General features: G+C 41.1%; 2 protein-coding genes and 2 long non-coding RNA genes across 5 annotated transcripts; all 4 read left to right on the top strand.

Moving 5' to 3' along the window:
- Window positions 1-7,874: 7,874 nt before the first annotated feature.
- LOC138405188 (uncharacterized) lies at window positions 7,875-9,713 on the top strand. Its single transcript, XR_011238873.1, has 3 exons — window positions 7,875-8,537; window positions 9,031-9,098; window positions 9,200-9,713. It is a non-coding gene; the product is annotated as an uncharacterized lncRNA (long non-coding RNA).
- A 23,682-nt stretch (window positions 9,714-33,395) lies between these two features.
- Window positions 33,396-34,860, top strand: LOC138405083 (golgin subfamily A member 6-like protein 25). The gene is made up of 2 exons (XM_069511220.1): window positions 33,396-33,544; window positions 33,630-34,860. The coding sequence occupies exons 1-2, from the start codon at window positions 33,533-33,535 to the stop codon at window positions 34,644-34,646; spliced, it is 1,029 nt and encodes a 342-aa protein (XP_069367321.1). The 5' UTR covers window positions 33,396-33,532; the 3' UTR covers window positions 34,647-34,860.
- Window positions 34,861-66,444: 31,584 nt separating this feature from the next.
- LOC138405084 (golgin subfamily A member 6-like protein 25) lies at window positions 66,445-68,551 on the top strand. 2 transcript variants are annotated; one of them, XM_069511222.1, is made up of 3 exons: window positions 66,445-66,788; window positions 66,867-67,016; window positions 67,269-68,551. In XM_069511222.1, the coding sequence occupies exons 1-3, from the start codon at window positions 66,777-66,779 to the stop codon at window positions 68,133-68,135; spliced, it is 1,029 nt and encodes a 342-aa protein (XP_069367323.1). In that variant the 5' UTR covers window positions 66,445-66,776; the 3' UTR covers window positions 68,136-68,551. The 2 variants fall into 2 exon arrangements, with proteins under 2 accessions (XP_069367323.1, XP_069367322.1); XM_069511221.1 differs by having other exon boundaries at window positions 66,867-68,551.
- Window positions 68,552-80,036: 11,485 nt separating this feature from the next.
- LOC138405136 (uncharacterized) lies at window positions 80,037-82,175 on the top strand. Its single transcript, XR_011238828.1, has 5 exons — window positions 80,037-80,715; window positions 81,209-81,276; window positions 81,372-81,440; window positions 81,586-81,721; window positions 82,067-82,175. It is a non-coding gene; the product is annotated as an uncharacterized lncRNA (long non-coding RNA).
- The last annotated feature ends 62,004 nt before the right edge of the window (window positions 82,176-144,179 follow it).

Here is a 144,179-nt window from a genome sequence, read left to right on the forward strand (position 1 = left end):
AACACAGGCTCTCTAGTGGTTCCAAGAGTCTGTAAGAGTAGAGCAGGAGGTAGAACTTTTAGCTATCAGGCTCCTCTCCTATGGAACCAGCTCCCAATCTGGGTTCGGGAGGCAGACACTGTCCCAGCATTTAAAGTAAAACTAAAAACCTTCCTCTTTGACAAAGCCTATAGTTAGGGCTGGATCAGGTGAGTCCTGAACCATCCCTTAGTTGTGCTGCTATAGGTTTAGACTGCTGGGGGAACTCCCATTATGCACTGAGCACTTCATCACTTCCCTCTGTCTCTCTGTCTCTCTGCCCCCCCACACCTGTTTATTTATTTATTTATTTATTTTAACATGTCATCATGTCAAAGTGTCACTTTTTCCTCCCATAGTCCCTCTGGCTCTTCTCTCTCTCTCGTTTCAGATAACTCTGGCACCGGGACTGCAGGACAACAACAACTACCATCACCATTTTTATCATTAATTACAATAACTCAGTAATTCATTAATATATATAATCCTGTTGTAGATCACTACATTGTTATTGTTATCTCTCTCTTCTCTCCCCCGCTTTCCACCCATCTCTCCTTTCCTCCCCCCTTACTTTTCTTTCCTCACCCCAACCGGTCGAGGCAGATGACCGCCCACATTGAGCCTGGTTCTGCCAGAGGTTTCTCCCTGTTAATGAGGGAGTTTTTCCTCCCCACAGTGCTTGCTCATTGTGGGAACTGTTGGGTTTCTCTACGTTAATATTGTTTTAAGGTCTTGACTTTTAAATGTAAAGTGCCTTGAGATAATGTAAATTATGAATTGGCACTATATAAAAAAAATTGAATTGATTTGAATTAATGAGACAGATGCTCAAGAGAATCTGGATAACAAGAATGGACCTAACTAAGGAGGGGCCCCCATATTTCATCTGAATTTCCCCTCAACCCACGGGGGAAACGTGGGGGGCAAGTGCCTACTGTTGTATTCTTAGTTCGATTTTTTTTTTATTGCTGAGTTGCTCAATGTTCTTTGGGCTATTGTTTGTTCTCATGGTATATAATATATATATATATATATATATCATGGAGTATAATGCCATTTTCCAAAGCTATAAATGAACAGCATATCGTTAGTGTCGTTAAATGTTAATGGGTTAAATAATCCAATTAAAAGGACTAAGATAATTTTGAAAATGAGAAAACTTAAGGCTCAAGTTATCTTCATGCAGGAAACACACCTTTCCCAGGAAGAGCATGAAAAGCTGAAGAAATTTGGTTTTAGAAACACCTATTACAGTACTTGTAAACAAAGGAACAAAAGAGGTGTGGCAATACCTATACAAAACTCAACTAAATTTGAATGTCTAAAAGAAATCAAGGATACAGAATGACGATATATTATAGTGAAGGGGAAACTACAGGAAGAGATGGTTACGTTAATAATGTATATGCCCCTCCAGAGAGTACTAAACAATTCTTTAAATCATTATTCCCAGTCATGGCCTTAAAATCTGAAGGTATAGTGATATGTGCTGGTGATTTTAATATGATAATGGATCATAGGGTAGACACAACAAGTATAAAAAGAAATAAGACACATATATCTAAATTTGTAAACATGTCGTTGAAGGAACATGGACTGGTTGATGTATGGTGTGAACTGCATCCGAAGGAAAAAGACTATACACATAACTCTACTTTATATAACACCCCTCGCCCGGGGAGTAACTCAATGTAGAACCGCCACTGCCCTTAAGGAAGGTAGATTGCCACCGTCATGTAATGAAGCAATCATATCTGTAATCCCCAAGGAGGGTAAAGACGCAGAATATTGTAACAATTACAGACCCATTTCTATGCTCAATGTAGATTACAACATATACACATCCATTATAGCAAGGAGAGATCAGAATTTCCTGACAGAATTAATTGACGAGGACCAAACTGGATTTACTACAGGACGACAAACATTAGCGAACATAAGAAGGACCCTGCAAATAGTAAACTCGATACAAATGAAGGAAACTAAGGCTATATTGCTGAGTCTTGATGGCGAAAAGGCTTTCGCCATTAAATGCATCAATACAATAAACCAGAATCCTATAGCTAGAATAAAAATGAATAGTAGTCTAACAAAAAGCATAAAGCTACAGAGGGGAACACGCCAAGGATGTTGCCTGTCCCCTCTCCTCTTGGACTTATACATTGAACCTCTGGCGCAGGCTATAAGACAGTTTGAGGAAATAAAGGGAATACATATTAAAAAACAAAAACATGTAATAAGTCTGTTTGCAGACGATGTAATAATATATTTAGAAAGACCTGATACAAACCTAACACATTTAAGTATATAAGTATATACAGAGACCACTCATTATATAAAACAAATGTGAATAAAACACAGATTCTGGCTTTTAATTATACCCCTTCCCAAGAAATTGCAAATGCTTATAAATGGAAATGGAACTCAGAAAGCATAAAATATCTTGGGGTAACCCTAACAAAACAGATAAGCCATCTTCAGAAGATAATTCCAGCCATGTTTTCATTGTGATCAGATTCATATACAAATTAAGAGGATATTGAGAGATGGTCGACCATATCACTGGAGTTCAGTTCAAAGATTGACATTATTAAAATGAACATTTTCCTGAGGCTATTGTATTTCTTCCAATCCCTTACTGTCAAGATACAGTTAGAAAGATTTAAAACCTGGGACAAAATGATATCGCGGTTCATTTGGAGTGGTAAAAAACCAAGAATAAAATATAGCACGCTACAACTGGCTAAGAATCGGGGGGGATTCCCATGGCACTCCCAAATTTAAAGGATTATTATGAGGCAGCACAACTTGGTCAAGTGGTGTGACAAGCATTATAACTCCAAATGGAAAGAGATTGAGATGAGGGTGGCTAACAAACCAGTGCAATCCCTTTTGGGCAACATTACATTGATAAAAACTACTAAAAGGTTCAATAGATCCAATAACCTCCCACACACTGACTATCTGGGCTGATTTCAATAAAAGGCATAGATTGGAAAAGAAAGTGAGATTGTTGAGCTGGATTGCATATGATGAAAGATTCAGGCCAAACTTGAGTGACCTGACATACAGGAACTGGGAGAGGAAGGGAATCACTGCCATGTGTACAATACTAAAGAATGGAAACATAATGTCTTTTCAGGACCTTAGAGAAATGTATGGATTAAAAAATTAGGATTTTTTTTAGATAACTACAGCTAAGGGATTATATTATAAGGGAAATAGGGAGCGCAAAAATATTAAACGGAGTGATAGATGTTCTAATGCGAGTATATAATGGGTCAAAAATCAAGGTGGTATCTGTGTTATATAAAACCTTACAGACTGTACGAGTGCTTCAACTGATTACATTGGGGCTAGATGGGAGACAGAGCTGGTCCTGCAGTCAGGCCCCCAGTTCAGCCAGGCAGGGCCTCACAACCAGACACAGGTTAGGTACTAACTATAGGTTAGAGAGCAATTCAGAGGAACTTTATCAATACCTGTATCAAGAAAGATACTTATTAATGGAGGAGGTCGTAATTCATGATTACTCAGAGTAGTGAACCTGACTGAGTATAGAGACTTATTATAATGGCCCAGTAAAGTATATGAGTTGCTTATGGACGAGGCAGTTATGTGATCCTGTAAGATAACTATAGAATAGATGTTTTTATTTGTATCTGAAAGAACATAGTTCCAAAGAAATCAGGTGTAATCATGACAGTGGATGTATAGTATATAGTATATAGAAGTATAGGAAGTGTCCATATCTCCATTTAGCTCAAAATCACAGTGAAAAATATCACAACAAAAAAGCTTCTAAATAAAAGTATTAGATTCTTGTGTAACCCAGGTTAAAAATCTGTATTAAAAACAATAAATTAGTTGATTGAATGAAGAAAAGTGAAATTCATGGTGGAAAAATCAATTCATTAAATACTACGTTTTGGTTAATAATAAAAAACAGATGTTTATCTAAAAGGAGAGATAGAACCATAATAAAATAATTTATAGAGAGTTTTAGTTTGAAGGAGACGGGTTGGAGACGGTCTGTCACCCAATCAGAAAAGAAGCCCCGCCCATTGAGCTGATCGAAGCAGGTTCACTTCCTCTGAAGTTGCCGGGAAGAGAGAGAGCAAGACGCATTAAACAGACACTCACCATAGGAAGATAAAACAAGAAAAGTGGATCAGACTCGGCAAAGCTGCCGAAGAAATCTCCCGGGACGACCAGGACCTGTGTGAGCACAGTCGGAGGAACCTCTCGGGAAGAGAAACGCATCGGTGAGCGGCCGTCTTGATGTGCTAGGCTAATAGCTAATGCAACGAGTTAAACCGTTAGCATAGGAGCTAACATCAGAGCACCTAGCTCCGGTGCTGATTGGCGCGAGAGAGACACACTACGACACACCATACATTAATGCTGAAGCCCTGATCCGACATTTTAAAGGTGCATTGTGAGACATTTGTTGGCTCCTTTGTTGCACATAGAGCTGTATTATGTGTGTGTTTAGCACCTTATTTGTGCATTCTAAGCTCATCCAGCCATATTTTATTAGCTGTGCACATTACATGTTTTTCTTTCTAGATGATTGATATTGTTTTATGTGCTAATTACGATGTAAAGAGCACAGGATATTTTGATACTGTTGATTTGGAGTGAGGAAGATTATTTCAATAACATAATGTGATATTTTGAGTGTTGCTTATTTTATTACTGAACATTGTGATAGCATGTTGCAACAGTAATTGAGTAAAATTGTTATTCTCTATTAGGCCTAGGACGATAACAAATTTTGCTGGACGATATATTGTCCCACGAATTATTGCCGATAAACGATATGATTGTCAACATGATAATATATCATAATAATGCACACCCTTTCAAATACAATAAACTTTTATTTTTCAGTAATTTTTTACCATCGTAATTGTAATTTCAGGAATGTTGAAATATCCTAAATAAATAAAACAAACAAAAAATAAAATGGACTCTCAGTCTCTGTTAGCAAAAACAGCACTCAAATATAAAACCACACACAACCAAGACAATAAATAAAATGGCTTATCAAGTCTCGATTAACAAAATTGCACTTCAATAAATACTGAACATTTAGGCCATTTGTGACATGTATTTTCTCGCAGGCAATTCGTTCTGTCTGTCAAACGTTTGCAGCATCTCTCTCAATGCTGGTTTTTCAACTGTACTAAAGGGCAGCATTTCTTTTGCGATGCAGCGAACTACACTTTCTGTGAGCGCACACCATTTTTGCTCCATTTATATTTACTTTGTCGACCAAACGCCTCACTGAGTGTTGACTTTCGGGCCGAAGGCTCTGCATCTTGAGGTGCACTTTTTTTTCCCCAGCTGGGAACACTGGGTCGGGTGGTTGTGCTTTAGGTGGGCATGCAACTTTGTTGTGATGCTTTTTTTTGTTGCCACCACTTTTGAACTGGCTCGTCCGTGTTGATGGGCTCACCTTGCTCATTCGGTTATTACAGATGTGGTAGAAAGACATTTTTTTGTACAATGTTTATTTTTTTTAGTACATCAGTTTGGCTGAAATCTGTGGTGCTTCCACCTGCTGAACACAGAATAAACTATAAGTACCAGTCTTGGCTGCTTAACACAGATGATATTACATGTGTAAAAATGATTGTAGGCTATTGTATTGTACAGTATCTGTAAATAATCGTGTTTCTCCTCTGTTCCTTAATATCTACAGATATGACAATGATTTCAGCATAAAACATCCTTTACTGTGACTTTTTTCATTTCATTACATGAAGCACTGCAACACCTGATGTCCTCTGAATCCACTGTGGCAGCAGCAACAAGGTGGAGATCGGCAGCTTCAGGCTGGTCAACATGTTAATATTGAGTCAATTTCTATATCCATTATGGTTGGTAAAATGAACACTGTTATCACAACAATGTTCATCTTTTACTTTCTGATTTGATAAACTTTAGATAAAAAGTCTTTTCTTTTTTGTCATAAGAGACAGAACGCGGTCAGCACAGCTGTGTCCCTCAGGTTCGTCCGTCCCTAATAAAATGACAGGAAACATAAAGTATGGCATTATTGCCGAGATAAGTGTTACTTTCAAACAAAGTCTATGTCCTTATATTCTGTGGATATTCAACTATGTATTTGAATATGGTTTGGGATTAAACAGTGTACTACAATGAATGTGCAGTATGGAGTTCTTTCACATTAAAAGTATTGCATTTATAATGTAATGCATCATGTGCAATCATTTGCTTTAATTGTTAGTAAGTTATGAAAACAGGTCTATACCTGGTAGGTAAACTGTTCATTCATAAATAAAGTCCAGCTCAACAAGTTTCATACTGCAGCAGGTGCACTAACGTTATTTCTGAACCAATAATCTAATAAAACATTATTACTGAAGTTACCCACAGTAACGTAGTCAAGCCAAATAGGTTGGGGAGCTGAACAACTTTACATAATGTTAAATATCTAACTTGGTGGAGCTCATTCACTAAACACACAGTCGCCTTCAGTTTAAAAGATTTATCACCATAAACTCTAACGCTCCTCTCTCCGCTGTGTGAACCGCTTCATGTCATGCCGCTCCCGTTAGCATTGCCATTACTGCTGGTATGTTGCCTGGAGGTTAGCGGAGCTAAGCTAACCAGCCAGGTACAGAGACAATGATACCTGCTCATCACTACTGACACGTAAATAAAAGGCAGAACTTTACACACCACAGACACTTCTCCGTCAGGACAATCAGCCGAACAACAAACGATAATATTCACATGTGAGTGAAAACTCCTCCCCTGACCCGGTCGCGTTCGGTGACGGTGATTAGCCTGTTAGCTCAGGTGAAGCCGAGCAGACCACAGGCTAACAGCCAGAGTGACGAGCTAACGGTGACGTCACGTGTCAATCAAGTGATAATTATTCACAATTTCAAACCTCTGTATTATCTAAACAGATAACACATAGTTGTCATGAAGGAAGAACTTACTGATTGAGTCTAAAACCGTATTTTGAACCAGGCTGTAAACAGGTTTAATTCTGCTCTAAAGTCTGGCGTTTTAACATGGGAGTCAATTCCCATTGACTCCCTCTTGGAGCCAGCCTCAAGTGGCCACCCAGTGAACTGCAGTTTTTTGCCTCAGCGCTCAGCCCGGGATGTTGCTGCTTGGTGTGGAGCCAATGCTAGCGGCCTTGCCTCCCCCCACAGAGACAAAGAGACTGGATGACTGACAAGAGGGTTCACTCTGTTCATTCCGCTATGGAACAAACACCCCCAGGTGCTGAGACCGAGCTCAGAGTGAACCCTCTTGTCATCCAGCCTGCTTGGAGGCGAGAGAAGAGGAAAACAAACGCGCATGCACATGGCAATAAATCGAGGCCGGAAAAATTATCGAGTTCATTTTAATTTATCGTGCGATTAATTGATTTATTGATTATCGGCCCAGGCCTATTCTCTATTGATAAAGAGTTTATGTAGATTTAACATGATTAATGTTCTATAATTCATTTTTTGAGATTTGAGAAAATTAAGATGAATGCTCTGATCCAACTTATCGTAGGTCAGGTTTTTTGATGGACCCATTGAGAGTTTGACCTACCTGGATGTTGGAGCCAGTCAAAGTTTGATGGTGAGCCAGACCCCGGAGGATACTTAGAGATACTACACCGTGGAACCTGAATCCTTTTACACTTCACATACACACACACACCATCCACGCAACAGTGCGGTGGGACTGATTTTCCACCTTCACGGTGTTGACTGAACAGTGACTGAAAACAGGTGAACTGAACTTTAGAAAAAACGCAGCTGCAAAACTTTATTTTATTTTTTATTTTCTATACTTACCCGGGTAAGAGTTGTGATAATTTGTGTGATTGATGTTTTTATTCATCCTTCCCATCCTGTAATAAATAGGGAAGCGTATACTCCTGCGTCATCGTTTGATCAATCCTGGGCTCCATAGTCGATCTTAGAACTTCTGATTTCACTGGTTATTGAACCTAGTTACTATTTTTCAGTACTATTCTCTTTTCCTCTCAGAAGGGTTACACTTGTTTAGTTTTATTTCATAATACATGATAATATTGGATCATTCATTTGTATTTATCAGCATGTAAGCTTGTTGCAGTGTCTCAAACCCAGTTTCTCATCAATGTCACAGAAGAACAACAATGAAATGGACGGCTACACACCAGAATTGTATGGACCTGAGGGCAGAAAGTGACCTTACTTTGGAGGAGATGGACGACAAAGAGTTGTTGGACATGGTCTGGGCAGTGGTCAACAAATTGTCAGAGGGCACAAATAACCATCCACTTCCTCAAGATGTCCCTGCTCAGGAATGGCATGACTTGTTCAACTGGACTGGTTCTGATGAGGACCCCCCCCCCCCCAATAGCATCACCTCTCAGCTTGGAGCAGCATCCTCCTGAAACCCAATGGTGAACTGGCTGCTGCCATAAACCACCAGCAAGTGTCCTGCAGTCAGGCCCTGTGTTCAGCCAGGCAGGGCCTCACATCCAGACACAGGTAAGGTACTAACTATAGGTTAGAGAGCGATTCAGAGGAACTTTATCAATACCTGTATCAAGAAAGATACTTATTAATGGAGGAGGGGGTAATTCATGAGTACTCAGAGTAGTGAACCTGACCGAGTATAGAAACGTTTACATTGGTAGAAACCTCCCGTTTGGCACAAAGAAATTCTTCTTTCATTAAATTGTAAAAACTGTGCATGATTGATTTCTTCTGTGGTTGATTAAAGAATCAGTGGTGTCAGTGATAGTGCTGTGCTTTAGAGTTCTGGGAAACACCACAGAGCAACTACAGGTTACAGATATTATTCATCTTTGGTTCATCATGTTCAGGAGGACAATATTAAGATCAGGACAGAGATTATACAAGGCTGGGTTAGGTATAAATGTGTGTGGTGGTGGTTTTAACTCTCTGACACCAAGGGGACAGATGACACAGAGGATGCAGGTTGTCTTATCTCTTATTTTGTGTCTGTTCTTGTCTCCAGTTCAACAATGTGCCATCAGGGAAGCTGACCAAACACCTGGAGGTGAGGCTGGCTCCTGTTGGATTATTGTAAGTATCGCACACATTAATGCAAACACACACACACACACACCTACCTCTGAGCCTCCGTTTGTATCTGTCTTCTAATGTGTCTGATTGTGTTCATGTAGCAAAGGAAAGGTGATTTACGGGGCTTCAGGAGACAGAGTTCCTTCTCCCTGTCCAGACACAGGAGGCTCTGGAAGAGATGGCAGCTGACACTGTCGCTGCTGTCCAGACACAGGAGGCTCTGGAAGAGATGGCAGCTGACACTGTCGCTGCTGTCCAGACACAGGAGGCTCTGGAAGAGATGGCAGCTGCCGTTGCTGTCGAGGCACAGGGGGCTCAGGAGAAGATGGCAATGGAATTGAATGCTGCAAGAAAAAGCTCTCTGTCAGCTCTCCTGTTTTCTACTATGGATTTTCCAATGCATCTAGTTGAGGACAATCTTCTTCTCCAAAATTCAGTTAAAATAAAAAAAAAAAAAAGATTACAATGGTACTTCAAGCTCCTGAAGTTTGTTACATTCTCCTATTTGTTTTAACCTGTAATGGAAATTACATTTAATTGCATGAGCGGACAATGGTTGACCAAATTGTTAATCTAAAAAGGGTAACCTTAAGGTTTATGATGGTGGCTTAAGAGACACAGAAATTGCCACCACAATATCCAACCAGATGTTTTTTCATTTATCCGACCACCTCTCGTTTATTCGACCGGACGTCGTTGCTCCGGTCAGGTTTCTCATTTATCCAATCACATGTTGTATATCCAACCAGATATTTTGTAATTTATCCAACCACCTTTCGTTTAAAAAAATGAGAAACCTTGGTGAGACAAACAAGGGGTGTTTGGTTAAATTTATGAAGTTGGATGATTCAGATCTGTACGGACATTTTAAGGTCCTCATCAGTGCATAAAAGCAGAAAAGATCGTTCTGTGCTTGGTTTCTCCTCAGAAACAGATCTCTGTCTGCTCAACAAGCTTTAAGATGATGGAGTACATGACAGTGGTTGTCCGATGGTGCCGTGTGCCACAGCCTCACATCAATTAACCCACATCGGGTCTTGGTGGTACATGAGCAGGTGGAACTGTACAGAAAATGAGACCCAGCATTTGAGAGTTATTTGCGCTCACCTATCCAGCGCTGGTGTTTGGAGCTATATAGCCAAACTGTTCTCTACAATGAAGAAGCTATGGTCAGACCCGACGTTTAATCTATTCGGCTCTGGAGCTTTTGAGTTATTGTTGACAGATAAACAACCATTGACTGAAATTGTCAACCAATATAGTGTCACATACACTGAGATTCAGCCAGGAGTTAGCTTCTACGAAAATGTCATGAAGACAGTAGCATTGGTGAAAGCGTGCAGTCGGACCCTAAGAAAAGAGCTGACCGTTGCAGACCATAGGATGATGTTTAAGCTGTCCTGCAGACATGTAAGTACTGAGCACATCCTCTCTTAAACTTTTTGTTTTCTCAAAAAAAAAAAAAGAAATGTTTATATACTCCTTTTCCACAAATCGTTTGTTTGTTTCATGTCACCCTGACAGGAACCCCACAGCCTGGTAGTGTTGCCACCTGGGTCTGCCACCAACATGATCACAGTGCGATGCACTGAGCCCCAGACGATATATGACCTTATGCTTTAGCATGGCTTACATTGCTCCTGTAATGGAAATTTTTACATTTGTGTATGTTTAATTGCATGAGCAGACATGTATGTGAATGACTGACCAAAGAGTTGACCAAATTGTTAATCTAAAAGGGTAACCTTAAGGTTTATGATGGTGGCTTAAGAGACTTGAGTTTTATGGCCTCGAGAAACCACAACTTTATGGTATCTCTTGGTATCTCTGATTGGGATCTCACACCTGGGGTCTCACAGGGGGGTCATCCACAGAACATGTAAACAAATGGACAGGATATCTCCTCCACTGAGAGAAACTACAGGAGGGTAATAAATACCTTTGCATGCTTAGTGGGAGGGGGCTGCGAGTTATAGGAACACTGATTCTCCTATGTTCTTTTCTCATTTGTGCATGCCATTCAGGTGATGTGTACTGATGAGTCCATCTGCAGATGCTGAATTAAACTTTCAGAAAGAAGTGTTTGACTTTGTGCTTGTTTCACAGAAATTGCCACCAGAATTTTGGTGTTGTCGGCAGGATCACTCTTGTGAGAAGACACTCTGGATCTCAGGGCTGAAAGGTAAAACTGCGCAGGGAGTCTGGGACTCTGACCTCAACCTCCTTGACAAAAGAAGGTAGAGACGTGAGGGCCTGATGCCTGAGAACCAAAGAGTGCTCTCACTGCTGTGATCCAGCGGACCAATTAGCACAAAGACACTGTCTTTCTGGGAAGACAAATTCAGAAGGGAAACGGTTCTCTCACAGGGTGAGTGACAGACGTGTCTGCATGGCAAGGTTTGGAACCAATGTAGAATCAAGGAAGCTTCGGGTGTTCTTGGAGATCACGGGTGGTCTTGTAGACCACAGAGTTAATATAGAATAAGCCTGTTGGTGATCTTAGAGAAGGTCACATAGTTAATTGGGAACTAATGAGTATGGTATTAGAATAAGCAGGTTGGTGATCTGAGAGGAGGTCACAGAGTTAAGGAGTATGGATATATACAAGATATAATAATAGGGATTGAAGGTAGGGATTGAACTAATCTCCAAGTCTCAGTGTGTCCGACTAGACCCTGATCTGGACTCAGCTCCACCGAGAGGACAACTACAGCCAGCAGCGGTGCAGTGTGATGACCAGCAGGACACTCAGCTGCTACCGGTGCAGAGGGCGCAGGCGGCAGCTCCAGCTGTCCCTAACCTCCATCCAGACCTCGACCTTGTTGCAGTAGAGGAGGTGGATAGGCCTCCATCATGCACCACTCACATACTCCACGGCGAACTGGGAAGGAGGCAATTTATGATTTGAATGCAACCCTGCAAGCACCGATGGTGGAGGTGGCTGCAGGAGATGGAAACACTCAGCTGATCTCCAGACCATGGACATTCACCAATATGAAAGAACCTACCATTTCATCTCTCCCACAAGTGTTAAGTGGGGGAGCGGTATGCAGTGCAACTGGAACCAGCACTGAACAGCAGAGACTGCTGATGACTGAGATGGGGACTCAGTATTCGAAAGTGGCAAGATCTGTCTCTGCACAGGAGCGGTGAATGGTGAATCCAGCATGGGGTCATGCTGATCATGCAGGAAAACTCTTGAACAGCAAGACAAAGAAAAAGGACAGCTGGCAGCATATCAAAACCAAGTCTGCGGGCACAAGAAAGGTCATGGACGGAGAGGAAGGGGACGTGGAAGAACTGACGCTTGTTTCAAATGTGGCAAAATTGGACATTAGATCAGGGATTGTCCTGAGAACCAATACACATAGTGTGATTGAGTAGCGTTGGAGCTGGGGACAGTATATAGAGAGATACACTGTACCATTGTTTTGTTAAAATGAGGTTAAGGAAATTTTAAACATTAATTTTTGTTGTCACCACGCTGGCTGATAGATTTTATTGGTAGAGATTTGATGTGTTCATTGAGTAATATGCTAATTTTAACATCACAAGGCGTAGATGTAACTAGAGGATTTGATACATGCATATCAATGGAAGATTCTGAACTCTTCCCTCACCTCTGTAAGTAACACTTTTCTTGTGTGTTCAATCACTGTGTTGTCTCAGTAGCTTAGATTGATTCACTGGAAAGGTATCAAATTCTGATCTCCATGTTCTATTAGGCAAAGGAGAACAAAAACAATTAGTATTGAAAGTTTTGGAACTTTGGACCAAAAGGGGTTATGGGAAGGGAAAAAACATCTGATCCCAATAATAATAATAATTTGATCAGAGGTTTAGAGGTAAATCACAAAAGATTTCTGCAGTGATAAATGCAATTATCTTAAAACAGTTCTTAAAACAGATCAGATCATTATAGCAGGTGATTTCAATATTCATGAAGATGTTGCCAATGACAGCCTTAGTTCAGCATTTAAATCAATAATAGACTCGATTGGTTTCACTCAACATGTGAATCAACCGACCCACTGCCTGAATCACACTCTTGATCTTGCCCTGACATATGGCATTGACATAGAAAATATAACTATTCCAACAGAACCCTCTTCTGTCTGACCATTTTTTACTTACATTTGAATTCAGAATTGTTAATTACGTCAATTCTGGAGGGAAATTCTATTATAGTCGATGTCTATCCGACAAAACTGTTCACAAATTTAAAGAACTGCTCCCCTCTTCCCTTCCCTCTCAGCCATGTGTCAGTACTATACAAGAAGATTATCAAGACCTTACTCCCACACTAGTTGATAACTTTGTAAATAGTACTGCAGCCTCACTAAAAACAGCACTTGAAGCTGTCGCCCCATTAAAAAAGAAGAAAGTAAGTCAGAGGAGATTAGCTCCATGGTATAATTCCCAAATGCGTGTTCTAAAACAGACATCGCGGAAGCTAGAAAGGAAGTGGCGTTCCACCAATCACCAAGACTTCCACCTAGCCTGGAAGAATAGCCTTATAAATTACAAAAAAGCACTTAGAAATGCCCGAATCTCTTATTATTCATTATTAATAGATGAAAATAGGAACAACCCCAGGTTCCTCTTCAGCACTGTAGCCAGGCTGACAGAAAGTCACACCTCTACTGACCCATCTATTCCTCTAGATCTGAGAAGCAATGACTTCATGAGCTTCTTCACTAATAAAATTACAACCATCAGGGATAAAATCCACCACCTCCTCCCAGTGAATAACACTGATACATTGTCTGGTCCTGAAACCATAGCACCAGATTTATGTCTAAACAAATTTTACTCTATTGATCTTCCTGAACTGACCTCGTTAGTTTCATCATCTAAACCAACTACTTGTCAGCTGGGCTCTGTTCCAACTAGACTTTTTAAAGAAGTCCTCCCCCTAATTGACCGTTCCATTTTAAATCAGATTAATATGTCTTTGCTAACCGGCTACGTACCACAGGCTTTTAAGGTAGCCGTTATTAAACCTCTGCTTAAAAAGCCTACGCTTGATCCAGAGGTTTTAGCTAACTATAGACCCATATCCAACCTGCTCTTCATTTCCACAATCCTAGAAAAAGCCGTTGCTAACCAGCTGTGTGGTTACTTAGATAGTAACGGTTTATTGGTCAAATTTCAGTCAGGATTTAGAACCCATCACAGCACAGAAACGGCACTATTGAAAGTCACCAATGACCTTCTTATGGCATCAGATGATGGACTTGTCTCTGTCCTCGTCTTGTTGGACCTTAGTGCAGTCTTTGACACAATAGATCATAAGATTCTGCTACAGAGATTAGAACAACATATAGGAATTAAAGGAACAGCACTACACTGGTTTAAATCATATTAATCAGATAGATTCCAATTTGTTCACGTTAACAATGACTCCTCCATGCACATTAGGGCTGGGCGATATGGACCAAAAGTCATATCCCGATATATTTAGGCTGAATATCGATATACGATATATATCCCGATATTTTTATTACAAAATGACGGCAAATGTTCAGTCTAAGTCAAAGCCAAATATGACATGTCACAGGTAGTTTTATTGAAACCGGCTATTTCAGTGAACAGTTGCAAAATCAAATGAATGAATAAATGCTCAGCTGTTCAAATAACTATAAAATGTAAACATAAATACTGTATAACAACAGGAGTACCTTTTTTTTTTTTAAATCAAAGCTCTGTAAAAAAAATACCTTAAATAAAAATAGCCTATGAAAAAAAAATAGGCCAATCTTTTATGAGAAAAGTACAATATCAACATTAGCCCTAGTAAGGGCAGCATTTATATATAAAGAAAGAACAAAATAAAGTGCTCAGTTTAAGGAAAATGTTTTTAAACATCTTTTTTTACTTAAAAACAACATAAACAGTAGTGCTGTCTTGAGGTAGACATTAGAATACAGACAAGCGTGTCCTCTTTAGTTTACAGATTTTGTGCGAGAAACACCAGCCTGTTAACGGCATCTGGCTTCAGAGATGCTCTGTGGCAGGTCACAATATTGCCACTGCAGCTGAAAACCCTTTCGGAGGGTGAACTGCTAGCTGGTACCAAGAGATACTTTTTTGCCAGGTGGCTCAGAGCTGGAAAGACAAATTCATGATCCTTCCACCACTTGAGGGGATCAGTGTCACTCTCCACACTTGCTGACTGCAAGTAACTTGACAGTTCATTTTCAATAGCCCCCCTCTTGGTTGGTGCAGTGGTGGTTGCTGTGCGCTGCTTGAAGAAGCTTGCCAGTGTCTTCTTAGCTTTTGGTGCCGCCGCTGCTGCTTCTCCATCTGCAGGCTCAGGCACAGTAGGCACACGTAAGTAAGGCTGCTGACAGCTGCTCTGATCAGCCAGTAGCGTCTCCACCTCCAAGACAGCTCTGTGCTTCAATGCATCGACCTTTTCACTTGGGATGTAGGTGGTCCTGAACCGTGGATCCACAAATGAAGCCATCTCCAGTAGGTCAGTAGTGGCTGGTTCAGAATACTTACTGTTGAGGTACTCAACAATGCTGGTCTTGATCGATTTGCGAAGCTCGCTATCACCCTCTTCACATGCCAGGAGACTTTCGTTAAAAAGGTGCAGCACAGGTTTCACATATGATAGAGTGATGTACTCCTCACCTGACAAAGCATCGGTAAAGTCCTGGAGAGGTTTCAGGACCTTTTGGACTGCTTCTAGGACCTCTAAGTCCTGCCAGGTAGGGACAAGGTGTCTGGTCTTTATGTCACTAGACAGGACTTTGGCTAGTGCTCCTTCCTGCTCCAGGACTCTCTCTATCATCTGCTGCCTTGATCCCCAGCGTGTGGCAGACTCGGTTATGAGTTTGTGACTTGGCAGACCCAGCTGAATCTGGACTTCAGCAAGATGTCTCCTTTTCTTCCAGCTGCTATTATTTTCTCGTTTCATAGTTTATTTTTTTAATCAACACCAGTCCTAAACATAAATAACAAATATTATATTCATTTATTTTCTGAATTTTAATCCTGTAAGAGATTTTTATGTATTATTATTATTTTTGTAGAATTTATAAATGATGACTTTACTATATGTACATTTACTCATGTTTCGTTCTTGTTGTTCTTAGAATGGATGCTATTTTTTAATGCTACTTCATATTTCTACTCCAGTAAAAACTCCACACTGTTTAGGCCTACGTGTGAAAGTTGCAGACAGACACACACAGGAAAATAAGGAAAAACTAACATTTTAATATGTTTTTGTTTAAAGTAAAAAATCTGAATACTCCTTAGAACACTGCACTCACCAATAGCCAGGTGTAATCTGTGACTGAAGCACTGCATCCTCAGCCACTTGTTCAGCTCAACCGCTTTGACGATGTTGCTCCCGTTGTCGGTTGTTATAGCAACCAGATGCTTTTCTTGGAGTTTCCAGCTTGCAATTGCGTCCTGTAGGGCCTCAGCTATATGCTCACCAGTGTGATCCTGGGGGAAATAACTTGTCTGGAGACACACTGTTTTTATCTCCCAGTCTTGAATGAAGTGAACTGTCACGCTCATGTACGGCCCACACGTCCTGCTCGACCACATATCGCTGGTCAAAGCAAAATGGGTCACGTTAGCGAGCCGGTCAGCAAGGCTCAGTCTGACTTCATTGTACATTTGTGGCAGTGCTTCTCGTGCAAAATAGTTGCGACTGGGAAGCTCATATCTCGGGTCCATAGTTTTCAGTAGCTTTTTAAATCCGACTTGTTTCACAGTTGCAATAGGGACCATATCTTTAGCAATGTGATAGGACACCGCTTTAGTTATAGTACACCACATGTCACTTTTCTTTTCATAAGGCACAGTGCGGGAAAATGAAGCTCGCAGTGAGCTTTGTTTCGGGGATGGAGCTTTTTCGGGTTGTGGACGGCTCGCGGCTGGGGCTTCTGCAGCGCGCAGTTTCACACACTCTTCGTACTGCAGTTTGTGCCACTGTTTTAGGTGGTGAAAAAGATTTGTAGTGCTTCCACCCCTGGCTATAACTTGTTTATGGCACTTTTGTTGCTCATCTGATACCTTGAATCCGAGCCATCTCCATATTACTGAGCCACTGCATTTTCTTTTACAAACCAAGTCCCCCTTCGCATGCTCCGCAGACGTTGTTGCTTCCTCCATGTTTTTTTAAGAGTGCCGGAGTGTCTGTTCCGGCCCCTCCCCTCTGTGTGCATGAAACAGGAGGGGCGGGGGCGCGGGGAGCAGTGCAGAGAGCTCCGGGTGAGCAGCTTGCCTGGAGCAAGGATCACAGCGCAAATTTGAACTATATCGATATGGTCTAATTCCATATCGCATTTAAAAATATATCGATATATTTTTTATATCGATATATCGCCCAGCCCTAATGCACATGCAAGCTAATCATCATCACAAGGTTCTGTCCTTGGACCAATACTCTTCACCTTATATATGCTCCCCTTAGGCAACATTATTAGACAGCACCACAGCAGACAGCTGGGGGAACTCCCATCATGCACTGAGCACTTCATCACTTCCCTCTGTCTCTCTGCCCCCCCACACCTGTTTATTTATTTATTTATTATTTTAACATGTCATCATGTCAAAGTGTCACTTTGTCCTCCCATAGTCCCTCTGGCTCTTCTCTCTCTCTCGTTTCAGATAACTCTGGCTGCAGGACAAAAACGACTACCATCACCATTGTAGATCACTACATTGTTATTGTTATAGTCAGCCTTGATACTGATGGTGCCCAATTGTTCCCGGTCTCTCTCTCTCCACCTCATTTCTCTCTTGGCTCCCCCGCTTTCCACCCATCTCTCCTTTCCTCCCCCTTCCTTTTCTTTCCTCACCCCAACCGGTCGAGGCAGATGTCCGCCCACATTGAGCCTGGTTCTGCCAGAGGTTTCTCCCTGTTAATGAGGGAGTTTTTCCTCTCCACAGTTGCCTGTGCTTGCTCATTGTGGGAACTGTTGGGTTTCTCTACGTTAATATTGTTTTAAGGCCTTGACCTTTAAATGTAAAGTGCCTTGAGATAATGTAAATTATGAATTGGCGCTATATAAATAAAATTGAATTGAATTGAATTGAATTCATGTCCCACGGAAATAACATTAACTTTATAACCTTACAGTAAAGTTTTTTCGCGGTGTTGCTAAGTTAAGCTCACTCTACTTTATACTGTATATGCAGTAGGAACAGAAAAGCACAGATATCAATGTTATTCTATATAAAATGCAAAGACTTTCCCTAAGACAACGTGACATACATATCTGTCAATTATGTTACTATGCTTCCCTGCAGACTCTTCACTTCCTGGCCCTTACCGAGACCTGGATCACTCCAGAAAACACTGCCACTCCAGCTGCCCTCTAATCTGCCTACTCCTTTTCACACTCCCCGAGACAAACAGGTCGAGAAGGAGGAACTGGTCTCCTCCTCTCCCCCATGTGGTCCTGCCAGGTCCTTCCCCTGGACCACCTTCCCAGATCTGCTTTTGAATTCCAGGCTGTCTCTGTCACACTTCCTTTCAAACTCAACATTGTGGTGATCTATCGCCCTCCTGGTCCTTTCCGTGACTTCTTTGATGAGATGGATGCCCTCCTGAGCTGCTCCCCTGACGATGGCACACCGCTGACGTTGTCCTGCGCTCCTCTGAATTCATTGACTTCTTCTCCACATTTGACCTCACCCTCTTCCCCTCTCCACCGACCCACCGGGCTGGGAACCAACTCGATCTTGTCTTCACAAGATCCTGTAGTACCTCGGCACCACTCACTGTGTCTGACCAACACGCTGTCACTTTCTCTCTCCCCTTAAAATTCACCACCTCCCTCGCCCCCAGGCCTCACACGGTCACCACCCGCTGCAATCTGAAATCCCTCTCTCCCTCTGCTCTCTCCTCTACTGTTCTTTCCTCACTACCATCTACAGACAAATTTTCACTAATGTCTACTGAGGAAGCCTCCTCCACTCTGCTATCCTTCTCTTGTCCTCTTTAGATGCTCTATATCCTCTCACCTACCTACCGGCAGGATCATCTCCCCCCTCCCTGGCTGTCTGAATCTCTGCGAACCAATAGATCGGTGCTACGAGCAGCAGAGAGAAAATGGAGAAAATCACATCATCCTGATGACCTTGCCCATTAGCACCACATCCTCTCTGACTTCACCTCAACAGTATCAGCAGCTAAATCTGCCTTCTACCTGTCAAAGATCAACTCCTCTGCCTCCAACCCCAGGAAACTATTCTCCTTATTCTCTTCTCTCCTCACCCCTCCTACTCCTCCCCCTCCTTCCTCCCTCACTGCTGATGACTTTCCAACTTACTTTACCAAGAAAGTAAAAGACATCAGCTCCTCCCTTACTCCTGTGCCCATCCAGAAAGCACCTCCCCCAAACCTCACCTCTGATGGCCTTACCTGCTTCAGCCCTCTCTCCTCTGAAGATGTTCTCACGCTAGTGACGTCTAACCGTGCCACCACCTGTTCCCTTGACCCGATTCCCTCCTCCCTTATCCAAGACATCTCTCATGACATCCTGCCATTCCTCACCACTCCGATCAACTCCTCCCTCACTTCAGGCATTATTCCAGCTCCTTTCAAGACAGCCATGGTAAAGCCACTCCTAAAGAAACCCACCCTAGACTCAGCTGACATCTGAAACTACAGACCTGTATCTCTTCTTTCATTCCTCTCTAAAACACTGGAACGTGCAGTCTAAGACCAACTGTCCTCCTATCTTTCAGAAAATGACTTCCTTTACCCTAATCAGTCAGGCTTCAGGACTGGTCACTCCACTAAGACGGCCCGCCTCACAGTGACTGAGTTTCTCGGTGCCGCCAGAGCCTCGTCCGACTCGTCAGTCCTCATTCTCCTTGACTTATCCTTTGTGTTTGACTCAGTCAACTACCAAATCCTCCTCTCCACTCTGGCTGAACTTGGCATTGCTGACTCTGCTCTGACCTGGTTCACATCATACCTGACAAATCGCACCTTTCAGGTCACATGAAACGGCACCTTGTCCAATCCCTGCCTTCTGGAAACTGGTGTCCCTCAAAGCTCAGTATTAGGACCACTTCTGTTTTCACTATACACTAGATCGCTAGGCTCTGCAATCACATCGCATGGATTCTCTTACCACTGTTATGCTGACGACACCCAACTGTTCCTCTCTCTTCCCACATCCTCCTCCAGCACCCACGTTGTGACGTGCATCTTGGAATGTCTGGCAGATATCTCCGCTTGGACAGCTACGCATCACCTCAAACTCAACCTTAGAAAACTGAACTGCTCTTCATCGCGGGGAAATACTGCCCTCATATGGACCTGTAAGTCACTGTCGAGGATGTCACGGTACCATCTTCGTCGACAGCAAGGAACCTGGGCGTAATCCTAGACGATGGACTGTCCTGCGCCCCCCAACATCACTGCTGTGGCCCGATTCTGCAGGTCTGCCCTCTACAATATCCGCAGGATCCGGTCTTTCTTCACAAAAGACGCAACGCAACTCCTGGTCCAAGCGCTGGTCATCTCCCGCCTGGACTACTGCAACTCCCTCTTGGCTGGACTCCCAGCCTCTGCAGCTAAACCGTTGCAGCGTATCCAGAACGCTGCAGCGCGCCTCGTTTACAATCTTCCCAAATTGTCCCATGTGACCCCCCTCCTCCGTGACCTCCACTGGCTTCCTGTTGGGGCCAGCATCCGATTCAAGATGATGGTGCTGGCCTTTAAGGCCGTCAATGCAACTGCACCTGTCTACCTCCAACACTAGTCAGACCACATGCCCCAGTGAGAGCACTTTGCTCATCTACATCAGCTGGCCGACTGGTACCCCCATCACTGAGAGCAAGCAAAGCCCGCTCAGCGAAGTCAGAATCAGAATCAGAATCAGAATTCTTTTATTTGCCAAGTATGTTTGCACATACAGGAAATTGCCTTGGTGTCGTTGGTGCACTACTTATGTACATAAAACAACAATATAAAAAACAACAATATGTAAGAAATTGAATAAAATAAAATAGAATAAAATAAAATAAAATAAAATAAAGAATATACATATATACATTAACAGATTAACAGGGTTATGGGCACGTGCTGTGCGAAGGTGCAGAGATTGGTGATAGTGCCAGTAGTATATAAGTAATAAATTATAAATTATGTGCAGGGGGTGGGGTGTGGTGGGGTAGAGTCAGTGCGGTGCAGAGTCAGTGTGATGCAGGGGGCTTGTTTGTGAGCCCCACTGCCACGGGGAAAAAACTGTTCAGATGGCGAGAGGTTTTAGTCCTGATGGCCCGGAACCTTTTTCCGGAGGGAAGTCTCTGGAACAGGTGGTGACCGGGATGTGAAAGATCAGCAATGATCTTGCCTGCTCTCCTACTGGTCCTGGAGTGGAACAGGTCTAGGAGGGCCGGCAGGTCACAGCCGATGACCTTCTCAGCTGACCTTATGATCCGCTGCAGTCTGCCCTTGTCCTTGGCAGTGGAGGCAGCGAACCAGACGGTGATTGATGAGGTGAGGATGGACTCAATGATGGCTGTGTAGAATTCAACCATCACTTTCTGGGGCATGTTGAATTTCCTCAGTTGCCGCAGGAAGAACATCCTCTTCTGGGCCTTCTTGGTGATGGAGGTGATGTTCTCCGCCCACCTCAAGTCCTGTGCAATGATGGTCCCCAGGAATCTGAAGGACTCCACTGTTTTAACTGGGGAGTTGCACAGGCTGAGGGGGGCAGTTTGGGCTGGGCTCCTCCTGAAGTCTGCCACCATCTCTACAGTTTTCAAAGCGTTCAGCTCCAGGTGGTTCTGGCTGCACCAGGAAGCCAGGCTGTTAACTTCCTCTCTGTAGGCGGCTTCGTCCCCATTGGTGATTAATCCGATGAGGGTCGTGTCGTCTGCAAACTTCAGGAGTTTGACAGAGGGATGGCTGGAGGTGCAGTTGTTGGTGTAGAGGGAGAACAGTAGAGGGGAGAGCACACAACCTTGTGGGGCTCCAGTGCTGATGGTCCGGGACTCAGAGACAAGCTTGCCCAGCCTCACGCGCTGCTTCCTGTCAGTCAGGAAGGTAGAGATCCACCTACAGGTGGGCTCAGGCACGCTCAGCTGTGTCAGCTTGTCACGGAGAAGAGCTGGGGCGATGGTGTTGAATGCGGAGCTGAAGTCCACAAACAGGATCCTGGCGTAGGTGCTGGGGGAGTCGAGGTGCTGGAGGATGAAGTGGAGTCCCATGTTGACTGCGTCGTCTACGGACCTGTTGGCTCTGTAGGCAAACTGCAGTGGGTCGAGGAGGTGGTTGGTTATTGTCTTGAGGTGGGTCAGCACGAGGCGCTCAAAGGTCTTCATTACTACAGAGGTCAGGGCGACAGGTCTGTAGTCATTAAGGCCTGTGATCCTCTGCTTCTTGGGAACGGGGATGATGGTGGATGTTTTGAGACAGGCGGGTACAACACATTCAGCCAGTGAGGTGTTAAAAATGTTCGTGAACACTGGAGAAAGCTGGTCTGCACAGTGCCTCAGTGTGGAGGGGGAGACAGCGTCGGGTCCAGGTGCCTTGCGGGGGTTCAACTTCTTCAGAGGCTTGTTTACATCCCTCTCCTGAATAGAGAGAGGTGTGATGGGGGGGAGGGGGGTTGAGTCTTTGTCCAGGCTGGGGTGAAAAGGTGTAATAGCTATGTGGGGGGGCTGGGAGTCTGGGTTAGAACTGGTCCATTGTCTTTCAAATCTACAGTAAAAGTCATTCAGTTCGTTTGCAAGTTTCAGGTCTTCCACAGAGTGGGGGGATTTGGTTTTGCAGCCGGTGATCACTCGCAGCCCCTTCCAGACTGACGAGGAGTCGTTGGCTGCAAACTGTTGTTCCAGCTTCTTTGAGTACTGTCGTTTGGCCTCCTTAATCTCCTTGCCAAACGAGTATTTTGCCAGTCTGAAACTATCCATGTCCCCAATTTTGAAGGCCGCCTCCTTCTCCAAATGAAGCTGTTTGAGTTTTGCAGTGAACCAGGGCTTGTCGTTGTTATAGCTCACCCTGGTGCGTGTTGGGATACATCTGTCTTCACAGAAGCTGATGTATGACGTCACTGCATCTGTGTATTCATCGAGGCTGTTGGAAGCAGTTCTAAAAATGTCCCAGTCAGTGTTATCCAGACAGTCACGCAGCTCCTCCACAGCTTCTCTGTTGCTCCAGTTCTTGGATCTCAGCACAGCAGGTTTAGAAAGTTTGAGTTTCTGCCTGTAAGCTGGGATCAGGTGAATAAGAGCGTGGTCGGACAGGTCCAGAGCAGCGCGGGTAACTGCATGATACGCCTTGGTGATGGTGCTGTAGCAGTGATCAAGAGTGTTCTCCCCCCTGGTCGGGCATTTGATCAACTGTTTATATTTCCGGAGTTCCTGAGATAAGTTCCCCTTATTAAAGTCCCCGAGGACAATAACAGGGGAATAAGTGTTCTCTCTCCTCCTCTCCACCCCCAGTACCTGCTCGGCGAGTTGTCGTTGTGCTTCGCGCACGTCAGCTTGCGGGGGGATGTACACGCCGGCCAGGGTGAAAGAGGTGAACTCACGGGGAGAGTAGAACGGTCGGCAGGTAATGAAAAAAGTTTCCAGGTCCGGAGAACAGGACTGTAAAATGACTTTCACGTCGCTGCACCAGCCCTGGTTTATATAAAAACAAACCCTCCGCCTTTTGCCTTGTGTGAGAGGATCGGGTCGCGGTCCGCGCGTAACAGCTGGAAGCCGGTCATCTGTGCGGCGGAGTCCGGTGTGGCTTCAGTCAGCCACGATTCCGTGAAACACAAGACAGAAGTAAGGGAAAAGTCTCTATTTGTCCGGATGAGGAGGCGCAGTTCGTCCATCTTATTGCACAGCGAGCGGACATTGGAGAGGAGGATGCTCGGGAGAGGTGAGCGTAATCCCCGCTCCCTGAAGCGCACCAGGGCCCCAGCGCGCTTCCCTCGTCGTCTCCACCAGAGTCTCACTGCGTGTCCGAGGACCACCGCACCTTTGATGAGTAAGTCCACTAAATCCACGGAAGAGGCGATAAAGTTGGGACATAAATCGGATGGTGTTGTGTCCCTGATGGAAAGAAGCTCGTCCATCGTGAAAGTAATCCGAGTAGTTAGAAGAAATATCATCTGAAAGAGGACAACAGTTTTGCTCTACTTCCACTGAATGTTGCTTGGACAGAACCACTTCTTCCAACTGTCTGATCAAAGTTTTCATGACTTGTTCAGCATATTTTATATAAATAATATATTGATATAGATATATAAATTGTATAGATAATATCAATATACCTCTAGTAGCTGGGTTGAAGAAGATTGTGACTGTGTTGCTCCTCTTCATTGGAGGGATGAACACAAGAACAGCGAGATACTGTAGTGTGTTGGAAATGATGTTTACAATAAAACTCGAGGAACCTGTTGTTCACAATAAATTAAACAAATTAATAATTTTTTTTAAAGTCACACTGTCCCGTTGACCAAATAATTGACACACTTTTCAGTGGAACTACTTTCTACCAAGAAATGTTCTCTTTCCAGCATCACAGGGGTCGGACACTCACTGATGAGAGGCGTCCCCCTGGTGATGGGCAGCAGGTTGTTCATGATGAGCAGGATGAGGGTCAGCTTGAAGGAGGAGCGGTTTGGGGCCCAATAATACTCAAGATTAGCTGTATGATACATCTTACTGTGTGGTTGTTCAGGTATATGAGGGGCAGAGGAGATCTCAGCATGTAGATTCCTGAAAAGATCAATGGTTCAGTTACAACCAGTATACTACTGTTTACTTCCTCTATTTACTTTGTATTCTATTTACATGCTGAAAAACACATATGGGTCACAGTGTAGAAATTGTTAAATAAAACTTTTGGGGGCTGAGGCCTTAAGACAACAAGACAACAAAATACTTTATTTGTACACATTCACATGGATAGATATAATCTTTTTTTTTTTTTTTTAGAGTTTATTAGTGTAAGCCAAGAAATATATCCTATATATCATCAAAAATCATGTACAAATACAGTAACAGAAAATCACAGAGATAGATGTAATTTAATATAAAAAACAAAGAGACACTGTGACACATACATCTGCCCGTCATTTATCTGGTCTTTAGTCAAACAGTCTCTTACCTTTGCTGTATAAAACACCTCACATGTGTAAAGTAGTTGTAGAGCAACATCTGCTGTAGTTTGTTGTTCTTCAGTCACTGAAGTTAAAGGAAAAGTCAAGTAAGAAAGACAGAGATGAAGCTGAAACAGCGCCATAATGTTCAGTCGCCGGGACGGGCATTACCTCCATAGTGATTTAACACTACCATAGAGAATGAATGGGAACGTGTTAGGGACGTTTAGCGCAGAAGGCCTGTGTTCGATTCCCGGCAATAGACTATTTTTGGCCAATTTTTTGGCAATTTTTTCGAAAATTTCGAAAGTTGAGCAGATGAAATGTCAACATGTACTTCTGGAATTGGTTTATTTGTGTAACAGACAATGAAAACCATTTGAAACTTTTTTCTTGAAATATCACTTTTGTAATAATAAGATAGTTAAGTGGGCCTTTTCATGTTTTGAAAAATTTGTGGCAATGACATTGACTTGAAATTGAGAGCAGGCATTGCAAGTCAGAACTGTTCATCAATAGGAAACACAAGCAAAGCATTCTATTTACACGGTATATTTTAGAAGCTCATAGAATCAAGACTGTTCCCTTCAAGTCTAAATCACTTTTGTATTGGGTCTGTTGTTTGCATTAGGGGGCAGCTAGGCTTTTAGCACCACTCTGCCCGAAGTGTGAGTTGTTGGGCCATGAAGAGGTATATTGTTATCGTGGTAAAAGGCTCAAAGTTAACTAGAAAGTGATTCTGAGATTTACACACTTCCAGCACTACCAGTAAATCTTTCAAAATGACTTTACAAGCGTGGATACGTCATGAGCCATAGTCATCCATAGTTATGCTGCTATAGGCCTAGACGGCGGGGGGATCACCCATCAGGCACCAGAAACCAGCACCTTCTCTCTTCTCTCTCTGCCTTGTTTATTTTATTGTATCTTATTACATGTCTCTAATTCCTTGGGTCTTCTCCTCCCCTCCTTGGTCCATGCTGTGCGGCTCTCCGGAACCCATCCTGGCCCGGGTCCTGATGAGGGATGGACCTAGTGAGGTCACCGGTTTGTCGCAGGGCTAACGTGGAGGGTCATGCAACCACCAGCACTCTCACCTGAGGACCTCTCACCTTTGGAGCCATGTTCACTACTACTACTGCACATGTTGGACCATGAGGGAGGTAGGAGTGCCCGGAGGGACCAACGCGCCCTTGGAAGACCATGCCAACATCCAGGTTGTGATTCCCGTGCTGGATTCAAGCCCATGACCAGAGACTGTGACTCCACCCCCCCTTTATTTCCTTTTTTCCCCTATATATATTTTTTTTCTCCACTCACCCCAACCAGTCCTGGCAGAGGCCGTTGATAGATACATGTAGGGAAAGTAGATTTAGTTCTCATGGCCAATGTGTTTGATGTGCAAGTGCTGCCAAATATATACAGAATATATCCTTGCTGGCCCATCCACTGCAGACAGAGAGGGGAAAGCTGACAGGAGCTCCGGGATCCCCTCCGTCTCCTGTTTATAATGCATGAAAATCCAACTTAACTGATTAAAGCTTTTGACAAGACCAGTTGATGCAGTCGTATTTTTTATTATATATAAAAATATATTTTTATTTCTCGCCGGAGTAGTCCTGGTTTGGGGAGATTATTACAGCTGGAGGTGCAGCGTGCAGGGAGAAGAGGCATGATAACCTGTGTTATGTTATTGCTCATAGTTGTTTTAGCTTTATGGTGTATTTAGTGTTAGTCGTTCAGTTTTGATTGCTTTTTTGTCATAGGGTTAAATATTAAAAACCTGTTGGAGCTAGTGAAATAGGAAGTATATTCTGGGGATGTATAGTACGAGACCTGAGGAGGTCTTTCTGAGCTTGCTCCACAGAGCGCTGTGTGAGCTTGGGGTTCAGGGGTTTTTTTGTTTTTTTTTTGTTTTCCCCCTGCAGAGCTACTCACTCTATTCTTTCTGCAAGTGTTCTAAATGAAAGGTAATTGTAACTTCATTAGCTGGAATGTTAAGGGGTTAAATCACCCAGTCTTCTCACACCTAAAGAAGCTCAGGGCTGGGGTAGCCTTTCTTCAGGAAACCCACTTGCATGATTCTGACCAATGGCGATTAGGTAAATGCTGGGCAGGACAGTTTTTCCATTCTAACTTTAAAGGAAAGCCAGGGGTGTGGCCATCCTTGCTGATAGAAACATTCCTTTTGAGCCCTGCAACATTACAGCAGATAAATTTGGACATATTACCCATGTTTCAGGCAAGCTTTACAATAAGCAAGTGGTCTTGGCCAATGTGCATGCGCCTAATGTTGATGACGTACAGTTTTTCAATAGATTTTTCTCTGAACTCCCTGATCTAAATTCTAAATTTTTAATTCTCGGGGGAGATTTCAATTGTTATTTGGATGCAGTATTAGACCGCTCCTCACCTAAACCTACCACTCTCAGCAAATCCGCCAGTTACATTAAAGCATTTCTTGATGATTTTAGCCTTTCTGATCCCTGGCGGTTCTTGTATCCTAGAGGAAGAGAATATTCCTTCTTTTCCCATGTCCACCACACTTACACTCGAATTGATTATTTTTTTATAGATAATAAATTCATCTCAAACCTTAAGTCATGTAAAATACGAAAGTATTGTTATTTCTGATCACGCTGATCAAGACACTGGAGACTAAATCCATTGTTACTCTCCGACGAGAGCTTTCTCTCACACATCTCTACACATATTAAAACTTTTTTAAGCATCAATAGAACACCTGATGTGTCTAATAAACCAATTTGGGAAGCTATGAAAGCGTACTTAAGAGGAGAAATTATATCATTCTCAGCATATAAAAACAAGCAGACTGACATTGCTAATCAGATTTTAAACATAGATAAACAACATGTAAATTCACCTTCACCTGATCTGTACAAGGAGCGCTTGAAACTTCAGGCCGAATTTAACGTTCTTTCCTCTCATGAAGTCGAAAGTCTCTTACTTCGGAGTAAAAGTAACTATTATGAGCACGGTGGAAAAACTGGCAAACTCCTGGCTACTCAGCTGCGTGGGTTGAGAATGAACCAACTTATTGCTGGAGTACAGACTGATAATGGATGTATAACATCTGACCAGAAAGAGATTAATGACAAGTTTAGAACTTTCTACTCAAATACTCTTCAGATTGTACAGCAGACTTTAATATTATGGAAAACTTCTTTAATAACCTTGACTCACCGTCCCTTTCTCAAGACCTGAGAAATAACCTGGATGCGCCCATCACCCAGGAGGAAATTTCAGCAGCTATATCTTCTATGCAATCAGGTTAATCCCCTGGCCCAGATGGGCTTCCATCAAATTTCTTTTAAAAAAATTCTGCTGATCTAGCCCCCGTCCTGTGCTCAGTGTTCTCTGATTCCTTAAACTCAGGTGCACTCCCTCCCTCGTTCAATCAGGCCTGTATCTCCTTGTTGCTGAAAAAAGGCAAAGACCCACTAGATTGTGCTTCATACAGACCGATTTCATTGCTAAACACGGATGTAAAGATCCTCGCCAAAGTTTTGGCCCACAGACTGGAGGATATCCTTCCTTCTGTAATATCGCCAGATCAAACTGGTTTTATTAAAGGACGCCATTCGTTTTACAATATTCGTCGGCTATTTAATATTCTGTACTCCCCCAAACGTGGATTCAGAGTGCCTTGCCTCTATGGATGCTGAGAAGGCATTTGATATAGTAGAGTGGAACTATCTTTTTTTTTACACTTGGAAAATTTGGTTTCGGTTCTGTCTTTTTGTCCTGGATCAAAACATTGTATAAATGTCCTTCAGCCACTGTTTTGACCAATAGTCATTACTCTGAATACTTTGATTTACACCGTGGGACCCGGCAGGGTCGCCCACTAAGCCCACTCCTTTTCGCAATTGCCATTGAGCCTCTTGCAATTGCCTTACGTAGCAATGGGCGGGTACAGGGAATATGGAGGGGAGGAGTCGAACATAAAGTCTTGCTGTATGCAGGCGACCTACTTCTGTTTGTTTCAAAACCAACCACTTCTCTACCAGAAGCCCTCACGATCTTAGATAATTTCAGTCAATTTAAATAAAAGCGAACTATTCCCAATTAATAAAGAAGCTCTTAAACTTAACTATACCCAACTCCCATTAAGGTGGTGAAAGATCTATTTAATTACCTCGGAATTTGTGTCACCAGAGAATTCAAAAACTTGTTTCAATCAAATTTTCTCACTTTATTTGATCAGGCAAAACAGATTTTGTCTCTGTCCCTTATTGGAAGAATAAACTCGATTAAAATGACATTGCTTCCAAAGTTCCTCTACTTGTTTCAATGTCTTCCCGTTCTCATCCCCAAATAATTTTTTAGAGCCATTGACTCATTATTGATATTTTACATTTGGAATGGTAAACACCCTCGGCTGCGGAAAGCATTTCTCCAAAGATCCAAGCAGGCAGGGGGAATGGCTCTGCCTAATTTCCAGTACTACTACTGGGCAGTGAATATTGGGTGTTTGTTATTTTGGAGACATTTCCATCTCGAACCCACTTCCCCGGCCTGGGTTACAATGGAGGTCTGTGCCAGTAACCCTGTTTCCTTACCTGCCCTTTTAGGTGCCGCACTTCCACTTGCTTCGGATATTCCCAAGAGCAACCCAGTAGTTAAACACTCCCTGTTAATCTGGGGCCAATTTAGGAAAAGTTTTGGACTACAGCTTTTTTCACTTAAAAGCCCAATTGCTGCTAACCATCTATTTGCTCCTTCAATGGCTGATGGCGCATTCAATATTTGGCACAGAAAAGGTTTGAGATGCTTTGAAGATCTATACATTGAGAATTGTTTTGTGAGCTTTTCTCAACTAACAGAAACTTTTTGGCATTTCCAAAACCCACTTTTTTAGATTTTTACAAATTAGGACTTTTATACAGCGCTTAACGACCCAATTTCCTTATAAACCCCCAGTTACCCCTGTTGATATATTTCTTTCTGTTAACCCCACCTCTAAAGGTATCTTGTCCAATCTATATAACCTTATTTCCAAACTGCACTGCTCTTCAGTGGCAACTATAAGAACTGCTTGGGAGCAAGACCTAAATTACACCTTTACAGAGGACACATGGGACTCGGTGCTTGATCGGATACACTCCTCTTCTATGTGTTCTTGACATGCACTTTTACAATTTAAAGTAGTGCATCGAATCCACATATCAAAAACCAAATTAGCGTGAATGTATCCTGATGTCGACCCTACATGTGATAAATGTAAAGGCGCACCTGCCTCACTCTACCACATGTATTGGACATGTCCCTCTTTAGGTAACTTTTGGACATTGGTTTTCCATGCGTTATCAGATATCCTCCATCATCGAATTGAGCCCAATCCCTTGACTGGTATTTTTGGCATTGCTCCAGATTTGAACTTACATAAAGCTACGCTCAACTTTCTTGCTTTTGCCTCTTTACTAGCCCGACGAGCTATTTCACTTAAGTGGAAGGACCCAGCTCCTCCTTGCTGTTCACATTGGCTCAGAGACATGATATCCTGCATGAATCTAGAGAAGATTAGATACACTATTCGGGGATCAGAAAACAAATTCTACAGAATATGGCGCCCCTTCTTGGTATTTTATGAACCCCCCCCCTTTATTTCTTTTATTTTTTAAAATTTGTATTATCTATTTTATTTATGTATCTATTTTTCATGTATTTCACCTTTTTTTGGTGGTGTCTGTGCTGTGCTTTTTTCAGTTATTAAATCTTATTAATCTTTTATCTTTCCAAGCGTGGTTGTAATTTTTTTTTTTTATTATTATTATTATTATTATTCTGTCTATTTACATTTTTTGTCAGTAGATGTTTAAGTATGTCCATGTCCGGATGTTTTGACAAGGGATTGTTTTGTGTTATGGATGTTGTACGAAAAATCTAAAAAACTTTTTTCCTGTGCATTGATTGTCTTATATGTATTTTATCATTAATAAAAAGACCATTGAAAGAAAAGTAGTTTGTAAAGAATTGTTTTGCTGTATTGAGAGACCTGCCTGAGATTAACAGATAATTTCCTCAAGCTGAAAAGTGCACCACCAGTGATGATGATTCTCAGACTGAGTGAGGTTGTGACGATATGTAATTACTTGCCAAAAAGCCCTTTTTTATGAAGTTACAACTAATTAAACACATTCCTGCACATGCCTAAACATGTTTAAACACATTAGCAGCAGTGTTCAAACATTGTAAGTGAAAGAAGTTTGACTTCTGACCCAGCTCTGAAAGCTGCCTGAAATGGACCACACTAAATGTCTGATTACTAGCAGCCAGTTTGTGCTAGGGTGGAAAGCTGATATTGTTGGGAAGAGGAGAGTCTAATCTTTAATTTGGTGTATAAAGGCAAAATTAAGCAAATTTTTTCTACTTGTCAGCGCAAGTGTACCAGGCGATGTACGAGTTCTTACCCCTTTTGCAAAATAACTTCCGCAAAATCCCAACCCCCCAACCGAACTCCACTCCCCGCCCGCTCTCCGCTTCCCCAACGGGCGCTGACCTTCGGGGACGTGTGCATTTATCAGACCCGTGGTGCCCCGGCTGCTTTGGTGACACTAGATGACCTCGAACTGATCGCTGGCCCTCGTGGTGGCGACGTCTCATTTGAATGTCTGCCCTATCAACTTTCAATGGTACTTTTTGTGCCTACAATGACCACAGGTAACAGGGATTCAGGGTTCGATTCCGGAGAGGGAGCCTGAGATCAATTATTATTAAATTATTGATGACCATATACGACAAAGAATGACATAATGTGCCACACTCACGGCTGATGAAGGGCTGGATGCTGAGGGTCAATGAATTGTGTGAGATGTGTCAAATCTGTTGGTTATTATTTTTGTTCATTATCATATGTAAACAAATGGAGGCAAGATTTTTAAAATATATTTTGCATTGAAGAAATAATTGTCTGCATTCAGATTGAGCTCTATATCATCAAATCAGTAATGATTGGATGACTAATGTGCATAACAAAGACATACATATTACATAAACCAATCCTTTTAGCCCATTTATAAGTGGAACATAGTAAATTAAATTAAATGGAAACAGTCAAACACATTTGCAGAAGCATTGACAATTGTATTGATTTAATATACACACATACAAATATTAATAATATGCATTTTCATTAATATTTTATGCCAATGACAGTATTCGACCAACACTCACAAAGCACTGCTCAATAGCCATGAATCTATGAATGAAATTAAAATATGAAACCTTTATCTGCAGTGTAAAATCACATTGAACACATGAACAACACACAACAATACAATGCTTAATCACAGAATGTCAGTGCCTGTGTTGTGCATCAATAGCTCTCACACACTAAAATCACATAGATCAACATGTAAATATACATCCTCTCAATTATTTCGCATCAGTTTTAGAAACCAGCCAGCATCAAGGTCCACACTTTCCTGACACACACACACATTTTTTACAAACACGAATCCAAACATGCTGCAGAAATGCACAATTCCCCATGCTCTCAGTGACACACAATGCAACAATTAGTTTGCAAAAATGTACCCACTTCCTGGTGATGGTAAAGTAGTTGACTACAGCTGCTCTACAGTGTTTTCCATTTTCATTATTTTATTTTCATCCTACTACATTTATTTTATAATGCTTGTGCTGTTAAGATTTCACACTATGTACTTACTGACACATAGACTTATATTTTGTTGATGCTTATTAACAAAATTATTACTTATTTAACACTTCATAGCATATTTCATTTATTCCCTCAAGCATATCACACATTATCTAATGGATCTGAAATCCTTGATTGATTTTCTTCATTTGGTCAAGAGACTAACCTCAGTCTCAGACTGGGATCACTGTAGCTATCAATGCAACATGTGTATAGTAGCCGCCTAGCTCAGGATTTGTGTATGCTCCGCAGTGATGTGCATCATATAGAAGTCAACCTGATAAACCCCCAGGGGCCGCCATGTTGTGCAGTTATAAAAATTGCCATGGAAACGGTTGCTTCTTAAAAATCTTCTTTGATGATTGATGTGGGGGCAACCATCAAAGGGATTGCTGGCCTGCAAATCCTTATCAAATCCAATCAAAGAACCAAAAACTCTAGACATTAAAGGATATTTCTTTGGTCCTCTGAACTACCAAACATAAATAACAAGTTCCCTTGCTTCAAGTTATTAGCTCGTGAAAATAACAGACCGTCAACTGAGAAGACCACAGTCCTCATTAGTGAAGACAACAATCCTGCCTACGGAGACAACCGCTGATTTGTTCAGTAAAAATTCATCAAGAAGACACTGCTCTCATAACTACAAATCCCCCTTTACCAAAATGGACATCCTGGTAAGAATTATTATTTTTTAGAAATGTATGTTCAGGTTGTGTTGAGTGGACTTTTAATAATGAATTCCATGTTTCTATTTTTCAGGCATGTGGAACAATGCAGTCTGAGATTAAGGCTCTGAAAGAGAAGCTCAAACTGAATGATGAGCTTCTGATGAGGGAGAAGGAGAAAATGACAGCTTACTCTAAAGCCCACAATGGCAAACTGGCTGAACTGGCTGTACAGAGCAACAAGGTGAAGGCTCTGGAAGAGAAGCTCAAACAGAATGATGAGATTCTGATGAGGGAGAAGGAGAAAATGACAGCTCACTCTAAAGCCTACAATGGCAAACTGGCTGAACTGGCTGTACAGAGCAACAAGGTGAAGGCTCTGGAAGAGAAGCTCAAACAGAACGATGAGATTCTGATGAGGGAGAAGGAGAAAATGACAGCTCACTCTAAAGCCCACAATGGCAAACTGGCAGTACAAAGCAACAAGGTGAAGGCTCTGGAAGAGGACAATGTGGCTCTGAAGGAGAAGGTGGCCCTTTTGAAAAGGGATTTGAGCAGGCTTGAGCTTGTGGTGACAGAGATGGAGGAAAGGCAAGCTCACAGCCAAAAGATTGACTCCATGGACAAGGAGACACAAACCAGCGATCTGCTTCATGATGAGAATAATGCTCTTCAAGAAGAGTTGATGAAGCTCAGAGCTTCTTATCATGAGGTCTGTCTGAATCAGACTACCAACCAGGAGAAGTTCAACACTGAGCTCCAGGAGGAGAAGCAGGAAAAGAACGTTCTCCAAGAAGAGCTGATGAAGCTCAGAGATTCTTATCATGAGGTCTGTCAAAATCAGACTACCAACCAGAAGAAGTTCAACACTGAGCTCCAGGAGAAGAAGGTTCTCCAAGAAGAGCTGATGAAGCTCAAAGCTTCTTACAATGTGGTCTGCCACTGTCATGAAGCTGAAGTTTCCAGTTGGGAGCTCAATGGAGAGAGTAAGGATGATGTTACTGAGGAGAAGTCTCTCTCCAGTGTTCTCCCTGAGAAACCAAAGAAGACTTCACTCTGGAAGAGAATCCGCCACACTCTGGGGTTGAGAAAACCACAGTGTTGGAAGTAGTCAGCAGCGCCCATCCAACAGCACCTGAGCTGACCTTACCCAGTGTTGTAATGTAACGAAGTACAAATACTTCTTTACATTTCTACTTAAGTAGAAATTTCACATATCTGTCCTTTAATTTGTTATTTTTATTTCTGACAACTTTCACTTTTACTCCACTATATTTCCTAAGTACAATGTGTACTTTTACTCCAATACATTTCTCCTAACCATCTTCGTTACTCATTACTACAAATTAAAATCAGAAGAAATTTGAGTTGGTGACGTAATGCCGTAAACGTTTTGTGGTATATACGTGTGCCTGCAATATATATTATGCCAGTGGGTCGCATAATATACCCATGTACCCCATGAAGAAGAGAGTGACTGTGACTGGTACCTGAATAAGAAAGAGTGAAGTTTGTTCCTCTGAATTAGCTTGCCTGTTAGCTTCTTTTTTCATATACACTACACAACACATTCGTTGTCATGTCAACCGCCAAGCACGAAGAAGAAGAAGTCCCGCTTGTCTGGGTGTTGTGGTGAAAAACTAAGTTCCACTCGTGATCCAAAAGTCAAAAAATTCAGTCAAATAAAAAAGCAGTAGAAGTCAACTTAAAAGCAGCAGAGTTTTATTGTCAACAACAAAACCTGAGAGCATTCAGTAGCGAGCCGGAGCTGCACCAGAAGAACTCTGACTAACAGTGGTGTTGCTCCGCTTTATCTATCCTTAAGAGCCACACCTGTTACGACCTTCCCCCTGGAAAGTCTCCAAGCACCGGGGTTACTTGCATACGTTGGACTTGAATTTACCCCTGGAAAGCCTCCAAACACCTGGGTTGCTTTGGCCTTGGAGCTAGGACTTTCCCTCTGGAGAGCCCCTACCGTACCATGATGAGTCTCTTTTTCTTTTACACAGTTTTTCTTACTCTTGACACCATTATATCTGTCCAAACCATTTACTATTTTTTAAAAGATATTTGTCTCTGATTTTAAACCATTATATTTCATTCTTGTCAGACTGCCTTTAAAAAAAAAAAAAAGATTATCATTTCTTCACACAAGTTATACATACACTACATACTGATTGTTACACATAGAGTATATTGTTTGATTCGTTTGATGATTCGTAATATCTGTCTTAAACTTATTGTAATCATTAGCAATTTATGTTATAAATGTGATGAAGATAACGTTACACCGGCCGTATTTTCAAGAAATATTTTCGTACGTTGGAGTGAAAGATTCTTCCTACCAGATTAAGTGCCTGTTATGCCTACAGAGAGAGACTGAAATATTGGCATTCAAAAACTCCCCGTCCAACCTAAAGAAGCACATCGAGATAGGTTAAATACATTTTCATTCAATGAAGCCATAATGTCATGTTGGGACCTGGTATCTGTGAACCATAGTTGGGCCTACATGTGTAGTCAAAAGCCTGACCGCATGTCTCCTTTGCTCTGGAGACAAAGGAGAGCTTCCAGAACTCAGTCTCCCAGGGTGCCACAAACCAACAAGACCACTTCACTCGACTTCAAACAGCACATCCAAAAAGGACCTTTCCCTCTTTTTCATGGACAGGTAACACAACTGGGCTCTATTATTACGCTAGGCTAAGCAAAGGACTGTTTAGTCCTATTTCTATTTCATGTGATGTTTATAAGTTTGAATTCTGTTGTTGTGATATTTGGTAATATGTTATTTGAAAGTTGTTAGTTCTGTTATACTGATCAGTTTCTTTGCATGCATCTAACTACTTTCTTTAACCTGGCACCAACACCTCACACACTCATTTCCACAAACTTAACACATACATGTGATCTCAGCCACATGGTCTCACAACTCCATCTTCATTAATGTTGCATAAGTTTGAATTTTGCCAACCTCTACACTGTCAAGAATTCCATATCCTTCAACTTTGCTAGCTATTGATGTGGTAATTTTGGTTATAGTTATTTATTTAATTATTAATCAGAGTTCCAAATTTGTAGTCAGTAAGACTTATTTCTTAAATTGGCTAAATCTTTTCCCTTCCTTTGAAGGGTGGTGCCCCGATTTATCCTTTATCAGTTTAATATTAATATTTTTAATATTAATATTTAATATTTCTCTGATAGCCACATTTATTGAATGCCCAAAAGCACACCATTTAATGGTGCCCCGCATGAAGGAAAGTACATAATCGTACCCCGCGCAAGGGAAAGTACATAATCACAACATTTTTGGTGCTCTGTGTGAGGCAAAGTCATTAATAATAACATTATTTTTGACTCCTCGTGGAGCACAGCACAACAGTCAACGTTATTTAAGTGATCACTGCTGATTACGGGCTCTCCATCATCTCTTTAGTCGCATCCATTTTTTTCGCCTAAATATTGATTTATCCTCACCCAAAAGGCAGAGCATATTCTCCAGTCCCTGCAAAGACTTTGTTCTCACATGTGAACTGGTCCACGCACCACTCCAGCCAGCCACGTCAAATGAAGATTCAGAGAGACTGCATGGAGAGGACACTGTGATGGGAGAATCTCCAAGAGTAGTCACACCACTGGGGCTGTGAGGTGGCCACCTTTTGTGTTTTCCTCCTGTGGATGACTGCTCTTCAGGGTAGGACAGTGTCTCTTCCAGGAGTCTTTGGATCTATTATATATGGATTGTTGGACAGAGCTGGAATTAGTGATACTGTGGCTTAATTGTTCATTTCTTCTTTGTTCCACAGGCACAGCAGCAGTGCAGCACGGCTAATCTCCAATTGGGACATGATGTTGCAACTTATCACCTAACTAATACTATTTCCAATAATGTGACTATGCCACGGAAATAATTCAGAAAAGAAAGGAGTACGCGGGAATTGAGAAAGTTTTAAAAGAGAGAGGAATCCGTTTCTAGACACCTATGGCCAGAATGAGGATACACTGGGACACCGGCCCATGGCCATGGCAACAGGTAGGAAACAAAGAGGACACCGCAACACGAGCAAAACATAAACTACAGAAATACAGAGGAATGGACAAATAAAGTATGTAAGTGCATCTAAATGAATAAGTAAGTGAAAAATAACACATGTTAGACACTGAAGACAAATAGTCTAAGAGATTGTATATAGGTCTTCAGTCTTCACTGTTAGGACTGATCGGACGCTGTATGTGTGAGCTATAATGATCACTTCATTCCCAAAACACAGGCTCTCTAGTGGTTCCAAGAGTCTGTAAGAGTAGAGCAGGAGGTAGAACTTTTAGCTATCAGGCTCCTCTCCTATGGAACCAGCTCCCAATCTGGGTTCGGGAGGCAGACACTGTCCCAGCATTTAAAGTAAAACTAAAAACCTTCCTCTTTGACAAAGCCTATAGTTAGGGCTGGATCAGGTGAGTCCTGAACCATCCCTTAGTTGTGCTGCTATAGGTTTAGACTGCTGGGGGAACTCCCATTATGCACTGAGCACTTCATCACTTCCCTCTGTCTCTCTGTCTCTCTGCCCCCCCACACCTGTTTATTTATTTATTTATTAGTTTTAACATGTCATCATGTCAAAGTGTCACTTTGTCCTCCCATAGTCCCTCTGGCTCTTCTCTCTCTCTCGTTTCAGATAACTCTGGCACCGGGACTGCAGGACAACAACAACTACCATCACCATTGTTATCATTAATTACAATAACTCAGTAATTCATTAATATATATAATCCTGTTGTAGATCACTACATTGTTATTGTTATCTCTCTCTTCTCTCCCTCGCTTTCCACCCATCTCTCCTTTCCTCCCCCCTTACTTTTCTTTCCTCACCCCAACCGGTCGAGGCAGATGACCGCCCACATTGAGCCTGGTTCTGCCAGAGGTTTCTCCCTGTTAATGAGGGAGTTTTTCCTCCCCACAGTACTTGCTCATTGTGGGAACTGTTGGGTTTCTCTACGTTAATATTGTTTTAAGTTCTTGACTTTTAAATGTAAAGTGCCTTGAGATAATGTAAAATATGAATTGGCGCTATATAAAAAAAATTGAATTGAATTGAATTAATGAGACAGATGCTCAAGAGAATCTGGATAACAAGAATGGACCTCACTAAGGAGGGGCCCCCATATTTCATCTGAATTTCCCCTCAACCCACGGGGGAAACGTGGGGGGCAAGTGCCTACTGTTGTATTCTTAGTTCGATTTTTTTGCTCAATGTTCTTTGGGCTATTGTTTGTTCTCATGGTATATAATATATTTATATATATATCAAGGAGTATAATGCCATTTTCCAAAGCTATAAATGAACAGCATATCGTTAGTGTCGTTAAATGTTAATGGGTTAAATAATCCAATTAAAAGGACTAAGATAATTTTGAAAATGAGAAAACTTAAGGCTCAAGTTATCTTCATGCAGGAAACACACCTTTCCCAGGAAGAGCATGAAAAGCTGAAGAAATTTGGTTTTAGAAACACCTATTACAGTACTTGTAAACAAAGGAACAAAAGAGGTTTGGCTATACTTATACAAAACTCAACTAAATTTGAATGTCTAAAAGAAATCAAGGATACAGAAGGACGATATATTATAGTGAAGGGGAAACTACAGGAAGAGATGGTTACGTTAATTAATGTATATGCCCCTTTCAGAGAGTACTAAACAATTCTTTAAATCATTATTCCCAGTCATAGCCTTAAAATCTGAAGGTATAGTGATATGTGCTGGTGATTTTAATATGATAATGGATCATAGGGTAGACACAACAAGTATAAAAAGAAATAAGACACATATATCTAAATTTGTAAACATGTCGTTGAAGGAACATGGACTGGTTGATGTATGGCGTGAACTGCATCCGAAGGAAAAAGACTATACACATTACTCTACTTTATATAACACCCCTCGCCCGGGGAGTAACTCAATGTAGAACCGCCACTGCCCCTTAAGGACGGTGGATTGCCACCCTCATGTAATGAAGCAATCATATCTGTAATCCCCAAGGAGGGTAAAGACGCAGAATACTGTAACAATTACAGACCCATTTCTATGCTCAATGTAGATTACAACATATACACATCCATTATAGCAAGGAGATATCAGAATTTCATGACAGAATTAATTGACGAGGACCAAACTGGATTTACTACAGGACGACAAACATTAGATAACATAAGAAGGAGCCTGCAAATAGTAAACTCGATACAAATGAAGGAAACTGGGGCTATATTGCTGAGTCTTGATGGCGAAAAGGCTTTTGATGGCGTAAATTGGATATTTGTATATTTAACATTAGAATGTTTTGGATTTAACAAAGAAGCCATTAAATGCATCAATACAATATACCAGAATGCTATAGCTAGAATAAAAATTAATGGTAGTCTAACAAAAAGCATAAAGCTACAGAGGGGAACATGCCAAGGATGTTGCCTGTCCCCTCTCCTCTTTGACTTATACATTGAACCTCTGGCGCAGGCTATAAGACAGTTTGAGGAAATAAAGGGAATACATATTAAAAAACCAAAACATGTAATAAGTCTGTTTGCAGACAATGTAATAATATATTTAGAAAGACCTGATACAAACCTAACACATTTAAGTATATAAGTATATACGGAGACCACTCATTATATAAAACAAATGTGAATAAAACACAGATTCTGGCTTTTAATTATACCCCTTCCCAAGAAATTACAAATGCTTATAAATGGAAATGGAACTCAGAAAGCATAAAATATCTTGGGGTAACCCTAACAAAACAGATAAGCCATCTTCAGAAGATAAATCCAGCCATGTTTTCATTGTGATCAGATTCATATACAAATTAAGAGGATATTGAGAGATGGTCAACCATATCACTGGAGGTCAGTTCAAAGATTGACATTATTAAAATGAACATTTTCCTGATGCTGTTGTATTTCTTCCAATCCCTTACTTTCAAGATACAGTTAGAAAGATTTAAAACCTGGGACAAAATGATATCGAGGTTCATTTGGAGTGGTAAAAAACCAAGAATAAAATATAGCACGCTACAACTGGCTAAGAATCGGGGGGGATTCCCATGGCACTCCCAAATTTAAAGGATTATTATGAGGCAGCGCAACTTGGTCAAGTGGTGTGACAAGCATTATAACTCCAAATGGAAAGAGATTGAGATGAGGGTGGCTAACAAACCAGTGCAATCCCTTTTGGGCAACATTACATTGATAAAAACTACTAAAAGGTTCAATAGATCCAATAACCTCCCACACACTGACTATCTGGGCTGATTTCAATAAAAGGCATAGATTGGAAAAGAAAGTGAGATTGTTGAGCTGGATTGCATATGATGAAAGATTCAAGACAAACTTGAGTGACCTGACGTACAGGAACTGGGAGAGGAAGGGAATCACTGCCATGTGTACAATACTAAAGAATGGAAACATAAAGTCTTTTCAGGACCTTAGAGAAATGTATGGATTAAAAAATTAGGATTTTTTTTTTAGATAACTACAGCTAAGGGATTATATTATGAGGGAAATAGGGAGCACAAAAATATTAAACGGAGTGATAGATGTACTAATGCGAGTATATAATTGGTCAAAAATCAAGGTGGTATCTGTGTTATATAAAAACCTCAGAGACTGTACGAGTGCTTCAACTGATTACATTAGGGCTAGATGGGAGACGGAGCTGGTCCTGCAGTCAGGCCCCCAGTTCAGCCAGGCAGGGCCTCACAACCAGACACAGGTAAGGTACTAACTATAGGTTAGAGAGCGATTCAGAGGAACTTTATCAATACCTGTATCAAGAAAGATACTTATTAATGGAGGAGGTCGTAATTCATGATTACTCAGAGTAGTGAACCTGACTGAGTATAGAGACTTATTATAATGGCCCAGTAAAGTATATGAGTTGCTTATGGACGAGGCAGTTATGTGATCCTGTAAGATAACTATAGAATAGATTTTTTTATTTGTATCTGAAAGAACATAGTTCCAAAGAAATCAGGTGTAATCATGACAGTGGATGTATAGTATATAGTATATAGTATATAGTATATAGAAGCATAGGAAGTGTCCATATCTCCATTTAGCTCAAAATCACAGTGAAAAAATATCACAACAAAACAGCTTCTAAATAAAAGTATTAGATTCTTGTGTAACCCAGGTTAAAAATCTGTATTAAAAACAATAAATTAGTTGATTGAATGAAGAAAAGTGAAATTCATGGTGGAAAAATCAATTCATTAATACTACGTTGTGGTTAATAATAAAAAACAGATGTTTATCTAAAAGGAGAGATAGAACCATAATAAAATAATTTATAGAGAGTTTTAGTTTGAAGGAGACGGGTTGGAGACGGTCTGTCACCCAATCAGAAAAGAAGCCCCGCCCATTGAGCTGATCGGAGCAGGTTCACTTCCTCTGAAGTTGCCGGGAAGAGAGAGAGCAAGGCGCATTAAACAGACACTCACCATAGGAAGATAAAACAAGAAAAGTGGATCAGACTCGGAAAAGCTGCCGAAGAAATCTCCCGGGACGACCAGGACCTGTGTGAGCACAGTCGGAGGAACCTCTCGGGAAGAGAAACGCATCGGTGAGCGGCCGTCTTGATGTGCTAGGCTAATAGCTAATGCAATGAGTTAAACCGTTAGCATAGGAGCTAACATCAGAGCACTAGCTCCGGTGCTGATTGGCGCGAGAGAGACACACTACGACACACCACACATTAATGCTGAAGCCCTGATCCGACATTTTAAAGGTGCATTGTGAGACATTTGTTTGCTCCTTTGTTGCACATAGAGCTGTATTATGTGTGTGTTTAGCACCTTATTTGTGCATTCTAAGCTCATCCAGCCATATTTTATTAGCTGTGCACATTACATGTTTTTCTTTCTAGATGATTGATATTGTTTTATGTGCTAATTACGATGTAAAGAGCACAGGATATTTTGATACTGTTGATTTGGAGTGAGGAAGATTATTTCAATAACATAATGTGATATTTTGAGTGTTGCTTATTTTATTACTGAACATTGTGATAGCATGTTGCAACAGTAATTGAGTAAAATTGTTATTCTCTATTAGGCCTGGGACGATAACAAATTTTGCTGGACGATATATTGTCCCACGAATTATTGCCGATAAATGATATGATTGTCAACATGATAATATATCATAATAATGCACACCCTTTCAAATACAATCAACTTTTATTTTTCAGTGATTTTTTTACCATCGTAATTGTAATTTCAGGAACGTTGAAATATCCTAAATAAATAAAACAAACAAAGAATAAAATGGACTCTCAGTCTCTGTTAGCAAAAACAGCACTCAAATATAAAACCACACACAACCAAGACAATAAATAAAATGGCTTATCAAGTCTCGATTAATAAAATTGCACTTCAATAAATACTGAACATTTAGGCCGTTTGTGACATGTATTTTCTCGCAGGCAATTCGTTTTGTCTGTCTGTCAAACGTTTGCAGCATCTCTCTCAATGCTGGCTTTTCAACTGTACTAAAGGGCAGCATTTCTTTTGCGATGCAGCGAACTACCATTTTTGCTCCATTTATATTTACTTTGTCGACCAAACGCCTCAGTGAGTCTTGACTTTCGGGACGAAGGCTCTGCATCTTGAGGTGCACTTTTTTTTCCCCAGCTGGGAACACTGGGTCGGGTGGTTGTGCTTGAGGTGGGCATGCGAGTTTGTTGTGTTGCTTTTTTTTTGTTGCCACCACTTTTGAACTGGCTCGTCCGTGTTGATGGGCTCACCTTGCTCATTCGGTTATTACAGATGTGGTAGAAAGTAGGGCTGGGGCGACGCGTCGACGTCATCGATTACGTCGACGCAAAAAATAAGTCGACGCAAAAACTGTACGTAGATGCGTCGTCCGACCAAAACAAAAAATGGCGGCAGCGAGTAGCGGCAGCAGCAACGCCAGTGAGTCAGCTGAAGCTGAACTCAGCAAAAAAAGAACACGTATTTCGAAGGTATGGGACTATTTTACAGTGAAAGGGAGCGACTCTGTTGTTTGTCGTCTTTGTAAAATGGAAATGGCCTATCATAAAAGCACGACGGCTATGCACCAGCACCTCAAAAGGCGGCATCCAGGAGCAGCTTGTGCAGATGAAAAAACACAGTAAGTTTTAAGTAACTTTTTTTTCTTTTCTTGTTTGTTTTGTTGTACATATTATATTACGCAATGAGTCGTCACATTTTAATACCGTATTATAACATTAAACATCATAACGTACCCTGTCATTCATCCAAACACCCCCACGTACACATGCACGCACACCCACTCACTCACATACACACCCTCCTCAAACTCAAAACTGATATAAGCTGCTCTTTGTTTTGTTGGTTTTTATTTCTGAATTTTGTTTTTGTTTTTTGTTTTTTTGTCTGCCTGCTTTGTTTTGCACTTAAGTCCTGTACTACATACATTGTTGTTTTGTAATTTCTTTTTTGTAATATTAATTTTGTAATTGGTCACTGTCATGCCGTGACAGCTCAACTACACACATAGGATTTGATTACTTGCTGATTTAAACGATGGTAATAGACAGTATGATTAGGATATATTAAAATCCTACTATTATTATTATTATTTGTATTATTTATATATAATTAATATTTTTTAAAATTATTTTTATTAATCTGTGCGCTGTGTGTGTGATTTACAGTGGTATGAAAAGGTTTGGGCACCCCTGATCATTTTCAAGATTTTCCTTTATGTATCGTTGGTTGTTCGGAACAGCAATTTCAATTAAATATATCATATAGCAGACAAACATAGTGATATTTTAGAAGTGAAATGAAGTTTATAGGATTTACAGAAAGTGTGCAATAATTACTTAAACAAAAGTAGGCAGGTGCATAAATTTGGGCACCCCAACAGAAAAATTACATCAATATTTAGTAGATCCTCCTTGTGCAGAAATAACAGCCTCTAAACGCTTCCAATGAGGGTCTGGATTCTGGTTGAAGGTATTTTTGACCATTCTTCTTTACAAAACATCTCCAGTTCAGTCAGGTTTGATGGTTTCCGAGCATGGACAGCCTGCTTTAAAACAGACCACAGATTTTCAATGATATTCAGGTCTGGGGACTGAGATGACCATTCCAGAACGTTGTACTTGTTCCTCTGCATGAATGCTTTGGTAGAATTTGAGCAGTATTTAGGGTCGTTGTCTTGTTGAAGTATCCAGCCCCGGCGCAACTTCAACTTTGTCACTGATTCTTGAACATTGTTCGCAAGAATTTGCTGATACTGACTGGAATCCATGCGACCTTCAACTTTAACAAGATTGCCAGTACCTGCACTGGCCACACAGCCCCACAGCATGATGGAACCACCACCAAATTTAACTGTGGGTAGCAAGTGTTTGTCTTGGAATGCTGTGTTCTTCTTCCGCCATGCATACCGCCCCTTGTTATGTCCAAATAACTCAATTTTAGTTTCATCAGTCCACAGCACCTTATTCCAAAATGAAGCTGGCTTGTCCAAATGTGCTTTAGCATACCTCAAGCGACTCTTTTTGTGGCATGGGCGCAGAAAAGGCTTCTGCCGCATTACTCTCCCATACAGCATCTCCTTGTGCAAAGTGCTCTGAATAGTTGAACGATGCACAGTGACACCATCTGCAGCAAGATCATGTTGTAGGTCTTTGGAGCTGGTCTGTGGGTTGAGTTTGACTGTTCTCACCATCCTTCGCCTCTGCTTATCTGAGATTTTTCTTGGCCTGCCACTACGGGCCTTAACTAGAACTGTGCCTGTGGTCTTCCATTTCCTCACTATGTTCCTCACAGTGGACACTGACAGCTGAAATCTCTGAGCTAGCTTTTTGTATCCTTCCCCTAAACCATGATGTTGAACAATCTTTGTTTTCAGGTCATTTGACAGTTGTTTTGAGGCTCCCATGTTGCCAGTCTTCAGAGAAGATGCAAAGGGGAGAACAACTTGCAACTGGCCACCTTAAATTCCCTTTCTCATGATTGGCTTCACCTGTGTATGTAGGTCAAGGGTCAATGAGCTTACCAAACACATTTAGTGTTCCAATAATTAGTGCTAAAGGTATTCAAATCAATAAAACAACAAGGGTGCCCAAATTTATGCACCTGCCTACTTTTGTTTAAGTAATTATTGCACACTTTCTGTAAATCCTATAAACTTCATTTCACTTCTTAAATATCACTGTGTTTGTCTGCTATATGATATATTTAATTGAAATTGCTGTCCAACGATACATAAAGGAAAATCTTGAAAATGATCAGGGGTGCCCAAACTTTTTCATACCTCTGTATGTTTTCAGGAATAAGCAGAAAAGTGTGGAGGACTACTTTCAGAAGAAAAAAACAACCCCCTGCACCCCCCAGGAGGCTGCTGTACTGACTGAGAGCGTCCTATCTATGATTGTGAAAGACATGAGGCCACTTGCTATGGTGGTATCAGATTGCACTACTGTATTCATTACTTGAATTTTATTTTGGAATTTGTAATTAAGAGCAATAAAAATGTATTGGAATGAATAAATTTGTGTTTTTTCATTGAGATACATAAATTAGCATATGTAAATTGCTATATAGGTCAAATTATGGGAAAATAATCGCTAATCGAATCGAATCGAAATTGAATCGAATTTAAAAATTAATCATTAGATTAATCGATGCATCGAAAAAATATTTGCTAGATTAATCGATCGTTTTGCCCAGCCCTAGTAGAAAGACATTTTTTTGTACAATGTTTACTTTTTTTAGTACATCAGTTTGGCTGAAATCTGTGGTGCTTCCACCTGCTGAACACAGAATAAACTATAAGTACCAGTCTTGGCTGCTTAACACAGCTCATATTACATGTGTAAAAATTATTGTAGGCTATTGTATTGTACAGTATCTGTAAATAATCGTGTTTCTCCTCTGTTCCTTAATATCTACAGATATGACAATGATTTCAGCATAAAACATCCTTTAACATGACTTTTTTCATTTCATTACATGAAGCACTGCAACACCTGATGTCCTCTGAATCCACTGTGGCAGCAGCAACAAGGTGGAGATCGGCAGCTTCAGGCTGGTCAACATGTTAATAATATTGAGTCAATTTCTATATCCATTATGGTTGGTAAAATGAACACTGTTATCACAACAATGTTCATCTTTTACTTTCTGATTTGATAAACTTTAGATAAAAAGTATTTTCTTTTTTGCCATAAGAGACAGAACACGGTCAGCACAGCTGTGTCCCTCAGGTTCGTCCGTCCCTAATAAAATGACAGGAAACATAAAGTATGGCATTATTGCCGAGATAAGTGTTACTTTCAAACAAAGTCTATGTCCTTATATTCTGTGGATATTCAACTATGTATTTGAATATGGTTTGGGATTAAACAGTGTACTACAATGAATGTGCAGTATGGAGTTCTTTCACATTAAAAGTATTGCATTTATAATGTAATGCATCATGTGCAATCATTTGCTTTAATTGTTAGTAAGTTATGAAAACAGGTCTATACCTGGTAGGTAAACTGTTCATTCATAAATAAAGTCCAGCTCAACAAGTTTCACACTGCAGCAGCTGCACTAACGTTATTTCTGAACCAATAATCTAATAAAACATTATTACTGAAGTTACCCACAGTAACGTTGTCAAGCCAAATAGGTTGGGGAGCTGAACAACTTTACATAACGTTAAATATCTAACTTGGTGGAGCTCATTCACTAAACACACAGTCGCCTTCAGTTTAAAAGATTTATCACCATAAACTCTAATGCTCCTCTCTCCGCTGTGTGAACCGCTTCATGTCATGCCGCTCCAGTTAGCATTGCCATTACTGCTGGTATGTTGCCTGGAGGTTAGCGGAGCTAAGCTAACCAGCCAGGTACAGAGACAATGATACCTGCTCATCACTACTGACACGTAAATAAAAGGCAGTACTTTACACACCACAGACACTTCTCCGTCAGGACAATCAGCCGAACAACAAACAATAATATTCACATGTGAGTGAAAACTCCTCCCCAGACCCGGTCGCGTTCGGTGACAGGGATTAGCCTGTTAGCTCAGGTGAAGCCGAGCAGACCACAGGCTAACAGCCAGAGTGACGAGCTAACAGTGAAGTCACGTGTCAATCAAGTGATAATTATTCACAATTTCAAACCTCTGTATTATCTAAACGCGGGAGTAAGAAAAAAATCGCGCATGCACATGGCAATAAATCGAGGCCGGAAAAATTATCGAGTTCATTTTAATTTATCGTGCGATTAATTGATTTATTGATTATCGGCCCAGGCCTATTCTCTATTGATAAAGAGTTTATGTAGATTTAACATGATTAATGTACTATAATTCATTTTTTGAGATTTGAGAAAATTAAGATGAATGCTCTGATCCAACTTATCGTAGGTCAGGTTTTTTGATGGACCCATTTTTGACCTACCTGGATGTTGGAGCCAGTCAAAGTTTGATGGCGAGCCAGACCCTGGAGGATACTTAGAGATACTACGCCGTGGAACCTGAATCCTTTTACACTTTACATACACACACACACACACCATCCACGCAACAGTGCGGTGGGACTGATTTTCCACCTTCACGGTGTTGACTGAACAGTGACTGAAAACAGGTGAACTGAACTTTAGAAAAAATGCAGCTGCAAAACTTTATTTTATTTTTTATTTTCTATACTTACCCGGGTAAGAGTTGTGATAATTTGTGTGATTGATGTTTTTATTCATCCTTCCCATCCTGTAATAAATAGGGAAGCGTATACTCCTGCGTCATCGTTTGATCAATCCTGGGCTCCATAGTCGATCTTAGAACTTCTGATTTCACTGGTTATTGAACCTAGTTACTATTTTTCAGTACTATTCTCTTTTCCTCTCAGAAGGGTTACACTTGTTTAGTTTTATTTCATAATACATGATAATATTGGATCATTCATTTGTATTTATCAGCATGTAAGCTTGTTGCTTACTTTGGAGGAGATGGACGACAAAGAGTTGTTGGACATGGTCTGGGCAGTGGTCAACAAATTGTCAGAGGGCACAAATAACCATCCACTTCCTCAAGATGTCCCTGCTCAGGAATGGCATGACTTGTTCAACTGGACTGGTTCTGATGAGGACCCCCCCCCCCCAATAGCATCACCTCTCAGCTTGGAGCAGCATCCTCCTGAAACCCAATGGTGAACTGGCTGCTGCCATAAACTACCAGCAAGTGTCCTGCAGTCAGGCCCCGTGTTCAGCCAGGCAGGGCCTCACATCCAGACACAGGTAAGGTACTAACTATAGGTTAGAGAGCGATTCAGAGGAACTTTATCAATACCTGTGTCAAGAAAGATACTTATTAATGGAGGATGGGGTAATTCATGAGTACTCAGAGTAGTGAACCTGACCGAGTATAGAAACGTTTACATTGGTAGAAACCTCCCGTTTGGCACAAAGAAATTCTTCTTTCATTAAATTGTAAAAACTGTGCATGATTGATTTCTTCTGTGGTTGATTAAAGAATCAGTGGTGTCAGTGATAGTGCTGTGCTTTAGAGTTCTGGGAAAAACCACAGAGCAACTACAGGTTACAGATATTATTCATCTTTGGTTCATCATGTTCAGGAGGACAATATTAAGATCAGGACAGAGATTATACAAGGCTGGGTTAGGTATAAATGTGTGTGGTGGTGGTTTTAACTCTCTGACACCAAGGGGACAGATGACACAGAGGATGCAGGTTGTCTTATCTCTTATTTTGTGTCTGTTCTTGTCTCCAGTTCAACAATGTGCCATCAGGGAAGCTGACCAAACACCTGGAGGTGAGGCTGGCTCCTGTTGGATTATTGTAAGTATCACACACATTAATGCAAACACACACAAACACACCTCTGAGCTACTGTTTCTATTTGTCTTCTTATGTGTCTGATTGTGTTTATGTAGCAAAGGAAAGGGGGTTTACGGGGCTCCAGGAGACAGACTTCCTTTTCCCGTGAACAACCGCCACTCACAGTAAGTCTGCCTGACTAGTTCACAGTCACCTTTTCTGTCATGAATTTATATTTCTTTGATTGAGATGCTTTCATGTTCTTTTCTTTCCTCACAGTTTTAAACATTGGTAATTCATGCTTTCTGTGTTTTTTCTGTTTTTCCACAGAAAGAGAAAATGTGAGAGCTAGCAGGATGATGACATGCCGTATGTCAAGCTTTCGAAGACGGAACAGACACTAAACGCTGTTGCTGAGCTCAAAACTCCTGACTGTGCAGTCGTTGACCCCAACGTTGAAAAGAGAGTATGTGTCTTTGCTTTGTAGGTTTGAGACTCTGTGTCACACAAACCTCATCCAGCTGTGTCTATGACCACACTTCTAAAACTGTTCTCTAACTATAATTCTTGACATCATGACACATCTATATACCCAGATTTAACTTGTGCAAAACAAGAAAGACACCAGTTCATTGTTGATATGCATTATGATACATACCAAATAGATATTAGAAATATAATAAAACAAATGATCTACAAAATAAAATTAAAATCGCATTTATAAAAATACTATATATATATATATATGCAGATATACATGCATTTATACTTCTGACCAAATGTATTTATGCAAATATTTTAATGACCTATTTTTCTTATAATAGAGTAGGTTTTAATAATGTGACTTTACTTTTACTTTTGTTAATATAAAGTATTCTGTTACATTTCATTACTGGATGAATAAGAAGTATTTCAGTGGGCAGAGAAGAGACGGGGACTTTGATACTGATTATAAAGGCTCAGTATAGTGTATGACTTGCTTATGGATGAGGCACTGATACAATCCTGAAAACTATTATAACTAACAGGTTGTGGTTTTAACTCTCTGACACCAAGGGGACAGATGACACAGAGGATGCAGGTTGTCTTATCTCTTATTTTGTGTCTGTTCTTGTCTCCAGTTCAACAATGTGCCAGCAGTGAAGCTGACCAAACACCTGGAGGTGAGGCTGGCTCCTGTTGGATTATTGTAAGTATCACACACATTAATGCAAACACACACACACACACACACACACACACACACACCTACCTCTGAGCCTCCGTTTGTATCTGTCTTCTAATGTGTCTGATTGTGTTCATGTAGCAAAGGAAAGGTGATTTCCGGGGCTTCAGGAGACAGAGTTCCTTCTCCCTGTCCAGACACAGGAGGCTCTGGAAGAGATGGCAGCTGACATTGTCGCTGCTGTCCAGACACAGGAGGCTCTGGAAGAGATGGCAGCTGACACTGTCGCTGCTGTCCAGACACAGGAGGCTCTGGAAGAGATGGCAGCTGCCGTTGCTGTCGAGGCACAGGGGGCTCAGGAGAAGATGGCAATGGAATTGAATGCTGCAAGAAAAAGCTCTCTGTCAGCTCTCCTGTTTTCTACTATGGATTATCCAATGCATCTAGTTGAGGACAATCTTCTTCTCCAAAATTCAGTTAAAATTAAAAAAAAAAGATTACAATGGTACTTCAAGCTCCTGAAGTTTGTTGCATTCTCCTATTTGTTTTAACCTGTAATGGAAATTACATTTAATTGCATGAGCGGACAATGGTTGACCAAATTGTTAATCTAAAAAGGGTAACCTTAAGGTTTATGATGGTGGCTTAAGAGACACAGAAATTGCCACCACAATATCCAACCAGATGTTTTTTCATTTATCCGACCACCTCTCGTTTATTCGACCGGACGTCGTTGCTCCGGTCAGGTTTCTCATTTATCCAATCACATGTTGTATATCCAACCAGATATTTTGTCATTTATCTGACCACCTTTCGTTTAAAAAAATGAGAAACCTTGGTGAGACAAACAAGGGGTGTTTGGATAAATTTATGAAGTGGGATGATTCAGATCCGTACGGACATTTTAAGGTCCTCATCAGTGCATAAAAGCAGAAGAGATCATTCTGTGCTTGGTTTCTCCTCAGAAACAGATCTCTGTCTGCTCGACAAGCTTTAAAATGATGGAGTACATGACAGTGGTTGTCCGATGGTGCCGTGTGCCACAGCCTCACATCAATTAACCCACATCAGGTCTTGGTGGTACATGAGCAGGTGGAACTGTACAGAAAATGAGACCCAGCATTTGAGAGTTATTTGCGCTCACCTATCCAGCGCTGGTGTTTGGAGCTATATAGCCAAACTGTTCTCTACAATGAAGAAGCTATGGTCAGACCCGACGTTTAATCTATTGGGCTCTGGAGCTTTTGAGTTATTGTTGACAGATAAACAACCATTGACTGAAATTGTCAACCAATATAGTGTCACATACACTGAGATTCAGCCAGGAGTTAGCTTCTACGAAAATGTCATGAAGACAGTAGCATTGGTGAAAGCGTGCAGTCGGACCCTAAGAAAAGAGCTGACCGTTGCAGACCATAGGATGATGTTTAAGCTGTCCTGCAGACATGTAAGTACTGAGCACATCCTCTCTTAAACTTTTTGTTTTCTCAAAAAAAAAAAAGAAATGTTTATATACTCCTTTTCCACAAATCGTTTGTTTGTTTCATGTCACCCTGACAGGAACCCCACAGCCTGGTAGTGTTGCCACCTGGGTCTGCCACCAACATGATCACAGTGCGATGCACTGAGCCCCAGACGATATATGACCTTATGCTGAAGCATGGCTTACATTGCTCCTGTAATGGAAATTTTTACATTTGTGTATGTTTAATTGCATGAGCAGACATGTATGTGAATGACTGACCAAAGAGTTGACCAAATTGTTAATCTAAAAGGGTAACCTTAAGGTTTATGATGGTGGCTTAAGAGACTTGAGTTTTATGGCCTCGAGAAACCACAACTTTATGGTATCTCTTGGTATCTCTTGGTATCTCTTGGTATCTCTGATTGGGATCTCACACCTGGGGTCTCACAGGGGGGTCATCCACAGAACATGTAAACAAATGGACAGGATATCTCCTCCACTGAGAGAAACTACAGGAGGGTAATAAATACCTTTGCATGCTTAGTGGGAGGGGGCTGCGAGTTATAGGAACACTGATTCTCCTATGTTCTTTTCTCATTTGTGCATGCCATTCAGGTGATGTGTACTGATGAGTCCATCTGCAGATGCTGAATTAAACTTTCAGAAAGAAGTGTTTGACTTTGTGCTTGTTTCACAGAAATTGCCACCACAATTTTGGTGTTGTCGGCAGGATCACTCTTGTGAGAAGACACTCTGGATCTCAGGGCTGAAAGGTAAAACTGCGCAGGGAGTCTGGGACTCTGACCTCAACCTCCTTGACAAAAGAAGGTAGAGACGTGAGGGCCTGATGCCTGAGAACCAAAGAGTGCTCTCACTGCTGTGATCCAGCGGACCAATTAGCACAAAGACACTGTCTTTCTGGGAAGACAAATTCAGAACGGAAACGGTTCTCTCACAGGGTGAGTGACAGACGTGTCTGCATGGCAAGGTTTGGAACCAATGTAGAATCAAGGAAGCTTCGGGTGTTCTTGGAGATCACGGGTGGTCTTGTAGACCACAGAGTTAATATAGAATAAGCCTGTTGGTGATCTTAGAGAAGGTCACATAGTTAATTGGGAACTAATGAGTATGGTATTAGAATAAGCAGGTTGGTGATCTGAGAGGAGGTCACAGAGAATCAGAATCAGAATTAAGGAGTTAAGGAGTATGGATATATACAAGATATAATAATAGGGATTGAAGGTAGGGATTGAACTAATCTCTAAGTCTCAGTGTGTCCGACTAGACCCTGATCTGGACTCAGCTCCACCGAGAGGACAACTACAGCCAGCAGCGGTGCAGTGTGATGACCAGCAGGACACTCAGCTGCTACCGGTGCAGAGGGCGCAGGCGGCAGCTCCAGCTGTCCCTAACCTCCATCCAGACCTCGACCTTGTTGCAGCAGAGGAGGTGGATAGGCCTCCATCATGCACCACTCACATACTCCACGGCGAACTGGGAAGGAGGCAATTTAGGATTTGAATGCAACCCTGCAAGCACCGATGGTGGAGGTGGCTGCAGGAGATGGAAACACTCAGCTGATCTCCAGACCATGGACATTCACCAATATGAAAGAACCTACCATTTCATCTCTCCCACAAGTGTTAAGTGGGGGAGCGGTATGCAGTGCAACTGGAACCAGCACTGAACAGCAGAGACTGCTGATGACTGAGATGGGGACTCAGTATTCGAAAGTGGCAAGATCTGTCTCTGCACAGGAGCGGTGAATGGTGAATCCAGCATGGGGTCATGCTGATCATGCAGGAAAACTCTTGAACAGCAAGACAAAGAAAAAGGACAGCTGGCAGCATATCAAAACCAAGTCTGCGGGCACAAGAAAGGTCATGGACGGAGAGGAAGGGGACGTGGAAGAACTGACGCTTGTTTCAAATGTGGCAAAATTGGACATTAGATCAGGGATTGTCCTGAGAACCAATACACATAGTGTGATTGAGTAGCGTTGGAGCTGGGGACAGTATATAGAGAGATACACTGTACCATTGTTTTGTTAAAATGAGGTTAAGGAAATTTTAAAAATAAATTTTGTTGTCACCACGCTGGCTGATAGATTTTATTGGTAGAGATTTGATGTGTTCATTGAGTAATATGCTAATTTTAACATCACAAGGCGTAGATGTAACTAGAGGATTTGATACATGCATATCAATGGAAGATTCTGAACTCTTCCCTCACCTCTGTAAGTAACACTTTTCTTGTGTGTTCAATCATTGTGTTGTCTCAGTAGCTTAGATTGATTCACTGGAAAGGTATCAAATTCTGATCTCCATGTTCTATTAGGCAAAGGAGAACAAAAACAATTAGTATTGAAAGTTTTGGAACTTTGGACCAAAAGGGGTTATGGGAAGGGAAAAAACATCTGATCCCAATAATAATAATAATTTGATCAGAGGTTTAGAGGTAAATCACAAAAGATTTCTGCAGTGATAAATGCAATTATCTTAAAACAGTTCTTAAAACAGATCAGATCATTATAGCAGGTGATTTCAATATTCATGTAGATGTTGCCAATGACAGCCTTAGTTCAGCATTTAAATCAATAATAGACTCGATTGGTTTCACTCAACATGTGAATCAACCGACCCACTGCCTGAATCACACTCTTGATCTTGCCCTGACATATGGCATTGACATAGAAAATATAACTATTCCAACAGAACCCTCTTCTGTCTGACCATTTTTTACTTACATTTGAATTCAGAATTGTTAATTACGTCAATTCTGGAGGGAAATTCTATTATAGTCGATGTCTATCCGACAAAACTGTTCACAAATTTAAAGAACTGCTCCCCTCTTCCCTTCCCTCTCAGCCATGTGTCAGTACTATACAAGAAGATTATCAAGACCTTACTCCCACACTAGTTGATAACTTTGTAAATAGTACTGCAGCCTCACTAAAAACAGCACTTGAAGCTGTCGCCCCATTAAAAAAGAAGAAAGTAAGTCAGAGGAGATTAGCTCCATGGTATAATTCCCAAACGCGTGTTCTAAAACAGACATCGCGGAAGCTAGAAAGGAAGTGGCGTTCCACCAATCACCAAGACTTCCACCTAGCCTGGAAGAATAGCCTTATAAATTACAAAAAAGCACTTAGAAATGCCCGAATCTCTTATTATTCATTATTAATAGATGAAAATAGGAACAACCCCAGGTTCCTCTTCAGCACTGTAGCCAGGCTGACAGAAAGTCACACCTCTACTGACCCATCTATTCCTCTAGATCTGAGAAGCAATGACTTCATGAGCTTCTTCACTAATAAAATTACAACCATCAGGGATAAAATCCACCACCTCCTCCCAGTGAATAACACTGATACATTGTCTGGTCCTGAAACCATAGCACCAGATTTAAGTCTAAACAAATTTTACTCTATTGATCTTCCTGAACTGACCTTGTTAGTTTCATCATCTAAACCAACTACTTGTCAGCTGTTCCAACTAGACTTTTTAAAGAAGTCCTCCCCCTAATTGACCGTTCCATTTTAAATCAGATTAATATGTCTTTGCTAACCGGCTACGTACCACAGGCTTTTAAGGTAGCCGTTATTAAACCTCTGCTTAAAAAGCCCACGCTTGATTCAGAGGTTTTAGCTAACTCTAGACCCATATCCAACCTGCCCTTCATTTCCAAAATCCTAGAAAAAGCCGTTGCTAACCAGCTGTGTGGTTACTTAGATAGTAATGGTTTATTGGAAAAATTTCAGTCAGGATTTAGAACCCATCACAGCACAGAAACAGCACTATTGAAAGTCACCAATGACCTTCTTATGGCATCAGATGATGGACTTGTCTCTGTCCTCGTCTTGTTGGACCTTAGTGCAGCATTTGACACAATAGATCATAAGATTCTGCTACAGAGATTAGAACAACATATAGGAATTAAAGGAACAGCACTACACTGGTTTAAATCATATTTATCAGATAGATTCCAATTTGTTAACGTTAACAATGACTCCTCCATGCACATGCAAGTTAATCATGGAGTTCCACAAGGTTCTGTCCTTGGACCAATACTCTTCACCTTATATATGCTCCCCTTAGGCACGTTATTAGACAGCACCAAAGCAGACTGCTGGGGGAACTCCCATCATGCACTGAGCACTTCATCACTTCCCTCTGTCTCTCTGCCCCCCCACACCTGTTTATTTATGTATTTATTTATTTTAACATGTCATCATGTCAAAGTGTCACTTTGTCCTCCCATAGTCCCTCTGGCTCTTCTCTCTCTCTCGTTTCAGATAACTCTGGCTGCAGGACAAAAACGACTACCATCACCATTGTTATCATTAATTACAATAACTCAGTAATTGATTAATATATATAATCCTGTTGTAGATCACTACATTGTTATTGTTATAATCAGCCCTGATACTGATGGTGCCCAATTGTTCCCGGTCTCTCTCTCTCCACCTCATCTCTCTATTCTCTCCCCCGCTTTCCACCCATCTCTCCTTTCCTCCCCCTTCCTTTTCTTTCCTCACCCCAACCGGTCGAGGCAGATGACCGCCCACATTGAGCCTGGTTCTGCCAGAGGTTTCTCCCTGTTAATGAGGGAGTGTTTCCTCTCCACAGTCGCCTGTGCTTGCTCATTGTGGGAACTGTTGGGTTTCTCTACGTTAATATTGTTTTAAGGCCTTGACCTTTAAATGTAAAGTGCCTTGAGATAATGTAAATTATGAATTGGCGCTATATAAATAAAATTGAATTGAATTGAATTCATGTCCCACGGAAATAACATTAACTTTATAACCTTACAGTAAAGTTTTGTTGTGGTGTTGCTAAGTTAAGCTCACGCTACTTTATACTGTATATGCAGTAGGAACAGAAAAGCACACATATCGATGTTATTATATATAAAATGCAAAGACTTTCCCTAAGACAATGTGACATACATATCTGTCAATTATGTTACTATGCTTCCCTGCAGACTCTTCACTTCCTGGCCCTTACCGAGACCTGGATCACTCCAGAAAACACTGCCTGAGCTGCTCCCCTGACGATGACACACCGCTCGTTGTCCTGGGTGATTTCAACATCACTGCGCTCCTCTGAATTCATTGACTTCTTCTCCACATTTGACCTCACCCTCTTCCCCTCTCCACCGACCCACCGGGCTGGGAACCAACTCGATCTTGTCTTCACAAGATCCTGAAGTACCTCGCCACCCTCTGTTACCCCACTCACTGTGTCTGACCACCACGCTGTCACTTTCTCTCTCCCCTTAAAATTCACCACCTCCCTCGCCCCCAGGCCTCACACAGTCATTACCCGCTGCAATCTGAAATCCCTCTCTCCCTCTGCTCTCTCCTCTACTGTTCTTTCCTCACTACCATCTACAGACCAATTTTCACTAATGTCCACTGAGGAAGCCTCCTCCACTCTGCTATCCTCCCTCTTGTCCTCTTTAGATGCTCTATATCCTCTCACCTACCTACCGGCACGATCACCCCCCCCCTTCCCTGGCTGTCTGAATCTCTGCGAACCAATAGATCGGTGCTACGAGCAGCAGAGAGAAAATGGAGAAAATCACATCATCCTGATGACCTTGCCCATTAGCACCACATCCTCTCTGACTTCACCTCAACAGTATCAGCAGCTAAATCTGCCTTCTACCTGTCAAAGATCAACTCCTCTGCCTCCAACCCCAGGAAACTATTCTGCTTATTCTCTTCTCTCCTCACCCCTCCTTCTCCTCACCCTCCTTCCTCCCTCACTGCTGATGACTTTCCAACTTACTTTACCAAGAAAGTAAAAGACATCAGCTCCTCATTTACTCCTATGCCCATCCAGAAAGCACCTCCCCCAAACCTCACCTCTGATGGCCTTACCTGCTTCAGCCCTCTCTCCTCTGAAGATGTTCTCACGCTAGTGACGTCTAACCGTGCCACCACCTGTTCCCTTGACCCGATTCCCTCCTCCCTTCTCCAAGACATCTCTCATGACATCCTGCCATTCCTCACCACTCCGATCAACTCCTCCCTCACTTCAGGCATTATTCCAGCTCCTTTCAAGACAGCCATGGTAAAGCCACTCCTAAAGAAACCCACCCTAGACTCAGCTGACATCTGAAACTACAGACCTGTATCTCTTCTTTCATTCCTCTCTATAACACTGGAACATGCAGTCTAAGACCAACTGTCCTCCTATCTTTCAGAAAATGACTTCCTTTACCCTAATCAGTCAGGCTACAGGACTGGTCACTCCACTGAGACGGCCCTCCTCACAGTGACTGAGTTTCTCAGTGCCGCCAGAGCCTCGTCCGACTCGTCAGTCCTCATTCTCCTTGACTTATCCTCTGCGTTTGACTCAGTCAACTACCAAATCCTCCTCTCCACTCTGGCTGAACTTGGCATTGCTGACTCTGCTCTGACCTGGTTCACATCATACCTGACAAATCGCACCTTTCAGGTCACATGGAATGGCTCCTTGTCCAATCCCTGCCTTCTGGAAACTGGTGTCCCTCAAAGCTCAGTATTAGGACCACTTCTGTTTTCACTATACACTCGATCGCTAGGCTCTGCAATCACATCGCATGGATTCTCTTACCACTGTTATGCTGACGACACCCAACTGTTCCTCTCTCTTCCCACATCCTCCTCCAGCACCCACGTTGTGACGTGCATCTCGGAATGTCTGGCAGACATCTCCGCTTGGACAGCTACGCATCACCTCAAACTCAACCTTAGACAACTGAACTGCTCTTCATCGCGGGGAAATACTGCCCTCATATGGACCTGTAAGTCACTGTCGAGGATGTCACGGTACCATCTTTGTCGACGGCAAGGAACCTGGGCATAATCCTAGACGATGGACTGTCCTGCGCCCCCCAACATCACTGCTGTGGCCCGATCCTGCAGGTCTGCCCTCTACAAATGTTGCCTAATGATAGGCAACATTATCAGACAGCACCACATACAATTCCACTGCTATGCAGACGACACCCAATTGTATATTTCCATGAAGCATGATGAATCTAATCGCCTAGTTCAACTTCAGGAATGTCTCAAAGATATCAAGGCCTGGATGACCCAAAATGTTCTACTTTTAAACTCAGTTGTAATTGGCCCTAAACATCTCAAAGAAACACTGTTTGACCAGATAGTCACTTTGGATGGTGTCAGTCTGGCTTCCAGCTCCACTGTGAGGAACCTTGGAGTGTTGTTCGACCAAGACATGTCATTTGACCCCCATATTAGTGTCTAGGACGGCTTTCTTCCATCTGCGCAATATTACCAAAATTAGAAACATCCTGTCTAAGCAGGATGCTGAAAAACTAGTCCACGCGTTTGTAACCTCTAGATTAGATTACTGCAACTCTCTATTAGCAGGATGCTCCATGAAGACTGTTAAAAGTCTCCAGTTGGTCCAAAATGCTGCAGCACGAGTGCTGACAGGAACTAGAAGGAGAGATCATATCACTCCTGTCTTAGCTTCCTTACATTGGCTCCCGGTAAAATTTAGAATAGAATTCAAGATCCCGTTCCTCACTTTTAAAGCCCTCAACAATCACGCCCCCTCATATATCAAAGAGCTGATAACACCTTATTATCCAAGTAGCTCACTTCGTTCCCAAAACACAGGGTCTCTAGTGGTTCCAAGAGTCTGTAAGAGTAGAGCAGGAGGTAGAACATTTAGCTATCAGGCTCCTCTCCTGTGGAACCAGCTCCCACTCTGGGTTCGGGAGGCAGACACTGTCCCAGCATTTAAAGTAAAACTAAAAACCTTCCTCTTTGACAAAGCCTATAGTAAGGGCTGGATCAGGTGAGTCCTGAACCATCCCTTAGTTGTGCTGCTATAGGTTTAGACTGCTGGGGGAACTCCCATTATGCACTGAGCACTTCTTCACTTCCCTCTGTCTCTCTGCCCCCCCACACCTGTTTATTTATTTATTTATTAGTTTTAACATGTCATCATGTCAAAGTGTCACTTTGTCCTCCCATAGTCCCTCTGGCTCTTCTCTCTATCTCGTTTCAGATAACTCCGGCACCGGGACTGCAGGACAACAACGACTACCATCACCATTGTCATCATTTATTACAATAACTCAGTAATTCATTCATATATCTAATCCTGTTGTAGATCACTACATTGTTATTGTTATATTCAGCCTTGATACTGATGGTGCCAAATTGTTCCCGGTCTCTCTCTCTCCACCTCATCTCTCTCTTCTCTCCCCCACTTTCCACCCATCTCTCCTTTCCTCCCCCTTACTTTTCTTTCCTCACCCCAACCGGTCGAGGCAGATGACCGCCCACATTGAGCCTGGTTCTGCCAGAGGTTTCTCCCTGTTAATGAGGGAGTTTTTCCTCTCCACAGTCGCCTGTGCTTGCTCATTGTGGGAACTGTTGGGTTTCTCTATGTTAATATTGTTTTAAGTTCTTGACCTTTAAATGTAAAGTGCCTTGAGATAATGTAAATCATGAATTGGCGCTTTATAAATAAAATTGAATTGAATTGAACTCCCTCTTGGCTGGACTCCCAGCCTCTGCAGCTAAACCGTTGCAGCGTATCCAGAACACTGCAGCGCGCCTCGTTTACAATCTTCCCAAATTGTCCCATGTGACCCCCCTCCTCCGTGACCTCCACTGGCTTCCTGTTGGGGCCAGCATCCGATTCAAGATGATGGTGCTGGCCTTCAAGGCCGTCAATGCAACTGCACCTGTCTACCTCCAAACACTAGTCAGACCACATGCCCCAGCGAGAGCACTTTGCTCATCTACATCAGCTGGCCGACTGGTACCCCCATCACTGAGAGCAAACAAAGCCCGCTCAGCGAAGTTGCGACCCTTCTCTGTTTTAGCACATCAGTGGTGGAACAAACTCCCGACCAATGTCAGGACAGCGGAATCGCATTCCATCTTCCGCAAAAGACTCAAGACTCATTTGTTCAGACTTCACCTCGACCCTGACTCCTGAGAACTGGAGATGAAGCTGAAACAGCGCCAAAATTTTCAGTGACATTACGGGAGGGGCATTACATCTATAGTAGTTTAGCACTACCATAGACAACGAATGGGAATGTGTTTAGGGCCGTTTAGCTAAACAATCCACGGCTGCTGCGCGGGAGACAGGGGTCGATTCCCTGATGGAGAGGAACATATTTTTTACATAAAATGTTGAGAATTTCCTGTGAAAGTGAAAAAAAATTAAAAAACTGAATCCACACCTGCATCCACATTAAATGGGTTCCTCCCCTTCCATTCATCAAGTTTGCACAGGATCTAGAAAAGAGGGATTGTAGAGGAGGAAAAGATGTTCTCCATCTCATACATTATTATCTATTTGCTCAGGGTACTTTGTAAAAGACGAATAGAAGAAATATCATCTGAAAGAGGACAACAGTTTTGCTCTACTTCCACTGAATGTTGCTTGGTCAGAACCACTTCTTCCAACTGTCTGATTAAGGTTTTCATGACTTGTTCAGCATAATTTATATAAATAATATATAGATATAGATATATAAATTGTATAGATAATATCAATATACCTCTAGTACTGGGTTAAAGAAGACTGTGACTGTGTTGCTCCTCTTCATAGGAGGGATGAACACAAGAACAGCGAGATACTGTAGGACGAGGACGCTGAGCCAGTGAGGCACGGCACTGTACTGACTGGCCCTGAACTGGATGTTAGTGATGTGCACCGTCTCCAACAGACTGGCCACCATCAGGATGAGACTGATGCAGAAGAAAACGTCTGCAGGACACAACATACGACAGTTCAGTCAACTTTTCAATAACATCATGTATCTTAGCTATGATCTTGTGTTGGAAATAATGTTTACAATAAAACTCGAGGAACCTGTTGTTCACAATAAATTAAACAAATTAATAATTTCTTTTAAAGTCACACTGTCCCGTTGACCAAATAATTGACACACTTTTCAGTGGAACTACTTTCTACCAAGAAATGTTCCCTTTCCAGCATCACAGGGGTCGGACACTCACTGATGAGAGGCGTCCCCCTGGTGATGGGCAGCAGGTTGTTCATGATGAGCAGGATGAGGGTCATCTTGAAGGAGGAGCGGTTTGGGGCCCAATAATACTCAAGATTAACCGTATGATACATCTTACTGTGTGGTTGTTCACGTATATGAGGGGCAGAGGAGATCTCAGCATGTAGATTCCTGAAAAGATCAATGGTTCAGTTACAACCAGTATACTACTGTTTACTTCCTCTATTTACTTTGTATTCTATTTACATGCTGAAAAACACATATGGGTCACAGTGTAGAAATTGTTAAATAAAACTTTTGACTGTCCTTTCACTTTGCTGGGGACAGTGGAGGGGGCTGAGGCCTTAAGACAACAAGACAACAATAGACTTTATTTGTACACATTCACATGGATAGATATAATTTTTTTTTCTTTTTTAGAGTTTATTAGTCTAAGCCAAGAAATATATCCTATATATCATCAAAAATCATGTACAAATACAGTAACAGAAAATCACAGAGATGGATCTAATTTAATATAAAAAACAAAGAGACACTGTGACACATACATTTGCCCGTCATTTATCTGGTCTTTAGTCAAACAGTCTCTTACCTTTGCTGAATAAAGCACCTCACATGTGTAAAGTAGTTGTAGAGCAACATCTGCTGTAGTTTGTTGTTCTTCAGTCACGGAAGTTGAAGGAAAAGTCGAGGAAGAGAGACAAAGATGAAGCTGAAACAGCGCCATAATGTTCAGTCGCCGGGAGGGGCATTATGTCCTTAGCACTACCATAGAGAATGAATGGGAACGTGTAAGGGACGTTTAGCGCAGAAGGCCTGTGTTCGATTCCCGGCAATAGACTATTATTAGCCAATTTTTTGTATTTCGAAAGTTGAGCAGATGTAATGTCAGCATGTACTTCTGGAATTGGTTTATTTGTGTAACAGACAATGAAAACCATTTGAAACTTTTTTCTTGAAATATCACTTTTGTAATAATAAGATAGTAAAGTGGGCCTTTTCATGTTTTGAAAAATTTGTGGCAATGACATTGACTTGAAATTGAGAGCAGGCACTGCAAGTCAGAACTGTTCATCAATAGGAAACACAAGCATAGCATTCTGTTTACACGGTATATTTTAGAAGCTCATAGAATCAAGACTGTTCCCTTCAAGTCTAAATCACTTTTGTATTGGGTCTGTTGTTTGCATTAGGGGCCAGCTTGGCTTTTAGCCCCACCCTGCCCGAGGTGTGAGTTGTTGGGCCATGAAGAGGTATATTGTTATCGTGGTAAAAGGCTCAAAGTTAACTAGAAAGTGATTCTGAGATTTACACACTTCCAGCACTACCAGTAATTCTTTCAAAATGACTTTACAAGCGTGGATACGTCATGAGCCATAGTCATCCATAGTTATGCTGCTATAGGCCTAGACGGCTGGGGGATCACCCATCAGGCACCAGAAACCAGCACCTTCCCTCTTCTCTCTCTGCCTTGTTTATTTTATCGTATCTTATTACATGTCTCTAATTCCTTGGGTCTTCTCCTCCCCTCCTTGGTCCATGCTGTGCGGCTCTCCGGAACCCATCCTGGCTCGGGTCCTGATGAGGGATGGACCTAGTGAGGTCACCGGTTTGTCGCAGGGCTAACGTGGAGGGTCATGCAACCACCAGCACTCTCACCTGAGGACCTCTCACCTTTGGAGCCATGTTCACTACTACTACTGCACATGTTGGACCATGAGGGAGGTAGGAGTGCCCGGAGGGACCAACGCGCCCTTGGAAGACCATGCCAACATCCAGGTGGTGATTCCCGGGCTGGATTCAAGCCCATGACCAGAGACTGTGACTCCACCCCCCCTTTATTTCCTTTTGTTCCCCTATATATATTTTTTTTCTCCACTCACCCCAACCAGTCCTGGCAGAGGCCGTTGATAGATACATGTAGGGAAAGTAGATTTAGTTCTCGTGGCCAATGTGTTTGATGTGCAAGTGCTGTCAAATATATACAGAATATATCCTTGCTGGCCCATCCACTGCAGACAGAGAGGGGAAAGCTGACATGGAGCTCCGGGATCCCCTCCCTCACCTGTTTATAATGCATGAAAATCTAACTTAAGTGATTAAAGCTTTTGACAAGACCAGTTGATGCAGTTGTAGATGCCGGTTTTTTGCCGCCGACTTGTTGATGCCTTTTGAGTACCTGTAGAGGGCTCCGATATGGATGATACCTCATCCTGTTGCCCCTCCATAGGTGTTTCTTTAGTTGTCTGGAGATATTAATGACAGATATCAGACTGATGAAATCAAGTAAAAATAAATGTTCTAATATAGTCAATATCTTTCATGTGTGCATGTGGCAGTGTAGATGTATTTCACTAAATCTAAATGAATTTGAATTACTGTATTTAATGCAGTATAAAGATGGACTATATGTTTATGTATGTGAATTTTTGTATGGTAAGAGCATGTCCTTTATGAGAACTATCAGTTATACAAAGAATCATTTTGACCACCTTGCATTTCCACGGCCAGTCTGATTCACCATAATTATAGGTGATCTCCTCTCCTGGACTTATGTCACGTTTTGCAAACAAACACAGATGGGGCTTCCCTATCACTGTCAAGTACTTCATCTTGGCATTGGGATTCATATGGTTGTCATTTACGAGCCTTCCAAGTGACCCATCCTCTTTTGCTGCATCAACACTACAAAAGCAAAGATAACACATTATTACAAATTGTAATTTGGCAATATAAATTTGCCTGACTTAGAAGCCTTCCCTCAACAATATAGTCTGAAAACTGGCTTACTGCCATTCCAACTGGCACGTGCATGGTCAATTGCAATCATCGATGTCTCAGCGTGCAAGAGAGCAGCATTAGGCCATGTCACAATAACTTGAGCTGAGTCTTGCAGCATATAAAATAACTCCCGCAAAATTCCACCCCCCCAACCGAACTCCACTCCTCGCCCGCTCTCCGCTTCCCCAACGGGTGCATTTATCAGACTCGTTGTGCCCCGGCTGCTTTGGTGACACTAGATGACCTCGAACTGATCGCTGGCCCTCGTGGTGGCGACGTCTCATTCGAATGTCTGCCAACTTTCAATGGTACTTTTTGTGCCTACAGGGTTCGATTCCGGAGAGGGAGTCTGAGATAAATTATTATTAAATTATTGATGACCATATACGACAAAGAATGACATAATGTGCCACACTCACGGTTGATGAAGGCATGTTGAGGGTCAATGAATTGTGTGAGATGTGTCAAATCTGTTGGTTATTATTTTTGTTCATTATCATATGTAAACAAATGGAGGCAAGATTTTTAAAATATATTTTGCATTGAAGAAATAATTGTCTGCATTCAGATTGAGCTCTATATCATCAAATCAGTAATGATTGGATGACTAATGTGCATAACAAAGACATAAATATTACATTAAAAAATCCTTTTAGCCCAGTATTAAGTGGAACATAGTAAATTAAGTTAAATGGAAACAGTCAAACACATCTGCAGATGCATTGACAATTGTATTGATTTAATATACACACATACAAATATTAATAATATGCATTTTCATTAATATTTTATGCCAGTGACAGTATTCGACCAACACTCACAAAGCACTGCTCAATAGCCATGAATCTATGAATGAAATTAAAATATGAAACCTTTATTTGCAGTGTCAAATCACATTGAACACATGAACAACACACAACAATACAATGCTTAATCACAGAATGTCAGTGCCTGTGTTGTGCATCAATAGCTCTCACACACTAAAATCACATAGATCAACATGTAAATATACATCCTCTCAATTATTTCGCATCAGTTTTAGAAACCAGCCAGCATCAAGGTCCACACTTTCCTGACACACAAACACACACACACATTTTTTACAAACACGAATCCAAACATGCTGCAGAAATGCACAATTCCCCATGCTCTCAGTGACACACAATGCAAAAATTAGTTTGCAAAAATGTACCCACTTTCCGGTGATGGTAAAGTAGTTGACTACAGCTGCTCTACAGTGTTTTCCATTTTCATTATTTTATTTTCATCCTACTACATTTATTTTATAATGCTTGTGCTGTTAAGATTTCACACTATGTACTTACTGACACATAGACTTATATTTTGTTGATGCTTATGTACATATCTACATACTTAATTTAACACTTCATAGCATATTTCATTTATTCCCTCAAGCATATCACACATTATCTAATGGATCTGAAATCCTTGATTGATTTTCTTCATTTGGTCAAGAGACTAACCTCAGTCTCAGACAGGGATCACTTTAGCTATCAGTGCAACATGTGTATAGTAGCCGCCTAGCTCAGGATTTGTGTATGCTCCGCAGTGATGTGCATCATATAGAAGTCAACCTGATAAACCCCCAGGGGCCGCCATGTTGTGGAGTTATAAAAATTGCCATGGAAACAGTTGCTTCTTAAAAATCTTCTTTGATGATTGATGAGGGGCCAACCATCAAAGGGATTGCTGGCCTGCATATCCTTATCAAATCCAATCAAAGAACCAAAAACTCTAGACATTAAAGGATATTTCTTTGGTCCTCTGAACTAGCAAACATAAATAACAAGTTCCCTTGCTTCAAGTTATTAGCTTGTGAAAATAACAGACCGTCAACTGAGAAGACCACAGTCCTCATTAGTGAAGACAACAATCCTGCCTACGGAGACAACCGCTGATTTGTTCAGTAAAAATTCATCAAGAAGACACTGCTCTCATAACTACAAATCCCCTTTACCAAAATGGACATCCTGGTAAGAATTTTTTTTTTTTAGAAATGTATGTTCAGGTTCAGGTCTTTTAATAATGAATTCCATGTTTCCATTTTTCAGACATGTGGAACAATGCAGTCTGAGATTAAGGCTCTGAAAGAGAAGCTCAAACTGAATGATGAGCTTCTGATAAGGGAGCAGGAGAAAATGACAGCTCGCTCTAAAGCCCACATTGGTGTTCTGGCTGAACTGGCTGTACAGAGCAACAAGGTGAAGGCTCTGGAAGAGAAGCTCAAACTGAATGATGAACTTCTGATAAGGGAGCAGGAGAAAATGACAGCTCGCTCTAAAGCCCACATTGGTGTTCTGGCTGAACTGGCTGTACAGAGCAACAAGGTGAAGGCTCTGGAAGACAAGCTCAAAGAGAACGATGAGCTTCTGATGAGGGAGAAGGAGAAAATGACAGCTCACTCTAAAGCCCACAATGGCAAACTGGCTGAACTGGCTGTACAGAGCAACAAGGTGAAGGCTCTGGAAGAGAAGCTCAAACAGAACGATGAGCTTCTGATGAGGGAGAAGGAGAAAATGACAGCTCACTCTAAAGCCCACAATGGTAAACTGGCTGAACTTGCTGTACAGAGCAACAAGGTGAAGGCTCTGGAAGAGAAGCTCAAACAGAACGATGAGCTTCTGATTCGGGAGAAGGAGAAAATGACAGCTCACTCTAAAGCCCACAATGGCAAACTGGCTGTACAAAGCAACAAGGTGAAGGCTCTGGAAGAGGACAATGTGGCTCTGAAGGAGAAGGTGGCCCTTTTGAAAAGGGATTTGAGCAGGGTTGAGCTTGTGGTGACAGAGATGGAGGAAAGGCAAGCTCACAGCCAAAAGATTGACTCCATGGACAAGGAGACTCAAACCAGCGATCTGCTTCAGGATGAGAATAATGCTCTTCAAGAAGAGCTGATGAAGCTCAGAGCTTCTTATCATGAGGTCTGTCTGAATCAGACTACCAACCAGGAGAAGTTCGACACTGAGCTCCAGGAGGAGAAGCAGGAAAAGAACGTTCTCCAAGAAGAGCTGATGAAGCTCAGAGATTCTTATCATGAGGTCTGTCAAAATCAGACTACCAACCAGGAGAAGTTCAACACTGAGCTCCAGGAGAAGAAGGTTCTCCAAGAAGAGCTGATGAAGCTCAAAGCTTCTTACAATGTGGTCTGCCACTGTCATGAAGCTGAAGTTTCCAGTCGGGAGCTCAATGGAGAGAATAAGGATGATGTCACTGAGGAGAAGTCTCTCTCCAGTGTTCTCCCTGAGAAACCAAAGAAGACTTCACTCTGGAAGAGAATCCGCCACGCTCTGGGGTTGAGAAAACCACAGTGTTGGAAGTAGTCAGCAGCGCCCATCCAACAGCACCTGAGCTGACCTTACCCAGTGTTGTAATGTAACGAAGTACAAATACTTCTTTACATTTCTACTTAAGTAGAAATTTCACATATCTGTCCTTTACTTTGTTATTTTTATTTCTGACAACTTTCACTTTTACTCCACTATATTTCCCAAGTAAAATGTGTACTTTTACTCCAATACATTTCTCCTAACCATCTTCGTTACTCATTACTACAAATTAAAATCAGAAGAAATTTGAGTTGGTGACGTAATGCCGGAAACTTTTTGTGGTATATACGTGTGCCTGCAATATATATTATGCCAGTGGGTGGCAGTGTCACTCGATGTACCCCATGAAGAAGAGAGTGACTGTGACTGGTACCTGAATAAGAAAGAGTAAAGTTTGTTCCTCTGAATTAGCTTGCCTGTTAGCTTCTTTTTTCATTTACACTACACAACACATTCGTTGTCATGTCAACCGCCAAGCACGAAGAAGAAGAAGTTCCGCTTGTCTGGGTGTTGTGGTGAAAAACTAAGTTCCACTCGTGGTTCAAAAATTCCAAAAATTCAGTCAAATAAAAAAGCAGTAGAAGTCAACTTAAAAGCCGCAGAGTTTTATTGTCGACAACAAAACCTGAGAGCATTCAGTAGCGAGCCGGAGCTGCACCAGAAGAACTCTGACTAACAGTGGTTTTGCTCCGCTTTATCTATCCTTAAGGGCCACACCTGTTACGACCTTCCCCCTGGAAAGTCTCCAAGCACCGGGGTTACTTGCGTACGTTGGACTTGAATTTACCCCTGGAAAGCCTCCAAACACCTGGGTTGCTTTGGCCTTGGAGCTGGGACTTTCCCTCTGGAGAGCCCCTACCGTACCATGATGAGTCTCTTTTTCTTTTACACAGTTTTTCTTACTCTTGACACCATTATATCTGTCCAAACCATTTGCTATTTTTTAAAAGATATTTGTCTCTGATTTTACACCATAATATCAGACTGCCTTTAAAAAAAAAAAAGATTATCATTTCTTCACACAAGTTATACATACACTACATACTGATTGTTACACATAGAGTATATTGTTTGATTCGTTTGATGATTCGTAATATATGTCTTAAACTTATTGTAATCATTAGCAATTTATGTTATAATCACTCCTCAGTTTGCAGTGCAGATTAAAGGTACATAGTGACATTCATATGTGACACAGTGTAATGAACAGAAATTTTACTGCACGGGCATGTCACATTATTGATGCCATCATGGAAGCACTTGCTGCCGGCTCTGCTGCTTACGTTCATGCTCCAGTAGCAGATGACGAGCATCTCGACTAAAGTGGTGAAACTTGGTGAACTCCGTGGTGGTGATGAAGATAACATTACACCGGCCGTATTTTCAAGAAATATTTTCGTAAGTTGGAGTGAAAGATTCTTCCTACCGGATTAAGTGCCTGTTATGCCTACAGAGAGTGACTGAAATATTGGCATTCAAAAACTCCCCGTCCAACCTGAAGAAGCACATCGAGATAGGTTAAATACATTTTCATTCAATGAAGCCATAATGTCATGTTGGGACCTGGTATCTGTGAACCATAGTTGGGCCTACATGTGTAGTCAAAAGCCTGACCGCATGTCTCCTTTGCTCTGGAGACAAAGGAGAGCTTCCAGAACTCAGTCTCCCAGGGTGCTTCATCTTCACATATAGGTGGTAAAACTGCTCCTGAAGACAACTCTCAACCACTATTGGTCACTGTGTGCCCCATGACCCATGAGGTCACAAGGCCAATATAAGCCGAGTTTCCTAGCTCTCTTCTCTGTTCTGCCTCTTCCCCTGCTGACCGCTCCTGGTGGAGTAGGTTCTGGCCCTGCTCTCCCAGCCAGGGAGACTTCCTCCCTACACAAGCTCCTCAACTTCCAGCAGGCCTGCCTGGAGCAGACTGCTAAAACCTTCCAAAGGCAGTGACGCGAGAGCCTGCCTAAGAACTTCAGCACAATTGGCCACGACACAAGGTCTGACCAGCAGATGCACAACAGGAGCCACCAACCAACAAGACCACTTCACTCGACTTCAAACAGCACATCCAAAAAGGACCTTTCCCTCTTTTTCATGGACGGGTAACACAACTGGGCTCTATTATTACGCTAGGCTAAGCAAAGGACTGTTTAGTCCTATTTCTATTTCATGTGATGTTTATAAGTTTGAATTGTGTTGTTGTGATATTTGGTAATATGTTATTTGAAAGTTAATGTTAGTTCTGTTATACTGATCAGTTTCTTTGCATGCATCTAACTACTTTCTTTAACCTGGCACCAACACCTCACACACTCATTTCCACAAACTTAACACATACATGTGATCTCAGCCACATGGTCTCACAACTCCATCTTCATTAATGTTGCATAAGTGTGAATTTTGCCAACCTCTACACTGTCAAGAACTCCATATCCTTCAACTTTGCTAGCTATTGATGTGGTAATTTTGGTTATAGTTATTTATTTAATTATTAATCAGAGTTCCAAATTTGTAGTCAGTAAGACTTATTTCTTAAATTGGCTATCTTTTCCCTTCCTTTGAAGGGTGGTGCCCCGATTTATCCTTTATCAGTTTAATATTAATATTTTTAATATTAATATTTAATATTTCTCTGATAGCCACATTTATTGAATGCCCAAAAGCACACCATTTAATGGTGCCCCGCATGAAGGAAAGTACATAATCGTACCCCGCGCAAGGGAAAGTACATAATCACAACATTTTTGGTGCTCTGTGTGAGGCAAAGTCATGAATAATAACATTATTTTGACTCCTCGTGGAGCACAGCACAACAGTCAACGTTATTTAAGTGATCGCTGCTGATGACGGGCTCTCCATCTCCTCTTTAGTCGCATCCATTTTTTTTGCCTAAATATGGATTTATCCTCACCCAAAAGGCAGAGTATATTCTCCAGTCCCTGCAAAGGCTTTGTTCTCACATGTGAACTGGTCAACGCACCCCTCCAGCCAGCCACGTCAGATGAAGATTCAGAGAGACTGCATGGAGAGGACACTGTGATGGGAGAATCTCCAAGAGTAGTCACACCACTGGGGCTGTGAGGTGGCCACCTTTTGTGTTTTCCTCCTGTGGATGACTGCTCTTCAGGGTAGGACAATTTCTCTTCCAGGAGTCTTTGGAGCTATTATATATGGATTGTTGGACAGAGCTGGAATTAGTGATACTGTGGCTTAATTGTTCATTTCTTCTTTGTTCCACAGGCACAGCAGCAGTGCAGCACGGCTAATCTCCAATTGGGACATGATGTTGCAACTTATCACCTAACTAATACTATTTCCAATAATGTGACTATGCCACGGAAATAATTCAGAAAAGAAAGGAGTACGCGGGAATTAAGAAAGTTTTAAAAGAGAGAGGAATCCGTTTCTAGACACCTATGGCCAGAATGAGGATACACTGGGACACCGGCCCATGGCCATGGCAACAGGTAGGAAACAAAGAGGACACCGCAACACGAGCAAAACATAAACTACAGAAATACCGAGGAATGGACAAATAAAGTATGTAAGTGCATCTAAATGAATAAGTAAGTGAAAGATAACACATGTTAGACACTGAAGACAAATAGTCTAAGAGATTGTATATAGGTCTTCAGTCTTCACTGTTAGGACTGATCGGACGCTGTATGTGTGAGCTATAATGATCACTTCATTCCCAAAACACAGGCTCTCTAGTGGTTCCAAGAGTCTGTAAGAGTAGAGCAGGAGGTCGAACTTTTAGCTATCAGGCTCCTCTCCTATGGAACCAGCTCCCAATCTGGGTTCGGGAGGCAGACACTGTCCCAGCATTTAAAGTAAAACTAAAAACCTTCCTCTTTGACAAAGCCTATAGTTAGGGCTGGATCAGGTGAGTCCTGAACCATCCCTTAGTTGTGCTGCTATAGGTTTAAACTGCTGGGGGAACTCCCATTATGCACTGAGCACTTCATCACTTCCCTCTGTCTCTCTGTCTCTCTGCCCCCCCACACCTGTTTATTTATTTATTTATTTATTTTAACATGTCATCATGTCAAAGTGTCACTTTGTCCTCCCATAGTCCCTCTGGCTCTTCTCTCTCTCTCGTTTCAGATAACTCTGGCACCGGGACTGCAGGACAACAACGACTACCATCACCATTGTTATCATTAATTACAATAACTCAGTAATTCATTAATATATATAATCCTGTTGTAGATCACTACATTGTTATTGTTATCTCTCTCTTCTCTCCCCCGCTTTCCACCCATCTCTCCTTTCCTCCCCCCTTACGTTTCTTTCCTCACCCCAACCGGTCGAGGCAGATGACCGCCCACATTGAGCCTGGTTCTGCCAGAGGTTTCTCCCTGTTAATGAGGGAGTTTTTCCTCCCCACAGTGCTTGCTCATTGTGGGAACTGTTGGGTTTCTCTACGTTAATATTGTTTCAAGGTTTTGACTTTTAAATGTAAAGTGCCTTGAGATAATGTAAAATATGAATTGGCGCTATATAAAAAAAATTGAATTGAATTGAATTAATGAGACAGATGCTCAAGAGAATCTGGATAACAAGAATGGACCTCACTAAGGAGGGGCCCCCATATTTCATCTGAATTTCCCCTCAACCCACGGGGGAAACGTGGGGGGCAAGTGCCTACTGTTGTATTCTTAGTTCGATTTTTTTTTTATTGCTGAGTTGCTCAATGTTCTTTGGGCTATTGTTTGTTCTCATGGTATATAATATATATATATATATATATATATATATATATATATATATCATGGAGTATAATGCCATTTTCCAAAGCTATAAATGAACAGCATATCGTTAGTGTCGTTAAATGTTAATGGGTTAAATAATCCAATTAAAAGGACTAAGATAATTTTGAAAATGAGAAAACTTAAGGCTCAAGTTATCTTCATGCAGGAAACACACCTTTCCCAGGAAGAGCATGAAAAGCTGAAGAAATTTGGTTTTAGAAACACCTATTACAGTACTTGTAAACAAAGCAACAAAAGAGGTGTGGCAATACTTATACAAAACTCAACTAAATTTGAATGTCTAAAAGAAATCAAGTATACAGAAGGACGATATATTATAGTGAAGGGGAAACTACAGGAAGAGACGGTTACGTTAATTAATGTATATGCCCCTCCAGAGAGTACTAAACAATTCTTTAAATCATTATTCCCAGTCATGGCCTTAAAATCTGAAGGTATAGTGATATGTGCTGGTGATTTTAATATGATAATGGATCATAGGGTAGACACAACAAGTATAAAAAGAAATAAGACACATATATCTAAATTTGTAAACATGTCGTTGAAGGAACATGGACTGGTTGATGTATGGCGTGAACTGCATCCGAAGGAAAAAGACTATACACATTACTCTACTTTATATAACACCCCTCGCCCGGGGAGTAACTCAATGTAGAACCGCCACTGCCCTTAAGGAAGGTGGATTGCCACCCTCGTGTAATGAAGCAATCATATCTGTAATCCCCAAGGAGGGTAAAGACGCAGAATATTGTAACAATTACAGACCCATTTCTATGCTCAATGTAGATTACAACATATACACATCCATTATAGCAAGGAGATATCAGAATTTCATGACAGAATTAATTGATGAGGACCAAACTGGATTTACTACAGGACAACAAACATTAGCGAACATAAGAAGGACCCTGCAAATAGTAAACTCGATACAAATGAAGGAAACTAAGGCTATATTGCTGAGTCTTGATGGCGAAAAGGCTTTTGATGGCGTAAATTGGATATTTGTATATTTAACATTAGAATGTTTTGGATTTAACAAAGAAGCCATTAAATGCATCAATACAATATACCAGAATGCTATAGCTAGAATAAAAATTAATGGTAGTCTAACAAAAAGCATAAAGCTACAGAGGGGAACATACCAAGGATGTTGCCTGTCCCCTCTCTTTGACTTATACATTGAACCTCTGGCGCAGGCTATAAGACAGTGTGAGGAAATAAAGGGAATACATATTAAAAAACCAAAACATGTAATAAGTCTGTTTGCAGACAATGTAATAATATATTTAGAAAGACCTGATACAAACCTAACACATTTAAGTATATAAGTATATACGGAGACCACTCATTATATAAAACAAATGTGAATAAAACACAGATTCTGGCTTTTAATTATACCCCTTCCCAAGAAATTACAAATGCTTATAAATGGAAATGGAAGTCATAAAGCATAAAATATCTTGGGGTAACCCTAACAAAACAGATAAGCCATCTTCAGAAGATAAATCCAGCCATGTTTTCATTGTGATCAGATTCATATACAAATTAAGAGGATATTGAGAGATGGTCAACCATATCACTGGAGGTCAGTTCAAAGATTGACATTATTAAAATGAACATTTTCCTGATGCTGTTGTATTTCTTCCAATCCCTTACTGTCAAGATACAGTTAGAAAGATTTAAAACCTGGGACAAAATGATATCGAGGTTCATTTGGAGTGGTAAAAAACCAAGAATAAAATATAGCACGCTACAACTGGCTAAGAATCGGGGGGGATTCCCATGGCACTCCCAAATTTAAAGGATTACTATGAGGCAGCACAACTTGGTCAAGTGGTGTGACAAGCATTATAACTCCAAATGGAAAGAGATTGAGATGAGGGTGGCTAGCAAACCAGTGCAATCCCTTTTGGGCAACATTACATTGATAAAAACTACTCAAAGGTTCAATAGATCCAATAACCTCCCACACACTGACTATCTGGGCTGATTTCAATAAAAGGCATAGATTGGAAAAGAAAGTGAGATTGTTGAGCTGGATTGCATATGATGAAAGATTCAAGCCAAACTTGAGTGACCTGACATACAGGAACTGGGAGAGGAAGGGAATCACTGCCATGTGTACAATACTAAAGAATGGAAACAACATGTCTTTTCAGGACCTTAGAGAAATGTATGGATTAAAAAATTAGGATTTTTTTTAGATAACTACAGCTAAGGGATTATATTATAAGGGAAATAGGAAGCGCAAAAATATTAAACGGAGTGATAGATGTACTAATGCGAGTATATAATGGGTCAAAAATCAAGGTGGTATCTGTGTTATATCAAAACCTCAGAGACTGTACGAGTGCTTCAACTGATTACATTAGGGCTAGATGGGAGACGGAGCTGGTCCTGCAGTCAGGCCCCCAGTTTAGCCAGACAGGGCCTCACAACCAGTCACAGGTTAGGTACTAACTATAGGTTAGAGAGCGATTCAGAGGAACTTTATCAATACCTGTATCAAGAAAGATACTTATTAATGGAGGAGGTCGTAATTCATGATTACTCAGAGTAGTGAACCTGACTGAGTATAGAGACGTTTACATTGGTAGAAACCTCCCGTTTGGCACGAAGAAATTCTTCTTTCATTAAATTGTAAAAACTGTGCATGATTGATTTCTTCTGTGGTTGTTTAAAGAATCAGTGGTGTCAGTGATAGTGCTGTGCTTTAGAGTTCTGGGAAACACCACAGAGCAACTACAGGTTACAGATATTATTCATCTTTGGTTCATCATGTTCAGGAGGACAATATTAAGATCAGGACAGAGATTATACAAGGCTGGGTTAGGTATAAATGTGTGTGGTAAAGTATATGAGTTGCTTATGGACGAGGCAGTTATGTGATCCTGTAAGATAACTATAGAATAGATTTTTTTATTTGTATCTGAAAGAACATAGTTCCAAAGAAATCAGGTGTAATCATGACAGTGGATGTATAGTATATAGTATATAGTATATAGAAGCATAGGAAGTGTCCATATCTCCATTTAGCTCAAAATCACAGTGAAAAAATATCACAACAAAACAGCTTCTAAATAAAAGTATTAGATTCTTGTGTGACCCAGGTTAAAAATCTGTATTAAAAACAATAAATTAGTTGATTGAATGACGACAAGTGAAACTCATGGTGGAAAAATCAATTCATTAATACTACGTTTTGGTTAATAATAAAAAACAGATGTTTATCTAAAAGGAGAGATAGAACCATAATAAAATAATTTATAGAGAGTTTTAGTTTGAAGGAGACGGGTTGGAGACGGTCTGTCACCCAATCAGAAAAGAAGCCCCGCCCATTGAGCTGATCGGAGCAGGTTCACTTCCTCTGAAGTTGCCGGGAAGAGAGAGAGCAAGGCGCATTAAACAGACACTCACCATAGGAAGATCAAACAAGAAAAGTGGATCAGACTCGGAAAAGCTGCCGAAGAAATCTCCCGGGACGACCAGGACCTGTGTGAGCACAGTCGGAGGAACCTGTCGGGAAGAGAAACGCATCGGTGAGCGGCCGTCTTGATGTGCTAAAGGCTAATAGCTAATGCAACGAGTTAAACCGTTAGCATAGGAGCTAACATCAGAGCACTAACTCCGGTGCTGATTGGCGCGAGAGCGACACACTACGACACACCACACATTAATGCTGAAGCCCTGATCCGACATTTTAAAGGTGCATTGTGAGACATTTGTTTGCTCCTTTGTTGCACATAGAGCTGTATTATGTGTGTGTTTAGCACCTTATTTGTGCATTCTAAGCTCATCCAGCCATATTTTATTAGCTGTGCACATTACATGTTTTTCTTTCTAGATGATTGATATTGTTTTATGTGCTAATTACGATGTAAAGAGCACAGGATATTTTGATACTGTTGATTTGGAGTGAGGAAGATTATTTCAATAACATAATGTGATATTTCGAGTGTTGCTTATTTTATTACTGAACATTGTGATAGCATGTTGCAACAGTAATTGAGTAAAATTGTTATTCTCTATTAGGCCTGGGACGATAACAAATTTTGCTGGACGATATATTGTCCCACGAATTATTGCCGATAAACGATATTATTGCCAACATGATAATATATCATAATAATGCACACCCTTTCAAATACAATAAACTTTTATTTTTCAGTAATTTTTTACCATCGTAATTGTAATTTCAGGAACGTTGAAATATCCTAAATAAATAAAACAAACAAAGAATAAAATGGACTCTCAGTCTCTGTTAGCAAAAACAGCACTCAAATATAAAACCACACACAACCAAGACAATAAATAAAATGGCTTATCAAGTCTCGATTAACAAAATTGCACTTCAATAAATATTGAACATTTAGGCCGTTTGTGACATGTATTTTCTTGCAGGCAATTCGTTTTGTCTGTCTGTCAAACGTTTGCAGCATCTCTCTCAATGCTGGCTTTTCAACTGTACTAAAGGGCAGCATTTCTTTTGCGATGCAGCGAACTACAGTTTCTTTCAGCGCACACCATTTTTGCTCCATTTATATTTACTTTGTCGACCAAAGGCCTCAGTGAGTGTTGACTTTCGGGACGAAGGCTCTGCATCTTGAGGTGCTGGGAACACTGGGTTGGGTGGTTGTGCTTTAGGTGGGCATGCAACTTTGTTGTGATGCTTTTTTTTGTTGCCACCACTGGCTCGTCCGTGTTGATGGGCTCACCTTGCTCATTCGGTTATTACAGATGTGGTAGAAAGACATTTTTTTGTACAATGTTTATTTTTTTTAGTACATCAGTTTGGCTGAAATCTGTGGTGCTTCCACCTGCTGAACACAGAATAAACTATAAGTACCAGTCTTGGCTGCTTAACACAGCTCATATTACATGTATAAAAATTATTGTAGGCTATTGTATTGTACAGTATCTGTAAATAATCGTGTTTCTCCTCTGTTCCTTAATATCTACAGATATGACAATGATTTCAGCATAAAACATCCTTTAACGTGACTTTTTTCATTTCATTACATGAAGCACTGCAACACCTGATGTCCTCTGAATCCACTGTGGCAGCAGCAACAAGGTGGAGATCGGCAGCTTCAGGCTGGTCAACATGTTAATAATATTGAGTCAATTTCTATATCCATTATGGTTGGTAAAATGAACACTGTTATCACAACAATGTTCATCTTTTACTTTCTGATTTGATAAACTTTAGATAAAAAGTCTTTTCTTTTTTGTCATAAGAGACAGAACACGGTCAGCACAGCTGTGTCCCTCAGGTTCGTCCGTCCCTAATAAAATGACAGGAAACATAAAGTATGGCATTATTGCCAAGATAAGTGTTACTTTCAAACAAAGTCTATGTCCTTATATTCTGTGGATATTCAACTATGTATTTGAATATGGTTTGGGATTAAACAGTGTACTACAATGAATGTGCAGTATGGAGTTCTTTCACATTAAAAGTATTGCATTTATAATGTAATGCATCATGTGCAATCATTTGCTTTAATTGTTAGTAAGTTATGAAAACAGGTCTATACCTGGTAGGTAAACTGTTCATTCATAAATAAAGTCCAGCTCAACAAGTTTCACACTGCAGCAGCTGCACTAACGTTATTTCTGAACCAATAATCTAATAAAACATTATTACTGAAGTTACCCACAGTAACGTAGTCAAGCCAAATAGGTTGGGGAGCTGAACAACTTTACATAACGTTAAATATCTAACTTGGTGGAGCTCATTCACTAAACACACAGTCGCCTTCAGTTTAAAAGATTTATCACCATAAACTCTAACGCTCCTCTCTCTGCTGTGTGAACCGCTTCATGTCATGCCGCTCCCGTTAGCATTGCCATTACTGCTGGTATGTTGCCTGGAGGTTAGCGGAGCTAAGCTAACCAGCCAGGTACAGAGACAATGATACCTGCTCATCACTACTGACACGTACAAATAAAAGGCAGTACTTTACACACCACAGACACTTCTCCGTCGGGACAATCAGCCGAACAACAAACGATAATATTCACATGTGAGTGAAAACTCCTCCCCAGACCCGGTCGCGTTAGGTGACGGTGATTAGCCTGTTAGCTCAGGTGAAGCCGAGCAGATCACAGGCTAACAGCCAGAGTGACGAGCTAACGGTGACGTCACGTGTCAATCAAGTGATAATTATTCACAATTTCAAACCTCTGTATTATCTAAACAGATAATACATAGTTGTCATGAAGGAAGAACTTACTGATTGAGTCTAAAACCGTATTTTGAACCAGGCTGTAAACAGGTTTAATTCTGCTCTAAAGTCTGGCGTTTTAACATGGGAGTCAATTCCCATTGACTCCCTCTTGGAGCCAGCCTCAAGTGGCCACCCAGTGAACTGCAGTTTTTTGCACTTCAGCATTGGCCTCAGCGCTCAGCCCGGGATGTTGCCGCTTGGTGTGGAGCCAATGCTAGCGGCCCTGCCTCCCCCCACAGAGACAAAGAGACTGGATGACTGACAAGAGGGTTCACTCTGTTCATTCCGCTATGGAACAAACGCTCCCAGGTGCTGAGACCGAGCTCAGAGTGAACCCTCTTGTCATCCAGCCTGCTTGGAGGCGAGAGAAGAGGAAAACAAACGCGCATGCACATGGCAATAAATCGAGGCCGGAAAAATTATCGAGTTCATTTTAATTTATCGTGCGATTAATTGATTTATTGATTATCGGCCCAGGCCTATTCTCTATTGATAAAGAGTTTATGTAGATTTAACATGATTAATGTACTATAATTCATTTTTTGAGATTTGAGAAAATTAAGATGAATGCTCTGATCCAACTTATCGTAGGTCAGGTTTTTTGATGGACCCACTGAGAGTTTGACCTACCTGGATGTTGGAGCCAGTCAAAGTTTGATGGCGAGCCAGACCCCGGAGGATACTTAGAGATACTACGCCGTGGAACCTGAATCCTTTTACACTTTACATACACACACACACACACACCATCCACGCAACAGTGCGGTGGGACTGATTTTCCACCTTCACGGTGTTGACTGAACAGTGACTGAAAACAGGTGAACTGAACTTTAGAAAAAACGCAGCTGCAAAACTTTATTTTATTTTTTATTTTCTATACTTACCCGGGTAAGAGTTGTGATAATTTGTGTGATTGATGTTTTTATTCATCCTTCCCATCCTGTAATAAATAGGGAAGCTTATACTCCTGCGTCATCGTTTGATCAATCCTGGGCTCCATAGTCGATCTTAGAACTTCTGATTTCACTGGTTATTGAACCTAGTTACTATTTTTCAGTACTATTCTCTTTTCCTCTCAGAAGGGTTACACTTGTTTAGTTTTATTTCATAATACATGATAATATTGGATCATTCATTTGTATTTATCAGCATGTAAGCTTGTTGCAGTGTCTCAAACCCAGTTTCTCATCAATGTCACAGAAGAACAACAATGAAATGGACGGCTACACACCAGAATTGTATGGACCTGACGGCAGAAAGTGACCTTACTTTGGAGGAGATGGACGACAAGGAGTTGTTGGACATGGCCTGGGCAGTGGTCAACAAATTGTCAGAGGACACAAATAACCATCCACTTCCTCAAGATGTCCCTGCTCAGGAATGGCATGACTTTTTCAACTGGACTGGTTCTGATGAGGACCCCCCCCCCAATTGCATGACCTCTCAGCTTGGAGCAGCATCCTCCTGAAACCCAATGGTGAACTGGCTGCTGCCATAAACCACCAGCAGCTAAGTGTCCTGCAGTCAGGCCCCGTGTTCAGCCAGGCAGGGCCTCACATCCAGACACAGGTAAGGTACCAACTATAGGTTAGAGAGCGATTCAGAGGAACTTTATCAATACCTGTATCAAGAAAGATACTTATTAATGGAGGATGGGGTAATTCATGAGTACTCAGAGTAGTGAACCTGACCGAGTATAGAAACGTTTACATTGGTAGAAACCTCCCGTTTGGCACGAAGAAATTCTTCTTTCATTAAATTGTAAAAACTGTGCATGATTGATTTCTTCTGTGGTTGATTAAAGAATCAGTGGTGTCAGTGATAGTGCTGTGCTTTAGAGTTCTGGGAAACACCACAGAGCAACTACAGGTTACAGATATTATTCATCTTTGGTTCATCATGTTCAGGAGGACAATATTGAGATCAGGACAGAGATTATACAAGGCTGGGTGAGGTATAAATGTGTGTGGTGGTGGTTTTAACTCTCTGACACCAAGGGGACAGATGACACAGAGGATGCAGGTTGTCTTATCTCTTATTTTGTGTCTGTTCTTGTCTCCAGTTCAACAATGTGCCATCAGGGAAGCTGACCAAACACCTGGAGGTGAGGCTGGCTCCTGTTGGATTATTGTAAGTATCGCACACATTAATGCAAACACACACAAACACACCTCTGAGCTACTGTTTCTATTTGTCTTCTTATGTGTCTGATTGTGTTTATGTAGCAAAGGAAAGGGGGTTTACGGGTCTCCAGGAGACAGACTTCCTTTTCCCGTGAACAACCGCCACTCACAGTAAGTCTGCCTGACTAGTTCACAGTCACCTTTTCTGTCATGAATTTATATTTCTTTGATTGAGATGCTTTCATGTTCTTTTCTTTCCTCACAGTTTTAAACATTGGTAATTTATGCTTTCTGTGTTTTTTCTGTTTTTCCACAGAAAGAGAAAATGTGAGAGCTAGCAGGATGATGACATGCCGTATGTCAAGCTTTCGAAGACGGAACAGACACTAAACGCTGTTGCTGAGCTCGAAACTCCTGACTGTGCAGTCGTTGAGCCCAACGTTGAAAAGAGAGTATGTGTCTTTGCTTTGTAGGTTTGAGACTCTGTGTCACACAAACCTCATCCAGCTGTGTCTATGACCACACTTCTAAAACTGTTCTCTAACTATAATTCTTGACATCATGACACATCTATATATCCAGATTTAACTTGTGCAAAACAAGAAAGACACCAGTTCATTGTTGATATATGCAACTTCTGACCAAATGTATTTACGCAAATATTTTAATGACCTATTTTTCTTATAGTAGAGTATAACTAACAGGTTGTGGTTTTAACTCTCTGACACCAAGGGGACAGATGACACAGAGGATGCAGGTTGTCTTATCTCTTATTTTGTGTCTGTTCTTGTCTCCAGTTCAACAATGTGCCAGCAGTGAAGCTGACCAAACACCTGGAGGTGAGGCTGGCTCCTGTTGGATTATTGTAAGTATCACACACATTAATGCAAACACACACACACACACACACACCTCTGAGCCTCCGTTTGTATCTGTCTTCTAATGTGTCTGATTGTGTTCATGTAGCAAAGGAAAGGTGATTTACGGGGCTCCAGGTGACAGAGTTCCTTCTCCCTGTCCAGACACAGGAGGCTCTGGAAGAGATGGCAGCTGCCGTTGCTGTCGAGGCACAGGGGGCTCAGGAGAAGATGGCAATGGAATTGAATGCTGCAAGAAAAAGCTCTCTGTCAGCTCTCCTGTTTTCTACTATGGATTATCCAATGCATCTAGTTGAGGACAATCTTCTTCTCCAAAATTCAGTTAAAATAAAAAAAAAAAGATTACAATGGTACTTCAAGCTCCTGAAGTTTGTAATGGAAATTACATTTAATTGCATGAGCGGACAATGGTTGACCAAATTGTTAATCTAAAAAGGGTAACCTTAAGGTTTATGATTGTGGCTTAAGAGACACAGAAATTGCCACCACAATATCCAACCAGATGTTTTTTCATTTATCCGACCACCTCTCGTTTATTCGACCGGACGTCGTTGCTCCGGTCAGGTTTCTCATTTATCCAATCACATGTTGTATATCCAACCAGATATTTTGTCATTTATCTGACCACCTCTCGTTTATCCAACCGGACATTGTTGCTCCGACCAGGTTTCTCATTCATCCAATCACATGCTGTATATCCAACCAGATATTTTGTAATTTATCCAACCACCTTTCGTTTAAAAAAAATGAGAAACCTTGGTGAGACAAACAAGGGGTGTTTGGATAAATTTATGAAGTGGGATGATTCAGATCTGTACGGACATTTTAAGGTCCTCATCAGTGCATAAAAGCAGAAGAGATCGTTCTGTGCTTGGTTTCTCCTCAGAAACAGATCTCTGTCTGCTCAACAAGCTTTAAGATGATGGAGTACATGACAGTGGTTGTCCGATGGTGCCGTGTGCCACAGCCTCACATCAATTAAGCCACATCAGGTCTTGGTGGTACATGAGCAGGTGGAACTGTACAGAAAATGAGACCCAGCATTTGAGAGTTATTTGCGCTCACCTATCCAGCGCTGGTGTTTGGAGCTATATAGCCAAACTGTTCTCTATGTCGTATGTTGGGGTTGCGATGATGTGAAGATGATGAAGGAATCTCCGATGACACCGTCTTGATTGTATATAAAGGTTTAATACAAAAAGTTCAGCATCAATACAAGCAAAGCAATCTGCCTGGAGAGAGATTCGGGGCCAATGTGAATCTTCTGTCGAGGCAACTTCATCTCCTCGTTTATATAGGAGGGTTGTTTGCGTAAACCTAAAGAAAACACATCTGGTTTCTTATCCAGCTCTTCACGGTTATACAGTGACAGGAAGGGAGACGACACTAGCTCAAATTTAGTGTTCCCCTTTGAACTGTGACCTAACACCCTACCATTTGTTCAGGCTTTCTTTTCCTCAGGACCTGTGAACATCAAACCTACAGATACATTTCTTTTATGGGGAGGACTACACATGGCATTTCAGACACCACATATTTCCCCCCTTCGAGACTACGCAGAGTCTCGAAAAACAAAAATAATAACATATATGTTTGAATTTGTGATTTAGCAACATTAAGTAACTTTATGGAGTGCGAGAGTGAAAAACCTGTCAGGTAGCTATCTTTCCTGAAACATCCCTCAATCAATCTAGACAGGAAAATTCTCTCACAGCCCCTCTGCCCGTAGTACTCCAGACCAATCAAAAAAAATGAAGAATTTAATAATCTGTATATGAATATTACTTAAAAAATATATATGGAAACCTCAGAAAAATAAAGTCAAAAATGTCCAAATTCAGGCTGGTCGACCCATCGCACCTTCCAATGGACCTGTCCTTGCCTAGCCCCAATATCCCTAGACATCCAAACAATCAAAAAATCTGAGGTCCCAATATATTCACCCAGTAACAACATCATTCTTCAAAAATTATTGTAAAAGAAAATGTTATGAAAGTTGAATAAGCATTATCAAAGATTAAAACAATATAATCAAAAAAATATATAAGAAAAGACAAGAATATATCACACTGCAGCTCCTTCGCAGCGTCGACTCTCAGTGTAGTGTCGATGGTGTGGTGACTTCTAGACATGTTATCACAGTGTCCTTGCTCAGAGTCCTTCAGTCCATTCTTATTGTCCATGTTTGAGTGTCTTAATCCCTTCAGCATATCCCCCAATATTGTTCTAGGAGGAAAGAAAAGAAAACACCAAACAGTATCTTTTGCAGAAACAATCAAATGCATAGAAATGTATTATTCATGACATCATATTATTCCCAATTATGAGTCACACTTTCCATTTCCCCCCTTTTATAATAACATTCTATATATATAAAAAATACCAAAAACACAGGGCGGATGATAGACTGTACCGAGACATTGTTTAATTCCTAGTTTTTGCAGTATTAGTTTTATCGTTTTATCCACGAACTCTTTGCCATTATCTGAAGAAATTCGGTCTGAAAGTCCCCATCTACTTATGACTTCTCTATACAAAAATTTAGCTACAGACTGAGCATCCTTCCGCTTGGTTGGACAAGCTTCAGGCCATCGTGAAAATCTGTCCACAACAACCAGCATGTATCTTTTTCCTTCAACTGGTTTTATCATGTCAACATAATCCACTACTAACTCACGCATTGGACCTCTCGGAGTTGGAATGTAACCAGGAGATACTGGTACACCCCTCCGAATATTATTTTTCAGACAGATGGTACATCTGCCTATAACAAAGTCAATTTGTTCAAGCAAGTATGGTGCCCAAAAACCATACTCCTTTGTGATTTTTTTCCTAACTTCCCCCCTTGCAACATGAGCTAACCCATGAGCTTCCTGAATCATCAGACCTAACAGGTCTGGAGGTGCTACTATCAGCCCCACATGATTTCTCCAAAGTCCAGTAGAATCTCGGGTTGCACCTCGATCTAGCCAAAGCTCTTTATTTCAGATTCTGTAGTAGTTTAATCAAATCCTTATGACATGTCTCTTTATCTGGTGAACAGATGATAATATCATCCACATATTGAACAACAGTGCTTTTTAGTTCCTGATTTATCCCTGCCAAATCATCTTTCAATACTTTATTGAAAATATGTGGACTATGTTTGAACCCTTGTGGCAATCTCTTATACTCATAAAATTGTCCTTTGTATGTGAACCCAAATAGACCCTGGCTTTCTAAACTAAGTGGAACACTGAAAAAGGCACCACATAGATCTAATACTGTGAAATGTGTTGAATCCGGAGGAATTTGAGTTAGCAAAGTATGCGGATCCGGTACTTCTGCTGGAGAATCAGCTACTACTTCATTTACTGCTCTCAAATCATGTACCAGGCGATAAGAATCATCTGGCTTCTTCACAGGTAACAAAGGCGTGTTACTTTGAGGATTCTGTGTTATCTTAAGAACATCTGCTTTCAGAAGTCCTTCAATTTGTGGTTCAATCCCTTGGATTGCCTCTTCTTTTAGTGGATACTGGTTCTTCCAAGGAGGTCTGACTCCTGGTCGGAGTTCAACTTTCGTCGGTTGGGCTGACTTCACAAGTCCAATATCAGTACTATGTCGTGACCATAAGCATTCTGGAACTTGTTGCAGCATCTCCTCTCTCATAGTGTCTAAGCTCTCATTAACACTGTAGATTGACTCATGTGTCATCCGCACTATTTGTGGCTGTCCCTGTCCTTGAGCAGAGATCATAATCTTAATGAATCGTTGATCTTCACTTTTCCAGATGGCAAGGTTCTCTTTCACCGGTCGAAAAACAACTTCCTCTGCTTCTGTCATCATTCCTCCTATATGCTTCTACTCATAGTTATCAGACACCAACAAGGTCACATGTGGTGCACTCTTCTTGATAGCAAACTCTTTGTCCAAATAGTCATCTTTATTTATCTTCATAGCTGCTCCTTGTGGTCCCAAGATTATACAGCTCGAGCTGAGTTGAACTTGCTTTGGTTGTTGACTCAACCATTCTTCTGAGTTTGATTTGGTATCATCCTTGAAATACTTAAGCGTACAGTGTAATGGATACTCTGGAGGCTTCGCATCAGGCATGTTTGATATGATAAACTTCTTCCACAATTTAGCTGGTTCCAAAAAATCTGGACCGAGATTTCCAATCCAAAAGACTGAAGAGCCATCAGTCTCCGTTGTCATCGGTAATTGGTGAATTGCATCATCTGGTACTTCCACCAAACAACCTTCCAGTGTACAGTTTATTACACAGTTCAGTCTACATAGAGCATCTCTTCCCAAAAGTGCAATTGGTGTATGTTCTGATACCAGTATGGGTATTGTAGTTTTCAAATTTTTGTAGCAGAGCTCAATTGGTTCTGTAAGAGGAATCAGCTGTTTCACTCCCTACCAGTTTGATTTGATTAAGTTTTCTGAGAGTCTCTTGGTCCTGTTCCTTCTGATCATGTTCCTTTTTCCTATAGAGCTCCACTTGATGGGCTATGTGATCTGCATACACACCCTTTGCCATGCTTCCAAGTCCAACTTCCTCTGCTAGTTTGCTCCTCCTGGTATCGGCAGCCCCTTCTGTAACTTGGCTCGCAAAATTGACTGCTCCATCTGATTTAGATCTGGATCGTTTCCTGTAACATTTCTCCACACTTGATGGGCTCTTGACACATAGGCCCTCGGGTTCTCTTCCTGTCCCAATGGCTCAATTAGAATATTGTCCGGATGTACATTTGTTGGAAATGTATCCTTCAATGCTCTCCACACTCGACCTCTTCTTGCAGCAAACAATGGATCATTCACAGCAGTCCCCACATGTCGAGTCAGTCCTGCTTTCTGTAAAATCTCTTCCATAGCTGGGACCCCAAGGAGATTAGCCAAGAGTCTCTTAATGTCTCCTACAGCAGGTTGCGTTCCCACCATAATCTCTTCCAGCTTCGAAATCCAAGGATGTGCTCCATCTTGAAGTGTAGGCAACTTCTCAAGTATAGCAGACATATCTGTACTCTGCCAAGGCTTGTACTCTAAATTCTGTCCTCGGATTATCACCGGACACATCTTTTCAGGTACCTTCCCTTTCCTTGAGCGCAGTGAATATTTCTTTTGGGGTTCTTTTTTCTGCAAGTTTTTCTTCAGTATCTGCAGCTCCTCCAATTGGTTCTCCAATGTTTCTCTGCTCCCTGGTCTGGTGGATTTATCCAAATTTGATAGGCATTGATCTATGCTTCTTTCAACTTCATCCAAAACTCTTCTGTAGTCTTCTATTCTAGTGCTGGATGTCCCTGGAGAAAACCCTCTTGAAGATGAAGCACCTCTGATTTCCCACTCTCCATCGCTGTCTTCATTCCCAGTCTCATTGGAGCTAGCATCTCCCAAGTCCTTTGTCCTCCAGGTTATATCACCTCTCTTTTCCGCTCTAGCCAGCATCCGTCTGATTTCAGAGTCATATCCACCTATCATCTGCTCCGAGTCACTCTGATCATCATCACTTTCAGTTTCCATCTTTCTCATCCTCAATCCACCTTTAGCTTCCATACTTGTTTTCCTCTTACTTTTTTGAACTTTTGGATACATTCTTATGGTTGTTTCCGCTTTTCCCATCTCTATCGTTCGGTCATCATCATCTCTTACACGATAGTTTCCTTCCTGACTGATCACTGGGAGCTGAGGATAGACATCCTTGAACTTCAACTCCTTCTCATAAGGTGGGGGTCTCTTTACTGGATCCTTATGTAAGAAAGGTGCGTTGATTTCTGTCATCAATTTTTCTGTTTCTTTAGCATTTTGTCCTATTTCTTCTGCTCCTCTGTCTCTGCTATCCTTTGCAGCTTTTATCAGTTTCTGTCCCTCGTTTTCAAACAACTGAAGAATGCCGAGCTCCATTTGTCTCTTTTCTTTACGTTTTGCCCCTTCTTTTCCTTTCTTTTGGTTTGCCTTATATGTAGACACAAGAACCTGCATTGTTTTAATTACATCAGGGTTAAAAGTCCCCTGAACTGGCCATGGTTGGTCAATATCAGGCCAACGCTTATGCCATTTCTCTGATAACTTTACGATGCCTATGCCTTTAATTAAAGGGTTATTTTTCTTTACTATATCAACCGGAGTGATTACTTTTGAAGTTTTAATGTCCTTTTTAAACATTGTAATGGTGTCTTTATATCCCCTTATTGTATTTTAATCGAATTATTTAGACTTAAGACAATTTAAAGCTAATTGGATCACTTTTTATTTTATTTGTTGTTTTTTTATTTTATTTAATTCATTAATTGATTTTTAATAAGCCACTAAGTTATAACAATCAGTTAGAGAAAATGAAATTAATTTGCCAACTCTAAAGAAATCAAGGACTTATTAATATTATAGCAAGATTACCACAATAAGTCCACATAAAATGTTGACTCAGCACTCAAACAATCTATCAAATTGTAAACACAATTTTCTCAATGTCTTGCAAACAAGGAAAAGCCAATCAGAATTAAAGCTCAAAGAATCTAGCGTTCCAACAAGGGACAAACTATCAGCAAATGTGCTCCCACTCACAGCCAGACAACCACCTAATTGTCATCAAACTCACACACGTTCACCTCAAATCACCAAACAATCACAAAATTGAATTATTTATCTAAGCCAATTTAGTGTACGAGAAACACATAATGTAGGAGAAGTGACAGGAGTTCATAAACAAGCCATACAAAGTCAGACGTTCTACCACTAAATGTTTTAAAAGGTCAAGCAAACACCAGAAGTGTCACACAAGCATCAATCACAACCAACTCAGAGCTATAAAAGTAACACTTAAACGGTCTCCCAACTTGCTCAATGTCTCTTCTCACTTTACTGAGGTATTTCTCCAACACCCCCCAAATTGAGAAATATCTTTATAAAAGCCTTTAAGTCAAAGAAAACTAATATCTATCAATAATAATGACTATAAATGAGTGGACATACATATGTTTAAATGCAGATATAGGTTAAAGAGTTTGTGGATAAAACTGCACTGGCCTTAATCAGATTGGAATCAGGAGCCGCACACAGCAAGTATCGCTCCGTGGGACACACTGGTCAGCGTCTCCGCTTATCGTCTGTGTCTCTCTTCTCTCCTCTCCCTTACTCACCATAGGTGGATAAGGGAAAAAACAGAAAGAAACTTAATATCCCACTAAGTCCTTATAACAGCAAAATAACAATTCAATACAATTTACGCACATCCGCCAACACATTAGATCTGTTTTATCTATGACAGAAGTCATCCACTTTTCAAACATCAGCGCACAGTCACATACCAGACATCATCAATATAAAATTTAATTCACCCTAATAGCATCTCAAATTTTAATAGTATATTATTATCCACAGGCAGTGTTTCCCAGTACTCTCTTGTTTTATCCATGCTTATGCAAACAAAACATCCTTACTGATTTCTTTATTTCTCTTAATAGTTATAAACGTCCTTTTTGGGGCTCATGTTTAACCAATCATTATGTCCCCCCTTTCAGAGGCTCATTACGTTTATTAAAATATTTGAAACGTCCCCAAAAAAGGCTCATGTAATTAATCAAATCATAAAGTCCCTTTATCATCAATAGGGCTCATGAATGTATTTTAACAGATTAAAAAACCAAAATATCTTATATTATAAAATAGTAAGTCTCTTTATTACTCTACCACATGTATTTATTCAATTTAAACCAACACAGCAACAAAAAACACTCAGATCAAGCGCTCTCAACCGATCTCACACACATACACACACATACACACACAGAGCTCCAACAGCTGATCTTATGCACACACACAGAGAACTTCGGCAGCTGACATTACGCACACACACAGAACTTTGGCATCATTCCAAAGACACAGACAGCATCCAATCCTAAAGTTTCAAGTCGACTCATTCATACTTTTCCTATAGCATGCTTTTAGCCGCTCCTTCCTTATCCTTTTAAATCTAAATTTATGCTACCTTTTGAGGTGTAGTTATTCAATGAGAGGTTAATTCAAGCATCTGTTCGTCAACTATTGCTGAAAACTTACAATTGAATGTTATTTCTACATCTCCAGTTTCTTGAACTGACCTGAAATTCACTTAGTGACTTTCTAGGATTTAGGCCGATTTAGAATCGCCTCCTTGAGGGCTTGGTCAAATCCGCGACTTTTTCTTTTAATTCTTACCTTTATCCCTATTTGCTTTACAAGCATTTTACTCTTATTTCATCCTTTCACTTTATTCCTTTATCTTTATCCTTTTACTTTATTCCTTATCTTTATCCTTTCACTTTATTCCTTATCTTTATCCTTTAACTTTACTTTTATTTACTCTTTTACCTTATCCGTTTTTACATCATTTTACACATTACCAATTACTCCTGGGCCCAGGATTATTGCTTACTCTTTTTAAGCCAAATCTGACTATTCCTTAAAGTCTATTTTCACGCAGTGTCTAATCTACACATGTCTTACCGTTAAGAAGATGAGAGCCCTTTCTTCATTAATCTCGCATGATGTTATTTAGCTCACCTTATCGTTACTAATCAGACTATTCTACACCTTTACTTTAACTCTTTACTATCTTCAGTACTTTACATTTTCTTTTACTTATATTCCTTGTATTCTCTATTCTACTCCCCCCTGTTGCGTTGTGCACTACGCAACAAAATCAAATTTAGAACGGAGCTCCACTCAACAGCAACACATCATGACATGCCCACACAGATGAATCATTTACGGTGTGACCAAACAGCAGCAACGAACGTACCAGCGCCCAATAATGTGAGAAATGCTCACCCTCTTCTTTTGTCGACGTGGTGCGGGAGTAGGTCCGCTGAAGTTGTCGGCGACGCCGCAGGACACAGCACGTCCGAAGTTCGTGACGCCAAGTCTTGTCGTATATTGGGGTTGCGATGATGTGAAGATGATGAAGGAATCTCCGATGACACCGTCTTGATTGTATATAAAGGTTTAATACAAAAAGTTCAGCATCAATACAAGCAAAGCAATCTGCCTGGAGAGAGATTCGGGGCCAATGTGAATCTTCTGTCGAGGCAACTTCATCTCCTCGTTTATATAGGAGGGTTGTTTGCGTAAACCTAAAGAAAACACATCTGGTTTCTTATCCAGCTCTTCACGGTTATACAGTGACAGGAAGGGAGACGACACTAGCTCAAATTTAGTGTTCCCCTTCGAACTGTGACCTAACACCCTACCCTTTGTTCAGGCTTTCTTTTCCTCAGGACCTGTGAACATCAAACCTACAGATACATTTCTTTTATGGGGAGGACTACACATGGCATTTCAGACACCACATCTACAATGAAGAGGCTATGGGCAGACCCGACGTTTAATCTATTGGGCTCTGGAGCTTTTGAGTTATTGTTGACAGATAAACAACCATTGACTGAAATTGTCAACCAATATAGTGTCACATACACTGAGATTCAGCCAGGAGTTAGCTTCTACGAAAATGTCATGAAGACAGTAGCATTGGTGAAAGCGTGCAGTCGGACCCTAAGAAAAGAGCTGACCGTTGCAGACCATAGGATGATTTTTAAGCTATCCTGCAGACATGTAAGTACTGAGCACATCCTCTCTTAAACTTTTTTTTTTGTCAAAAAAAAAAAGTTTATATACTCCTTTTCCACAAATCGTTTGTTTGTTTCATGTCACCCTGACAGGAACCCCACAGCCTGGTAGTGTTGCCACCTGGGTCTGCCACCAACATGATCACAGTGCGATGCACTGAGCCCCAGACGATATATGACCTTATGCTGAAGCATGGCTTACATTGCTCCTGTAATGGAAATGTTTACATTTGTGTATGTTTAATTGCATGAGCAGACATGTATGTGAATGACTGACCAAAGAGTTGACCAAATTGTTAATCTAAAAGGGTAACCTTAAGGTTTATGATGGTGGCTTAAGAGACTTGAGTTTTATGGCCTTGAGAAACCACAACTTTATGGTATCTCTTGGTATCTCTGATTGGGATCTCACACCTGGGGTCATCAACAGAACATGTAAACAAATGGACAGGATATCTCCTCCACTGAGAGAAACTACAGGAGGGTAATAAATACCTTTGCATGCTTAGTGGGAGGGGGCTGCGAGTTATAGGAACACTGATTCTCCTATATTCTTTGCTCATTTGTGCATGCCATTCAGGTGATGTGTACTGATGAGTCCATCTGCAGATGCTGAATTAAACTTTCAGAAAGAAGTGTTTGACTTTGTGCTTGTTTCACAGAAATTGCCACCACAATTTTGGTGTTGTCGGCAGGATCACTCTTGTGAGAAGACACTCTGGATCTCAGGGCTGAAAGGTAAAACTGCGCAGGGAGTCTGGGACTCTGACCTCAACCTCCCTGACAAAAGAAGGTAGAGACGTGAGGGCCTGATGCCTGAGAACCAAAGAGTGCTCTCACTGCTGTGATCCAGCGGACCAATTAGCACAAAGACACTGTCTTTCTGGGAAGACAAATTCAGAAGGGAAACGGTTCTCTCACAGGGTGAGTGACAGACGTGTCTGCATGGCAAGGTTTGGAACCGATGTAGAATCAAGGAAGCTTCGGGTGATCTTGGAGATCACGGGTGGTCTTGGAGACCACAGAGTTAATATAGAATAAGCCTGTTGGTGATCTTAGAGAAGGTCACATAGTTAATTGGGAACTAATGAGTATGGTATTAGAATAAGCAGGTTGGTGATCTGAGAGGAGGTCACAGAGTTAAGGAGTATTGATATATACAAGATATAATAATAGGAATATACGGATTGTTTGTTGATTTTAATACACTTGTTATATTGGGTTCTGACGTCGAGTTCATGATTTAACAAACTATGATATAATATAGTAATAATTATATATAATTGGCTTTTTGAGGTTATTAAGAAAGACTTAAATCCTAAAATTAAAATCCTAACAACAAATTTTTAACAAAAGTAAATTAAAAAGAACGGATTAAAATAAATTAGGGAATTTCTAAATGTCTTTTCCCATATCAGCATAACTTTGGTCCTCCAAATTTTGTATTTTGTTGAAAAATGGGGAGTTTAAATTGATAAATAAGAGTTATGTTAAAACTGCTGAGACAACCTATTAGAGAAATGGGTTTAAACATTGGTAAAGGAAAGAAAGATAAGGATAACGCTAATCCACTTCAACTTTCTTTTCTTAATGTTCAGTATATGTTAATAAGTGATGGTAAGCGTAGAGTTAGAGAGGAACGAGTTAGTGAGGACAAATTAGAAGGAAAAAAGAAATGTAGGGATATTTGTACTGGAGCGTGTAAATTTTGGTTAACTGAAGTGAATATCAGGGACAGTTTACAGAAGGTAGGGATTGAACTAATCTCCAAGTCTCAGTGTGTCCGACTAGACCCTGATCTGGACTCAGCTCCACCGAGAGGACAACTACAGCCAGCAGCGGTGCAGTGTGATGACCAGCAGGACACTCAGCTGCTACCGGTGCAGAGGGTGCAGGCAGCAGCTCCAGCTGTCCCTAACCTCCATCCAGACCTCGACCTTGTTGCAGCAGAGGAGGTGGATAGGCCTCCATCATGCACCACTCACATACTCCACGGCGAACCGGGAAGGAGTCAATTGAGGATTTGAATGCAACCCTGCAAGCACCGATGGTGGAGGTGGCTGCAGGAGATGGAAACACTCAGCTGATCTCCAGACCATGGACATTCACCAATATGAAATAACCTACCATTTCATCTCTCCCGCAAGTGTTAAGTGGGGGAGCGGTATGCAGTGCAACTGGAACCAGCACTGAACAGCAGAGACTGCTGATTACTGAGATGGGGACTCAGTATTCGAAAGTGGCAAGATCTGTCTCTGCACAGGAGCGGTGAATGGTGAATCCAGCATGGGGTAATGCTGATCATGCAGAAAAACTCTTGAACAGCAAGAAAAAGAAAAAGGACAGCTGACAGCATATCAAAACCAAGTCTGCGGGCACAAGAAAGGTCATGGAGGGAGAGGAAGGGGACGTGGAAGAACTGACGCTTGTTTAAAATGTGGCAAAATTGGACTTTAGATCAGGGATTGTCCTGAGAACCAATACACAGAGTAGCAGTGGAGCTGGGGACAGTGAAGGATTCATCTGGTGCAGACGCGGAGACAGAGAGAAAGTTTCAGCCTACTCACCAAATTCGTAAGAGCACTGTAACACGCAAACCATGTGAATTACTGTTAGAACTGATGCACATATGCAAAAACACACGATCACAGTAAACGGTAAAGACATCACATTTTTGGTAGATTCAGGTGAAACAGAATCAGTCATTTAATGTGAAGAGTTTAATATAACTCCAAAAATGAATGTTAGAGATGTTTTAAAACAATTGAAGCAACAGGTACGACAGTGATAGAGAGATACACTGTACCATTGTTTTGTTAAAATGAGGTTAAGGAAATTTTAAACACTAATTTTTGTTGTCACCACGCTGGCTGATAGATTTTATTGGTAGAGATTTGGTGTGTTCATTGAGTAATATGCTAATTTTAACATCACAAGGAGTAGATGTAACTAGAGGATTTGATATATGCATATCAATGGAAGATTCTGAACTCTTCCCTCACCTCTGTAAGTAACACTTTCTTGTGTGTTCAATCACTGTGTTGTCTCAGTAGCTTAGATTGACTCACTGGAAAGGTATCAAATTCTCATCTCCATGTTCTATTAGGCAAAGGAGAACAAAAACAATTGGTATTGAAAGTTTTGGAACTTTGGACCAAAAGGGGTTATGGGAAGGGAAAAAACATCTGATCCCAATAATAATAATAATTTGATCAGTGGTTTAGAGGTAAATCACAAAAGATTTCTGCAGTGATAAATGCAATTATCTTAAAACAGATCAGATCATTATAGCAGGTGATTTCAATATTCATGTAGATGTTGCCAATGACAGCCTTAGTTCAGCATTTAAATCAATAATAGACTTGATTGGTTTCACTCAACATGTGAATCAGCCGACCCAGTGCCTGAATCACACTCTTGATCTTGTCCTGACATATGGCATTGACATAGAAAATATAACTATTCCAACAGAACGCTCTTCTGTCTGACCATTTTTTACTTACATTTGAATTCAGAATTGTTAATTACGTCAATTCTGGACGGAAATTCTATTATAGTCAATGTCTATCCGAAAAAACTGTTCACAAATTTAAAGAACTGCTCCCCTCTTCCCTTCCCTCTCAGCCATGTGTCAGTACAATACAAGAAGATTATCAAAACCTTACTCCCACACTAGTTGATAACTTTGTAAATAGTACTGCAGCCTCACTAAAAACAGCACTTGAAGCTGTCGCCCCATTAAAAAAGAGGAAAGTAAGTCAGAGGAGATTAGCTCCATGGTATAATTCCCAAACGCACGTTCTAAAACAGACATCGCGGAAGCCAGAAAGTAAGTGGCGTTCCACCAATCGCCAAGACTTCCACCTAGCCTGGAAGAATAGCCTTATAAATTACAAAAAAGCACTTAGAAATGCCCGAACCTCTTATTATTCATTACTAATAGAAGAAAATAGGAACAACCCCAGGTTCCTCTTCAGCACTTAACTTTGTTAACGTTAACAATGACTCCTCCATGCACATCCATACAAGGTTCTGTCCTTGGACCAATACTCTTCACCTTATATATGCTCCCCTTAGGCAACATTATTAGACAGCACCACAGCAGACAGCTGGGGGAACTCCCATCATGCACTGAGCACTTCATCACTTCCCTCTGTCTCTCTGTCTCTCTGCCCCCCCACACCTGTTTATTTATTTATTTATTTATTTTAACATGTCATCATGTCACAGTGTCACTTTGTCCTCCCATAGTCCCTCTGGCTCTTCTCTCTCTCTCGTTTCAGATAACTCTGGCTGCAGGACAACAACGACTACCATCACCATTGTTATCATTAATTACAATAACTCAGTAATTCATTAATATATATAATCCTGTTGTAGATCACTACATTGTTATTTTTATAGTCAGCCCTGATACTGATGGTGCCCAATTGTTCCAGGTCTCTCTCTCTCCACCTCATCTCTCTATTCTCTCCCCCACTTTCCACCCATCTCTCCTTTCCTCCCCCTTCCTTTTCTTTCCTCACCCCAACCGGTCGAGGCAGATGACCGCCCACATTGAGCCTGGTTCTGCCAGAGGTTTCTCCCTGTTAATGAGGGAGTTTTTCCTCTCCACAGTCGCCTGTGCTTGCTCATTGTGGGAACTGTTGGGTTTCTCTACTTTAATATTGTTTTAAGGCCTTGACCTTTAAATGTAAAGTGCCTTGAGATAATGTAAATTATGAATTGGCGCTATATAAATAAAATTGAATTGAATTGAATTGAATTGAATTCATGTCCCACGGAAATAACATGAAACTGTATAACCTAACAGTAAAGTTTTTTCGTGGTGTTGCTAAGTTAAGCTCACGCTACTTTATACTGTATATGCAGTAGGAACAGAAAAGCATATCGATGTCATTCTATATAAAATGCAAAGACTTTCCCTAAGACAACGTGACATACATATCTGTCAATTATGTTACTATGCTTCCCTGCAGACTCTTCACTTCCTGGCCCTTACCGAGACCTGGATCACTCCAGAAAACACTGCTACTCCAGCTGCCCTCTCATCTGCCTACTCCTTTTCACACTCCCCAAGACAAACAGGTCGAGAAGGAGGAACTGGTCTCCTCCTCTCCCCCATGTGGTCCTACCAGGTCCTTCCCCTGGACCACCTTCCCAGATCTGCTTTTGAATTCCAGGCTGTCTCTGTCACACTTCCTTTCAAACTCAACATTGTGGTGATCTATCGCCCTCCTGGTCCTTTCCGTGACTTCTTTGATGAGACCAATGCCCTCCTGTGCTGCTCCCCTGACGATGGCACACCGCTTGTTGTCCTGGGTGATTTCAACATCCCCCAGAGAAGCTGCGCTCCTCTGAATTCATTGACTTGTTCTCCACATTTGACCTCACCCTCTACCCCTCTCCACCGACCCACCGGGCTGGGAACCAACTCGATCTTGTCTTTACAAGATCCTGTAGTACCTCGGCACCCTCTGTTACCCCACTCACTGTGTCTGACCACCACGCTGTCACTTTCTCTCTCCCCTTAAAATTCACCACCTCCGCTCTATATCCTCTCATCTACCTACCGGCACGATCACCCCCCCTGCGTTTGACTCAGTCAACTACCAAATCCTCCTCTCCACTCTGGCTGAACTTGGCATTGCTGACTCTGCTCTGACCTGGTTCACATCATACCTGACAAATCGCACCTTTCAGGTCACATGGAATGGCTCCTTGTCCAATCCCTGCCTTCTGGAAACTGGTGTCCCTCAAAGCTCAGTATTAGGGCCACTTCTGTTTTCACTATACACTAGATCACTAGGCTCTGCAATCACATCGCATGGATTCTCTTACCACTGTTATGCTGACGACAACCCAACTGTTCCTCTCTCTTCCCACATCCTCCTCCAGCACCCATGTTGTGACGTGCATCTCGGAATGTCTGGCAGACATCTCCACTTGGACAGCTACGCATCACCTCAACCTTAGAAAACTGAACTGCTCTTCATCGCGGGGAAATACTGCCCTCATATGGACCTGTAAGTCACTGTCGAGGATGTCACGGCACCATCTTCGTCGACGGCAAGGAACCTGGGCGTAATCCTAGACGATGGACTGTCCTGCGCCCCCCAACATCACTGCTGTGGCCCGATCCTGCAGGTCTGCCCTCTACAGTATCCTCATGATCCGGTCTTTCTTCACAAAAGACGCAACGCATCTCCTGGTCCAAGCGCTGGTCATCTCCCGTCTGGACTACTGCAACTCCCTCTTGGCTGGACTCCCAGCCTCTGCAGCTAAACCGTTGCAGCGTATCCAGAACGCTGCAGCGCGCCTCGTTTATAATCTTCCCAAATTCTCTCATGTGACCCCCCTCCTCTGTGACCTCCACTGGCTTCCTGTTGGGGCCAGCATCCGATTCAAGATGATGGTGCTGGCCTTCAAGGCCGTCAATGGAACTGCACCTGTCTACCTCCAAACACTAGTCAGACCACATGCCCCAGCGAGAGCACTTTGCTCATCTACATCAGCTGGCCGACTGGTACCCCCATCACTGAGAGCAAAAAAAGCCCGCTCAGCGAAGTTGCGACTCTTCTCTGTTTTAGCACATCAGTGGTGGAACAAACTCCCGACCAATGTCAGGACAGCGGAATCACATTCCATCTTCCGCAAAAGACTTAAGACTCATTTGTTCAGACTTCACCTCGACCCTGCATAGCATGACTCCCGAGAACCGGAGATGAAGCTGAAACAGCGCCAAAATGTTCAGTGGCCGGGAGGAGCATTACGTTTATAGTAGTTTAGCACTACCATAGACAATGAATGGGAATGTGTTTAGGGCCGTTTAGCTAAACAATCCACGGCTGCTGCGTGGGAGACCGGCGTCGATTCCCCAATGGAGAGCAACATATTTTTTACATAAAATGTCGAGAATTTCCTGTGAAAGTGAAAAAAATAAAAAAAACTGAATCCACACCTGCATCCACATTAAATGGGTTCCTCCCCTTCCATTCATCAAGTTTGGTAGAAAAAGGTTAATTTATTTTTTTAGTAATCTGGCAAACAAATAAACCAATAAACAAACAGAGGTAATAAATGGATCTTTCCAGTTATCTTCATCTGGTGAAACACCTTCTGTCACCACCAGTTCAACCAGCGAAACACAGTTTAAGAGTGGTCGATGTTTTCAGCACAGGATCTAGAAAAGAGGGATTGTAGAGGAGGAAAAGATGTTCTCCATCTCATACATTATTATCTATTTGCTCAGGGTACTTTGTAAAAGACGAATAGAAGAAATATCATCTGAAAGAGGACAACAGTTTTGCTCTACTTCCACTGAATGTTGCTTGGTCAGAACCACTTCTTCCAACTGTCTGATTAAAGTTTTCATGACTTGTTCAGCATAATTTATATAAATAATATATAGATATAGATATATAAATTGTATAGATAATATCAATATACCTCTAGTACTGAGTTAAAGAAGACTGTGACTGTGTTGCTCCTCTTCATAGGAGGGATGAACACAAGAACAGCGAGATACTGTAGGACAAGGACGCTGAGCCAGTGAGGCACGGCACTGTACTGACTGGCCCTGAACTGGATGTTAGTGATGTGCACCGTCTCCAACAGACTGGCCACCATCAGGATGAGACTGATGCAGAAGAAAACGTCTGCAGGACACAACATACGACAGGTCAGTCAACTTTTCAATAACATCATGTATCTTAGCTATGATCTTGTGTTGGAAATGATGTTTACAATAAAACTCGAGGAACCTGTTGTTCACAATAAATTAAACAAATTAACAATTTCTTTTAAAGTCACACTGTCCCTTTGACCAAATAATTGACACACTTTTCAGTGGAACTACTTTCTACCAAGAAATGTTCCCTTTCCAGCATCACAGGGGTCGGACACTCACTGATGAGAGGCGTCCCCCTGGTGATGGGCAGCAGGTTGTTCATGATGAGCAGGATGAGGGTCATCTTGAAGGAGGAGCGGTTTGGGGCCCAATAATACTCAAGATTAACCGTATGATACATCTTACTGTGTGGTTGTTCAGGTATATGAGGGGCAGAGGAGATCTCAGCATGTAGATTCCTGAAAAGATCAATGGTTCAGTTACAACCAGTATAGTACTGTTTACTTCCTCTATTTACTTTGTATTCTATTTACATGCTGAAAAACACATATGGGTCACAGTGTAGAAATTGTTAAATAAAACTTTTGACTGTCCTTTCACTTTGCTGGGGACAGTGGAGGGGGCTTAGGCCTTAAGACAACAATAGACTTTATTTGTACACATTCACATGGATAGATATAATCTTTTTTTCTTTTTTAGAGTTTATTAGTCTAAGCCAAGAAATATATCCTATATATCATCAAAAATCATGTACAAATACAGTAACAGAAAATCACAGAGATGGATCTAATTTAATATAAAAAACAAAGAGACACTGTGACACATACATCTGCCCGTCATTTATCTGGTCTTTAGTCAAACAGTCTCTTACCTTTGCTGAATAAAACACATCACATGTGTAAAGTAGTTGTAGAGCAACATCTGCTGTAGTTTGTTGTTCTTCAGTCACGGAAGTTGAAGGAAAAGTCGAGGAAGAGAGACAGAGATGAAGCTGAAACAGCGCCATAATGTTCAGTCGCCGGGAGGGGCATTACATCCATAGTGATTTAACACTACCATAGAGAATGAATGGGAACGTGTAAGGGACGTTTAGCGCAGAAGGCCTGTGTTCGATTCCCGGCAATAGACTATTATTAGCCAATTTTTTGTATTTCGAAAGTTGAGCAGATGTAATGTCAACATGTACTTCTGGAATTGGTTTATTTGTGTAACAGACAATGAAAACCATTTGAAACTTTTTTCTTGAAATATCACTTTTGTAATAATAAGATAGTAAAGTGGGCCTTTTCATGTTTTGAAAAATTTGTGGCAATGACATTGACTTGAAATTGAGAGCAGGCACTGCAAGTCAGAACTGTTCATCAATAGGAAACACAAGCATAGCATTCTGTTTACACGGTATATTTTAGAAGCTCATAGAATCAAGACTGTTCCCTTCAAGTCTAAATCACTTTTGTATTGGGTCTGTTGTTTGCATTAGGGGCCAGCTGGGCTTTTAGCCCCACCCTGCCCGAGGTGTGAGATGTTGGGCTACCTCTTGTATATTGTTATCGTGGTAAAAGGCTCAAAGTTAACTAGAAAGTGATTCTGAGATTTACACACTTCCAGCACTACCAGTAATTCTTTCAAAATGACTTTACAAGCGTGGATACGTCATGAGCCATAGTCATCCATAGTTATGCTGCTATAGGCCTAGACGGCCGGGGGATCACCCATCAGGCATCAGAAACTAGCACCTTCCCTCTTCTCTCTCTGCCTTGTTTATTTTATTGTATCTTATTACATGTCTCTAATTCCTTGGGTCTTCTCCTCCCCTCCTTGGTCCATGCTGTGCGGCTCTCCGGAACCCATCCTGGCTCGGGTCCTGATGAGGGATGGACCTAGTGAGGTCACCGGTTTGTCGCAGGGCTAACGTGGAGGGTCATGCAACCACCAGCACTCTCACCTGAGGACCTCTTACCTTGGAGCCATGTTCACTACTACTACTGCACATGTTGGACCATGAGGGAGGTAGGAGTGCCCGGAGGGACCAACGCGCCCTTGGAAGACCATGCCAACATCCAGGTGGTGATTCCCGGGCTGGATTCAAGCCCATGACCAGAGACTGTGACTCCACCCCCCTTTATTTCCTTTTGTTCCCCTATATATATTTTTTCTCCACTCACCCCAACCAGTCCTGGCAGAGGCCGTTGATAGATACATGTAGGGAAAGTAGATTTAGTTCTCATGGCCAATGTGTTTGATGTGCAAGTGCTGCCAAATATATACAGAATACATCCTTGCTGGCCCATCCACTGCGGACAGAGAGGGGGATCCCCTCCGTCTCCTGTTTATAATGCATGAAAATCCAACTTAACTGATTAAAGCTTTTGACAAGACCAGTTGATGCAGTCGTATTTTTTATTATATATAAAAATATATTTTTATTTCTCGCCGGAGTAGTCCTGGTTTGGGGAGATTATTACAGCTGGAGGTGCAGCGTGCAGGGAGAAGAGGCATGATAACCTGTGTTATGTTATTGCTCATAGTTGTTTTAGCTTTATGGTGTATTTAGTGTTAGTCGTTCAGTTTTGATTGCTTTTTTGTCATAGGGTTAAATATTAAAAACCTATGTTGGAGCTAGTGAAATAGGAAGTATATTCTGGGGATGTATAGTACGAGACCTGAAGAGGTCTTTCTGAGCTTGCTCCACAGAGCGCTGTGTGAGCTTGGGGTTCAGGGGTTTTTTTGGTTTTTTTTTGTCATCAAGAAATTAAAGCATTTCTTGATGATTTTAGCCTTTCTGATCCCTGGCGGTTCTTGTATCCTACAGGAAGAGAATATTCCTTCTTTTCCCATGTCCACCACACTTACACTCGAATTGATTATTTTTTTATAGATAATAAATTCATCTCAAACCTTAAGTCATGTAAATACGAAAGTATTGTTATTTCTGATCAAGCTCCCCTGGTTCTGGTACTAGCTTTTCCAGATGCTGACTATACAAGGAGACACTGGAGACTAAATCCATTGTTACTCTCCGACGAGAGCTTTCTCTCACACATCTCTACACATATTAAAACTTTTTTAAGCATCAATAGAACACCTGATGTGTCTAATAAAACAATTTGGGAAGCTATGAAAGCGTACTTAAGAGGAGAAATTATATCATTCTCAGCATATAAAAACAAGTGCTCAAAGCAGAAACAGACTGACATTGCTAATCAGATTTTAAACATAGATAAACAACATGTAAATTCACCTTCACCTGATCTGTACAAGGAGCGCTTGAAACTTCAGGCCGAATTTAACGTTCTTTCCTCTCATGAAGTCGAAAGTCTCTTACTTCGGAGTAAAAGTAACTATTATGAGCACGGTGGAAAAACTGGCAAACTCCTGGCTACTCAGCTGCGTGGGTTGAGAATGAACCAATTTATTGCTGGAGTACGGACTGATAATGGATGTATAACATCTGACCAGAAAGAGATTAATGACAAGTTTAGAACTTTCTACTCAAATTTATACTCTTCAGATTGTACAGCAGACTTTAATATTATGGAAAACTTCTTTAATAACCTTGACTCACCGTCCCTTTCTCAAGACCTGAGAAATAACCTGGATGCGCCCATCACCCAGGAGGAAATTTCAGCAGCTATATCTTCTATGCAATCAGGTAAATCCCCTGGCCCAGATGGGCTTCCATCAGATTTCTTTAAAAAAAATTCTGCTGATCTAACCCCCGTCCTGTGCTCAGTGTTCTCTGATTCCTTAAACTCAGGTGCACTCCCTCCCTCGTTCAATCAGGCCTGTATCTCCTTGTTGCTGAAAAAAGGCAAAGACCCACTAGATTGTGCTTCATACAGACCGATTTCATTGCTAAACACGGATGTAAAGATCCTCACCAAAGTTTTGGCCCACAGACTGGAGGATATCCTTCCTTCTGTAATATCGCCAGATCAAACTGGTTTTATTAAAAGACGCCATTCGTTTTACAATATTCGTCGGCTATTTAATATTCTGTACTCCCCCAAACATGTGGATTCAGAGTGCCTTGCCTCTATGGATGCTGAGAAGGCATTTGATATAGTAGAGTGGAACTATCTTTTTTTTTACACTTGGAACATTTGGTTTCGGTTCTGTCTTTTTGTCCTGGATCAAAACATTGTATAAATGTCCTTCAGCCTCTGTTTTGACCAAGAGTCATTACTCTGAATACTTTGATTTACACCGTGGGACCCGGCAGGGTTGCCCACTAAGCCCACTCCTTTTCGCAATTGCCATTGAGCCTCTTGCAATTGCTTTACGTAGCAACGGGCGGGTACAGGGAATATGGAGAGGAGGAGTCGAACATAAAGTCTCGCTGTATGCAGGCGACCTACTTCTGTTTGTTTCAAAACCAACCACTTCTCTACCAGAAGCCCTCACGATCTTAGATAATTTCAGTCAATTTAAATAAAAGCGAACCATTCCCAATTAATAAGGAAGCTCTTAAACTTAACTATACCCATCTCCCATTAAGGTGGTGAAAGATCAATTTAATTACCTCGGAATTTGTGTCACCAGAGAATTCAAAAACTTGTTTCAATCAAATTTTCTCACTTTATTTGATCAGGCAAAACAGATTTTGTCTCTGTCCCTTATTGGTAGAATAAACTCGATTAAAATGACATTGCTTCCAAAGTTCCTCTACTTGTTTCAATGTCTTCCCGTTCTCATCCCCAAATAATTTTTTAGAGCCCTTGACTCATTATTGATATTTTACATTTGGAATGGTAAACACCCTCGGCTGCGGAAAGCATTTCTCCAAAGATCCAAGCAGGCAGGGGGAATGGCTCCAGTACTACTACTGGGCAGTGAATATTGGGTGTTTGTTATTTTGGAGACATTTCCATCTCGAACCCACTTCCCCGGCCTGGGTTACAATGGAGGTCTGTGCCAGTAACCCTGTTTCCTTACCTGCCCTCTTAGGTGCCGCACTTCCACTTGCTTCGGATATTCCCAAGAGCAACCCAGTAGTTAAACACTCCCTGTTAATCTGGGGCCAATTTAGGAAAAGTTTTGGACTACAGCTTTTTTCACTTAAAAGCCCAATTGCTGCTAACCATCTATTTGCTCCTTCAATGGCTGATGGCGCATTCAATATTTGGCACAGAAAAGGTTTGAGATGCTTTGAAGATCTATACATTGATAATTGTTTTGCGAGCTTTTCTCAACTAACAGAAACTTTTTGGCATTGCCAAAACCCACTTTTTTAGATTTTTACAAATTAGGACTTTTATACAGCGCTTAACGACCCAATTTCCTTATAAACCCCCAGTTACCCCTGTTGATATATTTCTTTCTGTTAACCCCACCTCTAAAGGTATCTTGTCCAATCTATATAACCTTATTTCCAAACTGCACTGCTCTTCAGTGGCAACTATAAGAACTGCTTGGGAGCAAGACCTAAATTACACCTTTACAGAGGACACATGGGACTCGGTGCTTGATCGGATACACTCCTCTTCTATGTGTTCTTGACATGCACTTTTACAATTTAAAGTAGTGCATCGAATCCACATATCAAAAACCAAATTAGCGCGAATGTATCCTGATGTCGACCCTACATGTGATAAATGTAAAGGCGCACCTGCCTCACTCTACCACATGTATTGGACATGTCCCTCTTTAGGTAACTTTTGGACATTGGTTTTCCATGCGTTATCAGATATCCTCCATCATCGAATTGAGCCCAATCCCTTGACTGGTATTTTTGGCATTGCTCCAGATTTGAACTTACATAAAGCTATGCTCAACTTTCTTGCTTTTGCCTCTTTACTAGCCCGACGAGCTATTTCACTTAAGTGGAAGGACCCAGCTCCTCCTTGCTGTTCACATTGGCTCAGAGACATGATATCCTGCATGAATCTAGAGAAGATTAGATACACTATTCGGGGATCAGAAAACAAATTCTACAGAATATGGCGCCCCTTCTTGGTATTTTATGAAAAACCTTCAACAATAATTTTTGAGTAGCCCCCCCCCCCCCCCTTTTATTTTTTTTATTTTTAAATTTTTTAAATGTTTATTATCTATTTTATTTATGTATCTATTTTTCATGTATTTCACCTTTTTTTGGTGGTGTCTGTGCTGTGCTTTTTTCAGTTATTAAATTTATTAATCTTTTATCTTTCCAAGCGTGGTTGTAATTTTTTTATTTTTTATTATTATTATTATTATTCTGTCTATTTACATTTTTTTGTCAGTAGATGTTTAAGTATGTCCATGTCCGGATGTTTTGACAAGGGATTGTTTTGTGTTATGGATGTTGTACGAAAAATCTAAAAAACTTTTTTCCTGTGCGTTGATTGTCTTATATGTATTTTATCATTAATAAAAAGACCATTGAAAGAAAAGTAGTTTGTAAAGAATTGTTTTGCTGTATTGAGAGACCTGCCTGAGATTAACAGATAATTTACTCAAGCTGAAAAGTGCACCACCAGTGATGATGATTCTCAGACTGAGTGAGGTTGTGACGATATGTAATTACTTGCCAAAAAGCCCTTTTTTATGAAGTTACAACTAATTAAACACATTCCTGCACATGCCTAAACATGTTTAAACACATTAGCAGCAGTGTTCAAACATTGTAAGTGAAAGAAGTTTGACTTCTGACCCAGCTCTGAAAGCTGCCTGAAATGGACCACACTAAATGTCTGATTACTAGCAGCCAGTTTGTGCTAGGGTGGAATGCTGATATTGTTGGGAAGAGGAGAGTCTAATCTTTAATTTGGTGTATAAAGGCAAAATTAAGCAAATTTTTTCTACTTGTCAGCGCCAGTGTACCAGGCGATGTACGAGTTCTTACCCCTTTTGCAAAATAACTTCCGCAAAATCCCACCCCCCCAACCGAACTCCACTCCCCGCCCGCTCTCCGCTTCCCCAACGGACGCTGACCTTCGGGGACGTGTGCATTTATCAGACCCGTGGTGCCCCGGCTGCTTTGGTGACACTAGATGACCTCGAACTGATCGCTGGCCCTCGTGGTGGCGACGTCTCATTTGAATGTCTGCCCCATCAGCTTTCAATGGTACTTTTTGTGCCTACAATGACCACAGGTAACGGGGATTCAGGGTTCGATTCCAGAGAGGGAGCCTGAGATCAATTATTATTAAATTATTGATGACCATATACGACAAAGAATGACATAATGTGCCACACTCACGGCTGATGAAGGGCTGGATGCTGAGGGTCAATGAATTGTGTGAGATGTGTCAAATCTGTTGCTTATTATTTTTGTTCATTATCATATGTAAACAAATGGAGGCAAGATTTTTAAAATATATTTTGCATTGAAGAAATAATTGTCTGCATTCAGATTGAGCTCTATATCATCAAATCAGTAATGATTGGATGACTAATGTGCATAACAAAGACATAAATATTACATAAACCAATCCTTTTAGCCCATTATTAAGTGGAACATAGTAAATTAAATTAAATGGAAACAGTCAAACACATTTGCAGAAGCATTGACAATTGTATTGATTTAATATACACACATACAAATATTAATAATATGCATTTTCATTAATATCTTATGCCACTGACAGTATTCGACCAACACTCACAAAGCACTGCTCAATAGCCATGAATCTATGAATGAAATTAAAATATGAAACCTTTATTTGCAGTGTAAAATCACATTGAACACATGAACAACACACAACAATACAATACTTGATCACAGAATGTCAGTGCCTGTGTTGTGCATCAATAGCTCTCACACACTAAAATCACATAGATCAACATGTAAATATACATCCTCTCAATTATTTCGCATCAGTTTTAGAAACCAGCCAGCATCAAGGTCCACACTTTCCTGACACACACACACACACACACACATTTTTTTACAAACACGAATCCAAACATGCTGCAGAAATGCACAATTCCCCATGCTCTCAGTGACACACAATGCAACAATTAGTTTGCAAAAATGTACCCACTTCCCGGTGATGGTAAAGTAGTTGACTACAGCTGCTCTACAGTGTTTTCCATTTTCATTATTTTATTTTCATCCTACTACATTTATTTTATAATGCTTGTGCTGTTAAGATTTCACACTATGTACCTACTGACACATAGACTTATATTTTGTTGATGCTTATGTGCATATCTACATACTTAATTTAACACTTCATAGCATATTTCATTAATTCCCTCAAGCATATCACACATTATCTAATGGATCTGAAATCCTTGATTGATTTTCTTCATTTGGTCAAGAGACTAACCTCAGTCTCAGACAGGGATCGCTGTAGCTATCAGTGCAACATGTGTATAGTAGCCGCCTAGCTCAGGATTTGTGTATGCTCCGCAGTGATGTGCATCATATAGAAGTCAACCTGATAAACCCCCAGGGGCCGCCATGTTGTGCAGTTATGAAAACTGCCATGGAAACGGTTGCTTCTTAAAGATCTTCTTTGATGATTGATGTGGGGGCAACCATCAAAGGGATTGCTGGCCTGCAAATCCTTATCAAATCCAATCAAAGAACCAAAAACTCTAGACATTAAAGGATATTTCTTTGGTCCTCTGAACTACCAAACATAAATAACAAGTTCCCTTGCTTCAAGTTATTAGCTTGTGAAAATAACAGACCGTCAACTGAGAAGACCACAGTCCTCATTAGTGAAGACAACAATCCTGCCTATGGAGACAACCGCTGATTTGTTCAGTAAAAATTCATCAAGAAGACACTGCTCTCATAACTACAAATCCCCCTTTACCAAAATGGACATCCTGGTAAAACATTTTTTTTTTTAGAAATGTATGTTCAGGTTCAGGTCTTTTAATAATGAATTCCATGTTTCCATTTTTCACACATGTGGAACAATGCAGTCTGAGATTAAGGCTCTGAAAGAGAAGCTCAAACAGAAGGATGAGCTTCTGATTAGGGAGAAGGAGAAAATGACAGCTCACTCTAAAGCCCACAATGGTAAACTGGCTGAACTAGCTGTACAGAGCAACAAGGTGAAGGCTCTGGAAGAGAAGCTCAAACAGAACAATGAGCTTCTGATTCGGGAGAAGGAGAAAATGACAGCTCACTCTAAAGCCCACAATGGCAAACTGGCTGTACAAAGCAACAAGGTGAAGGCTCTGGAAGAGGACAATGTGGCTCTGAAGGAGAAGGTGGCCCTTTTGAAAAGGGATTTGAGCAGGGTTGAGCTTGTGGTGACAGAGATGGAGGAAAGGCAAGCTCACAGCCAAAAGATTGACTCCATGGACAAGGAGACTCAAACCAGCGATCTGCTTCAGGATGAGAATAATGCTCTTCAAGAAGAGCTGATGAAGCTCAGAGCTTCTTATCATGAGGTCTGTCTGAATCAGACTACCAACCAGGAGAAGTTTGACACTGAGCTCCAGGAGGAGAAGCAGGAAAAGAACGTTCTCCAAGAAGAGCTGATGAAGCTCAGAGATTCTTATCATGAGGTCTGTCAAAATCAGACTACCAACCAGGAGAAGTTCAACACTGAGCTCCAGGAGAAGAAGGTTCTCCAAGAAGAGCTGATGAAGCTCAAAGCTTCTTACAATGTGGTCTGCCACTGTCATGAAGCTGATGTTTCCAGTAGGGAGCTCAATGGAGAGAGTAAGGATGATGTCACTGAGGAGAAGTCTCTCTCCAGTGTTCTCCCTGAGAAACCAAAGAAGACTTCACTCTGGAAGAGAATCTGCCACGCTCTGGGGTTGAGAAAACCACAGTGTTGGAAGTAGTCAGCAGCGCCCATCCAACAGCACCTGAGCTGACCTTACCCAGTGTTGTAATGTAACGAAGTACAAATACTTCTTCACATTTCTACTTAAGTAGAAATTTCACATATCTGTGCTTTACTTTGTTATTTTTTATTTCTGACAACTTTCACTTTTACTCCACTATATTTCCTAAGTAAAATGTGTACTTTTACTCCAATACATTTCTCCTAACCATCTTCGTTACTCATTACTACAAATTAAAATCAGAAGAAATTTGAGTTGGTGACGTAATGCCGTAAACTTTTTGTGGTATATACGTGTGCCTGCAATATATATTATGCCAGTGGGTGGCAGTGTCACTCGATGTACCCCATGAAGAAGAGAGTGACTGTGACTGGTACCTGAATAAGAAAGAGTGAAGTTTGTTCCGCTGAATTAGCTTGCCTGTTAACGTCTTTTTTCATTTACACTACACAACACATTCATTGTCATGTCAACCACCAAGCACGAAGAAGAAGAAGTCCCGCTTGTCTGGGTGTTGTGGTGAAAAACTAAGTTCCACTCGTGATCCAAAAGTCAAAAAATTCAGTCAAATAAAAAAGCAGTAGAAGTCAACTTAAAAGCAGTAGAGTTTTATTGTCAACAACAAAACCTGAGAGCATTCAGTAGCGAGCCGGAGCTGCACCAGAAGAACTCTGACTAACAGTGGTGTTGCTCCGCTTTATCTATCCTTAAGAGCCACACCTGTTACGACCTTCCCCCTGGAAAGCCTCAAAACACCTGGGTTGCTTTGGCCTTGGAGCTGGGACTTTCCCTCTGGAGAGCCCCTACCGTATCCATGATGAGTCTCTTTTTCTTTTACACAGTTTTTCTTACTCTTGACACCATTATATCTGTCCAAACCATTTACTATTTTTTAAAAGATATTTGTCTCTGATTTTAAACCATTATATTTCATTCTTGTCAGACTGCCTTTAAAAAAAAAAAAAAGATTATCATTTCTTCACACAAGTTATACATACACTACATACTGATTGTTACACATAGAGTATATTGTTTGATTTGTTTGATGATTCGTAATATCTGTCTTAAACTTATTGTAATCATTAGCAATTTATGTTATAAATGTGATGAAGATAACGTTACACCGGCCGTATTTTCAAGAAATATTTTCGTACGTTGGAGTGAAAGATTCTTCCTACCAGATTAAGTGCCTGTTATGCCTACAGAGAGAGACTGAAATATTGGCATTCAAAAACTCCCCGTCCAACCTGAAGAAGCACATCGAGATAGGTTAAATACATTTTCATTCAATGAAGCCATAATGTCATGTTGGGACCTGGTATCTGTGAACCATAGTTGGGCCTACATGTGTAGTCAAAAGCCTGACCGCATGTCTCCTTTGCTCTGGAGACAAAGGAGAGCTTCCAGAACTCAGTCTCCCAGGGTGCCACAAACCAATAAGACCACTTCACTCGACTTCAAACAGCACATCCAAAAAGGACCTTTCCCTCTTTTTCATAGACAGGTAACACAACTGGGCTCTATTATTACGCTAGGCTAAGCAAAGGACTGTTAAGTCCTATTTCTATTTCATGTGATGTTTATAAGTTTGAATTGTGTTGTTGTGATATTTGGTAATATGTTATTCGAAAGTTAATGTTAGTTCTGTTATACTGATCAGTTTCTTTGCATGCATCTAACTACTTTCTTTAACCTGGCACCAACACCTCACACACTCATTTCCACATACTTAACACATACATGTGATCTCAGCCACATGGTCTCACAACTCCATCTTCATTAATGTTGCATAAGTGTGAATTTTGCCAACCTCTACACTGCCAAGAACTCCATATCCTTCCACTTTGCTAGCTATTGATGTGGTAATTTTGGTTATAGTTATTTATTTAATTATTAATCAGAGTTCCAAATTTGTAGTCAGTAAGACTTATTCCTTAAATTGGCTATCTTTTCCCTTCCTTTGAAGGGTGGTGCCCCGATTTATCCTTTATCAGTTTAATATTAATATTTTTAATATTAATATTTAATATCTCTCTGATAGCCACATTTATTGAATGCCCAAAAGCAAACCATTTAATGGTGCCCCGCATGAAGGAAAGTACATAATCGTACCCCGCGCAAGGGAAAGTACATAATCACAACATTTTTGGTGCTCTGTGTGAGGCAAAGTCATGAATAATAACATTATTTTGACTCCTCGTGGAGCACAGCACAACAGTCAACGTTATTTAAGTGATCGCTGCTGATGACGGGCTCTCCATCTCCTCTTTAGTCGCATCCATTTTTTTCGCCTAAATATGGATTTATCCTCACCCAAAAGGCAGAGCATATTCTCCAGTCCCTGCAAAGGCTTTGTTCTCACATGTGAACTGGTCCACGCACCCCTCCAGCCAGCCACGTCAAATGAAGATTCAGAGAGACTGCATGGAGAGGACACTGTGATGGGAGAATCTCCAAGAGTGGTCACACCACTGGGGCTGTGAGGTGGCCACTTTTCCTCCTGTGGATGACTGCTCTTCAGGGTAGGACAATTTCTCTTCCAGGAGTCTTTGGAGCTATTATATATGGATTGTTGGACAGAGCTGGAATTAGTGATACTGTGGCTTAATTGTTCATTTCTTCTTTGTTCCACAGGCACAGCAGCAGTGCAGCACGGCTAATCTCCAATTGGGACATGATGTTGCAACTTATCACCTAACTAATACTATTTCCAATAATGTGACTATGCCACGGAAATAATTCAGAAAAGAAAGGAGTACGCGGGAATTAAGAAAGTTTTAAAAGAGAGAGGAATCCGTTTCTAGACACCTATGGCCAGAATGAGGATACACTGGGACATGGCCATGGCAACAGGTAGGAAACAAAGAGGACACCGCAACACGAGCAAAACATAAACTACAGAAATACCGAGGAATGGACAAATAAAGTATGTAAGTGCATCTAAATGAATAAGTAAGTGAAAGATAACACATGTTAGACACTGAAGACAAATAGTCTAAGAGATTGTATATAGGTCTTCAGTCTTCACTGTTAGGACTCATCGGACGCTGTATGTGTGAGCTATAATGATCACTTCATTCCCAAAACACAGGCTCTCTAGTGGTTCCAAGAGTCTGTAAGAGTAGAGCAGGAGGTATAACTTTTAGCTATCAGGCTCCTCTCCTATGGAACCAGCTCCCAATCTGGGTTCGGGAGGCAGACACTGTCCCAACATTTAAAGTAAAACTAAAAACCTTCCTCTTTGACAAAGCCTATAGTTAGAGCTGGATCAGGTGAGTCCTGAACCATCCCTTAGTTGTGCTGCTATAGGTTTAGACTGCTGGGGGAACTCCCATTATGCACTGAGCACTTCATCACTTCCCTCTGTCTCTCTGTCTCTCTGCCCCCCCACACCTGTTTATTTATTTATTTATTTATTTTAACATGTCATCATGTCAAAGTGTCACTTTGTCCCCCCATAGTCCCTCTGGCTCTTCTCTCTCTCTCGTTTCAGATAACTCTGGCACCGGGAATGCAGGACAACAATGACTACCATCACCATTGTTATCATTAATTACAATAACTCAGTAATTCATTAATATATATAATCCTGTTGTAGATCACTACATTGTTATTGTTATAGTCAGCCCTGATACTGATGGTGCCCAATTGTTCCCGGTCTCTCTCTCTCCACCCCGTCTCTCTCTTCTCTCCCCCGCTTTCCACCCATCTCTCCTTTCCTCCCCCCTTACTTTTCTTTCCTCACCCCAACCGGTCGAGGCAGATGACCGCCCACATTGAGCCTGGTTCTGCCAGAGGTTTCTCCCTGTTAATGAGGGAGTTTTTCCTCTCCACAGTCGCCTGTGCTTGCTCATTGTGGGAACTGTTGGGTTTCTCTATGTTAATATTGTTTTAAGGTCTTGACCTTTAAATGTAAAGTGCCTTGAGATAATGTAAATTATGAATTGGCGCTATATAAATAAAATTGAATTGAATTGAATTAATGAGACAGATGCTCAAGAGAATCTGGATAACAAGAATGGACCTCACTAAGGATGGGCCCCCATATTTCATCTGAATTTCCCCTCAACCCACGGGGGAAACGTGGGGGGCAGGTGCCTACTGTTGTATTCTTAGTTCGATTTTTTTTTATTGCTGAGTTGCTCAATGTTCTTTGGGCTATTGTTTGTTCTCATGGTATATTATATATATATATATATATATATATATATATATATCATGGAGTATTTTCCAAAGCTATAAATGAACAGCATATCGTTAGTGTTGTTAAATGTTAATGGGTTAAATAATCCAATTAAAAGGACTAAGATAATTTTGAAAATGAGAAAACTTAAGGTTCAAGTTATCTTCATGCAGGAAACACACCTTTCCCAGGAAGAGCATGAAAAGCTGAAGAAATTTGGTTTTAGAAACACCTATTACAGTACTTGTAAACAAAGCAACAAAAGAGGTGTGGTAATACTTATACAAAACTCAACTAAATTTGAATGTCTAAAGAAATCAAGGATACAGAAGGGGAAACTAGAGGAAGAGATGGTTACATTAATTAATGTATATGCCCCTCCAGAGAGTACTAAACAATTCTTTAAATCATTATTCCCAGTCATGGCCTTAGAATCTGAAGGTATAGTGATATGTGCTGGTGATTTTAATATGATAATGGATCATAGGGTAGACACAACAAGTATAAAAAGAAATAAGACACATATATCTAAATTTGTAAACATGTCATTGAAGGAACATGGACTGGTTGATGTATGGCGTGAACTGCATCCGAAGGAAAAAGACTATACACATTACTCTACTTTATATAACACCCCTCGCCCGGGGAGTAACTCAATGTAGAACCGCCACTGCCCTTAAGGAAGGTAGATTGCCACCCTCATGTAATGAAGCAATCATATCTGTAAACCCCAAGGAGGGTAAAGACACAGAATATTGTAACAATTACAGACCCATTTCTATGCTCAATGTAGATTACAACATATACACATCCATTATAGCAAGGAGATATCAGAATTTCATGACAGAATTAATTGACGAGGACCAAACTGGATTTACTACAGGACGACAAACATTAGATAACATAAGAAGGACCCTGCAAATAGTAAACTCGATACAAATGAAGGCGAAAAGGCTTTCAATGGCGTAAATTGGATATTTGTATATTTAACATCAGAATGTTTTGGATTTAACAAAGAAGCCATTAAATGCATCAATGCAATATACCAGAATCCTATAGCTAGAATAAAAATTAATGGTAGTCTAACAAAAAGCATAAAGCTACAGAGGGGAACATGCCAAGGATGTTGCCTGTCCCCTCTCCTCTTTGACTTATACATTGAACCTCTGGCGCAGGCTATAAGACAGTGTGAGGAAATAAAGGGAATACATATTAAAAAAGAAAAACATGTAATAAGTCTGTTTGCAGACGATGTAATAATATATTTAGAAAGACCTGATACAAACCTAACACATTTAAGTATATAAGTATATACGGAGACCACTCATTATATAAAACAAATGTGAATAAAACACAGATTCTGGCTTTTAATTATACCCCTTCCCAAGAAATTACAAATGCTTATAAATGGAAATGGAAGTCAGAAAGCATAAAATATCTTGGGGTAACCCTAACAAAACAGATAAGCCATCTTCAGAAGATAATTCCAGCCATGTTTTCATTGTGATCAGATTCATATACAAATTAAGAGGATATTGAGAAATGGTCGACCATATCACTGGAGTTCAGTTCAAAGATTGACATTATTAAAATGAACATTTTCCTGAGGCTGTTGTATTTCTTCCAATCCCTTACTGTCAAGATACAGTTAGAAAGATTTAAAACCTGGGACAAAATGATATCGCGGTTCATTTGGAGTGGTAAAAAAACAAGAATAAAATATAGCACGCTACAACTGGGTAAGAATCGAGGGGGTATGGCACTCCCAAATTTAAAGGATTATTATGAGGCAGCACAACTTGGTCAAGTGGTGTGACAAGTATTATAACTCCAAATGGAAAGAGATTGAGATGAGGGTGGCTAACAAACCAGTGCAATCCCTTTTGGGCAACATTACATTGATAAAAACTACTAAAAGGTTCAATAGATCCAATAACCTCCCACACACTGACTATCTGGGCTGATTTCAATAAAAGGCATAGATTGGAAAAGAAAGTGAGATTGTTGAGCTGGATTGCATATGATGAAAGATTCAAGCCAAACTTGAGTGACCTGACATACAGGAACTGGGAGAGGAAGGGAATCACTGCCATGTGTACAATACTAAAGAATGGAAACATAATGTCTTTTCAGGACCTTAGAGAAATGTATGGATTAAAAAAATTTTGATTTTTTTTTAGATAACTACAGCTAAGGGATTATATAATAAGGGAAATAGGGAGCGCAAAAATGCGAGTATATAATGGGTCAAAAATCAAGGTGGTATCTGTGTTATATCAAAACCTCAGAGACAGTACGAGTGCTTCAACTGATTACATTAGGGCTATATGGGAGACGGAGCTGGTCCTGCAGTCAGGCCCCCAGTTCAGCCAGGCAGGGCCTCACAACCAGACACAGGTTAGGTACTTACTATAGGTTAGAGAGCGATTCAGAGGAACTTTATCAATACCTGTATCAAGAAAGATACTTATTAATGGAGGAGGTCGTAATTCATGATTACTCAGAGTAGTGAACCTGACTGAGTATAGAGACTTATTATAATGGCCCAGTAAAGTATATGAGTTGCTTATGGACGAGGCAGTTATGTGATCCTGTAAGATAACTATAGAATAGATTTTTTTATTTGTATCTGAAAGAACATAGTTCCAAAGAAATCAGGTGTAATCATGACAGTGGATGTATAGTATATAGTATATAGAAGCATAGGAAGTGTCCATATCTCCATTTAGCTCAAAATCACAGTGAAAAAATATCACAACAAAACAGCTTCTAAATAAAAGTATTAGATTCTTGTGTAACCCAGGTTAAAAATCTGTATTAAAAACAATAAATTAGTTGATTGAATGAAGAAAAAGTGAAATTCATGGTGGAAAAATCAATTCATTAAATACTACGTTTTGGTTAATAATAAAAAACAGATGTTTATCTAAAAGGAGAGATAGAACCATAATAAAATAATTTATAGAGAGTTTTAGTTTGAAGGAGACGGGTTGGAGACGGTCTGTCACCCAATCAGAAAAGAAGCCCCGCCCATTGAGCTGATCGGAGCAGGTTCACTTCCTCTGAAGTTGCCGGGAAGAGAGAGAGCAAGGCGCATTAAACAGACACTCACCATAGGAAGATAAAACAAGAAAAGTGGATCAGACTCGGAAAAGCTGCCGAAGAAATCTCCCGGGACGACCAGGACCTGTGTGAGCACAGTCGGAGGAACCTCTCGGGAAGAGAAACGCATCGGTGAGCGGCCGTCTTGATGTGCTAAAGGCTAATAGCTAATGCAACGAGTTAAACCGTTAGCATAGGAGCTAACATCAGAGCACTAGCTCCGGTGCTGATTGGCGCGAGAGAGACACACTACGACACACCACACATTAATGCTGAAGCCCTGATCCGACATTTTAAAGGTGCATTGTGAGACATTTGTTTCCTCCTTTGTTGCACATAGAGCTGTATTATGTGTGTGTTTAGCACCTTATTTGTGCATTCTAAGCTCATCCAGCCATATTTTATTAGCTGTGCACATTACATGTTTTTCTTTCTAGATGATTGATATTGTTTTATGTGCTAATTACGATGTAAAGAGCACAGGATATTTTGATACTGTTGATTTGGAGTGAGGAAGATTATTTCAATAACATAATGTGATATTTTGAGTGTTGCTTATTTTATTACTGAACATTGTGATAGCATGTTGCAACAGTAATTGAGTAAAATTGTTATTCTCTATTAGGCCTGGGACGATAACAAATTTTGCTGGACGATATATTGTCCCACGAATTATTGCCGATAAACGATATTATTGTCAACATGATAATATATCATAATAATGCACACCCTTTCAAATAGAATAAACTTTTATTTTTCAGTGATTTTTACCATCGTAATTGTAATTTCAGGAACGTTGAAATATCCTAAATAAATAAAACAAACAAAGAATAAAATGGACTCTCAATCTCTGTTAGCAAAAACAGCACTCAAATATAAAACCACACACAACCAAGACAATAAATAAAATGGCTTATCAAGTCTCGATTAACAAAATTGCACTTCAATAAATATTGAACATTTAGGCCGTTTGTGACATGTATTTTCTCGCAGGCAATTCGTTCTGTCTGTCAAACGTTTGCAGCATCTCTCTCAATGCTGGTTTTTCAACTGTACTAAAGGGCAGCATTTCTTTTGCGATGCAGCGAACTACCATTTTTGCTCCATTTATATTTACTTTGTCGACCAAACGCCTCAGTGAGTGTTGACTTTCAGGACGAAGGCTCTGCATCTTGAGGTGCACTTTTTTTTCCCCAGCTGGGAACACTGGGTCGGGTGGTTGTGCTTTAGGTGGGCATGCAACTTTGTTGTGATGCTTTTTTTTGTTGCCACCACTGGCTCGTCCGTGTTGATGGGCTCACCTTGCTCATTTGGTTATTACAGATGTGGTAGAAAGACATTTTTTTGTACAATGTTTATTTTTTTTAGTACATCAGTTTGGCTGAAATCTGTGGTGCTTCCACCTGCTGAACACAGAATAAACTATAAGTACCAGTCTTGGCTGCTTAACACAGCTCATATTACATGTGTAAAAATTATTGTAGGCTATTGTATTGTACAGTATCTGTAAATAATCGTGTTTCTCCTCTGTTCCTTAATATCTACAGATATGACAATGATTTCAGCATAAAACATCCTTTAACGTGACTTTTTTCATTTCATTACATGAAGCACTGCAACACCTGATGTCCTCTGAATCCACTGTGGCAGCAGCAACAAGGTGGAGATCGGCAGCTTCAGGCTGGTCAACATGATAATATTGAGTCAATTTCTATATCCATTATGGTTGGTAAAATGAACACTGTTATCACAACAATGTTCATCTTTTACTTTCTAATTTGATAAACTTTAGATAAAAAGTATTTTCTTTTTTGTCATAAGAGACAGAACACGGTCAGCACAGCTGTGTCCCTCAGGTTCGTCCGTCCCTAATAAAATGACAGGAAACATAAAGTATGGCATTATTGCCGAGATAAGTGTTACTTTCAAACAAAGTCTATGTCCTTATATTCTGTGGATATTCAACTATGTATTTGAATATGGTTTGGGATTAAACAGTGTACTACAATGAATGTGCAGTATGGAGTTCTTTCACATTAAAAGTATTGCATTTATAATGTAATGCATCATGTGCAATCATTTGCTTTAATTGTTAGTAAGTTATGAAAACAGGTCTATACCTGGTAGGTAAACTGTTCATTCATAAATAAAGTCCAGCTCAACAAGTTTCACACTGCAGCAGCTGCACTAACGTTATTTCTGAACCAATAATCTAATAAAACATTATTACTGAAGTTACCCACAGTAACGTAGTCAAGCCAAATAGGTTGGGGAGCTGAACAACTTTACATAACGTTAAATATCTAACTTGGTGGAGCTCATTCACTAAACACACAGTCGCCTTCAGTTTAAAAGATTTATCACCATAAACTCTAACGCTCCTCTCTCCGCTGTGTGAACCGCTTCATGTCATGCCGCTCCCGTTAGCATTGCCATTACTGCTGGTATGTTGCCTGGAGGTTAGCGGAGCTAAGCTAACCAGCCAGGTACAGAGACAATGATACCTGCTCATCACTACTGACACGTAAATAAAAGGCAGTACTTTACACACCACAGACACTTCTCCGTCAGGACAATCAGCCGAACAACAAACGATAATATTCACATGTGAGTGAAAACTCCTCCCCAGACCCGGTCGCGTTCGGTGACAGGGATTAGCCTGTTAGCTCAGGTGAAGCCGAGCAGACCACAGGCTAACAGCCAGAGTGACGAGCTAACGGTGACGTCACGTGTCAATCAAGTGATAATTATTCACAATTTCAAACCTCTGTATTATCTAAACAGATAATACATAGTTGTCATGAAGGAAGAACTTACTGATTGAGTCTAAAACCGTATTTTGAACCAGGCTGTAAACAGGTTTAATTCTGCTCTAAAGTCTGGCGTTTTAACATGGGAGTCAATTCCCATTGACTCCCTCTTGGAGCCAGCCTCAAGTGGCCACCCAGTGAACTGCAGTTTTTTGCCTCAGCGCTCAGCCCGGGATGTTGCTGCTTGGTGTGGAGCCAATGCTAGCGGCCCTGCCTCCCCCCACAGAGACAAAGAGACTGGATGACTGACAAGAGGGTTCACTCTGTTCATTCCGCTATGGAACAAACGCCCCCAGGTGCTGAGACCGAGCTCAGAGTGAACCCTCTTGTCATCAAGCCTGCTTGGAGGCGAGAGAAGAGGAAAACAAACGCGCATGCACATGGCAATAAATCGAGGCCGGAAAAATTATCGAGTTCATTTTAATTTATCGTGCGATTAATTGATTTATTGATTATCGGCCCAGGCCTATTCTCTATTGATAAAGAGTTTATGTAGATTTAACATGATTAATGTACTATAATTCATTTTTTGAGATTTGAGAAAATTAAGATGAATGCTCTGATCCAACTTATCGTAGGTCAGGTTTTTTGATGGACCCATTGAGAGTTTGACCTACCTGGATGTTGGAGCCAGTCAAAGTTTGATGGCGAGCCAGACCCCGGAGGATACTTAGAGATACTACGCCGTGGAACCTGAATCCTTTTACACTTCACATACACACACACACCATCCACGCAACAGTGCGGTGGGACTGATTTTCCACCTTCACGGTGTTGACTGAACAGTGACTGAAAACAGGTGAACTGAACTTTAGAAAAAACGCAGCTGCAAAACTTTATTTTATTTTTTATTTTCTATACTTACCCGGGTAAGAGTTGTGATAATTTGTGTGATTGATGTTTTTATTCATCCTTCCCATCAGCTAATAAATAGGGAAGCGTATACTCCTGCGTCATCGTTTGATCAATCCTGGGCTCCATAGTCGATCTTAGAACTTCTGATTTCACTGGTTATTGAACCTAGTTACTATTTTTCAGTATTATTCTCTTTTCCTCTCAGAAGGGTTACACTTGTTTAGTTTTATTTCATAATACATGATAATATTGGATCATTCATTTGTATTTATCAGCATGTAAGCTTGTTGCAGTGTCTCAAACCCAGTTTTTCATCAATGTCACAGAAGAACAACAATGAAATGGACGGCTACACACCAGAATTGTATGGACCTGAGGGCAGAAAGTGACCTTACTTTGGAGGAGATGGACGACAAAGAGTTGTTGGACATGGTCTGGGCAGTGGTCAACAAATTGTCAGAGGGCACAAATAACCATCCACTTCCTCAAGATGTCCCTGCTCAGGAATGGCATGACTTGTTCAACTGGACTGGTTCTGATGAGGACCCCCCCCCCCCCTAATAGCATCACCTCTCAGCTTGGAGCAGCATCCTCCTGAAACCCAATGGTGAACTGGCTGCTGCCATAAACCACCAGCAAGTGTCCTGCAGTCAGGCCCCGTGTTCAGCCAGGCAGGGCCTCACATCCAGACACAGTTAAGGTACTAACTATAGGTTAGAGAGCGATTCAGAGGAACTTTATCAATACCTGTATCAAGAAAGATACTTATTAATGGAGGATGGGGTAATTCATGAGTACTCAGAGTAGTGAACCTGACCGAGTATAGAAACGTTTACATTGGTAGAAACCTCCCGTTTGGCACGAAGAAATTCTTCTTTCATTAAATTGTAAAAACTCTGCATGATTGATTTCTTCTGTGGTTGATTAAAGAATCAGTGGTGTCAGTGATAGTGCTGTGCTTTAGAGTTCTGGGAAACACCACAGAGCAACTACAGGTTACAGATATTATTCATCTTTGGTTCATCATGTTCAGGAGGACAATATTAAGATCAGGACAGAGATTATACAAGGCTGGGTTAGGTATAAATGTGTGTGGTGGTGGTTTTAACTCTCTGACACCAAGGGGACAGATGACACAGAGGATGCAGGTTGTCTTATCTCTTATTTTGTGTCTGTTCTTGTCTCCAGTTCAACAATGTGCCATCAGGGAAGCTGACCAAACACCTGGAGGTGAGGCTGGCTCCTGTTGGATTATTGTAAGTATCGCACACATTAATGCAAACACACACAAACACACCTCTGAGCTACTGTTTCTATTTGTCTTCTTATGTGTCTGATTGTGTTTATGTAGCAAAGGAAAGGGGGTTTACGGGGCTCCAGGAGACAGACTTCCTTTTCCCGTGAACAACCGCCACTCACAGTAAGTCTGCCTGACTAGTTCACAGTCACCTTTTCTGTCATGAATTTATATTTCTTTGATTGAGATGCTTTCATGTTCTTTTCTTTCCTCACAGTTTTACACATTGGTAATTCATGCTTCTGTGTTTTTTCTGTTTTTCCACAGAAAGAGAAAATGTGAGAGCTAGCAGGATGATGACATGCCGTATGTCAAGCTTTCGAAGACGGAACAGACACTAAACGCTGTTGCTGAGCTCGAAACTCCTGACTGTACAGTCGTTGAGCCCAACGTTGAAAAGAGAGTATTTGTCTTTGCTTTGTAGGTTTGAGACTCTGTGTCACACAAACCTCATCCAGCTGTGTCTATGACCACACTTCTAAAACTGTTCTCTAACTATAATTCTTGACATCATGACACATCTATATACCCAGATTTAACTTGTGCAAAACAAGAAAGACACCAGTTCATTGTTGATATGCATTATGATACATACCAAATAGATATTAGAAATATAATAAAACAAATGATTTACCAAAATAAAATTAAAATCGCATTTATAAAAATACTATATATATGTATATATATATATACATACATACATATACATACATACAGATATACATGCAGATATACATGCATTTATACTTCTGACCAAATGTATTTATGCAAATATTTTAATGACCTATTTTTCTTATAGTAGAGTAGGTTTTAATAATGTGACTTTACTTTTACTTTTGTTAATATAAAGTATTCTGTTACATTTCATTACTGGATGTATAAGAAGTATTTCAGTGGGCAGAGAAGAGACGGGGACTTTGATACTGATTATAAAGGCTCAGTATAGTGTATGACTTGCTTATGGATGAGGCACTGATACAATCCTGAAAACTATTATAACTAACAGGTTGTGGTTTTAACTCTCTGACACCAAGGGGACAGATGACACAGATGATGCAGGTTGTCTTATCTCTTATTTTGTGTCTGTTCTTGTCTCCAGTTCAACAATGTGCCAGCAGTGAAGCTGACCAAACACCTGGAGGTGAGGCTGGCTCCTGTTGGATTATTGTAAGTATCACACACATTAATGCAAACACACACACACACACACACACACACACACACCTACCTCTGAGCCTCCGTTTGTATCTGTCTTCTAATGTGTCTGATTGTGTTCATGTAGCAAAGGAAAGGTGATTTACGGGGCTTCAGGAGACAGAGTTCCTTCTCCCTGTCCAGACACAGGAGGCTCTGGAAGAGATGGCAGCTGACATTGTCGCTGCTGTCCAGACACAGGAGGCTCTGGAAGAGATGGCAGCTGACACTGTCGCTGCTGTCCAGACACAGGAGGCTCTGGAAGAGATGGCAGCTGACACTGTCGCTGCTGTCCAGACACAGGAGGCTCTGGAAGAGATGGCAGCTGCCGTTGCTGTCGAGGCACAGGGGGCTCAGGAGAAGATGGCAATGGAATTGAATGCTGCAAGAAAAAGCTCTCTGTCAGCTCTCCTGTTTTCTACTATGGATTTTCCAATGCATCTAGTTGAGGACAATCTTCTTCTCCAAAATTCAGTTAAAATAAAAAAAAAAAAAAGATTACAATGGTACTTCAAGCTCCTGAAGTTTGTTACATTCTCCTATTTGTTTTAACCTGTAATGGAAATTACATTTAATTGCATGAGCGGACAATGGTTGACCAAATTGTTAATCTAAAAAGGGTAACCTTAAGGTTTATGATGGTGGCTTAAGAGACACAGAAATTGCCACCACAATATCCAACCAGATGTTTTTTCATTTATCCGACCACCTCTCGTTTATTCGACCGGACGTCGTTGCTCCGGTCAGGTTTCTCATTTATCCAATCACATGTTGTATATCCAACCAGATATTTTGTAATTTATCCAACCACCTTTCGTTTAAAAAAATGAGAAACCTTGGTGAGACAAACAAGGGGTGTTTGGATAAATTTATGAAGTGGGATGATTCAGATCTGTACGGACATTTTAAGGTCCTCATCAGTGCATAAAAGCAGAAGAGATCATTCTGTGCTTGGTTTCTCCTCAGAAACAGATCTCTGTCTGCTCGACAAGCTTTAAAATGATGGAGTACATGACAGTGGTTGTCCGATGGTGCCGTGTGCCACAGCCTCACATCAATTAACCCACATCAGGTCTTGGTGGTACATGAGCAGGTGGAACTGTACAGAAAATGAGACCCAGCATTTGAGAGTTATTTGCGCTCACCTATCCAGCGCTGGTGTTTGGAGCTATATAGCCAAACTGTTCTCTACAATGAAGAAGCTATGGGCAGACCCGACGTTTAATCTATTGGGCTCTGGAGCTTTTGAGTTATTGTTGACAGATAAACAACCATTGACTGAAATTGTCAACCAATACAGTGTCACATACACTGAGATTCAGCCAGGAGTTAGCTTCTACGAAAATGTCATGAAGACAGTAGCATTGGTGAAAGCGTGCAGTCGGACCCTAAGAAAAGAGCTGACTGTTGCAGACCATAGGATGATGTTTAAGCTATCCTGCAGACATGTAAGTACTGAGCACATCCTCTCTTAAACTTTTTTTTTCTCAAAAAAACCCCGAAAAGTTTATATACTCCTTTTCCACAAATCGTTTGTTTGTTTCATGTCACCCTGACAGGAACCCCACAGCCTGGTAGTGTTGCCACCTGGGTCTGCCACCAACATGATCACAGTGCGATGCACTGAGCCCCAGATGATATATGACCTTATGCTGAAGCATGGCTTACATTGCTCCTGTAATGGAAATGTTTACATTTGTGTATGTTTAATTGCATGATGTATGTATGTGAATGACTGACCAAAGAGTTGACCAAATTGTTAATCTAAAAGGGTAACCTTAAGGTTTATGATGGTGGCTTAAGAGACTTGAGCTTTATGGCCTCGAGAAACCACAACTTTATGGTATCTCTTGGTATCTCTGATTGGGATCTCACACTGAACACTGATTCTCCTATGTTCTTTGCTCATTTGTGCATGTCATTCAGGTGATGTGTACTGATGAGTCCATCTGCAGATGCTGAATTAAACTTTCAGAAAGAAGTGTTTGACTTTGTGCTTGTTTCACAGAAATTGCCACCACAATTTTGGTGTTGTCGGCAGGATCACTCTTGTGAGAAGACACTCTGGATCTCAGGGCTGAAAGGTAAAACTGAGCAGGGAGTCTGGGACTCTGAACTCAACCTCCCTGACAAAAGAAGGTAGAGACGTGAGGGCCTGATGCCTGAGAACCAAAGAGTGCTCTCACTGCTGTGATCCAGCGGACCAATGAGCACAAAGACACTGTCTTTCTGGGAAGACAAATTCAGAAGGGAAACGGTTCTCTCACAGGGTGAGTGACAGACGTGTCGGCATGGCAAGGTTTGGAACCGATGTAGAATCAAGGAAGCTTCAGGTGATCTTGGAGATCACGGGTGGTCTTGGAGACTACAGAGTTAATATAGAATAAGCCTCTTGGTGATCTTAGAGAAGGTCACATAGTTAATTGGGAACTAATGAGTATGGTATTAGAATAAGCAGGTTGGTGATCTGAGAGGAGGTCACAGAGTTAAGGAGTATGGATATATACAAGATATAATAATAGGAATATATGGAGTGTTTGTTGATTTTAATACACTTGTTATATTGTGTTCTGACGTCGAGTTCATGATTTAACAAACTATGATATAATATAGTAAATAGAGTTTTGCACTGGAGATGTGACAGGGACTGAAGGACTGAGACCTGAGCCAGGATCATCTCGACACTGCGATGAATCTGCTTTAAGAGAAGTTCTCAACCCCCAAAGGTAAGTACATTTAAGTAAACTTAAGTATATTAGGGGTATAATTGGCTTTTTGAGGTTATTAAGAAAGACTTAAATCCTAAAATTAAAATCCTAACAACACATTTTTAACAAAAGTAAATTAAAAAGAACGGATTAAAATAAATTAGGGAATTTGTAAATGTCTTTTCCCATATCAGCATAACTTTGGTCCTCCAAATTTTGTATTTTGTTGAACAAATGGGGAGTTTAAATTGATAAATAAGAGTTATGTTAAAACTGCTGAGACAACCTATTAGAGAAATGGGTTTAAACATTGGCAAAGGAAAGAAAGATAAGGATAATGCTAATCCACTTTCTTTTCTTAATGTTCAGTATATGTTAAGTGATAGTAAGTGTAGAGTTAGAGAGGAACGAGTTAGTGAGGACAAATTAGAAGGAAAAAAGAAATGTAGGGATATTTGTACTGGAGCGTGTGAATTTTGGTTAACTGAAGTGAATATCAGGGACAGTTTACAGAAGGTAGGGACTGAACTAATCTCCAAGTCTCAGTGTGTCCGACTAGACCCTGATCTGGACTCAGCTCCACCGAGAGGACAACTACAGCCAGCAGCGGTGCAGTGTGATGACCAGCAGGACACTCAGCTGCTACCGGTGCAGAGGGCGCAGGCGGCAGCTCCAGCTGTCCCTAACCTCCATCCAGACCTCGACCTTGTTGCAGCAGAGGAGGTGGATAGGCCTCCATCATGCACCACTCACATACTCCACGGCGAACCGGGAAGGAGGCAATTTATGATTTGAATGCAACCCTGCAAGCACCGATGGTGGAGGTGGCTGCAGGAGATGGAAACACTCAGCTGATCTCCAGACCATGGACATTCACCAATATGAAAGAACCTACCATTTCATCTCTCCCACAAGTGTTAAGTGGGGGAGCGGTATGCAGTGCAACTGGAACCAGCACTGAACAGCAGAGACTGCTGATGACTGAGATGGGGACTCAGTATTCGAAAGTGGCAAGATCCGTCTCTGCACAGGAGCGGTGAATGGTGAATCCAGCATGGGGTCATGCTGATCATGCAGAAAAACTCTTGAACAGCAAGAAAAAGAAAAAGGACAACTGGCAGCATATCAAAACCAAGTCTGCGGGCACAAGAAAGGTCATGGACGGAGAGGAAGGGGACGTGGAAGAACTGACGCTTGTTTCAAATGTGGCAAAATTGGACATTAGATCAGGGATTGTCCTGAGAACCAATACACATAGTGCGATTGAGTAGCGGTGGAGCTGGGGACAGTATATAGAGAGATAATCTGTACCATTGTTTTGTTAAAATGAGGTTAAGGAAATTTTAAACATTAATTTTTGTTGTCACCACGCTGGCTGATAGATTTTATTGGTAGAGATTTGATGTGTTCATTGAGTAATATGCTAATTTTAACATCACAAGGCGTAGATGTAACTAGAGGATTTGATATATGCATATCAATGGAAGATTCTTAACTCTTCCCTCATCTCTGTAAGTAACACTTTCTTGTGTGTTCAATCATTGTGTTGTCTCAGTAGCTTAGATTGACTGACTGGAAAGGTATCAAATTCTTATCTCCATGTTATATTAGGCAAAGGAGAACAAAAACAATTGGTATTGAAAATTTTAGAACTTTGGACCAAAAGGGGTTATGGGAAGGGAAAAAACATCTGATCCCAATAATAATAATAATTTAATCAGAGGTTTAGAGGTTTCAAGATGGCGGCGTAGAGGACGGACGCAGTGAAACCAGCTCCTGTACATATTCCTACTTTTCGCTCCAGACCCGTGCTAATTTGCCATAGAAACGACCACCGTTTCGTTCTATAACTAAACTAACAACTAGAAATGCCGCCGAAAAAAGCTGATGTGGGGGCGAGGGAAGATAAAGCTGGAAAGTCCACTTTATCAGCAACACCTGTTGCTAACGCAGTTACTAGCGTTAGCTCCACCAACGTCAACGCCGAAGGACCGCCGACATGGTTTCATGAAGAAATGGCAAAAGGTTTCGACAAAATTCAAGTCCTGCTGGACCAAAAGCTAAACCCTTTAGCTGCCTCAGTGGAAACACTCATCAGCGAAAACCGTGCTCTAGGTCTACGTGTCAAAGAGATTGAAGGCAAGCAGGCCGACTACACTAAAAGTCTCGACTTCCTACACAACGACCTCGGAGATCATAAAAAGAAGACGGAGGAAGAAATTAGCGATCTCAAAGATAAACTCGACGACCTGGAAAATAGAGCCAGAAGGCAGAACCTGCGACTGGTTGGCTTCCCAGAGGGAGTAGAGGGGAGCAACGCCACCACTTTCTTACAAGAATGGCTCCCGAAAATACTGGGGCTGGAGCCCGGGGTCCCTATCGAGATCGAGCGGGCTCACCGTACACTCCAGCGCCGGCCTGATGAGGGCGGCCGCCCCCGGGCCATGGTTATTAGGCTGCTCCGCTTCACGGACGTGACGAGGATCCTTGACGCGGCACGGAAGAAAAGTTCGCTCCTGTATGGTAACTCCAACATAATGATATTCAGGGACATGTCCACAACTCTCTACAGAAAGAGGAAAGCCTTCGCACCGCTGAAGAAGAAGCTACACGACCGCAAAATATCCTTCAGGCTCCTCCATCCTACTAACTTGGTGATGGATCTCCCGGAAGGCAGACGCGCTTTCACCTCCCCGGTGTCAGCTGAGAACTACCTGGGAAAGCATCACCCCGACGTGCTGACTTGAGCCCCTGAACGCATCCAGCTGAGGTAACGAAAACAACCGAGGCTTCATGCACGAAATAAGACGGCATGGAAATCCAAGTAAGACGGACTCTCCTTTTTTCTTTTTTTTTTCTTTTTTTTTTTACTGTTGTTATTTGCTTTGCTCTCTCCTTACTCGCCCCTTTTAATTTTACTTACCTCATAAAGACTATCTACTGAACAGACAAACTGGCTGTGCCACAGTGCCGGATTGAACATGTGGGCAACAGGGGCGCTTGCCTGAGGGGCCCATGGCAATAAGAGTACAGGCTGAAAATCTGTATTCCTCTGATTTTACATGAACATACCCTCTGTAACGGCAGTAGAATACCGTCTCTTATTTTCATTAACCAAATTTTATTCAACATTCCTTTTTATTCCTTAAATTTATTTTTTTATTCTGACTTTTTGTTGTATTATTATTACTATCAATATCATTTGTAATCCTAATCCTCTATTTTATTTTGTCCTGCAACCTCTGATCTCTCGATGTCCAGTGCGTTGGGATACTTAAGGTCCGTCCGTTGGTTGGATTTCACTACTAAATCTGTTACCTACACCCATTACCTCTAACATGGTCTATGATAATTAGCCTCCTCAGATGTTAACTATAGAACTTTTTGAACCCTTTACTGTTCTGAATTTTTTAGTAATATGTTCTTTAGTTCCTCGCCCGTTAGCCCACTATCTGGGCTGTTTTGGTGGCATCTCACAATGGGGTTGTTTCTATCTGTAACCTTGGCACTTTACTTTAGATTAGGTAGTCTGGTTTCACCTGGCAGGTGAGTATGTTACTACGCTTGTCGACAGGGAGAAATATATGCCAACTCTCTTTTTTGTGTGGGGGGGAGGGTTTTGAGGGTTTTTTTTTGTTTTTTTTGTTTGTTTGTTTGTTTTTTTTTCTTCTCAATGGCACAGGATATTATATTGGTTCTTACATTACATATCTGTGCTTATCCCCTACCAGTTTAACTAACATGGCAAGATATGATGTATAGATTTCTAAGCTGGAATACCAATGGCATTAATCAACCTACCAAACGCCGAAAAGTCCTTAACTTCATCAGAAAGCACAATGTTGACATTGCATTCCTGCAGGAATCTCATTTAAATGATGCAGAACATTGTAAGCTAGGCAAACAATGGCAAGGCCAAATTTACTACTCCTCATTTACTTCTCAAGCACGGGGAGTAGCTATTCTGTTTAGAAAAGGGGTACCCTTCCAACTGGAATACTTAGAGAGGGATAAGAGGGGTCGATATGTCTTAGTTAGAGGCTTTTTGGCCAATAAACCAGTCACCATGCTCAACGTTTATGGACCAAATCAAGATGAAGCTGATTTCTTTGTGAATCTTTTTTTCAAAATAAATTGCTCCCCCGCCGAACTTATCATTGGGGGCGACTTTAATTTGGTAATGGACCCGAACATGGATAGATCCTCACTACCTCCTAAGCCCTTATCCTCAGCAGCCAAGGCCCTTAAAAAATAGTTGACAGATCTCAATCTGATCGATGTGTGGAGGGCGAAGCACACACACCTTCGCGAATACTCTTTTTACTCACACGTACACAACAGCTATTCCCGAATTGATATCTTTTTCATCCATGCAGGGACGGAGCACCTCGTCACATCCTGTGAATATTTAGCTAAGACGCACTCAGATCACGCCCCTCTCCTACTTGACCTGAACAAACAGGACCAAAACAACAGTCCTAAACGCTGGAGGTTCCCTACCCATTTGGTCAATGACGAGAATTTTGTCAAACTAATTAACGCGCAAATAGATTTTTTTCTCACTGTGAATAAAGGCTCGGCCTCTCCATCCATAATCTGGGAGTCCATGATGGCTTACATCAGGGGCTCCACAATTAGCTATTCCTCGTGGAAAAAGAAACAATATCGAGCCCAAATTATATCTCTGGAGACTGATATTAAAGCCCTTGAAAATGAACACTCTCACTCTCAGACACAGTCAATCCTAGACAAACTAATCGCCAAAAGAACGGAATATGATGCGCTTACAACACGTGAGGTAGAAAATGCAATGGCTAGGCTGAAACAGCGCTATTATGAACAAGGCGACAAATCAGGGAAGTTGCTGGCCTGGCAGATTAGAAGAGAGGAGGCCGCCAGATATATTTCGGCTATTAAATCACCAAATGGAGGTGATGTGGTCCGCAATCCCCAACACATTAATCAGGCTTTCACAGAATTCTACAAAACCTTGTACTCTTCTCAGGGTGAGAAGAATTGTGACATGCACAGCTTTTTGGACTGCTTAGTTATTCCAAAGGTACCAGAAGAAGCTCAGATTAACCTTGAAGATAAAATATCTAAACAAGAGGTGCTAGACGCTCTGACTAGATTGCCAGGGGGCAAGGCCCCTGGCCCTGACGGCTTTACAATTGACTTTTTTAAAACATTTGTAGAAAAACTACTTGACCCCCTCTTAGAGATGTTTAACCACGCAATTGAAAACAACCAATTACCTCAAACACTGGAACGAGCCCTCATCATTGTTCTAATAAAACCGGGTAAAGACCCTAAACTGTGCGGATCATACAGACCGATCTCCCTTTTGTCAACTGAATACAAATTGCTTACTAAAATTATAGCCACTCGACTTGAGAAGATAGTTCCCCATCTGGTTGATACGGACCAGACTGGATTCATTCAAAACCGGTCTTCAATAGACAATGTCAGGAGGTTCCTTAACATAGTGCATTGTGCTAAGTCCCTGAATGATCCAGTTCTGGCAGTCTCACTTGACGCGGAGAAGGCCTTCGACCGTGTTGCATGGCATTTTCTCTTTGCGGTCCTACATAAAATGAACTTTGGCCCAAATATGCTAAGTATGATTCAATTGCTATACCTTAACCCCACAGCCATGATACAAACAAATTCAGATACATCACCTCCATTCCCTCTCTCAAGAGGTACCCGACAGGGATGCCCACTATCACCCCTGCTTTTCGCGCTAGCAGTGGAGCCCTTAGCTATTGCAATAAGGAGCCACCCCTCGATCTCAGGGGTCAGGGTCGGGGATGCAAATCACGTTATTTCTTTATATGCGGATGATATAATCCTATTTCTGACAAATCTGCCCACCACCCTGCCGGCCCTTATAGAGTTGCTCAATACATATAGTGAAATATCCGGATATAAAGTGAATATGCAAAAAAGTGTTGCCTTACCCCTTAACCTGACAGCTGAACAATTCCCACAGGGAAATGTCCCTTTTCATTGGAATGCTCAGAGTGTCACGTATCTGGGCTTAGAGATTCCTACCCAGCTAGATAAGACTTTCTCACTTAACTATGACACACTGTTAAGGAAGGTGGAGAAGGACCTGGACAGATGGATGCAACTACCCATCTCTCTGATAGGGCGCGTGAATTGTATAAAAATGAACCTGCTGCCGCGATTTCTCTACCTGTTTCAAACTCTCCCCATATCAATCCCAACAAAATTTTTCAAGAAACTAGAAGGTGTCATATCCAGGTTTATATGGAGGGGGAAAGTACCCAGAATTAAAATTAAAACGCTGTATAACACCCCCCACCATGGTGGGCTGAAACTCCCCAATTTCGAACTTTTTTACTGGGCTGCTCAGCTAAGAACTATCTGGTTCTGGCAGACAGAGATGCCCAATCCTCCAGCCTGGAAGCAAATAGAGCAATTTCATGCATCTGAAGTGCCACTGGCTGGTATCCCCTTTATTAAATCCTATCATACTTTGAAGGATGGCACAGATAATCCATTTATCAATCATACGTCCAAATTATGGTCAGTGATACAACTACGTACCTGTAGTGTGAAACTATTACATAGTAGCACTCCCTTTCATAATAACCCTGCACTACCATCTGTACTAAGAGATGGTCTTACTAAGAGGTTGCACAGCATGGGGATCAAAACATTTGGCGACCTCTATGAAAATAACATACTCAAATCCTTTGAACAGTTAAAAGATACCTTCAATCTTCCTGCTGCACATTTCTTTAAATACCTGCAGGTCAGGCACTTTATTTGCTCTCAACAAGGTGGGCACCCAACCCCCCTAGAATCTCCTGTAACTGATACTATTCTGAAGGGCATTCAACGCCCTAAGGGCATGGTGTCCATAATATACAGCAGAATACTGGACCTCCTGGCAAATAAAACTCTGAAATCTAGGGCTAAATGGGAACAAGATCTCGGCTTCACTTTTAAAGACTGTGATTGGGAAGCGCTGTGTAGTGCAGCTCAAAATTTCTCGCATAATAGTCGTCATAGGCTTCTGCAGGTTAATCTCATTCATAGAGTCTATTTTACACCGGAGAGACTTCATAAAATGTACAGCACTATTTCTGAATTTTGCCCTAGGTGTAAGGTTGCAACAGGAAGTCTTATCCATATGTTTTGGGAATGTGCAAATTTGAAACAATTTTGGGGCCATATTCTGGATGCACTCAAGGGCATCACAGGGACCGAGATCCCTCACTCACCAAGATTGATTTTGCTAGGGGATTTATCTGTTTTACCCACTGACAGGATAAGGAAAACACGTTTTATTAGGTTATCTCTAATTGCTGGAAATAAATGCATTGCTATATTGTGGAAAAGTGAAAACCCACCTACTGTTTCAATGTGGTTTAAAGAAGTTGCATCATACATGGCCTCTGAAAAAATTATGTTCAATATGAAAAAGAAACCCCATCTTTTTGACAAATGCTGGAGTGACTTTAAAATGTATCTGGATAACCTCTCACACTTACCTAATTGAGTACTGCCAATGATGTGGCGGTGGTTGTTGGTTGTAGCACGCCTGTAGGAGTAGCTGTGCTTCTCCATTACCAATGTCATGACCTTTGCTGCATGTACTTTGCTGTGCTTTGTATTTTCGTTCTCTTTTTATGGTTTTAATTTATTTTTAGTTAATGTTATTATTATTATTATTATTATTTTTTTTTTTTTTTTTCCCTTTTAGGGATGAAGGCAAGAGTTGGCCTATGGGGTCTGTTCTGGGAGGGGGGTGGGTTTGGGTGAAACCTGAAGTTCTACTGCTGTTATTGACGCTGTGAACTGTATATGAAAAATGCAAATAAATAAACTGTTTAAAAAAAAAAAAATCAGAGGTTTAGAGGTAAATCACAAAAGATTTCTGCAGTGATAAATGCAATTATCTTAAAACAGTTCTTAAAACAGATCAGATCATTATAGCAGGTGATTTCAATATTCATGTAGATGTTGCCAATGACAGCCTTAGTTCAGCATTTAAATCAATAATAGACTCGATTGGTTTCACTCAACATGTGAATCAACCGACCCACTGCCTGAATCACACTCTTGATCTTGCCCTGACATATGGCATTGACATAGAAAATATAACTATTCCAACAGAACCCTCTTCTGTCTGACCATTTTTTACTTACATTTGAATTCAGAATTGTTAATTACGTCAATTCTGGACGGAAATTCTATTATAGTCGATGTCTATCCGACAAAACTGTTCACAAATTTAAAGAACTGCTCCCCTCTTCCCTTCCCTCTCAGCCATGTGTCAGTACAATACAAGAAGATTATCAAAACCTTACTCCCACACTAGTTGATAACTTTGTAAATAGTACTGCAGCCTCACTAAAAACAGCACTTGAAGCTGTCGCCCCATTAAAAAAGAAGAAAGTAAGTCAGAGGAGATTAGCTCCATGGTATAATTCCCAAACGCGCGTTCTAAAACAGACATCGCGGAAGCTAGAAAGGAAGTGGTGTTCCACCAATCACCAAGACTTCCACCTAGCCTGGAAGAATAGCCTTATAAATTACAAAAAAGCACTTAGAAATGCCCGAACCTCTTATTATTCATTATTAATAGATGAAAATAGGAACAACCCCAGGTTCCTCTTCAGCACTGTAGCCAGGCTGACAGAAAGTCACACCTCTACTGACCCATCTATTCCTCTAGATCTGAGAAGCAATGACTTCATGAGCTTCTTCACTGATAAAATTACAACCATCAGGGATAAAATCCACCACCTCCTCCCAGTGAATAACACTGATACATTGTCTGGTCCTGAAACCATAGCACCAGATTTATGTCTAAACAAATTTTACTCTATTGATCTTCCTGAACTGACCTCGTTAGTTTCATCATCTAAACCAACTACTTGTCAGCTGGACTCTGTTCCAACTAGACTTTTTAACGAAGTCCTCCCCCTAATTGACAGTTCCATTTTAAATCAGATTAATATGTCTTTGCTAACCGGCTACGTACCACAGGCTTTTAAGGTAGCCATTATTAAACCTCTGCTTAAAAAGCCTACGCTTGATCCAGAGGTTTTAGCTAACTATAGACCCATATCCAACCTGCCCTTCATTTCCAAAATCCTAGAAAAAGCCGTTGCTAACCAGCTGTGTGGTTACTTAGATAGTAACGGTTTATTGGAAAAATGTCAGTCAGGATTTAGAACCTATCACAGCATAGAAACAGCACTATTGAAAGTCACTAATGACCTTCTTATGGCATCAGATGATGGACTTGTCTCTGTCCTCGTCTTGTTGGACCTTAGTGCAGCCTTCGACACAATAGATCATAAGATTCTGCTACAGAGATTAGAACAACATATAGGAATTAAAGGAACAGCACTACACTGGTTTAAATCATATTTATCAGATAGATTCCAATTTGTTAATGTTAACAATGACTCCTCCATGCACATGCAAGTTAATCATGGAGTTCCACAAGGTTCTGTCCTTGGACCAATACTCTTCACCCTATATATGCTCCCCTTAGGCAACATTATCAGACAGCACCACATACAATTCCACTGCTATGCAGACGACACCCAATTGTATATTTCCATGAAGCATGATGAATCTAATCGCCTAGTTCAACTTCAGGAATGTCTCAAAGATATCAAGGCGTGGATGACCCAAAATTTTCTACTAAACTCAGACAAAACTGAGGTTGTTGTAATTGGCCCTAAACATCTCAGAGAAACACTGTCTGACCAGATAGTCACTTTGGATGGTGTCAGTCTGGCTTCCAGCTCCACTGTGAGGAACCTTGGAGTGTTGTTCGACCAAGACATGTCATTTGACCCCCATATTAAACTAGTGTCTAGGACGGCTTTCTTCCATCTGCGCAATATTAACAAAATTAGAAACATCCTGTCTAAGCAGGATGCTGAAAAACTAGTCCACGCGTTTGTAACCTCTAGATTAGATTACTGTAACTCTCTATTAGCAGGATGCTCCATGAAGACTGTTAAAAGTCTCCAGTTGGTCCAAAATGCTGCAGCACGAGTGCTGACAGGAACTAGAAGGAGAGATCATATCACTCCTGTCTTAGCTTCCTTACATTGGCTCCCGGTAAAATTTAGAATAGAATTCAAGATCCTGCTCCTCACTTTTAAAGCCCTCAACAATCACGCCCCCTCATATATCAAAGAGCTGATAACACCTTATTATCCAAGTAGCTCACTTCGTTCCCAAAACACAGGGTCTCTAGTGGTTCCAAGAGTCTGTAAGAGTAGAGCAGGAGGTAGAACATTTAGCTATCAGGCTCCTCTCCTATGGAACCAGCTCCCACTCTGGGTTCGGGAGGCAGACACTGTCCCAGCATTTAAAGTAAAACTAAAAACCTTCCTCTTTGACAAAGCCTATAGTAAGGGCTGGATCAGGTGAGTCCTGAACCATCCCTTAGTTGTGCTGCACAGTCGCCTGTGCTTGCTCATTGTGGGAACTGTTGGGTTTCTCTATGTTAATATTGTTTTAAGGTCTTGACCTTTAAATGTAAAGTGCCTTGAGATAATGTAAATTATGAATTGGCGCTATATAAATAAAATTGAATTGAACTGAACTCCCTCTTGGCTGGACTCCCAGCCTCTGCAGCTAAACCGTTGCAGCGTATCCAGAACGCTGCAGCGCGCCTCGTTTACAATCTTCCCAAATTGTCCCATGTGACCCCCCTCCTCCGTGACCTCCACTGGCTTCCTGTTGGGGCCAGCATCCGATTCAAGATGATGGTGCTGGCCTTCAAGGCCGTCAATGCAACTGCACCTGTCTACCTTCAAACACTAGTCAGACCACATGCCCCAGCGAGAACACTTTGCTCATCTACATCAGCTGGCCGACTGGTACCCCCATCACTGAGAGCAAACAAAGCCCGCTCAGCGAAGTTGCGACCCTTCTCTGTTTTAGCACATCAGTGGTGGAACAAACTCCCGACCAATGTCAGGACAGCGGAATCGCATTCCATCTTCCGCAAAAGACTCAAGACTCATTTGTTCAGACTTCACCTCGACCCTGACTCTTGAGAACTGGAGATGACGCTGAAACAGCGCCAAAATTTTCAGTGACATTACGGGAGGGGCATTACGTCTATAGTAGTTTAGCACTACCATAGACAACGAATGGGAATGTGTTTAGGGCCGTTTAGCTAAACAATCCACGGAACTGGAGATGACGCTGAAACAGCGCCAAAATTTTCAGTGACATTACGGGAGGGGCATTACGTCTATAGTAGTTTAGCACTACCATAGACAACGAATGGGAATGTGTTTAGGGCCGTTTAGCTAAACAATCCACGGCTGCTGCGCGGGAGACAGGGGTCGATTCCCTGATGGAGAGGAACATATTTTTTACATAAAATGTCGAGAATTTCCTGTGAAAGTGAAAAAAAATTAAAAAACTGAATCCACACCTGCATCCACATTAAATGGGTTCCTCCCCTTCCATTCATCAAGTTTGCACAGGATCTAGAAAAGAGGGATTGTAGAGGAGGAAAAGATGTTCTCCATCTCATACATTATTATCTATTTGCTCAGGGTACTTTGTAAAAGACGAATAGAAGAAATATCATCTGAAAGAGGACAACAGTTTTGCTCTACTTCCACTGAATGTTGCTTGGTCAGAACCACTTCTTCCAACTGTCTGATTAAAGTTTTCATGACTTGTTCAGCATAATTTATATAAATAATATATAGATATAGATATATAAATTGTATAGATAATATCAATATACCTCTAGTACTGGGTTAAAGAAGACTGTGACTGTGTTGCTCCTCTTCATAGGAGGGATGAACACAAGAACAGCGAGATACTGTAGGACGAGGACGCTGAGCCAGTGAGGCATGGCACTGTACTGACTGGCCCTGAACTGGATGTTAGTGATGTGCACCGTCTCCAACAGACTGGCCACCATCAGGATGAGACTGATGCAGAAGAAAACGTCTGCAGGACACAACATACGACAGTTCAGTCAACTTTTCAATAACATCATGTATCTTAGCTATGATCTTGTGTTGGAAATGATGTTTACAATAAAACTCGAGGAACCTGTTGTTCACAATAAATTAAACAAATTAATAATTTCTTTTAAAGTCACACTGTCCCGTTGACCAAATAATTGACACACTTTTCAGTGGAACTACTTTCTACCAAGAAATGTTCCCTTTCCAGCATCACAGGGGTCGGACACTCACTGATGAGAGGCGTCCCCCTGGTGATGGGCAGCAGGTTGTTCATGATGAGCAGGATGAGGGTCATCTTGAAGGAGGAGCGGATTGGGGCCCAATAATACTCAAGATTAGCCATATGATACATCTTACTGTGTGGTTGTTCAGGTATATGAGGGGCAGAGGAGATCTCAGCATGTAGATTCCTGAAAAGATCAATGGTTCAGTTACAACCAGTATACTACTGTTTACTTCCTCTATTTACTTTGTATTCTATTTACATGCTGAAAAACACATATGGGTCACAGTGTAGAAATTGTTAAATAAAACTTTTGACTGTCCTTTCACTTTGCTGGGGACAGTAGAGGGGGCTGAGGCCTTAAGACAACAAGACAACAATAGACTTCATTTGTACACATTCACATTGATAGATGATTTTTTTTTTTTAGTTTATTAGTCTAAGCCAAGAAATATATCCTATATATCATCAAAAATCATGTACAAATACAGTAACAGAAAATCACAGAGATGGATGTAATTTAATATAAAAAACAAAGACATACTGTGACACATACATTTGCCTGTCATTTATCTGGTCTTTAGTCAAACAGTCTCTTACCTTTGCTGAATAAAACACCTTACATGTGTAAAGTAGTTGTAGAGCAACATCTGCTGTAGTTTGTTGTTCTTCAGTCACGGAAGTTGAAGGAAAAGTCGAGGAAGAGAGACAGAGATGAAGCTGAAACAGCGCCATAATGTTCACTCGCCGGGAGGGGCATTACGTCCATAGTGATTTAGCACTACCATAGAGAATGAATGGGAACGTGTTAGGGATGTTTAGCGCAGAAGGCCTGTGTTCGATTCCCGGCAATAGACTATTTTTAGCCAATTTTTTGTATTTCGAAAGTTGAGCAGATTTAATGTCAACATGTACTTCTGGAATTGGTTTATTTGTGTAACAGACAATGAAAACCATTTGAAACTTTTTTCTTGAAATATCACTTTTGTAATAATAAGATAGTAAAGTGGGCCTTTTCATGTTTTGAAAAATTTGTGGCAATGACATTGACTTGAAATTGAGAGCAGGCACTGCAAGTCAGAACTGTTCATCAATAGGAAACACAAGCACAGCATTCTGTTTACACGGTATATTTTAGAAGCTCATAGAATCAAGACTGTTCCCTTTAAGTCTAAATCACTTTTGTATTGGGTCTGTTGTTTGCATTAGGGGCCAGCTGGGCTTTTATCCCCACCCTGCCCGAGGTGTGAGTTGTTGGGCCATGAAGAGGTATATTGTTATCGTGGTAAAAGGCTCAAAGTTAACTAGAAAGTGATTCTGAGATTTACACACTTCCAGCACTACCAGTAATTCTTTCAAAATGACTTTACAAGCGTGGATACATCATGAGCCATAGTCATCCATAGTTATGCTGCTATAGGCCTAGACGGCTGGGGGATCACCCATCAGGCACCAGAAACCAGCACCTTCTCTCTTCTCTTTCTGCCTTGTTTATTTTATTGTATCTTATTACATGTCTCTAATTCCTTGGGTCTTCTCCTCCCCTCCTTGGTCCATGCTGTGCGGCTCTCCGGAACCCATCCTGGCTCGGGTCCTGATGAGGGATGGACCTAGTGAGGTCACCGGTTTGTCGCAGGGCTAACGTGGAGGGTCATGCAACCACCAGCACTCTCACCTGAGGACCTCTTACCTTGGAGCCATGTTCACTACTACTACTGCACATGTTGGACCATGAGGGAGGTAGGAGTGCCCGGAGGGACCAACGCGCCCTTGGAAGACCATGCCAACATCCAGGTGGTGATTCCCGGGCTGGATTCAAGCCCATGACCAGAGACTGTGACTCCACCCCCCTTTATTTCCTTTTGTTCCCCTATATATATTTTTTCTCCACTCACCCCAACCAGTCCTGGCAGAGGCCGTTGATAGATACATGTAGGGAAAGTAGATTTAGTTCTCATGGCCAATGTGTTTGATGTGCAAGTGCTGCCAAATATATACAGAATACATCCTTGCTGGCCCATCCACTGCGGACAGAGAGGGGAAAGCTGACAGGAGCTCCGGGATCCCCTCCCTCACCTGTTTATAATGCATGAAAATCCAACTTAACTGATTAAAGCTTTTGACAAGACCAGTTGATGCAGTCGTATTTTTTATTATATATAAAAATATATTTTTATTTCTCGCCGGAGTAGTCCTGGTTTGGGGAGATTATTACAGCTGGAGGTGCAGCGTGCAGGGAGAAGAGGCATGATAACCTGTGTTATGTTATTGCTCATAGTTGTTTTAGCTTTATGGTGTATTTAGTGTTAGTCGTTCAGTTTTGATTGCTTTTTTGTCATAGGGTTAAATATTAAAAACCTATGTTGGAGCTAGTGAAATAGGAAGTATATTCTGGGGATGTATAGTACGAGACCTGAAGAGGTCTTTCTGAGCTTGCTCCACAGAGCGCTGTGTGAGCTTGGGGTTCAGGGTTTTTTTTGGGTTTTTTTGTCATCAAGAAATTAAAGCATTTCTTGATGATTTTAGCCTTTCTGATCCCTGGCGGTTCTTGTATCCTACAGGAAGAGAATATTCCTTCTTTTCCCATGTCCACCACACTTACACTCGAATTGATTATTTTTGTATAGATAATAAATTCATCTCAAACCTTAAGTCATGTAAATACGAAAGTATTGTTATTTCTGATCAAGCTCCCCTGGTTCTGGTACTAGCTTTTCCAGATGCTGACTATACAAGGAGACACTGGAGACTAAATCCATTGTTACTCTCCGACGAGAGCTTTCTCTCACACATCTCTACACATATTAAAACTTTTTTAAGCATCAATAGAACACCTGATGTGTCTAATAAAACAATTTGGGAAGCTATGAAAGCGTACTTAGGAAGAGAAATTATATCATTCTCAGCATATAAAAACAAGTGCTCAAAGCAGAAACAGACTGACATTGCTAATCAGATTTTAAACATAGATAAACAACATGTAAATTCACCTTCACCTGATCTGTACAAGGAGCGCTTGAAACTTCAGGCCGAATTTAACGTTCTTTCCTCTCATGAAGTCGAAAGTCTCTTACTTCGGAGTAAAAGTAACTATTATGAGCACGGTGGAAAAACTGGCAAACTCCTGGCTACTCAGCTGCGTGGGTTGAGAATGAACCAATTTATTGCTGGAGTACGGACTGATAATGGATGTATAACATCTGACCAGAAAGAGATTAATGACAAGTTTAGAACTTTCTACTCAAATTTATACTCTTCAGATTGTACAGCAGACTTTAATATTATGGAAAACTTCTTTAATAACCTTGACTCACCGTCCCTTTCTCAAGACCTGAGAAATAACCTGGATGCGCCCATCACCCAGGAGGAAATTTCAGCAGCTATATCTTCTATGCAATCAGGTAAATCCCCTGGCCCAGATGGGCTTCCATCAGATTTCTTTAAAAAAAATTCTGCTGATCTAGCCCCCGTCCTGTGCTCAGTGTTCTCTGATTCCTTAAACTCAGGTGTACTCCCTCCCTCGTTCAATCAGGCCTGTATCTCCTTGTTGCTGAAAAAAGGCAAAGACCCACTAGATTGTGCTTCATACAGACCGATTTCATTGCTAAACACGGATGTAAAGATCCTCACCAAAGTTTTGGCCCACAGACTGGAGGATATCCTTCCTTCTGTAATATCGCCAGATCAAACTGGTTTTATTAAAAGACGCCATTCGTTTTACAATATTCATCGGCTATTTAATATTCTGTACTCCCCCAAACATGTGGATTCAGAGTGCCTTGCCTCTATGGATGCTGAGAAGGCATTTGATATAGTAGAGTGGAACTATCTTTTTTTTTACACTTGGAACATTTGGTTTCGGTTCTGTCTTTTTGTCCTGGATCAAAACATTGTATAAATGTCCTTCAGCCTCTGTTTTGACCAATAGTCATTACTCTGAATACTTTGATTTACACCGTGGGACCCGGCAGGGTTGCCCACTAAGCCCACTCCTTTTCGCAATTGCCATTGAGCCTCTTGCAATTGCTTTACGTAGCAACGGGCGGGTACAGGGAATATGGAGAGGAGGAGTCGAACATAAAGTCTCGCTGTATGCAGGCGACCTACTTCTGTTTGTTTCAAAACCAACCACTTCTCTACCAGAAGCCCTCACGATCTTAGATAATTTCAGTCAATTTAAATAAAAGCGAACCATTCCCAATTAATAAAGAAGCTCTTAAACTTAACTATACCCATCTCCCATTGAAGGTGGTGAAAGATCAATTTAATTACCTCGGAATTTGTGTCACCAGAGAATTCAAAAACTTGTTGAAATCAAATTTTCTCACTTTATTTGATCAGGCAAAACAGATTTTGTCTCTGTCCCTTATTGGAAGAATAAACTCGATTAAAATGACATTGCTTCCAAAGTTCCTCTACTTGTTTCAATGTCTTCCTGTTCTCATCCCCAAATAATTTTTTAGAGCCCTTGACTCATTATTGATATTTTACATTTGGAATGGTAAACACCCTCGGCTGCGGAAAGCATTTCTCCAAAGATCCAAGCAGGCAGGGGGAATGGCTCTGCCTAATTTCCAGTACTACTACTGAGCAGTGAATATTGGGTGTTTGTTATTTTGGAGACATTTCCATCTTGAACCCATTTCCCCGGCCTGGGTTACAATGGAGGTCTGTGCCAGTAACCCTGTTTCCTTACCTGCCCTCTTAGGTGCCGCACTTCCACTTGCTTCGGATATTCCCAAGAGCAACCCAGTAGTTAAACACTCCCTGTTAATCTGGGGCCAATTTAGGAAAGGTTTTGGACTACAGCTTTTTTCACTTAAAAGCCCAATTGCTGCTAACCATCTATTTGCTCCTTCAATGGCTGATGGCGCATTCAATATTTGGCACAGAAAAGGTTTGAGATGCTTTGAAGATCTATACATTGATAATTGTTTTGCGAGCTTTTCTCAACTAACAGAAACTTTTTGGCATTGCCAAAACCCACTTTTTTAGATTTTTACAAATTAGGACTTTTATACAGCGCTTAACGACCCAATTTCCTTATAAACCCCCAGTTACCCCTGTTGATATATTTCTTTCTGTTAACCCCACCTCTGAAGGTATCATGTCCAATCTATATAACCTTATTTCCAAACTGCACTGCTCTTCAGTGGCAACTATAAGAACTGCTTGGGAGCAAGACCTAAATTACACCTTTACAGAGGACACATGGGACTTGGTGCTTGATCGGATACACTCCTCTTCTATGTGTTCTTGACATGCACTTTTACAATTTAAAGTAGTGCATTAAATCCACATATCAAAAACCAAATTAGCGCGAATGTATCCTGATGTCGACCCTACATGTGATAAATGTAAAGGCGTACCTGCCTCACTCTACCACATGTATTGGACATGTCCCTCTTTAGGTAACTTTTGGACATTGGTTTTCCATGCGTTATCAGATATCCTCCATCATCGAATTGAGCCCAATCCCATGACTGGTATTTTTGGCATTGCTCCAGATTTGAACTTATATAAAGCTATGCTCAACTTTCTTGCTTTTGCCTCTTTACTAGCCCGACGAGCTATTTCACTTAAGTGGAAGGACCCAGCTCCTCCTTGCTGTTCACATTGGCTCAGAGACATGATATCCTGCATGAATCTAGAGAAGATTAGATACACTATTCGGGGATCAGAAAACAAATTCTACAGAATATGGCGCCCCTTCTTGGTATTTTATGAAAAACCTTCAACAATAATTTTTGACCCAGCTCCGAAAGCTGCCTGAAATGGACCACACTAAATGTCTGATTACTAGCAGCCAGTTTGTGCTAGGGTGAAAAGCTGATATTGTTGGGAAGAGGAGAGTCTAATCTTTAATTTGGTGTATAAAGGCAAAATTAAGCGAAATTTTTCTACTTGTCAGCACCAGTGTACCAGGCGATGTACGAGTTCTTACCCCTTTTGCAATAATAATAATAACTTCCGCAAAATCCCCCCCCCCCATCCGAACTCCACTCCCTGCCCGCTCTCCGCTTCCCCAACGGGCGCTGACCTTCGGAGACGTGTGCATTTATCAGACCCGTGGTGCCCCGGCTGCTTTGGTGACACTAGATGACCTCGAACTGATCGCTGGCCCTCGTGGTGGCGACGTCTCATTCGAATGTCTGCCCTATCAACTTTCAATGGTACTTTTTGTGCCTACAATGACCACAGGTAACGGGGATTCAGGGTTCGATTCCGGAGAGGGAGCCTGAGATCAATTATTATTAAATTATTGATGACCATATACGACAAAGAATGACATAATGTGCCACACTCACGGCTGATGAAGGGCTGGATGCTGAGGGTCAATGAATTGTGTGAGATGTGTCAAATCTGTTGGTTATTATTTTTGTTCATTATCATATGTAAACAAATGTAGGCACGATTTTTAAAATATATTTTGCATTGAAGAAATAATTGTCTGCATTCAGATTGAGCTCTATATCATCAAATCAGTAATGATTGGATGACTAATGTGCATAACAAAGACATACATATTACATAAACCAATCCTTTTAGCCCATTATTAAGTGGAACATAGTAAATTAAATTAAATGGAAACAGTCAAACACATTTGCAGAAGCATTGACAATTGTATTGATTTAATATACACACATACAAATATTAATAATATGCATTTTCATTAATATTTTATGCCAGTGACAGTATTCGACCAACA

This window comes from Paralichthys olivaceus, chromosome 16, assembly GCF_024713975.1.
Source record: "Paralichthys olivaceus isolate ysfri-2021 chromosome 16, ASM2471397v2, whole genome shotgun sequence".
Lineage (NCBI taxonomy): Eukaryota > Metazoa > Chordata > Actinopteri > Pleuronectiformes > Paralichthyidae > Paralichthys > Paralichthys olivaceus.